Source organism: Asterias rubens, chromosome 13 (assembly GCF_902459465.1).
Source record: "Asterias rubens chromosome 13, eAstRub1.3, whole genome shotgun sequence".
In the NCBI taxonomy this organism is placed as follows: Eukaryota; Metazoa; Echinodermata; class Asteroidea; order Forcipulatida; family Asteriidae; genus Asterias; species Asterias rubens.
Window position 1 is genome coordinate 11,446,359 of NC_047074.1, and position 144,179 is coordinate 11,590,537.

The 144,179-nt window shown below is 39.5% G+C and overlaps 6 protein-coding genes and 1 non-coding gene across 8 annotated transcripts; 4 read left to right on the forward strand and 3 right to left on the reverse strand.

Moving 5' to 3' along the window:
- The first annotated feature begins 10,326 nt into the window (after positions 1-10,326).
- LOC117298722 (gastrin/cholecystokinin type B receptor-like) lies at positions 10,327-11,565 on the forward strand. Its single transcript, XM_033782038.1, has one exon. The coding sequence runs from the start codon at positions 10,327-10,329 to the stop codon at positions 11,563-11,565; it is 1,239 nt and encodes a 412-aa protein (XP_033637929.1).
- A 4,060-nt stretch (positions 11,566-15,625) lies between these two features.
- LOC117298723 (tyramine receptor Ser-2-like) lies at positions 15,626-16,879 on the forward strand. Its single transcript, XM_033782039.1, has one exon. The coding sequence runs from the start codon at positions 15,626-15,628 to the stop codon at positions 16,877-16,879; it is 1,254 nt and encodes a 417-aa protein (XP_033637930.1).
- Positions 16,880-36,444: 19,565 nt separating this feature from the next.
- On the reverse strand, positions 36,445-36,517 carry Trnac-aca. Its single transcript has one exon. It is a non-coding gene; the product is annotated as a tRNA-Cys (tRNA).
- Positions 36,518-36,699: 182 nt separating this feature from the next.
- On the forward strand, positions 36,700-64,254 carry LOC117298375 (peroxisome biogenesis factor 1-like). Of its 2 annotated transcripts, none has more exons than XM_033781604.1 (21): positions 36,700-36,814; positions 40,021-40,174; positions 41,151-41,309; positions 42,461-42,544; positions 43,515-43,629; positions 44,348-45,630; positions 46,383-46,515; positions 47,656-47,911; positions 48,752-48,987; positions 49,800-49,970; positions 51,223-51,377; positions 52,830-53,049; positions 53,866-54,053; positions 55,087-55,221; positions 56,348-56,472; positions 57,452-57,534; positions 57,975-58,078; positions 58,449-59,124; positions 61,649-61,860; positions 62,523-62,656; positions 62,953-64,254. In XM_033781604.1, exons 2-21 carry the CDS (start codon positions 40,079-40,081, stop codon positions 63,038-63,040), a joined length of 4,653 nt encoding a protein of 1,550 aa, XP_033637495.1. In that variant the 5' UTR covers positions 36,700-36,814; positions 40,021-40,078; the 3' UTR covers positions 63,041-64,254. The 2 variants fall into 2 exon arrangements, with proteins under 2 accessions (XP_033637495.1, XP_033637496.1); XM_033781605.1 differs by having other exon boundaries at positions 58,449-58,815.
- A 690-nt stretch (positions 64,255-64,944) lies between these two features.
- Positions 64,945-69,107, reverse strand: LOC117298377 (ribonuclease P protein subunit p38-like). The gene is made up of 5 exons (XM_033781606.1): positions 68,994-69,107; positions 67,737-67,787; positions 67,215-67,322; positions 66,604-66,823; positions 64,945-66,179 (listed from the first exon to the last, which is right to left on the reverse strand). The coding sequence occupies exons 1-5, from the start codon at positions 69,101-69,103 to the stop codon at positions 65,487-65,489; spliced, it is 1,182 nt and encodes a 393-aa protein (XP_033637497.1). The 5' UTR covers positions 69,104-69,107; the 3' UTR covers positions 64,945-65,486.
- Positions 69,108-69,343: 236 nt separating this feature from the next.
- LOC117298786 (ribonuclease H2 subunit B-like) lies at positions 69,344-78,777 on the forward strand. Its single transcript, XM_033782118.1, has 10 exons — positions 69,344-69,535; positions 71,031-71,099; positions 71,962-72,069; positions 72,984-73,057; positions 73,379-73,493; positions 74,313-74,483; positions 75,486-75,567; positions 76,532-76,595; positions 77,022-77,105; positions 78,516-78,777. The coding sequence occupies exons 1-10, from the start codon at positions 69,427-69,429 to the stop codon at positions 78,636-78,638; spliced, it is 999 nt and encodes a 332-aa protein (XP_033638009.1). The 5' UTR covers positions 69,344-69,426; the 3' UTR covers positions 78,639-78,777.
- Positions 78,778-84,127: 5,350 nt separating this feature from the next.
- Positions 84,128-86,821, reverse strand: LOC117298726 (WW domain-binding protein 11-like). The gene is made up of 2 exons (XM_033782043.1): positions 86,044-86,821; positions 84,128-85,971 (listed from the first exon to the last, which is right to left on the reverse strand). Exons 1-2 carry the CDS (start codon positions 86,819-86,821, stop codon positions 85,322-85,324), a joined length of 1,428 nt encoding a protein of 475 aa, XP_033637934.1. The 3' UTR covers positions 84,128-85,321.
- Positions 86,822-144,179: the final 57,358 nt, after the last annotated feature.

Consider the following 144,179-nt stretch of genomic DNA (forward strand, 5'->3'; position numbering starts at 1 on the left):
GGGAGTTTATGTATTTTGTTCGTCCATCATTATTTGGTTCGGTCAAGTTTGGTTCGAACAACAAACACATATTGCTGTAAAGAAGGCATCTGCAATGTGTTTACAGCACAGTTGGCAGAAATATACCATTACTTTGACAAGGTTTCATAATTCTTAACTGCGACCTGTTTGTCTTAAATATTTGCTGCACTGCTTATTTATAGACTTTTTGTTGAGCCATTATGATTTGCATTAAGATAATCCAATACATATTTGTGTTGAACCTTGATGGCCGGCCGAGCAAGATTCTGAAACCCACCTTACCCCCCCCCCCCATACATCCCCTTCCTCACCCCCTCTCGTAAAAAAGGGTCCTAATTCTTGGACTTGAAGACCTGTCATGGGTGACATCTTTACCGGCCAGATTTGTCTCGGGGATCGGTCGGGATTGAATCTTGGTTCAGAGCGGGTTTATGTTCGGATCGTACCAACAGTCAGTGTGTCCGAATAAATAGCGGCTACAGCTTTGGCTACAGATTTCCGCATCATCGTGTGTTGAAGAATTGTTTGTCCTTAGCAACACACTTAGCAACAGTCGTAGTCGTAAGCCGTAACCACCAGTCGGATACGGTCTGGGTCAAACTGTGTCTGTATATATTGGTTGTTTTTTTTTGTAAAAAGAATTTGCACCACAGTACTGCTGTTCATGCACAGTGTCTACAATCGCTTGGTTTTCTTCATAATATTGTTTTGCATTTTGTTTCTTTTTTCTTTTAACTGAGTTTAGTAGGGCATTGGTTTTGTAATAATAAAGGAGAAAGAGTTTTCAAATTTACTTTGACCTGTTTGTTTGATATGTGCACAACATTGGTTAGATTGAACAAATGCCAACAAAATGTTCAAAGATTTGCACACGACTTATGTTTTCAGAAAACTATGTTTATGTATTTAATAATTCTTAGCATTTTCTTTGAACTTTCTGTACAGCCATAATATTTTAATTGATGAAATTACATTGTGATTTTTATTTTTTATTTTTAATAAGTTAATTATTATTCCCCATATTTTCCTGATCGAAACTATTGTGAGGAGATTATTTCAATGAAAAATGAATTAAATCAGGTGAAGACAATTTGATAAATTTAATCTTGTTGGACTGTATTTTGCTATTTATTATTATTATTAATTTTCATTTGTTTATGCTACTTGGATATTACTTTGCTTGCTATAACAAGACTTATTTGCCGCAAAAAGTTGCCTTTTATACCAAGCAAAATTAGGTTAATTGATAAAATCAATGGAGGAGAAAACCGCGTCTATAGTTCGACCATTGCGGTAACTCCGTTAATTCCTTCTCGTTTCAAAGGCAGTGGACACTATTGGTAATTACTCGCACTAATTATTAGCATAAAACCCTACTTGGTAACGAGTAATGGGGGAGGTTGATGGTATAAAACATTGTGAGAATTGGCTCCCTCTGAAGTGACATAGTTTTCGAGAAAGAAGTAATTTTCCACGAATTTGATTTCGAGACCTCAGATTTAGAACTTGTGGTCTCGAAATCAAGCATCTGAAAGCACACAACTTCGTGTGACAAGGGAGTTTTTTCTTTCATTATTATCTTGCAACTTCGATGACCGATTAAGCTCAAATTTTCACGGGTTTGTTATTTTGTGCATTATGTTGAGATACACCAAGTCAACTCAGAATACTGGTGTGGTGATTTTACATGTTATTGTAATAGCGCCCTCTCTTGGCAGACTTTAGGCAGTTAAAACACAGCTACCTAGTTACAGACATGTAGCAGTTCATGAATAAATTATCAAAGAATAATCCTTGCCATCCGTGTAATCTCAAATCAAAACAACTGGTTTTTGACAGTTACCAATAGTGTCCAGTTTCTCTAAGTACATTGCCACTCCGTCTACAGTTGCAGAGAACGGTCGACCGAAAAGTTTTAGCAGGCTCAAACTCATGGGGCACCATTCCGATCAAACCCGTCCCATGAAGTTCGTACAGTCCGTAACAAGTTTCTACTACGTCCATTCCGCTTAAACACAGTTTATGCCCGTTCGTCTACATTTTTAAGAACGATAGTGAGAATGATTTCGGTCTGATTTATAGGGTAAGAGGAAGTTTTTAAAAGACACCATACGTACGTACAGACAAACAAACAAACAAACACACAAACAAACAAACAAACAACCAGACAGACACGCAAACAAAAGGACAGACGAATATTATTTATAATAAGCATAATAGCGCACGTATCTACCAAACAAGGTACTCAAGGCGCTGAGTATATACAAACTTTCAGAAAGATATAATGTTGCAGTGATGAGTTTTGAGAACCAATTAGTTAGCACCTTATAAGGGTTTACAAGGTGCTACGGCGCATACAGCAGCCACAGCCACGAACACCGGGGCGAACCCCCTTCTCTTTTCGATAAGTGCACTGCATGGGTTGGGTTCTTTTACATGCGTTACACAACATGTGGGACCAACAGCTTAACGACCCATCCTGCGAAGGACGAAGCAGTGGTTAAGTGTCTTGCTTAAGGACACAAGTGTTACGGCTGGGGATTCGAACCCACACCCTGCTGATCAGAAACACCAGAGTTTTGAATTCGGTCATTTTAGACATGACAGCTACACATGACACGATATACATAATTTGATCAGTGATAACAACACGAATTCAAAAGTACAAAATACCAGAACAAATCAATCAGAAGCGATACAACAAATATGTCAGAGGGATTAGTGAAGTGGGAGTGATCGATGGGAGGGAAGCTAAGATGACAGTTGTCAGGTAAGATCACGTTTGAAAGAAGACTTCAAACCAGGCCCAACGGACCGCTGAGATCTTATGCGTTCATCCATGGCATTCCACACTCGTACAGGACCGAAGAAGCAGTCCATGTTCATAGAAGAAATCGTGCGAGTGAATGGAACATACAAATTAGAGCAACAGTGGAGTGGCTTTCTGAGTCTCTTGAACAAGACGTGAAGAAGAAAGAAACTACTTTGGGATCGAAGACACGAGCTCTCACCGCGGAGCCATCACCGCTGATACTAAAGGAAAGATCTTTTAAACAAAAAAGACAGCGAAGTGTTAAATACTCAAAAAGATAAAACATAAAACAAGGATCGTACATTTGGAAACAAGACACCTGACGTCTCACATGCAAATGTTGGGATACAGACCAAACGTGTCAAATTTAATGATGTGTGGACTAATAGTATCGGCCATGTTAATACAGCGTTCTAAAGTCAAATAATTATTTTCTATGGCCCTGCGTATAGGGGGACTTCTCTTGGTCAATATCTAAACAAAACTGCGCCTTTGTCAACCCGTACACTACTCTTCCACACGACGGCATTTAAGTGTTTTCGTGGTTTCTTTGCTTACACAATCTATTCTTTTATAAAGGATATAATATGGACTAATATAAGTAATTAGACATGCACCATTGTCTTAGTAAATTGTGTAACACAATAGACTCACAATGGACACTTTTTGTTTTTGTTTTTATATTTCACGACAGAATACGGTCCGCTGTAGTAGGAACTAAACATCGTGTAGTAATGTATAGAAGTGTAAAAGTATTGTGTATTCAGCATAATTATTGATTCATTTTTATGTTGGTGTCAGGAGTGGGATACACATAAGTGGTATATGCAACGCATCAATGCATGTCTTTCTTGATATAAAGCTGGCTTTCTATAGTCTACTCTGCCTCGGCTCGCAACATGCAATCCAACTTTCTACTGTTGAGTGTACAAATAAAGTGATAGTTCAACTTGAAATATGACTGGCTTTCCAAAAAAAAACACGATGTGAATCACTAAGCTGAAAACATGTTATATTATTTCAATTTCCAAAAACATGATCCTGTTAATTTTTCTTTAAAACTCACTGATAAAAACAATATTTTAAACAAAACATTGTATTCGTTAAGGTTACAAGCACTAATAATATGCTTCTCTACATTTTTGCAAAATAGTTATGAATGCGACCACACGTCGTTTGACAAAGTACAAAGACTGGGGAACATTGCTTACGTCAGATAATATACTCTAATGAGTAGATTCGTGATTACAATGTACTCACCTTCGGCTCGTACATTCTATTCACGAATCTACACTTTCTCGTCCATTTCTCCTTAACATAATCGCCAGGTCAGTTCTTTACACTGTTCTTAGTACATGTTTAAAAACTCAGAAGCTGCTTATTTGTAATCAGCATATGTACTCTATCTTTCACTCATTGTATATATTAATAGTATTTGCATTGTTCTCTTTATGCGTTTACAAGCTTTTGCAATAGGCGCTTTATTACAAAAAGTATTTTATATAAGTAATATTATTATTACTCAAATTTGTTTGATGGCGTCATCATATAATAATCTTACTTAAGAGTTCAGCTTGGGGTCTATGTCCATGCGTGTTATACAGTGATGTGCGGCGAATTGTAGGCAATGTTACGGCTAAGACGTGCAGACATTTTTAACAATTAATATACCATTCAATTTGCTCAAAAAAAAAGGCGAGCGTAGCAGGATACCCGCGTGTGAAATTGTTAATGTACTACTGGTTTTTATGCATGTTTGGGTACCTCGGACCACGCCAGGCTTATACTTCTTGCGAATCAAGCGTGCTGTTTTCTTATCCAATAATTCATCAGGATGTCAAATTCATCAATCGTGAAACAGTTACAGGGTGCGTTCGTTTAGCTTCCCTGGGTCGACCCCGGTGTGTGGCGTTTTTTTTACTTTCTAGGACGAACGTGGGTAAAAACGCCACACGTCGGGGTTGACCCGGGGAAGCTTAACGAACGTACCCCATGTTAACTACTTGGGACTTACGTCAGAAAGTGGTCTCAAGCCTATAGGTCAATACCTGTCCGTAATCATCTACCATTCATTTGCAGACGATCGCAAGTGCAGCTGCCACACGTCATCTCGGACCAAACAAAACACATTATACTGTATAGACAGCTTACGTCACTGCACGTTTATCCAATGAAATCATTTTATCCGATGAAATCAAGGGTTCTGATTCTGAAAAGCAAGTATGGCGTCTTCAACCTTCCCCAAGTGGATAAAGAGAGCGCGCCAGTTTTGCCCTGCATGCCTGGCGCGATCTTTCATTCTGAATACAAATGTTAACGTTATACTACTCCAAAAACTTACTTTTGAATGCTTCATTTTTATTACAGATTAATTTTAGTCATTCAAAAGAATTTGCTCTCCTACCAACTCATAGCTTCGTCTAATCTTTCCATTTTCAAGTGATTTTTTTAAATCTACTGTAACGTTAACTAATAATTGATTTTTTAGGAAGTCTATTAGTCTACCGAGAGAGATTGTTTTATGTTTCTTATAACGATACAGTAAAAACAACGTGGGCGGCATAAAGCACTCTAATACTGACAGATAATCGATTTTGGTACAAGGGATACACTTTAATTTGGCTTGTAAATAAGTAAAAAAAGAATTGTTATTCTTTTTTACTGAATACAGTGAAGAGAGTGTGATTCAAACGCTTGCGAGATGAAAGAAAGAACAATTCCAATTCCGTTTCTTGCGATGTTATAAAACACTGCAAGCTACTAATACTATACAATGCAAATGAAACGAAAGATGCTTAGCATGAAAAAAATTATTGATGAAAACAGATATGCCAATCAAATTTCCGGGTGATTTTCATTATAAGCTAACAACAGCTGAATGCCAGTAACAAGCAATATGCAACAAATGGGAATTTGGTTGGTATTCCTGTTTTTTATCAAGGAAGAAATTTCATGCTAAGCAAATTTTGTGTGCTTAACAGCTCTATGAAGTTGGTCTCAGGGCCCATTTTCATTGCTCTGCTTACCGTAAGCATAATATAATCGGCGCTTACGGAAGCAGGGAACTCTCTGTTCCTACGGCAAGCGAATTTCACGGGCTAGCGGCGAATTTAGTATAACAAATGGTGAACATTTGGGCTCAATTTGTCATCGAATTTGCAAGTGAACAATGAACGAAACAAATCATTGTTGCATTACTTTGTGCGCTTTCAGATGCATAACAAAATGCTTCAGCTAAAGTATTTTATTATTTTAGTGAGAAATTACCTTTTTCTCAAAAACTTGGTTACTTCGGAGGGAGCCTTTTCTCACAATGTTTTATACTATAACTAGCTCTCCATTGCTCATTACCGAGTAAGTTTTTATATGTTAACAACTATTTTGATTAATAACCAAAAGTGTCCAGTGCCTTTAAGTCTTTTTTATGACTTATTTAGTAATTCACCGGGGTGGATTATTAATCCGCCCAGACTAATCCAACCAGACGGATTACTAGGGACGGGTTTCTAATCCACACATGCGAATTAGTAATCTGCCAGAGGAAATTAATTATTGATAATAAGCGAATGCATGTTAATGTTCAGGCAATGTGAAATCGCTCAATTTAGAGAAGATTCCCCAAACGGGCGAACATCTTCATTGATGAAGCGATAGTTGTATGTAGCCTTTTCTCAATGCCTTCTTCGTTCGTGGCTTGGACAGCTTCGTAGAACCGCTATCCCAAGCGACTGGAACGGGAGACCACACACCGAATAGTGAAGCCACGAGGGCGCTTTTAACTTTAAGTTTTCTTATATTGTCCTTTATAAATCTCTACTTTTGCTACTATAATGTGGCTTGCAAGACTATACTTTGACTTTACCAATCCAAAGTTAAGTTACTTTATACAACCTATATACAACCTAATAATGTCGTGGACATTCAACTTTAGAATGGTCAAAGTGTATTTTTGAATGGCAAATAAAATGCAAGTAATTCCAGTTGATGAAATGGAATACCTGCTACAGGGTTTTACGAAATTGATTGAGCCTTTATGTAGTGCAATGAAATGTATTTATCTTATTTGACCAGTGAGTGCTAAACTGGTGAAACTTTGATTGTGTTGGCTTGTCAATGATGATCATTATTCAAACAAAACTGACAGAGCCGGGATTTAAAATGATCGGATTGTTTTCCTTTGTTGTGTTTACATGGTTCCTAATGTGTTCTTGATGTATTCAAAACCAACGGTAATTAAACTTACGGTTTGGATTTTTGTGTGAAATTGGCCGGGAAAAGCGCGGCCGGGAAAAGCTCACCAAACAAAAACATAACTAAAAAAACAATGACAGAAGCTAACCCTTTAAAAAGCAACCCGTTAGAAAAAGTCTACATCCGCATGCACTGTTTCAGCCCCCATGAGTAGGTGGCAACAGCTTGAAGTGGCATTCAGATAGGCTTTGAGTGTCTGGCGACGCATTAAAAAAAAATCCCATTAAAACCACAAATTGCTTGAGGATTTTAAAAGCTATCAGTAAACCTCTTTACCAAAAAACAAGTTTTTTATCTGAAACTGTTTGAAACTCAACCTGTACTATTATATAAAAAATGTAAAATTTAAGACTTTAAAACCCTTTTATAAAATCAGCTTAACGACGTTTTTAGTCCCGCTGAAAGTGAAAAAGGAGGGGGCAGCTACCTAACCGATTTCTAAACTTATTTTTTTTAATTTTTTTTTTCACATGTCTTGTGATTCTTGTGAAGTGTCCAATGGCTTTGAGAGCGTCGAATCTGTTGGTCAAGTCATTGGAGTGTCGTTTCGGCTCCCGGTCGTGACACTTGTGTCCTTTAGCAAAATGCTTTACTGTAATTTGAGTCTTTGTGACGCTAGGTGGCAGCAGACATACCAGGAAATTTACATTTCTTCATAGTTTTGAGCATGCGCACTCTACGGAGGACAATGGATTTTACCTTGTAATGTCTGCTGTCACACAGCGTCCCAAAAGTCCCCCATTGCTTCTCTTCACCCAGGTGTATCTGGATCTGTATTATTATTCATTTTATTTAGTACAAGGGGAATAAAATAATGAGGCTGACAGCTCCACTCCACAGAAGAAATGCGTTGACGAAAACCCCAAGTGAGTTAAACATTCGTAAAAAATAAAAATAAAAAAATAAAAATTAATGGCAGTGTAAGTAACACTGAATCTGCTTTTTTTGGGGAGTATATAGGGGAATAAAATAATGATGCCGTTTAATAATACTTCACATTCTCAGTAAACAAAATACTCTGACGAAAACCCCAAAGTGGGTTTAACTTTCGTAAAAGAGTAAAAGAATACAATTAATAGTTGTCTTCTTTGAAATTCACTGGCTATTTTTTTGTATGCAAGTCGCCAGACCCATAAGCTAGGCCTGAAGGCCACTTCAAGGTGCGGGCTTAAAAAAAAAGCTAGCCGGTAAAGCAGAAAGCATTCTTATCGCTATGTTAAGCAACGTGAGTGAAACACTGAATATGTTGTTGTTGTTTGAGTACAAGCAGGGGAAATAAAATAACGAGGCTGTATTTAATAGCTCCACATTCACATAAGAAATGCGTAGACGAATACCCCCAAGTGAGTTTAACTTTCGTAACCAGAGTAAATTGATAAATGGCCTTCTTTAGACTCCATTGACATATTATGTTCTGAGTCCGGTTATTGGCAATTTGAGTATAACATGGTAAGCAAAGCAAACACACACTATTTATAACATAACTATATTGTGACTAAGGACAGCGACGTACTTACGGACTTCGAGTGGTGACTACGACTTGAATGTAGGCCCCTATAATGATGGCAAATCAGTTATGTCGTGTTGAGGTTTTGAAGGTGACAGGCACAGTGGCGGTAATGAGAGGACATAGAAGGACAGAAGACTGTTTCCAAGACAACCATTTATTGACGTATGAAGAAAAATACGCCGTCCTGCCATGGCTTTCTGGAATTTGAGTCAGCCCGGGGCATAGGAGAGGAGATATAGAAACATATAGGAGATGTAGATGAAGCTTGAGTTGGCGTAATCCAACGCAGATAAGCACAATTAAGTCCTTTCACACTTCTCTTTCCCCGGGTTTGCCCCCGGGGAACAACGGCCGGTCTTTCCTCACTATTCTAACATCTTTTAAAAAGACTTGTTACTTCAGATTGACCACTTCTTTATACAAAACAAAAAATCAAGTTAAGATTCGATACCCTTTGGGCTATCTAGATACAGAATGGATTTTTTTTTTACATGTCTGGCTTTACAAAAGACGTCCAGTATACAGGGAACATTGACCGGGAAATTACCAATAGTGTCCACTGCCTTTAAGACAAAGTTAAAAACACTTTTTTTTTTCTTTTTTTTGCAGTTGATCCCTTGCAATATGAGCAGCGTACCCACATTTGCCTATCCTGGGTGTCATTTTTGGTGTCAAAATCGTATGCAAACATAAACAAAAGAGAGTTGACACCCAAATAGGGGAGGCGAGTTCTGTATTGTGTAATATTGCAAAACGGTCGTCTGCGAAGAAAGGTCGCGCCGTGACATGGAACGCTATTCGTACTGTACATGAATGCATCATATAGTACAGCTGCTATTTCCATGACTCCGTTTTTTTTACCAATCAGATTAGAGGATTATATTATGAGGAATATAAACAAGAATAATTCATTATTACTATTATTAATATTTTTTAAATATTTCCACAATGACTGGTGTGTGTATAGGTGACACTTTCTCCAGACACTTTAAAGGAACGGGAGAGAGAACATTAGTGAAGTCGCGTCTGATTGGTGCGACATCTACGCTTAATTGATGTTAAAGGCGATTGGGTGACGCGCTTCTAGTGAGCACACACACTGACCGTTAGGGCAATAAATGCATTACCACTTGTGCATCTCAGTCGAGGACGACACTAGCTGCGTTCGCATGACTGAAAGATTCCGTTGCGTGCTTCACATATACGGCAGAAAACATTCACGGCAGTATTTTTGTTCATGGATGGACGAGCTTTTTTTATCATTATTATCGAAGCGGACACCCTGCCAGCGTTGTTAACTCAATAAATAGCAGTTAATAGTAATCTCTGCCGTCACTACAGAGAACGGAGTTTCAAAACGCGTTTGTGCTGACTCCTCTAAAGGAATGCAAGCTGATATTTCAAGTCTGGCACATTGTCTTAGGTTTTCCCCGCTTTTTACAAACGTGTGTAAACCCCCGTTGTACTGAAACGTTCTACATGAAATCGCAAAACAACTCGATGACATTTTAACCGTTTCGCCAAAGCAATTTACTGATATGCTTGAAGATGTCTACGTGATGATGACAAGTCACGCTTACACTGAGAATAAATAACAGAGGCTCTCCAGTTCTAGAATTCAGCCCAGTCCAGACTAGTGTTGACTGTGACAAAATAAACTCACAGCAGTACTGATTTTCAATCGGCAAATAATAAAAACCATTATTTTCATAATAAAATCATCATCATAAAAATGAATAACACATCTGTAGATACCTCTCCCGCGGACTGGATACCAGATGAACCACCACAGGGACTCACTGTCGGGTTGACCCTCAATGCTGTAGCGAAGATTGTCTACTACGTTGTAGTGATGCTTATCGGGCTGTTTGGAAACGTTCTCATTCTACGCGTGTTTTGGCCCAAACATAATAAGACAAGCACCCAAGTCCTGATCATGGGGCTGGCCGGGATGGACCTCACCGTCTGCCTAATGAGAGTCTGGAACATTTCCGTCTTTTCACTTTATCTAGCAAACAAGAAAGCAACACCGGCGCTTGACTACTTCGGAGCCATAGCCTTGGTGAATGTGTTTGCCTCTTCTGTGTTGACCGGCTTGATTGCATTGGACCGGTACGACTGCGTATGTCGGCCGAACAACCGTTTGCTAAATCGCTTCAGAGCCAAGATGATGATTCTCAGTGCGTACGCTGGGGCGATGCTCTTTGCTAGTCCGCGTATACTGGAGGTTATCTGGCTCCCAGCCACAAAAGTGCTACAGGCAACTTTTTTGACTTTCCAGTTTGTAATGTATACCTTGGTGCTGGGCGTCATTTGCGTTTGCTACTGGCGGGTCTACGCGACCATACGAAAGCATCTGAAAATAAATGTTTTAAGTCAGCGTCATACCAATACACAACATGAGTTGTCGGCCACTACAAGGGTGTCTTCCTCTCAACACGATGATACGATACAGGAACCTATACCAGCCATCGCAGGAAAGGTACCACTCTCAGTGCCCTTCAGCAGTGATGGTGGTCAACCGTCCACACCTAGACGACCAGAGAACACCGAAACGAACGGCAAACCAGCAGGCGTAGCCAACGAGTCCCTCCACCGAAACGACCAGGCTGCTACTACTCAAGGTAACGTTAATTCAGCCAAAACTAACCGCCCACCTGGGAACGTGAAACCAAACAAACCAAAGAAGGGCAAAAATGAAAGTGTTTCACTTCAACGTAAGACCACTAGAATGATGTTCGGGACCAGTGTTGTACTCCTAGTGACTTGGTTCCCGTACTGGGTGTATGTAGGAGTACTTTTATCCAAACTCAACGGCAACCCAATTTCTTCTCTCGTCTTGAACGTGTTTCGCTACTCAAGTTTCTTGCCATACATAAATAACATTTTAAATCCGTTAATCTATGGTGTTGCAAACAGACGATTTCGGAAGGATTGTCTGCTCGAATTGAAGAAGATGAGAACGTGCTAAGACATGCAGCGGATAACCGCGTTTTCATTTCGAAGAAGAAATATCATAGTATGAGTAAAGGACCATGTTTAAAATCTCCTTTGTAGTTTAGTCGAGATTTAAACGAGAGACCAGTATTCTCACAATGTATCCCAACATATACATACAATAACAAATCTGAAAAGTTGTTGACTCAATAGGAGACTTTCCAACGCTAGGCGACAGCAGACATACCGGGTAAATTTCCATTGTTTACGTAGTTCTGAACATGCGCATAATTCTGAGAACAATTGATTTACCCAGTAAGTCTGCTGCCCTCTATCGTCCCAGAAAGTCTCCCATTGGTCATCGAGATTGTAAAATAGCAAAGATGTTGTTATTATTGTCGTTGCCTTGGACATGTCGAGTTGGTCTTTGAAAGCGTTTGTAACCGTTTGTTATAAAATACATATGGTTGGAAAGATGTCTTAACAATAGAATACAATGAACCACACAAACAGTCCTCGAAATTGCACGGTTTTCCTTATACCTCGTCGACTAACACGGTCGGCCATTGGTGCGAGTCCCATAAATGGCCGACCGTGTTAGGTCGCAAAGCAACAGGAAAACCACGCAATTTCGAGGCAAATCTGTGTGGATCATTGTATTCTACTTTTAAAACATCTTTCCAACGATACACATTTTATAACAAACGGTTTCAAACGCTTTTTATAGACCAACTCGTCCGATCCGAGGCAAAGTGTACCCTTAAATTGAATGATTATTTTGTTAAATTGAATGACGCAACATTACGTTTGACTAATCATAAACGAAAACCAATGACCCTTTTCAGTAGCATCGTTTTCGCGCGAAATAGAATAGCTTGGTGGTTAAATTGGCTGCTCATTTGCCGAAATTGACCGAGAAAACCTAAATTAAGTGAGAGGTTATCTCTTTTCTAAAAACTTTACGTTTTCATGTTTTTTCACAATGGTATCTGACTACCAACAGCTCTCCATTGTTCGTTACCAAGTAGGTTTTTATGCTCTGGTACAATTATTTTGAGTAGTTACCAATAGTGTCCAGTGCCTTTAAGGGTTAAAACAACGGCTCATATAAAGATGGCGTCATCTTTAAGTATCAAAAGAATTATTCTTTGCAACGTTATAATAATTATGTTAATTTATGTATTGTTGCTGTACACACACCCTCCTAATCAAGCTCATGTCATCCTAGTCGTAGTTATAGTATGCTCTCCTGCCAGTTTCATACAGTGGATGATGTCCATGCCTATTATTATACATACATAAATACATACATCGCACATTTTGTTTCATTGTTGTCCTTATACATTTCAGATTTCAAAGCAAAGTTTGGCAACTTGGCTAAAAAAAATAAGTATTAAACAGTAACTTCAAGTATATTTCAATCAATCAATCAATCAATCTTGCACCGTATCCTGCAGGACGTTTGCTCCACGAACTTTCTTTCTCCACTCTTGCCTATCTTGCGCTCTTCGATGTTTCAGGTAGAAGGTGCTGTTCATTATGAAGTCATTTTTCCACCTCTTCCGAGGCCTATCCCGTTTATTTTATCCAGGTATTGTTTCAAGTAGGATTACTTTCAAGTAAATTTACAGATGATTTTTTTTTAATAATCCACAATGATTAATGTTGATCAGTAATACATGATAGTCTTTTAGGAGCCAGCACTCCCACACAAGAGATTTAATACATTGTTGACCCGCAAGTTTACTATATTTATTTATAGTTCATGCTTATTATTCACACCATGCGTCGGCTTCAAACATCACTCTTAAGATGAGATTTTCTTTCATCTCAAGCCCAACAGCCACTTCAAGTTGAGGTCTACGTTCTTAAACGATTTGGACTCTCGACCAAAAATAACTGCCACAAGGGGCACATTGTCGCCTATAGACCAGTCACGGTGCACCCATCTTGAATTGCTTCCATTGTATCAATGTAACCAAAACCGAGGCTGTAAGAACGCAAAAGTCTGGTTCCTAATTGCAAAATAATTATTAGCATCCATTATTGTTATTCGATGCGAGGAACATGACCAAGATGGAGGCAGCGTGATGAAGGGCCTACAATCCTGCAGCTGAAACGGGCCAATCCACCTCCATAGTCCATGTATGAATGGAAATAATGTCATAAGGTCAATCAAACCTAAGCCTGTGAACACAAGGAGTGCATTAACCAATCGGATTATTAAACACCAATTTATAATATAGAATATTTCTTGCATGCTCGATATCCCATTGCGCCCTTTGTAGCCTTGTAGTTTGACCTAGACGAAATGGCAGCAGAAATGATTTTTTTTTTCAACAGTTTTTTTAAACCATCCAGAACGACATGTCAAAAAAAGTAGAAAAAGCAAGTAGGGGAATAAATGCATAATTTGCATAATATAAACCAAAAAAATCCGTTTTCGCCTTTTTATGATTAGTCATAATATAAAATAATTTCCGTTTTCACCTCTAAAACACTTATGTATTGTATGCATACACCCTGATAATAGTAAAGTTTTTACCTAAACTTTTGATGCAAAATTCTCTTGAAACCCTCCACATAAACTAAAATTGATTGACACCTTTGATACTTTGAACATTGTTCAGTTATTGATACTTTATTTGGGAGGGTTTACTTGTTTCAAGAGACATATTTGCTCGAAAATTCGAGATGACAATGATTAATTCTACATCATATCAGGTGCACACATACAATAGTGGACATAAAGGCAAACACGGCAATTTTTAATTTGTGCAAATTATGCATATTTTCTGTAATTCCTTTTTTTCTACTTTTTTCTACTTTGTTTTGGAGGGTTTCAAAAGATATTTGCATGCATATCAGGGTGTATGTATACATACATTAGTGTAAACAGAGGCGAAAACGGCAATGTTCAATATGTGCAAATTGTGCATTTCCCCTGCTGACTTTTTCTACTATTTTGATATGGTGTTCTGGATGGTTTAAAGACACCGTTGCAAAAAATATAATATCAGTGGCAATTTTGTCAAGGTCAAGCCTTTTTTGTTGCTTGGATTGACTATAGACTTATGATCCTGTCACGTGATGCAACGAGTGATTTTTGTTTGTTGGTGACACTTTCTCCAGAGACACATAGAGAGTTAGGGGTGATGAGTGAGAGTAGCTCTGTATGCTCAATGAGTACAGACGCGTCTGATTGGTGCGATCTATGAGCCTAAAGGCCGAGTTATAGTCGGTCGCGCGATGGTCGGGCGTCGGAAATCTTGACGCGCGATCATAAAAAGACACGGTTTTTAGGCCACAGTCTTAAGATTGCGCGCAAGATTTCCGTCGCGCGACCATCGCGCGACCGACTATAAACCGGCCTTAATGCAGAAGGCGATAATGTTGTTATTGCGCACACCCCGCCCGTCTGGTTTAAAAAAAGGAAAGGAGCGCACGTGCGACTTCACTTGTGTTACTCCGTTTACGACGACAACATGAGCTTCGTTCGCCTTTGCCGAAAGAGGCCTGGAAGGAACTTCTATGTTGCTTGCTTCACTGACGATAGAACACATTAACGGTGGTTATTGTTTTCGTGGTTGGACGGGCTTGTTATTATCGAAGCGGACAGACTGTCGGCGTGGTTGACTCAATAAATAGCAGTTAATAATAATCTCTCGTCACTACACGAAAAAGGAGTGTCAAAAATGCTGTGTACTGACTCCTTTGAACGGGATGAAAGCTGAATGTTCAAGTCTTGCGTATTAATATTGTCTTGGCCTTATGTTAAATGACTCGTGTTAAGGTATCTTTTCAGCTCCGGTTCCCTTCTTTACAAAAACGTGTGTAAACTCCAGGTAATGAAACGTTACCGTTTCTCCATCTAAAGCAATGTGCTTATGCCTGAAGACGTCTACGTGATGATGACAAATCACCCATGAAGTCAGAATAAATAGCAGAAGCTCTCCAGGTCTATTATTCAATCAAGTCTAACAGGTTAGTGTTGACTGTGATAAACCATTAACTCAAATCAGATAGTGGTTTTCAATTTGCAAATAATAATAATAATAACCAATATTATCATCATAATAATCATCATCATCAAAATGGATAACGCATCTGTAGAGACCTCGTATACCGCGGACTGGAGTCCAAATGAACAACCACAGGTACTCGATGTCGGGTTGACCCTCAATGCTATACTAAAGATCATCTTCTACATTGTCGTGATGATTGTCGGGATTTTGGGGAACAGTCTCATTCTACGCGTGTTTTGGCCCAAAAATAATAAGACAAGCACCCAAGTCCTAATCACGGGACTGGCCGGGATGGACCTCACCGTCTGCCTAATGAGAGTCTACAACCTTACTGTCTATATATTTGTTCTAAAAAACAAGAAGACACCTCCGGCGCTAGGCTACCTAGGAGCCATAGCCTTGGTGAATGTGTTTGCCTCTTCTGTGTTGACCGGCTTGATTGCAGTGGACCGGTATGACTGCGTATGTCGGCCGAACAACCGTTTGCTAAATAGCTTCAGAGCCAAGATGATGATTCTCAGTGCGTACGCTGGGGCGATGCTCTTTGCTAGTCCGCGTATACTAGAGGTTATCTGGCTCCCAGCCACAAGAGCGCTACAAAAAACTTTTCTTACGTTTCAGTTTGTATTGTATGTCTTGGTGCTGGGTGTCATTTGCGTTTGCTACGGGCGGGTCTACATGGCCATACGAAAGCATGTGAAAGTAAATGCTCTAAGTAAGCATCGTACTAATACAAAACATGAGTTGTCGGCCACTTCAAGAGTGTCTTCCTCTCAATACGATGATACCATACAGGAACCTATACCAGCCATCGCAGGCAAGGTACCACTCTCAGTGCCCTTCCGCAGTGATGGTGATCAACCGTCCACACCTAGACGACCAGAGAACACCGAAACGAGCGGCAAACCAGCAGGCGTCGCCAACGAGTCCCTCCACCGAAACGACCAGGCTGCTACTACTCAAGGTAACGTTAATTCAGCCAAAACTAACCGCCCACCTGGGAACGTAAAACCAAACAAACCAAAGAAGGGCAAAAATGAAAGTGTTTCACTTCAACGTAAGACCACTAGAATGATGTTCGGGACCAGTGTTGTACTCCTGGTGACATGGTTCCCGTACTGGCTGTATGTAGCCTTACTTTTATCCAAAATTAATGGCAGTCCAATACCTTACCATGTCTTGGATGTTGTGCGATACACCACTATCTCTGTGTACGTCAATAACATTTTGAATCCGTTAATCTATGGTGTTGCGAACAGACGATTTCGCAAGGACTGCCCTTCAAGCATTGAAGACGATGAGAACATGTTAATGGCGGTGTAGATACATGCAGCGAATAAACACCATTGCATTCCGAAATGGAAAGATCATGACTGAAAGACCATGTTTAGAATCTCCTTTTCATTTCGGTAGAGATGTAAACGGAGGGCTTTTGAAGGTACTGGACAATGGGAGTAATGGGAGACTTTCTGGGACGATAGAGGGCAGCAGACTTACCGGGTAAATCCATTGTTCTCAGAATGGGAGACTTTCTGGGACGATAGAGGGCAGCAGACTTACCGGGTAAATCCATTGTTCTCAGAATTATGCGCATGTTCAGAACTACGTAAACAATGGAAATTTACCCGGTATGTCTGCTGCCGCCTAGCGTTGGAAAGTCTCCTATTATACGTATGTTCAGAACTACGTAAACAATGGAAATTTACCCGGTATGTCTGCTGCCACCTAGCGTTGGAAAGTCTCCTATTGTCAAAGACAGTATCCTGACTTGGTGCTGTATCCAAACATAGTATGCACAAAAAAAAACAAATTTGCAAAATGAACCAATTTGTCATCGTAGTTAATACAAGAAAACAAAGACAGTATCCTGACTTGGTGCTGTATCCAAACATAGTATGCACAAAAAAAAACAAATTTGCAAAATGAACCAATTTGTCATCGTAGTTAATACAAGAAAACAAAGACAGTATCCTGACTTGGTGCTGTATCCAAACATAGTATGCACCAAAAAAACAAATTTGCAAAATGAACCAATTTGTCATCGTAGTTAATACAAGAAAACAAAGACAGTATCCTGACTTGGTGCTGTATCCAAACATAGTATGCACACAAAAAAACAAATTTGCAAAAATGAACCAATTTATCATCGTAGTTAATACAAGAAAACAAAGACAGTATCCTGACTTGGTGCTGTATCCAAACATAGTATGCACCAAAAAAACAAATTTGCAAAATGAACCAATTTGTCATCGTAGTTAATACAAGAAAACAAAGACAGTATCCTGACTTGGTGCTGTATCCGAACATAGTATGCACAAAAAAAACAAATTTGCAAAAATGAACCAATTTGTCATCGTAGTTAATACAAGAAAACAAAGACAGTATCCTGACTTGGTGCTGTATCCAAACATAGTATGCACCAAAAAAACAAATTTGCAAAAATGAACCAATTTGTCATCGTAGTTAATACAAGAAAACAAAGACAGTATCCTGACTTGGTGCTGTATCCAAACATAGTATGCACCAAAAAAACAAATTTGCAAAATGAACCAATTTGTCATCGTAGTTAATACAAGAAAACAAAGACAGTATCCTGACTTGGTGCTGTATCCAAACATAGTATGCACCAAAAAAACAAATTTGCAAAATGAACCAATTTGTCATCGTAGTTAATACAAGAAAACAAAGACAGTATCCTGACTTGGTGCTGTATCCAAACATAGTATGCACAAAAAAAACAAATTTGCAAAATGAACCAATTTGTCATCGTAGTTAATACAAGAAAATAATGAAAAAGAACACAATTTTGTGTTCAGATGCCTCAAAAAAAGGCTTCCGTTTTTAGATTCAAATGTTTGTGTGAGAAATTACCTCTTTTCTCAAAAAATAAAGATTGTTTCAGAGGGAGCCGTTTCTCACAATGTTTTCTACTTTCAACAGCTCTCCTATATATTTGTAATTACAAATAGTGTCCAGTGTCTTTGAGGTTAAAAAACGGCATATAAAGATGGCATCATCTATAAGTATATCAAAGCATATTCATTGCAACGTTATAATTGTCTGGTAATTAACGTTATTGTCATTTTACGCATGCCCGTATAATCAACCTCACATCAGCCTAGTTGTAATTCTAGTATACTACACCAGCCAGTCTCCTGGGCCCAATTTCATAGAGCTGCTTAAGCACAACATTTTGCTTAAGCAAAACAAATCATGCTTAGTAAAATCAGATTACCGGCCTAGACTCCACTCAATTGTTACGCTAAGTAAACAACAGCTAAATATCAGTCATAAGCAATGTAAGCAATGGCATGAAATTTTGGCCGGTAGCATGTGTAAATTAAGCAAGCTATTTTTGTGCTTAAGCAATTTTTTTTCTAAAGCAGCTTAATTGGCCCCTGGTGGATGATATATCCAGGCCTACATAGTACATGTACATCCATAAGAACTAGTAAGAGTGAAGAGGCTGACCCTGTTATAGCTGCAGGAGTATAGGCGGCAACGTCCCGCTTGTGGCGGTTATTTGGGGTTGATAGCCTAAATCGGTTAAGCATGTAGTCCTCAACTTGAAGAGGCCGTCGGGCTTGAGATGAAAGAAGATCTCAAGAGTGATGTTTAAAGCTTTACATGGTGTGAATAAACTTAACGGGTACAACCACTTACTAAATTTGTGAGAGTAATGGCTCTGAAGAGAGAAAAATATGCCGATTTTTTTTTTCATCAATATCTATCTCACAACTATCTATAATTATATCTATCTATATATCTATCTATCTATATCTATCTATCTATTCATCTATCTATGAATGAATTGTACGACCACACCCCCCCCTCCCCCTCCCCCTTCACACACATGTTTGGCAACCAGGGATGCGATTATTTTCCCCAAACGACATTGCAATGATTTGGTGAAAGAGCAGGCCAATTTCATGATGACTTAATCTGACGGAAAGAGCCAATCACAGCGGCAGGAAAAAACAATATTGCAATGTCGTTTGGGGGAAAAACACGCACCGGGATACCTGTTTCTGCGTTTTCAGTCGTCAATGAGCATAATGGGCACTGTGGATGTATAGATGTCGGTAAACTTCCAATTTTGCACAAAAAGTGAATAAAGGGGAAAAGATGTGTATAGGACATAGCTCCGTATATATGAATAGTGTGGTTTTAAAGGCAATGGATAGACACGTCTGGTAATTATTCAAAATATTTTAGTACAAACTATTTAACCGAGGTACACCTAGTTTAAATCTGAAAATAAGTTGAGCCGAAAGTATTCGTACCATGTGGCAGTTTACATGTATAAGTGATTTACAACACAAACTATTTAACCGAGGTAAACACAGTTAAAGTCTGTATACTAAGAAGTTAAACTAATTGTAATTATCACAGGAGAAACTAAGGATTTAAGTCTGTATACTAAGATGTTAAAAGGCAGTGGACACTATTGGTAATTACTCAAAATAATGATTAGCATAAAACCTTTCTTGGTGGCGAGTAATGGGGAGAGGTTGATAGTATAAAACATTGTGAGAAACGGCTCCCTCTGAAGTGCCATACTTTTCGAGAAAGAAGTAATTTTCCACGAATTTGATTTCGAGACCTCAGATTTAGAACTTGAGGTCTCAAAATCAACCATCTAAACGCACACATCTTCGTTTGACAAGTGTAATTTTTCTTTCATTATTATCTCGCAACTTCGATGACCGATTGAGCTCAAATTTTCACAGGTTTGTTATTTTATGCATATGTTGAGATACACTAACAGTGAAGGCTAGTCTTTGACAATTACCAATGTGTCCATTGCCTTTACTGATTGTAATGATCTCAGGAGAAACTAATGATTTACAACACAAACTATTTAACCGAGGTAAGCGCAGTTTAAGTCTGTATACGAAGATGTTTAACTGATTGTAATGATCTCAGGATAAACTAATGATTTACAGCACAAACTATTTAACCGAGGTAAGCGCAGTTTAAGTCTGTATACTAAGATGTTTACCTGATTGTAAATATCACACGAGAAACTAATGATTTATAACACAAACTATTTAATCGAGGTAAGCGCAGTTTAAGTCTGTATACTAAGATGTTTACCTGATTGTAATTATCACACGAGAAACTAATGATTTACAGCACAAACTGTTTAACCGAGGTAAGCGCAGTTTAAGTCTGTATACTAAGATGTTTAACTGATGTAATGATCACAGGATAAACTAATGATTCACAGCACAAACTATTTAACCGAGGTAAGCGCAGTGTAAGGCTGTATACTAAGATGTTTAACTGATTGTAATGATCTCATGATAACTAATGATTTACAGCACAAACTATTTAACCGAGGTAAGCGCAGTTTAAGTCTGTATACTAAGATGTTTAACTGATTGTAATTATCTCAGGAGAAACTAATGATTTACAACACAAACTATTTAACCGACGTAAGCGCAGTTTAAGTCTGTATACTAAGATGTTTAACTGATTGTAATTATCTCAGGAGAAACTAATGATTTACAACACAAACTATTTAACCGAGGTAAGCGCAGTTTAAGTCTGTATACTAAGATGTTTAACTGATTGTAATGATCACAGGATAAACTAATGATTTACAGCACAAACTATTTAACCGAGGTAAGCGCAGTTTAAGTCTGTATACTAAGATGTTTAACTGATTGTAATTATTTCAGGAGAAACTAATGATTTACAACACAAACTATTTAACCGACGTAAGCGCAGTTTAAGTCTGTATACTAAGATGTTTAACTGATTGTAATTATCTCAGGAGAAACTAATGATTTACAACACAAACTATTTAACCGAGGTAAGCGCAGTTTAAGTCTGTATACTAAGATGTTTAACTGATTGTAATGATCACAGGATAAACTAATGATTTACAGCACAAACTATTTAACCGAGGTAAGCGCAGTTTCAGTCTGTATACTAAGATGTTTACCTGATTGTAATTATCACACGAGAAACTAATGATTTATAACACAAACTATTTAATCGAGGTAAGCGCAGTTTAAGTCTGTATACTAAGATGTTTACCTGATTGTAATTATCACACGAGAAACTAATAATTTACAGCACAAACTATTTAACCGAGGTAAGCGCAGTTTAAGTCTGTATACTAAAGATGTTTAACTGATTGTAATTATCACACAAGAAACTAACGATGTTTACAGCAACAAATAATCCGAGGTAAACGCAGTATAAGACAGTACATGTATAAGTGGCTCACAGCACAAATTAAACTGAAACGCATTAATTTAAAGTTTATATAAGACGTGTTAAAGGCATTGCCAAAAACCAGTGTTCTCACCATGGTGTATCCCATCCAAAGCATAAAACAACAAGCCTGTGAAAATTTGGGCTCATTTGGTCATCAAAGTTGCTAGAAAATTATGAAAGAAAAAACACTCTTGTTGCACGAATTTGTGTGCTTTCAGATAGAAATAAAAGACTTCTAGCTAGAAGTCTCTTAATATTTTAGTGAGAAATTCTATGTTAAAAAAAAACTACGTTACTTGAGAAGTAGTCGTTTCCAAAATGTTTTATACTATATCAACAGCTCTCCAATGCTCGTTACCAAGTCAGTTTTTAAGTTAATATTTCGTTTTGAGTCATTACCAAACGTGTACCTTACCTTTAAGTTACCATGACAGGACAGTTTATGTGTTAATGTTAAAAGCACAAATTAAACTTGCGTAATGAAGTTCAAGTCTGTGTCAGAACTGTAGTAAGTAACCATTGCCTGAATTGTTACATGTTAACGGTTTACAGAACAAAATTAAACTGGTGTAAGCGCAGTTAAAGTCTGTATTAACAGGCGTTAAAGGCAGTGGACACTATTGGTAATTACTCAAAATAATTACTAGCATAAAATCTTTCTTGGTGACCAGTAATGGGGAGAGGTTGATGGGATAAAACATTGTGAGAAACGGCTCCCTCTGAACTGCCATACTTTTTGAGAAAGAAGTAATTTTCCACGAATTTGATTTCGAGACCTCAGATTTAGAACTTGAGGTCTCGAAATGAACCATCTAAACGCATACACCTTCATGTGACAATGGTGTTTTTTCTTTCATTATTATATCGCAAGTTCGATGACAGATTGAGCTCAAATTTTCACATGTTTGTTATTGTATGCATATGTTAAGACACCAACTGTGAAGGATAGTCTTTGACAAATACCAATAGTGTCCACTGCCTTTAAGTTACCACGGACATGACAGCTTACAGTGGTTTTACAGCAAAAAGTAAACTGGCGTAAACGCAGTTTAAGTCTGGTTACCATGACAGGACAGTTTATAGTGGTTTATTTACAGCACAAATTAAACTGGTGTAAGGCAGTTAAAGTCTGTATTAACAGGCGTTACCATGACAGGACAGTTTATAGTGGTTTATTTACAGCACAAATTAAACTGGTGTAAGCGCAGTTAAAGTCTGCATTAACAGGCGTTAAGTTACCACGGACATGACAGCTTTTATAGTGGTTTTACAGCAACAAGTAAACTGACGTACACGCAGGTTGTATCATAAGAATTGTTAAGTCATGACATGACCGGACGGTGTGTAAATGCACGAAAGCACGAATTTAGCCGAGTGTGACACAGCAACTAGACACCCAAGTCTTTACCAAACCCACTGAGTGAAACCTTAGAGCTCTATGGTGAAACCTATACCATTCCCTTCATAAATCCCCATCCCACCTCCACAATTGTGTTCAACACATTCGTTAGTCTTGGTGCAAGACGTTTCTCGTCACAGTGCGGCCGACTCACTCATTCATCAACACAGGTTCGTGGCGAGTGAATGAGAAACGTCTTGCACCAAGACTACGCATTCATCTATACGGAGACCCCCCCCCCCCTCCCCACACCCCGTTTTGCAAGAAACGCCAGACAACAGAGAGGATTTCAACGAGAAAGTAGATATGTTCAAAAAAAAAAACTCACGGCAAGAAGTAACACCAATGGAGCGGGGGATGGAGGGGGGGGGGGGGATGAACATCCCCGATATACTTACGGCATGAAATGACAAACCTGTAAATAAAAAACAAGAATTGCTACAAATAAACTTTAAAAACCACGACTCGCCTAAATACTTCCCCTCAAAAGACTCGACAATTATACTTTAAAAGACAAGAATTGCTATACTTGACAAAAAACAAGACTCGGCTTATATTACTTCCCCCCAAAACGAATAGTCCTTGCTAAATATTTTACACTTACAAACAAAAGACTGGATTTAATATTAAAATAGGCAACTTCCAAAAACAAGAATCGCAAAAGAAAAAAAGGCTAATGCACTTGCAAAAAAATAATTACATGGTTTGCCAAAGCACAATGTGTGCATCTACTTGCCAGAGGTAGACGTTCGTTTGAGAACAATTTTGCTTGCTTTTATATTCTATCGCGGAAAAATTTTTCGGAATTTGGGAGACTTCTCAGTTATGAAAATGTTTTTCTCCTTTTTAACTACTACCTGAGCGGAAGGTAGATAATCGGCAGGGGCTCTGGATCGATCGAGGGATTCGTTATAAACTTCACTAACGCGGAGTGAGTTCTTAAAGGAACACGTTGCCTTGGATCGAGTTGGTCTTTGAAAAGCGTTTGAAATCGTTTGTTATGAAATGCATATGGTTAGAAAGATGTTTTAACAATAGAATATAATGATCCACACAAGTATCACTCAAAGTTGCACGGTTTTCTTTTTACGTCGCGAACTATCACGGTCGGCCATTAATTTTATGGGAGTCAAAATTTTGACTCCCATAAATGGCCGACCGTGTTATTGGACGAGGTAACAAGAAAACCACGCAATTTCGAGGCATATTTGTGTAGATCATTGTATTCTACTTTTACATCTTTCTACTTTTACATCATCTTTCTAACCATATGCATTTTATAACAAACGGTCACAAAACGCTTTCCAAAGACCAACTCGACCGATCCAAGGCAACGTGTTCCTTTAATTGGTCCCAACGTTTCGACTAGCTTGCTCTAGTCATCGTCAGAAGACTGAAGCGGGGAGAGATGTGCGCCTATTGATATAGTTTAGAGGTCTCGGTGGTTAATGATGTGTTCCCAATAGAGGTTTCTGAATCAAGGTTCATAAGAAAAGAAAGAGAAAAAAAACCATCATAACACCAATTAAAGAGATTGGGTATAGTTTTTCAAAAAGGCCACAGATTTGTATTAAAGGCAGTGGACACTATTGGTAATTACTCAAAATAATTATCAGCATAAAACCTCATTATTTGGTAACAAGTAATGTGGAGAGGTTGATAGTATAAAACATTATGAGAAACGGCTCCCTCTGAAGTGACGTAGTTTTCGAGAAAGAAGTAATTTTCCAGGAATTTGATTCAAGTTTAGAATTTGAGGTCTCGAAATCAAGCATCTGAAAGCACACAACTTCGTGCGACATGGGTGTTTTTTTCTTTCATAGTTATCTCGCAACTCCGACGACCAATCGAGCTCTAATTTTCACAGGTTTGTTATTTTATGCATATGTTGAGATACACGTAGTGAGAAGACTGGTCTCTGACAATTGCCAATAGTGTCCGCTGCCTTTAAACCTACACAGGGTTTGAAGATGATGACAGTGGAAATATTCCCTTCAAATATTACTTTCTGAGTTTTTGTAGTTTTTGAGAAATGAGTTAAACAAGTGACAGAATAATTTTTGTCTCATATGAGACGGACAATATTTTAGCATGTCAAATCCCACTAACCAGTTTTAATTGGTTATAACTGGTTAGTTCATTGTGTTTGTTGGTCATGCGTGGGGCAGCATGCTTCCGAGCAACAGTAATTTGGTTTACTTTTGTTACCCCTGACCCGCATGATTTGTCCTTGTTTTTTATCCCTTCTGGTTGTCGTTCCCATTTGGTTCTGTTTTCCTCCTGCATGCTCCGCCCTCAGCCGCCCTTTTATTGTGTTTATTTTTTGCTTTTGTTTTCTTTTTCAAATAATTTATTTAAGTTAATTTAATATAACCTTATTTATTCTTTTATTTTATTTAATTAGGTATTTATTTTCCTTATTTCTTGCTTTTTCATAATTGTTTTTTTTTTCCCGTTAATGTTCTGTCTTGTGCTATTGTAACTTGTTTGTTGTACCTTGTATTGGTCGAATAAATAATAATAATAATAATAATAATAATAATAATAAAGTTTTAACATGCTAAAACTAAGACGATTTTATTTTTAATTATTTCTCAAAAAACTGTAGCACCAGTAATTAAATATTTCACGGGAAGCTTTAATCTATCATAATCTTCAAACGGTGTAAGTTTAGTGTTAATCTGTTGGCATTGTGTTTTTTGTTTGGAAAAGGTAGATAGACCCTTTAAGTACTGACATTATTTAAACCTGCTGTCACTTTGTTATTTTTAGCATGATAGTTCCTGTTAATTTATCAAATCATAATTACCGGGCCTGATACGCCTCCATGCCCCCTGGTCATTACCTTGGTGCCCTTGGTGCCCAGCAGAAATTAACAATTCACTTATAGTCATAAAAAAATTGTGCCCTTTACCAGAGAGAAAATGCCTCGGTGCCCTTTCCGTTTCAAAACGAAGCATTCGGGCCTGATATATACTTTTTCCCTATTATTAAAAAAGAAAAGAAAAACAAGATGTAGAATGTAGTATGTTTCATAAATATTTCTTGTTTGTTGTGTTTGAACCATTGGCTCGCACACTTAACGGCTATGCGAGAAATATAATTATGTCTTTCCATTATGATCATTTCCTTTCAATGTAGCCCTAAGCTTTCAGGATAATGTTGTTGTATGGTAGTGTATAGGATGTGCTCGCGGCAATTATGTTACTCGACTCGACACACAACTGAAAAAAAAATACCAATCACCAAGATTTGTTTACTGACCAGTCATTATTATTGTTTAAAGGCATTGGACACTATCGGTAATTACTCAAAATAATTGTAGCATAAAAACGAGAAATGAAAGGCTATTGATAATATAAAACATTGCGAGAAACGGCTCCCTCTGAAGTAACGTGGTTTTTGAGAAAGAAGTAATTTCTCACTCAAATAATATTTGAATTGAATTCGAGACCTCACTGCCTATAGGTCTCGAATTTAAGGCACTGCACACAACTTGTTCGACGACCAATGGGAGACTTTCTGGGACGATAGAGGGCAGCAGACTTACCGGGTAAATCCATTGTTCTCAGAATTATGCGCATGTTCAGAACTACGTAAACAATGGGAATTTACCCGGTATGTCTGCTGCCGCCTAGCGTTGGAAAGTCTCCTATTAAATTTTCACAGGCTTGTTGTTTTATGCATACGTTTGGATACACCAAGTGATAATACTGGTCTTTGACAATATTATTGACAAAGATGGCATGTGTCTTTAAGGCCTTATTACTTCAAATGTGGCCTATGCGTGTGTGTTTTTTTTGTGTACTGCACTTACGTCCGAGGACATTTTTAACAAAAGGGACAATAGGTCCTCACTAGTCGGTTCTTTGTTTTCAGGTGTCCTCACTAGCCATTTGTGTACAAAACCAATGGGGATTGTTCCAATACAGGAACAACAGAAAGTACAATAGGTGTCCTCTAACGTTGTGTGTGCGTGTGTTTCGTCCGAGGACATTTTACAATAGGGACACTAGGTCCTCACTAGTCGGTTCTTTGTTTTCAGGTGTCCTCACTAGTCATTTGTGTACAAAACCAATTAATGGGGATTGTTCCAATACAGGATTACAGAACGTACATGTATGTGCGTGCGTAAGCAAGCGTGCATGCACTGAACCTACGTATATGCAGCATGAATATTCACGTATTTTATGATTGCAGTGAATATACAGAACGGCCGAACATTTCCCATGTCATTCATGACATGCTGTTAGCTTGTTAAACAAATGGCGAACGTGGTCTGTCGACCAAGGGCGTTTTTTTTTTAGTGCAAGACAGATGCAGCAGCGTCCAGGCGGACACGATTGCATATGCAAAACCGTCCGGTGGACATTATTACATGGAACCTTTTGAGCATCAAGTTCAGGTGCAAATCTGTCAAAGACTGAGCACGCGAGTGTGAAGCCTTTACGGCATTCTAGATGCTCTGTGGTGCAATCTTAGGCCATTTAGAGACCCAATGCCAAACGAAACAGAACAATAAGCCTTCAAAATTTAAGCAGTAGAATTTAGGCCCAGTTTTGAATTTTAGAAATACTTGAACTTTCATTATTAACAAAATAAGATGGGTATAAAAATGTGTAGTGGATTGTTTGCAACGTTTGTACGCAAGGTTTCCTGGAAAAGAAAACAATGAACTCAGAAACGTCTCAATTGAATGTGGTGTCAAATGGAACAGACTTGCGTGCGGAGTTCCCTGGGTAAAACTATATCACTCGAACTAGCCACAGGCAGAGCCCGCATAACGGCAATGACAGACAGAGACCATAGCGTGTCACCGTAGAGTAAACATCCAGTAACTACAAGAAAACTAAAAAGTATGGAGATGACACGAACTTACGTGCTCTTTTACGACACACGAGTTAACAAAACTGGGGAACATTGTGGTCCCCCCCCCCCCAGGATTGATGGCAATTTGACGGGACACAGCGTTTTGGGCACAGGGTTTGGCCTTTTTACATATAGTGCAAAACCTGACTTTCATTATAAAGGGGGGGTCAAAAGACAGGGGGAACCCTTCGAAAATGGGGTGGGGGGGGGGTTCACGTCCCTTCCACTCTTTCAAGGGGGAGGAGCAAATCTGTCAACGATGGGGTATGCGTGTGAGAAGCATTTACGGCGCTGGGTGCAGGCCAGATTAAGGGCCCAGGAAATTTTGCATTTTAGCTGCTCTGTGATGCTATCTAGGGCCAGTTTTGAGGGGGGACATTTAATATAGTGTCCCCCACCCTTTAACAAGTTGTGTCATCCTTTGTCCCCAGGATTAATGCACATGGGATGGCCACACCAGGTTTGGTCTTACATTAGTAAAAGCTTGGGGTTCATGATAAAGGTGGTCAAAAAGATGGGGGGTCGGGACATTTGATATTGTGTCCCTCACCCTCCAAAAGATGACGGGGACAATGCCCCCTGTGCCCCCCCCCTTCTGATTGACGCCAATGGAAAGAGCCATGATCATGGCAGAAGAGTGTAAGGAGCAAGCCTTCGCTGCATGGTAATGACCGGTGTTATGGTAGATGTCGTTGTTCTCAAAGTTCCGGATGGTAAGTCAGCGGGCATTTCGACACTCTGTATTCACGGTCTCAGATGTCCGGCGAGCAAAGTTTTCCGGATGACTTAGCCGGGCATTCCAGCATGCTGTCATTGCGGGCTTCACATACTGCCGCTGCGAATAATATCCGAAAACCTTTTTTTTTTTTTTTTTTTTTTTCGTATGAGTGCTTTTTCACCTGGAAACCCACAACCCTCTTTTGGCTTTCTTCTTTGTAATTCATGCTTGATACTCAATTACGTTGTTGCATGCTTTTGAACAATACTGTTGTAGATGCCCTACTCGTTCATCACACGATTTACTTGTTGACACCGCCATGACAGCTAAGAGCTCGAGGATTCCGGGTCACTTGAAATGACCCGGATTCCGGGTCAATTCAAATGACCCAGATTCCGGGTCACTGGAAATGACCCGGATTCCGGGTCAATTCAAATGACCCGGATTCCGGGTCACTTGAAATGACCCGGATTCTGGATTCCAGATTTCGGATTCGGATTCCGGGTCATTGGCGGTGTCAACAAGTAAATCGTGTGATGAACAAGTAGAGCGTCTACAACAGTATTGTTCAAAAGCAAAAATCAGAATCCTAACACACCTCCAATCAAATAGTCATTTGAAGTGACCCGGATTCCGGGTCATTTCAAATGACCCGGATTCCGGGTCACTTGAAATGACCCGGATTCCGGGTCACTTGAAATGACCCGGATTCCGGGTGGGTACATGGCGGGTCCTTTTGAATGTTCAAATGTTTCAGAATGCTAACACACCTCTAATCAAATAGTCATTTGAAATGACCCGGATTCTGGGTCATTTCAAATGACCCGGATTCCGGGTCACTTGAACATTCAAAAGGACTCAGCTTGTACCCACCTGGATTCCGGGTCAACGAAATGTCATGACCAGGACTTGTACCCACATCTTGCTAACCAGAAACACCGGAGCTTGAGTCCGGTGTACATGACCACTCGGCCACGATCGCCTCAAAAGTGACACATGCGTCCGTTAGTTGTCTTAATAATTGTGTAAGTTATTACTTGATTTTTCTCTTTTATTTTCCTACAAAAATCAGAATGCTAACACACCTCCAATCAAATAGTCATTTGAAGTGACCCGGATTCCGGGTCAATTCAAATGACCCGGGTTCCGGGTCACTTAAAATGACCCGGATTCCGGGTCACTTGAAATGACCCGGATTCCGGGTCACTTCAAATGACTCGGATTCCGGGTCACTTCAAATGACCCGGATTCCAGGTCACTTGAAATGACCCGGATTCCGGGTCATTTGAAATGACCCGGATTTCGGGTCACTTGAAATGACCCGGATGCCGGGTCACTTGAAATGACCCGGATTCCGGGTCACGTGAAATGACCCGGTATTCCGGATCACTTTAAATGACCCGGATTCCGGGTGAATTCAAATGACCCGGATTCCCGGATTCCGGGTCACTTGAACATTCAAAAGGACTCAGCTTGTACCCACCTGGATTCCGGGTCAACGAAATGTCATGACCAGGACTTGTACCCACATCTTGCTAACCAGAAACACCGGAGCTTGAGTCCGGTGTACATGACTACTCGGCCACGATCGCCTCAAAAGTGACACATGCGTCCGTTAGTTGTCTTAATAATTGTGTAAGTTATTACTTGATTTTTCTCTTTTATTTTCCTACAAAAATCAGAATGCTAACACGACTCCAATCAAATAGTCATTTGAAGTGACCCGGATTCCGGGTCAATTCAAATGACCCGGATTCCCGGATTCCGGGTCACTTGAACATTCAAAAGGACTCAGCTTGTACCCACCTGGATTCCGGGTCAACGAAATGTCATGACCAGGACTTGTACCCACATCTTGCTAACCAGAAACACCGGAGCTTGAGTCCGGTGTACATGACTACTCGGCCACGATCGCCTCAAAAGTGACACATGCGTCCGTTAGTTGTCTTAATAATTGTGTAAGTTATTACTTGATTTTTCTCTTTTATTTTCCTACAAAAATCAGAATGCTAACACGACTCCAATCAAATAGTCATTTGAAGTGACCCGGATTCCGGGTCAATTCAAATGACCCGGATTCCCGGATTCCGGGTCACTTGAACATTCAAATGGACTCAGCTTGTACCCACCTGGATTCCGGGTCAACGAAATGTCATGACCAGGACTTGTACCCACATCTTGCTAACCAGAAACACCGGAGCTTGAATCCGGTGTACATGACTACTCGGCCACGATCGCCTCAAAAGTGACACATGCGTCCGTTAGTTGTCTTAATAATTGTGTAAGTTATTACTTGATTTTTCTCTTTTATTTTCCTACAAAAATCAGAATGCTAACACACCTCCAATCAAATAGTCATTTGAAGTGACCCGGATTCCGGGTCAATTCAAATGACCCGGGTTCCGGGTCACTTGACCCGGATTCACGGGTCACTTGAAATGACCCGGATTCCGGGTCACTTGAAATGACCCGGATTCCGGGTCACTTGAAATGACCCGGATTCCGGGTCACTTGAAATGACCCGGATTCCGGGTCACTTGAAATGACCCGGATTCCGGGTCACTTGAAATGACCCGGATTCCGGGTCACTTGAAATGACCCAGATTCCGGGTCACGTGAAATGACCCGGATTCTGGGTCACTTGAAATGACCCGGATTCCGGGTCACTTGAAATGACCCGGATTCCGGGTAACTTGAAATGACCCGGATTCCGGGTCACTTGAAATGACCCGGATTCCGGGTCACGTGAAATGACCCGGATTCCGGGTCACTTGAAATGACCCGGATTCCGGGTCACGTGAAATGACCCGGATTCCGGGTCACTTGAAATGACCCGGATTCTGGGTCACTTGAAATGACCCGGATTCCGGGTCACTTGAAATGACCCGGATTGTCATGACCAGGACTTGTACCCACATCTTGCTAACCAGATACACCGAAGCTTGAGACCGGTGTACATGACCACTCGGCCACGATCGCCTCAAAAGTGACACATGCGTCCATTAGTTGTCTGAATAATTGTGTTAGTTATTACTTGATTTTTCTCTTTTATTTTCCTACAAAAATCAGAACGCTAACACACCTCCAATCAAATAGTCATTTGAAGTGACGTGAAGTGACGTGAAATGACCCGGATTCCGGGTCACTTGAAATGACCCGGATTCCGGGTCACTTGAAATGACCCGGATTGTCATGACCAGGACTTGTACCCACAGTTTGCTAACCAGATACACCGGAGCTTGAGACCGGTGTACATGACCACTCGGCCACGATCGCTTCAAAAGTGACACATGCGTCCATTAGTTGTCTGAATAATTGTGTAAGTTATTACTTGATTTTTATCTTTTATTTTCCTACAAAAATCAGAATGCTAACACACCTCCAATCAAATAGTCATTTGAAGTGACCCGGATTCCCGGTCACTTGAAATGACCCAGATTCCGGGTCACTTGAAATGACCCGGATTCCGGGTCACTTGAAATGACCCGGATTCCGGGTCACTTGAAATGACCCGGATTCCGGGTCACTTGAAATTACCCGGATTCCGGGTCACTTGAAATGACCCGGATTCCGGGTCACTTGAAATGACCCGGATTCCGGGTCACTTGAAATGACCCGGATTCCGGGTCACTTGAAATGACCCGGATTCCGGGTCACTTGAAATGACCCGGATTCCGGGTCACGTGAAATGACCCGGATTCCGGGTCACGTGAAATGACCCGGATTCCGGGTCACGTGAAATGACCCGGATTCCGGGTCACGTGAAATGACCCGGATTCCGGGTCACTTGAAATGACCCGGATTCCGGGTCACTTGAAATGACCCGGATTCCGGGTCACTTGAAATGACCCGGATTCCGGGTCACTTGAAATGACCCGGATTCCGGGTCACTTGAAATGACCCGGATTCCGGGTCACTTGAAATGACCCGGATTCCGGGTCACTTGAAATGACCCGGATTCCGGGTCACTTGAAATAACCCGGATTCCGGGTCACTTGAAATGACCCGGATTCCGGGTCACTTGAAATGACCCGGATTCCGGGTCACTTGAAATGACCCGGATTCCGGGTCACTTGAAATGACCCGGATTCCGGGTCACTTGAAATGACCCGGATTCCGGGTCACTTGAAATGACCCGGATTCCGGGTCACTTGAAATGACCCGGATTCCGGGTCACTTGAAATGACCCGGATTCCGGGTCACTTGAAATGACCCGGATTCCGGGTCACTTGAAATGACCCGGATTCCGGGTCACTTGAAATGACCCGGATTGTCATGACCAGGACTTGTACCCACATCTTGCTAACCAGATACACCGGAGCTTGAGACCGGTGTACATGACCACTCGGCCACGATCGCCTCAAAAGTGACACATGCGTCCATTAGTTGTCTGAATAATTGTGTAAGTTATTACTTGATTTTTCTCTTTTATTTTCCTACAAAAATCAGAATGCTAACACACCTCCAATCAAATAGTCATTTGAAGTGACGTGAAGTGACGTGAAATGACCCGGATTCCGGGTCACTTGAAATGACCCGGATTCCGGGTCACTTGAAATGACCCGGATTCCGGGTCACTTGAAATGACCCGGATTGTCATGACCAGGACTTGTACCCACATCTTGCTAACCAGATACACCGGAGCTTGAGACCGGTGTACATGACCACTCGGCCACGATCGCTTCAAAAGTGACACATGCGTCCATTAGTTGTCTGAATAATTGTGTAAGTTATTACTTGATTTTTCTCTTTTATTTTCCTACAAAAATCAGAATGCTAACACACCTCCAATCAAATAGTCATTTGAAGTGACCCGGATTCCCGGTCACTTGAAATGACCCGGATTCCGGGTCACTTGAAATGACCCGGATTCCGGGTCACTTGAAATGACCTGGATTCCAGGTCACTTGAAATGACCCGGATTCCGGGTCACTTGAAATGACCCGGATTCCGGTTCACTTGAAATAACCCGGATTCCGGGTCACGTGAAATGACCCGGATTCCGGGTCAATTCAAATGACCCGGATTCCTGGATTCCGGGTCACTTGAAATGACCCGGATTCCGGGTCACTTGAAATGACCCGGATTCCGGTTCACTTGAAATAACCCGGATTCCGGGTCACGTGAAATGACCCGGATTCCGGGTCACTTGAAATGACCCGGATTCCGGGTCACTTGAAATGACCCGGATTCCGGGTCACTTGAAATGACCCGGATTCCGGGTCACTTGAAATGACCCGGATTCCGGGTCACTTGAAATGACCCGGATTCCGGGTCACTTGAAATGACCCGGATTCCGGGTCACTTGAAATGACCCGGATTCCGGGTCACTTGAAATGACCCGGATTCCGGGTCACTTGAAATGACCCGGATTCCGGGTCACTTGAAATGACCCGGATTGTCATGACCAGGACTTGTACCCACATCTTGCTAACCAGATACACCGGAGCTTGAGACCGGTGTACATGACCACTCGGCCACGATCGCCTCAAAAGTGACACATGCGTCCATTAGTTGTCTGAATAATTGTGTAAGTTATTACTTGATTTTTCTCTTTTATTTTCCTACAAAAATCAGAATGCTAACACACCTCCAATCAAATAGTCATTTGAAGTGACGTGAAGTGACGTGAAATGACCCGGATTCCGGGTCACTTGAAATGACCCGGATTCCGGGTCACTTGAAATGACCCGGATTCCGGGTCACTTGAAATGACCCGGATTGTCATGACCAGGACTTGTACCCACATCTTGCTAACCAGATACACCGGAGCTTGAGACCGGTGTACATGACCACTCGGCCACGATCGCTTCAAAAGTGACACATGCGTCCATTAGTTGTCTGAATAATTGTGTAAGTTATTACTTGATTTTTCTCTTTTATTTTCCTACAAAAATCAGAATGCTAACACACCTCCAATCAAATAGTCATTTGAAGTGACCCGGATTCCCGGTCACTTGAAATGACCCGGATTCCGGGTCACTTGAAATGACCCGGATTCCGGGTCACTTGAAATGACCTGGATTCCAGGTCACTTGAAATGACCCGGATTCCGGGTCACTTGAAATGACCCGGATTCCGGTTCACTTGAAATAACCCGGATTCCGGGTCACGTGAAATGACCCGGATTCCGGGTCAATTCAAATGACCCGGATTCCTGGATTCCGGGTCACTTGAAATGACCCGGATTCCGGGTCACTTGAAATGACCCGGATTCCGGTTCACTTGAAATAACCCGGATTCCGGGTCACGTGAAATGACCCGGATTCCGGGTCAATTCAAATGACCCGGATTCCCGGATTCCGGGTCACTTGAACATTCAAAAGGACTCAGCTTGTACCCACCTGGATTCTGGGTCAACGAAATGTCATGACCAGGACTTGTACCCACATCTTGCTAACCAGAAACACCGGAGCTTGCGTCCGGTGTACATGACTACTCGGCCACGATCGCCTCAAAAGTGACACATGCGTCCGTTGATTCCGGGTCACTTGAAATGACCCGGATTCCGGGTCACTTGAAATGACCCGGATTCCGGGTCACTTGAAATGACCCGGATTCCGGGTCACTTGAAATGACCCGGATTCCGGGTCACTTGAAATGACCCGGATTCCGGGTCACTTGAAATGACCCGGATTCCGGGTCAATTCAAATGACCCGGATTCCCGGATTCCGGGTCACTTGAAATGACCCGGATTCCGGGTCACTTGAAATGACCCGGATTCCGGGTCACTTGAATTGACCCGGATTCCGGGTCACTTGAAATGACCCGGATTCCGGGTCACTTGAAATGACCCGGATTCCGGGTCACTTGAAATGACCCGGATTCCGGGTCACTTGAAATGACCCGGATTCCGGGTCACTTGAAATGACCCGGATTCCGGGTCACTTGAAATGACCCGGATTCCGGGTCACTTGAAATGACCCGGATTCCGGGTCAATTCAAATGACCCGGATTCCCGGATTCCGGGTCACTTGAACATTCAAAAGGACTCAGCTTGTACCCACCTGGATTCTGGGTCAACGAAATGTCATGACCAGTACTTGTACCCACATCTTGCTAACCAGAAACACCGGAGCTTGAGTCCGGTGTACATGACTACTCGGCCACGATCGCCTCAAAAGTGACACATGCGTCCGTTAGTTGTCTTAATAATTGTGTAAGTTATTACTTGATTTTTCTCTTTTATTTTCCTACAAAAATCAGAATGCTAACACACCTCCAATCAAATAGTCATTTGAAGTGACCCGGATTTAGTGTCATAGCATAGTATATATAAGAACATTCCAATAATATAAAAAAAAAATCAGGTAACACCAACGCCCTTTATCGAGCAATGCTTGTTTTAAATAATAGGGCGTTTTTGGGGTTTTTTTTTTTTTACTTTAAGGGTGCGTTCGTTTAGCTTCCTTGGGTCATCCCCGGTGTGTGGCGTTTTTTTTTCCAGGACGAACGTGGGTAATTATCTGCACACGTTCGTCCTGAAAAAAAAACAATGTCACAAACCGGGGTCGACCCAGGGAAGCTAAACGAACGCACCCAGTGTATAATAGATGTTAAATTTGCATCGGGGATAAAGAATATTAATTTTGGTTTTTACCCAAACACCGATGTGTGTTAGCACTGTATACTCAGTACTTTCCCGAGTCCTGTAAACAAATATCACAGGCATGTTACTCGGGTGGGATTCGAACCCACGACCCTTGCAATTGTAGAGCACTGTCTTACCAACTAGACTACCGAGGTTGCCCGGCAGCTAGAGGCAGTTCGAATCCTATGTTTTGGCAGCGGGTACCGCAACGATATAATAGATGTTAAGTTTGCATCGGGGATAGCACCCAGTGTAGGAAGTTTGACCGACCGGTCGTTACCCCCTCTTTTGACTGACCGAACGAGCAGCTTTTATCGGATACGTTTTCTTGCGGACAACTGAGAGACCGATCCGAAAAGATTATTGTGATTAAAATCACGGATCGGGGAGCAAAAACTGTCCGATAAAATGTTTTTCACTTAATGGGCGATTCCTCTGGACCTGGGAAATGAGTAAGTTATGTTATGGATCATATTTTATCAATTCAAAGGACCACAGACATTATGAAATCAATATTATGACACTCAATTTATATATGAGCCCAGTTTCCGGACAGTATCGTTAAAAAAAAACTAGCATTGTCGGCCCGCCCGGATGACCTAAAATCTGGCAAATACAGGCCAGGAGTTTTAATACACGCAGGACACATTGCCTCCATTGCCTGGTCTGGGCCTTGGTGCCCCTTCAAAACTTTTTCATTGACTAAAAGATTTTCCAATTCAATTAAATAATTGAAGTGCCATTTCCATTTGCAAAATGAAAAATAAATGGCCCTTTCATTTCCAAATTAAAGTACAATAATTAAGCTAAAGGAAACAAGATGAAATTTCAAGCCTGCCTGCACGTTCGTCTACATTTGTTATGAGTAAATTATCCATTGCTTAGGTTAGGGTTAGGTATTGTCCCATTGTCACATTGTGCCATACAACTAGCTCCCCCCCCCCCCCCCCCTCCCCCTGAATATCTGTGCCAACAATCCAGGGCCCAGTCCATTTTGTATCCATTCTATAATCTATATATGTGACCATCCATCACAAATGGGCTGTAAAGTCGCACTTGCACATTGCAGAGCCTATTAAATTGTTTGGGTTTTCAAGAAAACTTTGAGAAATCTGAATAAAAAAATATGTGGCTTTGAGAAATCATAACTTTGTCAAGAAATATCTGATTTAAATGTGGATGGTATCATTTTGAAGCTGATTACACACTCTCTCAAAAAATGCATTAATCCCATAACGGTGAAAGTGTCAACTTTACAGCCCATTGGTGGTGGATGATCACATATCCCCAAGTTTAAAATTAAAAAGTTCAACAATTAATAAAATACACCCAAATAAAGAGTGACCCAGGTGACGCCCTTGCGTGGTTGGTTGGGTATGCCTTGGTCTGTTGGTGGCCTAGGATTCATCAGTCCATATCGATCATCATGCCAGTCATCAACAAGTTGGTGTGGGCTACAACACTCTGGACTACTGTAACTAACTCCACCAGTATTGTTGCACTCGGTGATGGGGTCCATAGCATTTTGTACATGTACACTCGAGGGGCAAAATGGCACCCGGGGCGAAGCCGAGGGTGCCATTTCCCCTTGAGGGTGTACAAAACCCATGGACCCCAGTCACAGAGTGCAGCAATTGTTTTGTTATACCTTTGTATAATTGTTATTCCTCTTCTCGAAGTTCTGTTGTCATCTTCAAACATTACGACTATTCTAATGTGGACACTATCCATTGTTTAATAAGCAGACGAACAAGAAACAATTCCCTCAAACCCGCGGATGTTTCGTACACAGCGCTGGAAATCGAACAATGCCGGGAACAATCAAGGTGATGTACGGTGTACACCGGTGTACATCACTTTTCATGTTACCCGGCCCGTCGAGCGATGTATCATGCGTTTTGTTGCGCGTCACATGATTGGTTCTCAACCAATCAAACTTCACAGTTTGTTACCGAGGTATAACAATAAAAATTGACCTAAATAAATTTAACCTTTATATTATTTAATAGGCCACCATACATGTCATATGTTTTGAAAAAGACGACAACATCATGGAAAACACCTGTAGGCCTAAAGGACAATAATCTCTTACGCAAAAAGATTAACGCAAATAAAACATGTCCCAGACAGACAGAAGTTCTTTTGGACAGTTTTATCAATCGATTTTACAAAAAAACATGTATTTTACTACGAGCCATTGGAAGAACTATTGTTAAAAAATCTGTGTAATTTGTAAAAAGACAGAGCTTTAGGCTAGATAATCCCTTGACAAAAGACGAGGCAGCTCCGTGGAACTATTTTGCGTAAAGGGATTTGCCTTTTGTGGGCAGAGTCTGAGAGTTAATATCAGCTCCCTGTAGCCATGTTGGAGTTTGTTAATGACTTGGGCATTGGGCTCTGAATGAACATCGGCACATGATATCCAATATTAATAAAGATGGCCATGTTCATTGTTCCGGACCAAAGTTTGGAAGCCCAGGGATACCTACATAGCCTTTTGTCACTGGAGGCCTTCTTCGCTTTAAAGGCAGTGGACACTATTGGTAATTACTCAAAATAATTATCATCATAAAACCTTTCTTGATTACAAGTACTGGGGAGAGGTTGTTGGTATAAAACATTGTGAGAAACAGTTCCCTCTGAAGTGGCGTAGATTTCGAGAAAGAAGTAATTTTCCACGAATTTGATTTTGAGACCTCAAGTTTAGAATTTGACGTCTCGAAATCAAGCATCAGAAAGCACACAACTTCGTGTGACAAGGGTGTTTTTCCTTTCACTATTATCTCGCAAATTTGACGACCGATTGAGCTAAAATTTTCACAGGTTTGTCATTTTATGCATATGTTGAGATACACCAACTGTGAAGACTAGTCTTTGACAATTACCAATAGTGTCTACTGTCTTTAAGGACAGCTTTTTAGTCACAGAGCCATGATCCCAAGGGGAGGACACTCACGCGAGTTGAGTGGCTTGAAGCCAAAAGGCCCTTTTAAACCTGTTTGCTTTTTTTGTTTAAATGAATTTTTCATAAAGCATGGACAGGCATTACTCCTAACTTGTTCAAATTGTGGACTTTCCCAAAACGTTTTATAAACGAATCCAAGGTGGATGATTGTTGTTTTCCCAGGCAGTGTGCATTTTTGACCCGCTGACTCCAGTCGCCGTCGCTTCTGTTTGGTTTGGACTTTTGCTACCACTTTGTTAGCATTTAAGTCGAGATTTATAACAAAAAACATGAAACGACCATCAAATTGTAAAAGGCCCTCATGCTGTGCACTGGTGCGTGGTCTCCCCTTCCAGTTGCTTGTGATATAGCCGCTCTATGATATGAAGCTGTCCAAGCCATAACATGCATGAAGGCCTTGGCAAAAGACTAGGGGATAAATAACAGAAACCTTCAACTTTACTTCAATTATCCTGAAGTTGGGGTATGATGTGTCTCCTAATTTTTAGGCTTGGTGTTGCTACTGTACTAAGCCCTGTATGTTTTGTTTTTGAAAATGGCAAGTGCACCGTGGCATTTTCTCCTTGGTATAAGGCGCTCTTTGTCAAAATGGAATGTTTTTCTCGGAGCGTCACTAGGGCGCTTAAGGCATTGACCAGGGGGCATGAAGGCAATTGCCTTATACTTATTTCTTCATGTTTATTCTCTATACAGCAATCCATTGATGTACATGTACATGTATCTGAGGGAATCATAGAGAGCCATCAGCATCATGGCCAGCCGCATCGCCCTCGTTGAGTTTACTCCAATCAAGAGCTGTTTCATCAGTCTACCTGTGCCTTGGGGCCAGGAGTTCCAACGGAAACAGGTGATTTACAACTGTTTCTTTGAGAGGGCAAGGCCATTTTTAGTATAATGCAAAGGGCATTTCCATTCGGAAAATCTCAAAGTCTAGGGCCTACGGGAAACTTTTGATGAGGCAGTCAGAAGCTACAGTATGGCATTTGTAGCCTTCGTGTAATTCCTGGCCTGGGATGCATAAAGAATGTTATTTTGTTTGACCCAGCGATGTGTGTAAGCACTCTAAATAATCAGTACTTTCCCAAGTTTTGTGGACAAAAATCACCAGGCTTTTCACTCGGGTGGGATTAGAACCCACCTGTATCTACATTCTTGTCAGTTTTCGGACTGCATACATTTTCCAATCAAATTGAACTCCGCTCATCACTCAGGTATTGACCCAATTCACCTGGCGTCATCATCAGCAGAATAATCTTCAATGCGCTTTTGGTGGCCAATATCACTAGGTGCGTTATTCATTGAGTGCGCGTTTTGGGCAATTTGATTTCGAGACCTCAAATTTAAACTTGAGGTCTCGAAATCAAATTCGTGGAAAATTATACTCGAAAACTACTCCACTTCAGAGGGAGCCGTTTCTCACAATGTTTTATACTATCAACCTCTCCCCATTACTCGTTACCAAGTGAGGTTTTATGCTGAGTAATTACCAATAGTGTCCACTGCCTTTAATAATACCAAAACTTATAACTGTAAAATAACTTCTGGTCCAGTTAACATTTTAACCTGCAAGCCCTGTGGGGACTCTTCTCACTAATTTGAGCCATTGCCAAGTTCCCTTCCACCAATTCATCATTGTTGATAATGATCTGGGCCCAGAAGAAAATACTGCTGAGCAAACAAAGCAAAAAATGGATGGGGCACCAGTCATAACAATATTAACTTTATGGATTTTTGGCTGGCAATCAGTTTCTGCTAAGCAGTATTTTGTTTACAGGCTTTATGAAATTTTTCTCAGTAATATATTTAAATTTTTTGTGTTTCAGAATTCTATATTTGAGCTTCAATGGGGAGACAGGGGCAGGGCGTACGTCTCCTGGGCTGGGGACATGGTGATCGCTGCGATGAATAATGGAGGTACCACACCGACCCTACAGATCAATGGTCTGTACGCTAACAAGCTCGGACTGTGTCATGGCGAAGAGGTGGGTATAATATGATTGAAATCCTAAGGTTTTCCTAAGCAAGGGGCCAATATGTGGGAGTCGTGTACTGATAATAGGTGCATTCAATTAGCTTCCCTGGGTCTACCCGCGGTGCTCACTCGGGTGAGCCCCTGATGACAAGAGCTAAACGAATGACCACTCACCGCTCTCGTAGTGACGTCGTTTACCCGGGGCCAGCCCCCAAGTGACCCACTCCACAAGCAGGGCACTGGGGGCTGACCTGGGTGAGCCCCTGGAATGACGTCAAAAGCTATTCGAACGCACCGGGCAGACCGGGTTGACCCAGGGAAGCTAAATGAACGCACCCATTATGTGTAAATTACATTAGGCCAATCCAGGCTCCAACTTTCCCCCAAAAAAATATTTAAATGTTTTATTTAATTCATATGTTTAATTTATTTGTTATAATTATTTTTGGTATTATTTGTTTTTGCTTTATTTAGAGCCAATTTAAAGTATTGATATCTGCATAGAGTTCATCCTCAATTAATACGCATCTATTGCATAGTCTTTAGTTGCACATAACGAATCAATTATAGTTTTACTATACCAGATATTTTCCTCATCACACAAATGTACCAGACATTGGACCGTAAGAATGATGACATGAAACCATCACAATCCAGTAATTGATTAGCTTATCAATCATTATTTTTTTCTATTACTATTGATTCTAACAATTTTGTGTTGCTGGGTGGGGAGGGGGGAGGGCAGCAGGTCTGAAAAAACGATAACACCTGTTTTCTCAGAAACCATCCTTCCAACATTTGTAAGCATTATCAACAATGTCTCATAACAGGAAATTCTCCCTGCTTTATTATTGATGGTCTACTTGATCATGTTTGCCATTTGTATGCAGTTGTACAATGTGGACACATTCTGTAGATAACGGTAACCTTGTAAAATGATGCCAGCTGTCTCCGGTTCTTAGTTACTGAACAATAGTTTGACAAACACAAACAGCAAATAACAGAAGCAGATGTTATTCCATCAATCAATAATCCTGCATCACATGACCTTGATAATGATTATTTTCATAAATTCAATCATTTGCATTCGTTGATCATACAGAAAGGAAGCACAGTACATATATTTTCCTTTTTAAAATTTTAATTTTGTTGTTATTGTAGGTATTACTGCGACCGGTGTCGGCAGTCCATCACTGTAGCAGAATAAGTGTGGAGCCAGCAACCTCCGACGACTGGGAAATACTGGTAAGCTGCACACTAACTTGCGCATGGAGGCTCATACATTATGCGCCATACAAATGTATTGTATTATTACTAACTAACTCTGTTATCCCTTAATGATTAACAAGGTGCTTTGGTGCCGTCAGCAGCCAACAATCTAACCATACCCAAACAAAATATGGGCGAACCCCCTTCTCTAAGCTGTCAAGTAGAAAATATTGCCTTAAAAGTTTCTGTTCAGCACTGTGTGGTGCCGGTATAAACACAGTTGCCAGGCTACATGTAGTTCTTTACAATGTTTTAAGTTTCTGTTAAAAACTCATTTTGTTTGATGCTGCTTATTTGTAATCTGCTTACTTGTATTGTATCTTTCACTCATTGTCTATTATAGTGTACTCTAATCTTTATGCGCTTAAATACATGTAGACTTGGAGGCTTTTTACATTAGGCACTTTTCAAACCGTCTTAATTATTATCAGTATTATGCAGACAGAATTACCTCAACCTTAAGCCGGGTTAATACTTCCTGCAAATTTGACGTCACAATTGTGTTTTTTTTTCGTTGCAAATTATTCGTTGCAAACTTGTTGAGGCTAACGTTCTCTTCGCATTCGCAGGAAGGGATGAACCAGGCTTTACTGTGTTATGGCGTGTATGGTATTGTGTCCACCCATAAAAAAGAACCCTGAGAACGCTATCGATAAGGCGCAATACGCGTTTATGGCAAAATGATCCATCGCGCGTGACACACGTGTATTATGGCAAAATGTCAAGAATGTCAAGATAGACCGTTCTACGTGTTGTCATTGGTCAATGTGACGTGCACCATACACGTGTAAAAAACGATGACACATCCATTAAAAATGGTCTCACAACGAAACAACGTGCACAATGGCACACTCGGCGTTCTCCGGGTTCTATTTCTATGTGTCCACCGTTTATTATCTCAAAATGGCTCATTGAATACTCTCCACAAAATCTATTTGAATTATAGGAGCTGAATACAGGGTACGTTGAATCCAATCTATTAAACCAAGTGAGGATCGTGTGGACAGGACAGATTCTACCAGTTTGGATCGAGAAAAAAATCTGCATTTTCATCAAGATTGGTAAAAAAAAATCATTCTATAATATTTACTTTGCTCTCTGGAACATTACAGAATTGGTTTTGCTAGCTAGCAATAAAAGTTGTTGGCAGTGTAAGCACTTTATGTAATCCACCATATACATAAACTGACAAACCTGTAGAAGTACGTGATCGATCAGCCATCTGGGTCACGAGAATAGTGAAAAAAACTATTACAAATTTTGCATTGCGTCGATGCCCAAACAAAAATGAATAAAACGCTCACTGAGCGATAAACTCCAAACTTGAAATTAGATTATTTATTTCTCATCAAATATTCAAATCAGAAATATTTCAAAGGATGTTTTCTACTATCATCATCATCAGACCGTGTAAGTTTTATGTAAATCTGTGATCTTCACAATTTTTTTTTTTTTACCATCTCTGTAACGTACGTTCCTTTAATTGTTTAAACGTATTTAGCATGTCAAGCACCAGTACTGTCTCTAGCAAATAAATCTTGTAATAACCGTCAAATAAGCCAAGGCGATTATCACAAGTTCAATTTAGACCCCTCCTTTAATGATTTCCACAAATTATTGCCAAGATTATTACTCCTGGTTTCGTAACTACTCTATCGGGACCCAATTTCATTGCTCTGCAAGAAATCGTCGCTTAGCTAAACATTAAGCGTATTTCAAGGGTGAGGTTTTTTTTCAAATGGGTTTTTGAATTCGTTAAATTTTTTATACCACTTTCAGGTACAACAGAACCCAATGCATCCTGTGTGCAGTTACAACAAAACACCGAACTAGTCGTGGCCCCAAAGTCACGCCGCAATCACACATCCTCAAGGCCCCCAGCTCCAAACCTAAACCCACTTCCAAGCCGCTCGACAGTTAACCCGGACAGACAGGGTGGGATTAGCCCTCAGAGAGACTCGGATAAAACCCCAAGCAGTATGGGGTCCATCGTTGGGGGCGGGACTCCGTCCAACTACACGAGCGACTACGACTCTGCGACAAGCCCTAGTGATAGCACCTTCTCCACGGCTCATTTGACTGACGGTAGCTCTGGTGGGAACACCCCGACCCAACCCTGGAGTGTTCCACCTGAATCTCTTGATAACTCCATACCCTGGTCTTATAGAGTGTGGTGTCGAATCAAATCCATATTTTTTAGCGATGAGGGCGACAATCAGACTGCAGTCGGGGTTAGCGATATGGAAGAGGCTCGTCGCAAGATGGCCGCTGAGTTCTGGAAAGATGTGAGGATTGTTGCACGTGTCCAGCCCATGTTTGAGCGTAGTGAGAGTACGGTTTTAAGAGACTCATCCTCCTCTGGTTTGCTGGCGTCTGGAGTCGATAAGAAGCCTCAAGGACCCGACAGGAAGCATATAGCGCCGAGTAATTCAACAGCTCAAAAGAGGCCCAGCGATGCACCTAGTCCTCAACTTCCAATGACTGACCCAAGTCCCCTTCCCAACATGAACTCCTACACCCACCTCATGCAGCCGACGACGGTGTACCTCAGCTCAGACTGCGAGACCGAGTTCGTCCGACATCATAACTCGAACACGGACGAGCACCAATGCCCCGTCAACGCGTTCGTCACGTTCCTGGCGTACCTCTCCAAGATTCCGTCGCCGAGGGAAAAAAAAGAGGAAGTGAACAGGAAGTTTCAACAAACCCAGAAAAAGTACCACGAAGAGAGGAAGACCAGCGGTTCTTCGTTGTCAGAGCAGCAACCGCATCTCTCTGATCCCGCAACCAAAGACGCCACAAAAACAGACGACATCAACCCTTCCTGCGTTGTCCGAGTCATCATCCACAGTAATGAACTCAAGAGGCATCAGAATGGGCAAAGCAAGAACGTCTACTCCTCGAACACTTTCCAGAAACGAAACATCTCTTGGTTTATTCAGATTCCTGACTTGCTGAGGCGACAGCTCGGCCTGGAGGCATCGGCGAAGGTGGAGCTTCGACCTGTCTTGATACCACCTCATCCCATTCACAGCATTGTTCTCTTTCCCCTGTTTGATAAGGTGCAGTATGTGGAGCAAGTTTTGTTGCTTTTCTTTTTACAAATTTTGTTCATGTGAAAGACACAGCCCAATGGGAGACTTTCTGGGACGATAGAGGGCAGCAGACTAAACCGGGTAAATCCATTGTTCTCAGAATTATGCGCATGTTCAGAACTACGTAAACAATGGAAATTTACCCGGTATGTCTGCTGCCACCTAGCGTTGGAAAGTCTCCTATTGCATTAAACCTGCTTGAGCACATAAAGAACTAAGTAGCTGAGGGTCCATTAAGAATAGTTGATGTTAAAATAAAAATAAAATAAAAAAGATTTTGGTTTTTCCAACCCACCCAACAAAAATTTAGATTTTTAAATAGCTTCATAATATATTCATTCACTGAAGAACGAAAGAAAGAACACCCTTGTTGCACAAATTTGTGTGCTTTCAGATCATTAAGTAAAGGTTTGAGTTAGAAATTAGCTCTTTCTCAAAAACCATGACACCTCGGAGGGAGCCGTTTCTCACAATATTTTATACTATCAACAGCTCTCCATTGCTCGCTACCTTATTAGTTTGTATGCTAACAATTAATTTGAGTAACTACCATCAGTGTCCAGTGCCTTTAAACTCGTTTACACATTAATTTTAAAACCCGGATACCCGACACAGATGTGACCAAATAGATACCTTGTTTATGCCCACTATCTCACGAGCTACCACCGCTTTCTTGTAGTCTCTGTATGCTTCAATAAGTTTCCTTGCTTCGTTTACAGCCAGCGACTTTGACGACGGAAGACTTGGTGTTTGCCTTTGAGTATTGGGTGTCGTGCGTGAGTTGCATGATTTCCCCAATCCCAATCAAGCAACATGGAACACTACTCCAGTTTCCCATCTCAAGAACAGGAGGTAAGAAAAATGTACATGTATGTGTGTACAAATATCTGGTTTGCGGTAACACCATGTTTGTATCTACTTGCTTGGTAGCTGACAACGTAGTCTTGCATTATATTCTTTTACTGCGACTGTTGATTGCTACCTTGTAGTCGAGTTGCGACTGCAGTTTTTCACTCGGCTTATCGTGCCGCCACGACTACTACAAAAGTAGTTACTACAACAACAATATTCGCAACTACTTGTTTGGTAAACAAAATGTAAGCACAATTTACTTACGAAACACAATCATACATGTACATCAGTGACACAATCCTTCAATTCATTGTGAATTTTACTATTGCGCCTGCGGCAAAGTGCGTCTAGGTAGTAGACAATAAGTTGTGAATAGAGTAGTAAGTTTCACTAGTCGCAATTGAAAGCTGCAATAGGCTTCTAACCAATAGTTTTCATTCCCATTAATTTCAATAGTAATTGCCTTCCCTTCAAACCTGGGGCGGATTGCACCAAGCGGTCTTAAACCAGTCCATGCGCTATAGCCGGCTAACTTGAGACGCGCTTAGACAGTCTTTAATTAAAGACCGATTGCAATAGCGCGGTCTAAAATTATAGCCAGTCTTAAATCTTAAGCCTGCTCTGATCTGGCTATAATCGGTCTTTGTTTTGGTTTTTAAAGATGGCGCTGCATTTGTTAGTTGTAGATGATTTGATACAAAGAGCTCTAGGATGAGATGTATTTTAGAAATAGATTACACCCATGGGAGGCATTATGATGATGATCAAGGTGACTGTATCGTATTAATGTAATGTATGTTCCCAAAAGTAAAAATGATACAACTCACAGATTTGATATCCGATGATTTAAATGTATGTTCCCAAAAGTAAAAATGATACAACTCACAGATTTGATATCCGATGATTTAAACCAAAGCAATAAGAACAATGCCGTACCGCCAGTGCCTGCAGAGTGCTAAGTATTATGGGACATTTGTTCGTATTTCATTATTTTTCACCGACTTATCTAAGACCGGCTTATTGCAACAGGCCTAATGACTGACTGAGCTAAGACCGTCTAAGGCAGATAGCCTGCTATAACTGACTGGTCTTAGACTGCTGACTAAGACCTGAAGACCGTTTTATTGCAATCCGCCCCAGATATCCAAGGTGAATTCCTGATTTCCATCAACTACCAAGACAACGCCAACAAGACGGACAGCTCATCGTCACCCACTCCGATCGACGCGTCTCAGACCTACTTTCTTCTCCATCCCCTCAGCGCCAAGAAGAGCAAGGCCAGGATCCTAGACAGAATGACGACCTCCAATAAGCCGGCCTTTATTCCTCGGATGCCGTCTTCGGGTGTTTCGGAGTTGGACAACGTGGTTTGTGGATATCGATTACGGGATTTAGGGTAAGTCGTCAGGAGGGACAGATATTCTCATGTTTATTTATTCAAATCTGATTTCGGCTGATGTTTTTTTGCACTCAGAAAAGCAGCGAAACTGTTAGTATATTTGTTTGTTTGTATGCATTGTCATTTTTACTCAGGCCTAATACTTCATGGAGGCAACGAAAAAAGGCGGTTGCCTCCATGCTCCTGGCCATTGCCTTGGTGCCCTTAAAATGCTAAAGTAGAAATTTACAATTTCCTCATAGGGTGCCCTTCACCACGGAGAAAATGCCTAGAGGTACCCTTGAAGCATCCAGGACTGGTTACCACTTCTTGCATTTTTAAATTAATTTGTTGGGGGTTGAAATTTTGTTTTTACAAGACATGCTAGAGCTTTATGTTAAAGGCAGTGGACACTATTGGTAATTGTCAAAGACTAGCCTTCACAGTTGGTGTCAACATATGCATAAAATAATAAACCTGTGAAAATTTGAGCTCAGTAGGTCATCGAACTTGCAAGATAATAGTGAAAGAAAAAACACCCTTGTCAAACGAAGTTGTGTGTGTTTAGATGGTTGATTTCGAGACCTCAAGTTCTAAAATCAAATTGGTGGAAAATTACTTCTTTCTCGAAAAACTGGCACTTCAGAGGGAGCTGTTTCTCACAATGTTTTTTACATCAACCTCTCCCCATTACTCGTCACCAAGAAAGGTTTTATGCTAATAATTATTTTGAGTAATTACCAATAGTGTCCACTGCCTTTAACCAAGACCTCCGTACTGATGTGCCCACGCTCAAATCATTTTAATTTGCCCATTTTTCTTCATAAAATAACTTATTTCTGGCTCTTTACTCTCCAGAGGAGTCACAGTAGATCTTGGCAAGGAGGCAGTCAGCTACCTAAGCACCGCTCTAATGACCAGACCCCTGAGCCGCTCCCTCGGTGAATCCCTCCCTGGGATCCTACAGGGTGGGCTGCTGATCTGTGGGCCCAGGGGGAGCGGGAAGAGCACCCTGGGACGATCGGTGTGTAGGGAGATGATGGCTTGGCCGAACCTCGCTCATGTCAGCTTAGTGGAATGTAAACAACTCAAAGGTATAGTATTTGGGGGTTTTGTGTTTAATTTTTTGATCCAGGGTCAAAATTTCTTTTGTGATTGATCCAATGCATTAAGTCCTTTTGATAATGGAAACAAAATTACAAGTCTCTAATTTAAAAGTAGTGGACACTATTGGTAATTACTAAAATAATCTTACTTGTAATGGGGAGAGGTTGATAGTATAAAACATTGTGAGAAACGGCTCCCCCCTGAAGTAATGTAGTTTTTGAGAAAGAAGTAATTTTCCATGAATTTGATTTAGAGACCTCAGAATTAGAATTAGAGGTCTTGAAATCAAGCGTCTGAAAGCACACAACTTCGTGTGACAAGGGTATTTTTGCTTTCATTATTATCTCGCAACTTCGACGACCAATTGAGCTCAAATTTTCACAGGTTTGTTATTTTATGCATATGTTGAGATACACCAAGTGAGAAGACTGGTCTTTGACAATTACCAATAGTGTCCATGCCTTTAACGTTAACATGGTGTAAATTACCACCCTGTCTGATACCCTTCAAGTGCAATTTTTCAAGCAGCAAACGATCCTTGATGTCAAAAGTGTAAAGGCCACAATGTTATACGCTTTTCTACCTTTTTTTGTTATCCTTGACAATTCCTCAGGTTCCTATGTCTTTGATGATCATTGAACTTGATTTTCTGTTATTGTCCATTGTTGTATTTTAAAGACTCCTTTAAAGAACTCTGTGGAGATTGTCTGTAAGAAGAAAAATTTCTCAAGTAATTTCCACTAAAAAGATGCTCTCTGAACAGTGACTTGATTTCAATGGGATTTTATCTTATTTCAAGGGAAACGGATCGAGACCATCCGTAAGATCTGGGAGGAGGCCATGAATGAGGCAGCGTGGAGACAGCCATCTATCATCCTATTGGATGACTTGGATCATGTGACTGCCTCACCACTGGGTCCCGAGCAGGAGATTAGCCCTGAGGCAGTGTACCACACGCGAGTAGCTGAGAGTAAGTGGGAATCGAAAAGTAACTTAGTTGTATTTAACTTTCAGTTGATTTTGACTAATCTAATTTTCACCGGTTCATTATTTTATCCACTGTGTTTTTTTTTTTATAATTGAACATGTTGAATCATAGAAAAACTATACTAGCCTACAATATGCTGCCATTTATTTAGTCAATGCATATTTACACAGTACACAGTCACCCTTTCTACTGTTGGACCATTTATTATCACCCACTGTGGTTTTTAATGTAAACAATGTCAGCCTGTTATTTGACATCACATTTGTGTGAATGCATCTTCACAGTACGTAGTCAACCCTCCTACTGTCTGACCATTTAATATTCACTGTGGTTTTGGATGGTAGAAACCATGAAAGCCTACAATAAAGATATCATTTTGTGATATCACCTGCACAATAGTTCAGTGCACAGTGACAGTCATTAGGCCTGGGCGAATTATTCAAATATCCGGTTAATGGCGAATAGGTTTTCCTATCCGTAACCGCGAATGCCTTTTTTTTCTTAACCGGATATCCGCATACATGGCATAGGGCGCGAATAGCTGTTTATAAACCGGATAGTTCTGTAATCGGATAACCGAGTAACCGGATATTCTTTTACTTCTATTAAGACAGCATAAAACAACATAAATAAAGGATTTAACTATGCTCACCTCCGTGAAGAGTTAAAACAATGACATATCTGACGTAATTTGTTCAAAGATTGCAAAAGTTTTCCTTAACGTAGAGTCAATCACGATCAAAAGAAAAAGCAAATCGCCATCTTTAAATTAGATCCGGTCATTTTTATGAATGAACCGAGTGACACTGTCTTAAACTAATATCAATCCGCCCATAGACCTTTTCGCAAATACTGGGGCGCGCGCGTAAAGCTTGTAATTAGGTGCATTGTGGTCTAGCTGGTACCCAAATTTGATCCATATCTATCCCACAATGCACCTCATTCAACAGTCTGCGCTTGCGCAATGGTATTTGCGAAAAGGTCTATAAGATCTCATTCACAAACGAACAGCGCCCTCTAGCGACATTTTATTTTAAATTTTATTTTTTATTTTTTTTATTTTTTATAATAGCGCCCTCTAGCGATGAAAAAAACCTATTCGAATATCCGGTTAATTTCGGATAGTTGGCCAGCGGTATCCGAATAACAAAATTTCACTATTCGCCCAGCACTAACAGTCATAGACTTTTTTTTCAATCATTTTAAAATGTTAAGTTTCATTTTCTCATTCCAGTTTTAAAAGACATCATGATGGCAGAGGTCAAAGAAGGGTCACAAGTCTGCATATTGGCAACTACAAGGTCAAAGGGCACTCTCCACCAATCACTAACAAGCTCAAGGGGCTGCCATCTTTTCCAGTCATGCCTGGAGATTCCGTCACTGAACAAAGTACTTCAAAAGTTATTGTGTAAAATGGGTTAAACCAAAATTAGTATTATTTATCCCCGACGGAAAATTTCCATCTAATAATGCGTTGTGGTACCCACTGCTAAAATATAGGATTGAAACTGCCTCCAGCTACCGGGCAATCTCGATGGTCTAGTTGGGGAAGTCACTGCTCTAGAATTGCAAGGGTCGTGGGTTCGAATCCCACCCAAGTACTATGCCAGTGGGTTTTTTTCCCCACTGCTAAAATATAGGATTGAAACTGCCTCTAGCTGCCGGGCAATCTCGATGGTCTAGTTGGGGAAGTCACTGCTCTAGAATTGCAAGGGTCGTGGGTTCGAATCCCACCCAAGTACTATGCCAGTGGGTTTTTTCCCCACTGCTAAAATATAGGATTGAAACTGCCTCTAGCTACCGGGCAATCTCGATGGTCTAGTTGGGAAGTCACTGCTCTAGAATTGCAAGGGTCGTGGGTTCGAATCCCACCCAAGTACTATGCCAGTGGTTTTTTTTTTCCCCACTGCTAAAATATAGGATTGAAACTGCCTCTAGCTACCGGGCAATCTTGATGGTCTAGTTGGGAAGTCACTGCTCTAGAATTGCACGGGTCGTGGGTTCGAATCCCACCCAAGTACTATGCCAGTGGGTTTTTTTCCCCACTGCTAAAATATAGGATTGAAACTGCCTCTAGCTACCGGGCAATCTCGATGGTCTAGTTGGGAAGTCACTGCTCTAGAATTGCAAGGGTCGTGGGTTCGAATCCCACCCAAGTACTATGCCAGTGGGTTTTTTTCCCCACTGCTAAAATATAGGATTGAAACTGCCTCTAGCTACCGGGCAATCTCGATGGTCTAGTTGGGAAGTCACTGCTCTAGAATTGCAAGGGTCGTGGGTTCGAATCCCACCCAAGTACTATGCCAGTGGGTTTTTTTCCCCACTGCTAAAATATAGGATTGAAACTGCCTCTAGCTACCGGGCAATCTCGATGGTCTAGTTGGGAAGTCACTGCTCTAGAATTGCAAGTGTCGTGGGTTCGAATCCCACCCAAGTACTATGCCAGTGGGTTTTTTTCCCCACTAAACTTACTGAAAGTACTGAGTATACAGTGCTAACACACATCGGTGTAAGGGTTAAACCAACTTTCAAGGCTCTGCTTACCATAAGCAAAGAAGCGGTGCTTACAGAAGCAGGGAATTGCATGCCTTGTCAAGGGTATTTCATGAGTAAGTAGGGAATTTTTGCCTGCGCGCATGCGTACTTAACAGTACTAGGCATTCTTCCCTTACACAGTTAGCTAACGCAGACAAAGCGGAGACTTTTTATCGTAAGCACATAACGTTGGTAAGCAGAGCCATGAAATCGTGCCCTGTATTCCCCATTTGCTACAAAAACAATAAGTTCACCAAAGTTGTGCTAAAACTGTTAGAAATTCTCATTTCATCAACTTCTTTTCAGGAGCAGCGAGTAGAAGTGTTCAACTCGGCCGTCCGTTCCAAGGTCGAGGTTGACCTGCGGACTTTCGACCATGTCGATGCAGTTGCCCTGATGTCACAGATGGAAGGGTACGTTGCCCGTGATGTAGTGACTGTCGTAGAGAGGGCCATCCATGCCGGCTGCAGCAGGGAGATGGTGGAGGGAAGACCGAGGCTTGATCCTACGCCACATGAGAGACCGGGTAACGATTTAATTTTGTGTTGTTATCATCACCAAGGGATGTGATTTCTCCGTTGTAAGCCAAAAATCTTTTTTTTTTTACACCGATTCCTCCCCCCCCCCCCCTTCAATTTTTATTTTATTTTAACAGTTTGTTAATTATATCTCACAACTTAGATCCAATTCAAAAATTTTAAAGTGAAAGTAAAACCATATAGAATGCCCAGTATTGCAGGGTAGGGTTTTCAAAACCACAGATAAATGTACGTTAGCAGGCTTTGATCCCACAAGCTTTCGCACACGCAAGCTTTCACGCTTTGCGCCTGAAGTTTTTGCGCTTACTCATGTTATACATGTAGTTTTAGGCTTTTTTTTCAACACCCTATAGCTATGACACCCATGATCATCTTACTTGGAAATAACCGTCAAAGAAATAAATCTTGTTCATCCTTTATTTGAAATGTCGATAAGACCACAGATGGGCCTGCATGGTGCTGATTTTCTCTAACTAGGTATTTGAAGTCGTCGTTTTATATCATGTAAGGTTTTGCCCTTTGCTGTGCGTCACTTTTCTACCAGTAGTGCCCGGGCAAACCCCTTCACTTAAAAATCATTTTACCTTCTGCCCCTACCTTTCGCCTCCTTCATGATAACTTTTTTTTTCTTTTTTTTTCGTGTTTTTTTTTCTGACTGTATTCTGCTCCTTTCTTTTCTTTTCACTCTAACAAGTTCCTTCCCACTACTTCTGTTACACTTGGAAATATGTGCTTAATGGATTGTCGTTTGGCCATTTAAAAAAACTAAAATAATTGTTTTTGATGTTTTCCTAAATTTTTAGCCAAGGACCCCAACGTGGAAGAAATTCTCCTGATCCAGGAGGACTTTGAGGTCGCGTTACTGGACTACACTCCGGCCACCCTCAGGGACGTTCCATTACACAGCGCAGGGGAGTTAGGATGGGATGACGTAGGGGGGCTGAGGGACGTAAAGGAGTCGTTACTGGAAACTTTGCAACTACCTGCAAAGGTGAGTTTGCATTTAATTCCTGGCACTCCTGTGTTATAAAAACTGTTTGAGTGAATGGTCTCTTTGTGCTCTAAGTTAACTTTTTTGTGACGTTGTTTTTCTAGTACCCCGGGCTGTTTGCCAACTGCTTCCTTTGTGTGAGGTCCGGGCCAAATTTTATATAGCTGCTATGCACAAAGATTTGCTCTAACATGAAACGTCTTCCTTGATAAAAACAAGAGTAGCATCAAAATGTCCACGTGTTTTTCAGCTGGATACGAGAAACAAGCAATATGGAACAAACAGAAATTTGGTTGGCAATCCTGTTTTTTATCAAGGAAGAAATGTTGTGCTAAGGAAATGTTTGTGCTTAGCAGCTCTATGATCTTAGGCCTTGGTATATTCTGGTACGTTCAGTTCAGGCTTTTTTTGAAAGTTATTCAACCTGTTTTGGATGATCGTGCTTTTTGTACTCTAAGTTGACTTCTTTTGTGACGTTGTTTTTCTAGATCCCTGGTCAATTTGCAAACTGCCCCCTGAGACTGCGAATCTGGTCTATTCTTGTACGTTCCGCCAGGCAATCCCACACATAGTTATTCAACCATTGTTGTGGGAGATCATTCTGTTTCTGCTCTAACTTGACTTTTTTGTGATGTTGTTTTTCTAGTGCCCTGGATTGTTTGCCAACTGCCCCTTTAGACTGTAGTTCTTTCTTGTACGGTCCCCCAGGCACTCTCACATAATTCAACCATTGTTTTCGGTGATCGTCTTGTTTCTACTCTTACTTTTCTTCTTTTGTGACGTTGTTTTTCTTGTACCCTTGGCTGTTTCCTGCCCCTTGAGACCGTGATCTGGTCTTTTCTTGTACAGTCCCCCAGGCAATCCAAAAGAGCTTCTCTTTACTCTAACTTGACTTCTTTGTGGTGTTGTTTTTCTAATATACCCTGCATGCCATTGGATGTTTTCCAACTGCCCATAGAGTTTTTTTCAACATGTCTGGATGAATGTACTCTTCGATCTCTTACTTGACTTCTTCATGACGTTGTTTTTCTAGTACCCTGTGCTGTTTGCCAACTGTCCCCTGAGATTGCGATCCGGTCTACTCCTGTACGGTCCGCCGGGGACAGGCAAGACGCTGCTCGGTGGTGTGGTTGCCAGGGAATGTGGACTTAACTTCATCAGTATTAAGGTAAATCTTGTTATTTTTACACGGGGGTATACCATAGATAAAGAGAGTTGTTGGGGAGGCTAGTAAACATAACTTTGTAGTCATCTCAACCCCCCCACACCAAAAAATAAAATAAAAATAAAAAATCTTATATATTTGTTTTCCATATTCCACTTGCACTTTAAAATTTGAACACCAAAATAGAAACAGAACCTGAACACTAACAGAAGGTTCGTTCAAACGTGATTCCGAATGATAAAATGAGGCAGCTATCAGAAAGAGTAGAATGGGATTAAATGTGAATTTGGTCTGTTTCTGGTGTGCACTGAGAACATTCAATGATGTGGGGTTTTAAAGGCAGTGGACACTATTGGTAATTACTCAAAATAATTATTAGCAGAAAACCTTACTTGGTAACGAGTAATGGGGAGAGGTTGATGGTATAAAACATTGTCAGCAACGGCTCCCTCTGAAGTGACGTAGTTTTCGAGAATGAAGTAATTTTCCACAAATTTGATTTCGAGATCTCAAGTTTAGAATTTGAGGTCTCAAAATCAAGCATCTGAAAGCACACAACTTTGTGTGACAAGGGTATTTTTTCTTTCATTATTATCTCGCAACTTTGACGACCAACTGAGCTCAAATTTTCACACGGTTGTTATTTAATGCATGTTGAGATACACCAAGTGAGAAGACTGGTCTTTGACATTTACCAATAGTGTCCTGTGTCTTTAAACAGTTTGTATGTTGAGAAAAACTTAATAATGGGTCACAGGGAACGATTTCCCTCGTATAGCAGAGCAAAATGCTACCCAAATTGTTGATGCTCAATATTAGTAATGAGTGTGCTCAAAACATGTCCAGTCAAAATATGTTGCTGTGCAATAGTGCTGGACGAAATTGTTTTCTGGGTCACTATTAGGTGTTGTTTTAAAGCTCTTATTTTCTTCCTCTTTGTTGAGTAAATGCTAAGTGTTTTAAGTTTCAGTAGGAAGTGCCACATATTCTCTAACTGAATATTTTGGTGCTAGAATGCTTTGTTTGACAAAAGCAGCTCAGGCTTAACCCAAGAGAAAATCTGTCAGTTTATTTTGCCCAACCCGATCAAGGATAGTAGTATAAGTGTTTTCCATGAATCTTTTTACAGGGACCAGAACTCCTGAGCAAGTACATCGGTGCTAGCGAGCAGGCAGTGAGGGACCTCTTCAACAGAGCTCAGAGTGCTAAACCTTGCATCCTCTTCTTTGACGAGTTTGACTCACTGGCTCCAAGGTAGGACTAGGACCTTTGAAGAAGGAGAGGTACGGTGGGTGGGGAAGATTTAGGGTTCTAAGTATGTACGTAGGTGCTAGCGAGCAGGCAGTTAGGGACCTCTTCAACAGAGCTCAGAGTGCTAAACCGTGTATCATCTTCTTTGACGAGTTTGACTCACTGGCTCCAAGGTAGGACTAGGACCTAAGAAGAAGGAGAGGTACGGTGGGTGGGGAAGATTTAGGGTTCTAAGTATGTACGTAGGTGCTAGCGAGCAGGCAGTTAGGGACCTCTTCAACAGAGCTCAGAGTGCTAAACCGTGTATCCTCTTCTTTGACGAGTTTGACTCACTGGCTCCAAGGTAGTACTAGGACCTAAGAAGAAGGAGAGGTACGGTGGGTGGGGAAGATTTAGGGTTCTAAGTATGTACGTAGGTGCTAGCGAGCAAGCTGTGAGAGACCTCTTCAACAGAGCTCAGAGTGCTAAACCGTGTATCCTCTTCTTTGACGAGTTTGACTCGCTGGCTCCAAGGTAGGACTAGGACCTAAGAAGAAGGTGGGGTACGGTGGGTGGGGAAGATTTAGGGTTCTATGTATGTACATGTACGTAGGTGCTAGCGAGTAGACAGTGAGAGACCTCTTCATTAGAGCTCATCAGGGGTAGGACTTGATTGCAAGATGTTGGCGTAGGTTTACAAAATTTTAAACTGTAACTTTCAAGATCCCAATCCGTCAGGAAACTAATAAATTGATTTTTTTGATGATAATAATTATGATATGAATATTTTAATCCGCTGGTATCCATCACCGGCACAGCAGCTGTGGCAGTCTGCAACAAATCGTTTGGTTTGGGCGGCTCTATGTCCCTCTTGATGGACCACAGAGAATGATGAAAATGATGTATCCATCACAAAAGATACTATTAAATGCTCAGTTACCGTAAGAATCAAATGAAAGAAATGTTAAAGTATCTTTCACATATTTGTGTGTCTTTTTTGTAGGCGTGGCCACGACAGCACTGGGGTGACCGACAGGGTTGTCAATCAACTCCTTACGCAGCTTGATGGAGTAGAAGGGCTTCAAGGTAAACAGTTTCAGATACCTCTGTTGGCCAAAGTAGTCCAGATTAACCTGGATTCGAAGTAACAGCGTGTAAAATTCACTTAACTTGTGTTTTGTGTCTTTAGGCTGGACCAAAATAATACAGTTAGCACGCGTAAGTACGTGTAAGGAATCTTCCATAAACCTACATAAAGGATACCTTTTTGGAACTGTTTTAATGCTATGTACACACATGTACACAATGAAACTAACCGGTGAAAATCTAATTCTCAAATTGAACCTTTTTTTTTGTAAACCTTTTCTTTAAAACCGCATTCCTTAGAAGAAGTGAATCTTTTCTCAAAGTGTTATATTTTATCAACAGCTGCAATGTTTCTTTACCAAGTAACATTTGTTGTTTATTAACTTTTGGAGTGTTTACCAAAGGTATACGTGTACATGTACCCTTCTTTTATTTTGTAGGTGTTTACGTGATAGGAGCCACCAGTCGACCTGACCTCATCGACCCAGCTTTACTCAGACCTGGTAGATTAGACAAATGCCTCTTCTGTCCCATTCCAGGCACGGTAAGTTCAAACTCTCCTTTCCGTCTATTATATATTTTTGCTCTTGGTTCCACATGGGCCCAATTTCATTAAGCTGTGAAGCAGAAAATACTGCTGGACAAATTGCATTGCTAAGCAAAAACTTAGTGGGGCACCAGCCACTTGAATGCAAACTTAAAGTAATTTTGGCTGGGTTCTGCTAAGCAATACTATTCTGTGCTAAGCAAATTTTCATGCTTATCGTCTGCACGAAATTCGACCCAATTGAGATCGGACCCAATTTTATGGCTCTGCTTGTAAATGAATTTTGCACCATGCTTCGCTTGCTGTGCAAGCACCAAATACCTAAGCCGTAGAATTTTTTTTTACACTTTTTATTTAAACTTTACAGGATGAGAGATTGGAGATTCTTCAGGCCCTGACGCGTAAAATCCCCCTGACCAATGACGTCAATCTGCGCACCGTTGCCGCTCAGTGCGAACACTTCACTGGTGCAGACTTCAAGGCTCTCCTGTACAACGCTCAGCTCGATGCCATCCACGCTACCCTCTCCAACCCAGACCTGGATGGTGACTACGACCCTCCGATGACCCTCAGCAAGAAGCAGTGCAGCATGGGAGCGGACGAGTGGAAGCTCACCTTCATGGAGAGCTTCTCCGCCGACGGAGATTACATGGGGAACAACGCCGACGACAACAACGCCCGGGAAGTTGACGTGACGTCCCGCTCGCCGAGTAGGCGGCTCCGGCGGGAAAATGGTAATTCAGTTCATTTCGGTTCCCCCCGTAGGTCAGCAACGGGATCCGAGTCGAGTAACAACTCCATGGATTTTGTCCAAGTTAATGTACAGGATTTGAAAAGTGATGGAGTCTCCTCTCTTGCTGAGGGGCGTGTTGTAGCTGAGGATGACCCAGGCAGTGATGTGAGGTCAGATGTTAAAGGTCACTGCAGTGATGGGAGATCAGATGTTAAAGGTCACGGTCCGTCGCTGAGGAAGCTGGCTGCTGTCAAGCGAGGGAGCACTACGATGACGACGACGAAGCCACGAATGAGTGATATTATCGGTGGTGGGTTTGTCGTTTTCTTATTTTCACGTACAGGCTCTTCATCTGTCAAGGTCATCATTGTGGACTAACCAGCTGTCTGTCTCATCATAAATATTTTTGCGTTGGTAAAAGAAAATAATGTTGAATCTCGATTTTCAATAACCTTGTGTCTGATATTGGGTACGGTCCATGTAAAGAATGGTATCCCAGCTACATGTGGTTAGCGTTTAGATCTTTGACAGCAGCCGATTTCACGAAACGCTAGGATTAATCCCATCTCAAGTTACTCGTCCTATCCTACATAAGTTAGGATGGGTTCAATGCCTTCTAACATGTACACCGGTATGGGAACTTAAATCGTCCTAAGTTAGGAAGAGTTTGTTGAAAATCATCGGCAGGGGATTGGAATGATGTTTAGTTTTTAAAACATGCATGGTAAGATTAACATGCTAGTTTGTTGAGATTCAATATAATTGTTTTACTGACGTGAAACACTAGTGGTGATCATAACACACCTCTTGCTTGTTCTACAAAACTTCCTTTCTTTTCCATATTTCTGTTCTTATTTCACATTTAAGGCCGAGCTGTGTTATAAAACACATATTGGCATAATTCGGTAACAGTGTACGTCTATTCCCCCTCGGGCCTGTGAGTGACCAGAAGAGGGACCTACAACTCAGTAGCCTACTTCCCTTGGCCTTCGGACTCGGGAAATAGGTCCCTCTTCTGGTCACTCAAAGTCCCTCGGGGGGGGGGGGGGGGGCATTTTTTGGCTATTATTAATTATATCATCATGCTGCACACGTTAATGTCATCACCAGCCTGATGCTTCGTTCTTGAAAAGGCAATTTCACCTACTGTATATGAGAGAAATGATTCTTTCTTTTGGACTGTTTCAAGGGGCACCGAGGCATTGACTGGTTCCAATTTCTTAAAATCACAAACGAATATTGTTCAACAGTAACTGGTTACCAGCTAAAATCCTGGAAGGTTGACATTATTGCAACCGGTGCCCATTCATATTTTGGCTCAGCAAAGGACTGAGCAGTATTTTCTGCTGAACAGCTTTTTATGAAATTGGCCAAGGGCATCGAGACTTTTGCCTTGGAGGCCTCCATGAAGCATCGGGCCTGTATTCTGTCTATTTTATGTAACAACAATCACACAATTTACTTTTATTGTACTGACCCAATAACTTGCTCGTCATTTTGGGAGACAAATTGCTTATAAATATTATGGTAAGCGTGTAATGCTTTATCACCAAACATGCCAAATATCTGCACTAAAAAATAATTAATTAATTAATTACTTCGTCTACCTCTCTCCATGATCTTTTGTGTTTCCACACTCTTGTTGATAACCCAGCCCCTTTTCTCTAACCCATTTATCTCCTTCTTAATGGGCCATGCTTTTTACTGTTTAATAATAATAGTATTATATTACATTACATATATTATACCACATTAGTAAGATTTAGAATGTAAATGTTCACAGATTGTTCATTCCACGTTTATCTTGGAAACATAATGTTCAGAGACTCTGCTTTGACAATTACTAATGTTGTCCGCATGCTTTATGTCTAAAAGGCAGTGGACACTTTTGGTAATTACTCAAAATAAATATAAGCATAAAACCTTACGTGGTGAAGAGTAAAGGGGACAGGTTTATAGTATACAACTTTGTGAGAAACGGCTCCCTCTGAAGTGGTGTACATGTAGTTTTTGAGAAAGAAGTAATTTTCCATGAATTTTATTTTGAGACCGCAGATTTAGAATTTGAGGCCTCCAAATCAAGCATCTGAACGCAAACAACTTTGTGTGACAAGGGTGTTTTTTCTTTCATCTAAGTTAATATCTCACAAGTTTGTTATTTTATGCATATGTTGAGATACATCAAGTGGGAAGACTGGTCTTTGACAATTACCAACAGTGTCCAGTGTCTTTGAATGCCATAGGTCACGGGTTCAAGTCTGCTCTAGTCAACTTCTTTCTTGTTCAATAAGGGAATAAAAGGTGGCGACGAGTTCTTCAACGTACGTTTAAAGCCGGCAGGTTATCGGACGGCAACGACCCTGCAAGGTTTTAAACGGACTTCGAAGAACGAGTCACTACTTTTTTATTCCCATTCATAAATGCCCTTTTGTTAAAAAACGTAAACCAATACAGTTATAGACACTTTAACAATTGAAATTCAAGTTTGGAAATATTTTTTTCAAAAACTTTGTGAAGAATCTGTTTGAGGTGCGTGGGTTTTGTGTAAGCGCGCGCTTAGATTATGCGCTGATAGCTATGATTTGCGTGTTCTGCATGATAATCTTGCGCACCCGACATGCGGAAGCCAGCTCAGTGTGCATAAACGGAGCTCCAGTGTGCATTAACAAAAGGTTTATGTACACCCACTTGACGCGCTCTACACCAATTGGAGTAGAGAAACTGTCTGGGGTATTTATGAATGCAAAATAAAACGTACCAAGTCAGTTTCACTAGTGGTTCATTACTTGACATTTTCAATTCTATTTACCAAACAATTTTCTTTTATTTGGCAGATTCCATTGACAATGAAGAGGTACCAGGACCCATGGAGGGACTGGACGACCCATTCTATACCAGCACGAGGCAGTGGGGTGAACAGCAAGTTATCTACATGCCCACCCTACGAGATGGAGTGGTAGATCCCAGCAAAGATACTCAGGAAAAAATCAACTCACAGATTGCTGTCATTAAAGAGAATTACCGGCAAAGAACAAACAGACTCCAGGTGAGCGTTTGGTGACTTTGCAGCTACTTTATAAAACTTTGACAATTAAAGGAACATCACAGAACTGGGTTTTGCTAACAAAACAGTTGCTGGCGGTGTAACATGTGTAAGCACTTTATGTATCCACCATATACATGTACTGTAGGACAGCCCTTGTACTTGATATGATGTTCCTTTTTTTTTAAAGGCAAAATATCGTGCCTGGAAAGCTTAGAATGTTAATATGGTTCACCCCAACTCTAAACCTCAGCCCAACCCAGAGACTAACCCTCAACCTGAGCCAAGCCCTTTGCCTATCCCTAACCCTGATGTTTTCACAGTTAAAGTTTTGCCAGCATTCAGATTATTGTCATTTTGATTGCTGCAATCATAACAATCGCATTGTCTTCAGTCATGTCAGTATTCTGTTTCCTCTACTTTGACGAAATTCAGGAAGGAAACTTTTCTTTAGAGTGTTGATGTACTGGTACATGTATGAACTTTTAGTAATCAGCGAGGCCTCATATTGAAAATAATCAGTTTTACTATAAATTCTGAAACTTTGCATTAAGATTGGTTCTTTTGTAAATAGTCCGTGTTTGGTTTAAATATTTTTATCAGCGCAATATACGTGTTGGTGCCAACAATAATAAAAGTCATTCTTTGTTTCGTGACTTGTTCAGGGTTACCAGAATGAGAGGGCCAAGTCTGTTGATGGTTCAGCCGTTATTCACATCAGTCAAGCTCACTTATTAAGAGCCGCTGCAGACATGAAACCATCGGTGACATTCTCAGAGCGAGCTAGATACCAAAGCATGTGAGTACATAAACCAGTTATGTATAGGATTATGCCCGAGGTGCGAGTCATTCCTTGGTCGGAATGGCCGAAGGGAAAGCACCTTGGCCTTTTGTATCCCACGAATGGGGCTTACACCGGGGGCAATATGCGACTTAATAACCTCCACCTGTGACGACATACTTATATTGTTCATGCATTGCATTAGTTTGCTGTCCTACCAAAAAGAGAAATCCCAAAAGAAATCATTCAATCAATAAATTAGTAATAGAAACCTTACCCAAAATGAATAAATTCTATAATATTTGTGTAAATAGATATGAACGTTTTGTGCAGTCGAGAGGAGGTAACTTCAATCCAACCCCACAGCAACAGGCTGGTCAGAAGAGAGCAACGTTGGCTTAGTTGAACTCAGGAGTACCAAGTGTCGGCAACTGGGTTGGCTGATGATGGGAAAGTGTCTGTCTGTACACAGCTAAGGAACCCTTGCAATTGAAGATTTTATAGACCTTTCCATCACAATAAGTCTTTTGCATAGTTGCTCCACCTTACACAACCCAAGCTGTTGAATGTTTTTTGGGGTTGATCAACTCACTGGTAATTGTATAAAAAAAAATTCCAAGTTTAAAATTTTGTTTTGTTGAAGTTTTTTCTTTCTTTTCAGGGAAATTTACATGCAAAGTAATCAAGAGGTAATCTTGAAATTTAGAAAAATGGTTTAATGAATAGGAGTGTGCAATTTATTTTGTTTATAGGGCATTAACGATTAAAATACCGTAACAACTTCACTGGATTAGTCTTCGCTCTGAGGATCAAAGAGTTTGTTCTCAACTACAAAATGTGAACAAATGTATTTAGAACAATTCGATTAGTTTTTAAGTTGATGTACTTGATCAAGCTGAAATGTACTAGATTTGATTTGTAACTTGTAATAATGTTTGCGAATAGAGGTTAAAGATTTTGACTGACACAGTACTTAATTTTAATAATGGGAAATAGTTTTTATTTGAATATAATTATAAATAGTGTGAATTTATCTGGTGTACTTCAAATCATTTTTATCGATTTGATGTAAATGATATATATTTAGTATAAGTGGATTGTGGTGGTGTTGAAATGGTCCCCAACCCTCCTACTGTTAGACTGTTCGATATCATCAACTGGGGTTTTGAGTGGTAAACTTTGCCAGCCTGCAACGGGGTATCATGTAATGAGGTCATCTACACAGTACAGCTCTCAACAGTTTTGCAATCAAGGCAAAATTAAGACACAATTGTAACTTTATGAACAAATGATCACGTGTCAAAGCTTAAAGCAATAATCTTTTTTAAATTGTTGTGCCATATTTTCTGGTTTTACTTTTTTACTTTCCTTTATGTATCTTTATATACTTGGCCTTTTCTCAACCCCACCGTTGGTGTACAGTTTTTCTTAAAACAAAGTAAAAAATAATTGTTTCGAATCCTATTTATTTTCTTTTGAATGCAAAGTGGCAATGATAGAATGCGTTACGATTATTTTCCATTGTAAACCATAAGGAGCTTCCGATTTTTGTTAAAATTAATATGTGAAACATTTTTGTGTTATGATGAATAACAATGCTTTTATTAACAGTGACATTGATTGTAGTCTTTGTTTTCACGATAGTGTTATTTATTTAACCCCAATCCCAATTTCATCAGCTTTTTAATGGCAACTCGACTGCAGAGAAACAAATGGTGAGACAAATAAAGGGTTTGTTTAAACATGTTAAAGGCAGTGGACACTATTGGTAGTTACTCAAAATAATTATTAGCATAAAACCTTACTTGATTACGAGTAATGAGGAGAGGTTGATGGTATAAAACATTGTGAGAAACGGCTCCCTCTGAATTGCCATAGTTTTTGAGAAAGAAGTAATTGTCCATGAATTTGATTTCAAGACCTCCGATTTAGAACTTGAGGTCTCAAAATCAACCATCTAAATGCACACAACTTCGTGTAACAAGGGTGTTTTTTCTTTCTTTATTATCTCGCAACTGCGACGACCGATTGAGCTCAAATTTTAACACGTGTGTTATTTCATGCATATGTTGAGATACAGCAAGTGAGAAGACTGGTCTTTGACGTTTACCAATAGTGTCCACTGTCTTTAAGACTGTTGAGAAGACTGGTCTTTGACGTTTACCAATAGTGTCCACTGTCTTGAATACAGATTTGGCCTGGGCCCAATTTCATAGAGCTTTTTCAGCACAGAAACATGCTAAGCACAACAAAATTATGCTTACCAAAACAAGGTTACCAGCTTCACTACCATGTCACATGTACCCTGCTCTGCTCAGCAAAGCATCGTTTAGCTATATTTTCTGCTTTAAAGGCAACTCTTCAAAATTGGGCCTTGCTGATAAGCCATCTGAAATGACTCATTAACATGTATTTATTGCCCCCCCCCCTGAATTTGTTTAGGCATCTCAAAACACTCATTTACATGTATTTATTGGCCCCCCCCCCTGAAATTTGTTTTACCAAATATGGAGTTGTACAATGTACATCTGGATCTCCGTTTCGGATTCTTTTGTCATCACTGACTCTCCTCCCTGCTGAGTGTCCTTTTGTTTAATTTTCAATTCTTACAAAACCCATGCACATCAGTAGTCATTTGAGAAATAAACAATGCGTTTATGAAGACAATCAGAAATGCATCTCATGAGGTGTACATCCTTTGCCGCTACGATCATTATTACTACCAAGTTTGATGTTCATGTACATTGTATAGTTTAACTTTTTGCTCTGCACCGGAGCGCACACTGTATATACATTTGGACATTGCGACTGTTGTGACTGGACAAAATAATTTAACTTTGATTGTTTTTCACTTTCTTCCTGCGGCTTTTTTGTTTTTCTTCTTGTTCTTCTTTCTCTGTTTCTTCAGTTGTTTCTTGCCAGGTTTCATGTCTTTTGGGATGATCTTGACTGGGATAACACCGACTGGCTTGTAGTTGGGTTTCAAGACGGTTTTGGCTTTCGTGTTTGACGGCCTTTCCGGAGATGTTGACGATTTTCTTTTTAGTGAATTACTTGAAGCGTCATCGGCGCTTTGAACTAAAAATTTGGTTACTGTTGCAGTCGACAATTCAGATGGTTGAAGCTGTACACTGCTTTGATTGTGTGTTGATACTTTGTGATGTCCATGTTCCGGGGGACTTACTTGCACAGTTGCTTCTGGTATAGCAATAGCACTGGCCCCTGAATGTGCTTTTGTGTTTTCTGTGTCAGCAGTGCCATCTCTTGAAGTTCCAACTTGTGCATGGTCAGGGGCCATTGCATGGCTTGGGACAATGGCACCAGTCGTCTTCATCTGTTTGTTCTTGCCCTTCTTGCCTTTCTGTTTTGGCTCAGTCCTGTGTTCCACCTTTGTGCTGAAGATGATGTTGGTGACGACTTTCTTGAGTTCTTGAGTGCTGAGTTCTTTATATCGTAGCCATGGAATGTCCACCGGTGGTGTGATTTCAATGATCGAATTAACCAGAGCACCAAACGTATTTGGGTCCCCATCATTTAGTTTCTGAAAATAAAAAAGAAGAAAAAAATAAAAAGGTGCAAAGCCCTAGATGATGTCATAAAAGCAAGTCTTGTGCATGTTCAACTGTCTGCCCTGTTTTTGCGTATTTGTTTTCCGTTCACATGCAAGTGTTGTGTGGTAGGACTTCAGGTTCTAGATATATTTTTGAACCCATAAAATTATTTTTTACATTTCATATTTTTGAGTCTCATTTAACCAATCTTTAAAATAAAGGGGTGATCTCTTGTAGCAGGGTGGGCGCCAGCCTTTGATAGAGAAAACAATTTTAACCTTTGAGATTTAGCCTTCGAGAAAGACTCTCCTATAGGGTCAAAACGTCAAGCCATTAACTATTTTTTGCACAATTTTAACATTACAATTTTACTGAAAGCTTGGAAACAATCCCATACAATTATGTAGGACCTACCTTAAACCCAATAGCCATGATGACTTTCAGCTGCAGTATGGGTGCCAGGCTATCGCTGAGATGATATACACAAGCCACGGGTATGTTCCTCGTTGCGCTGAGTGCCATGAGGTGGTTGGTCATGAGGGCGGGCTGGGCGGAGCGACAGACGAGGGCTAGACGAAGCTCGCCTCGTTCCAATGAGCGAGTGACCTCATTGAGTCCCAAAGCTAACTGAGATCTGATGCGTTAAGAACAATATTGGTCATAATTTTTATTATGTGACACCCGAGTTTAAAGACACTGGACACCAAGCCTTTGGTAGTTGTATCTCAACATATGCACAAAATAACAAACCTGTGAGAATTTGAACACAATTGGTCGTCGAAAATGCAAGATAATGACGGGAGAAAAAACACCCTTGTCACAAGTTGTGTGCCTTCGAGACCTCGCCCATGAGGTCTCAAAATCAGTCCAAATATTTTACTGTGAAATTACATTCTTCAAAGTTTCTGCTGGTTTTCTGGTTGTAATCTGTCACTTCTTTCAATATAAATCTGTAAAGCCAGACAGTGGCTTTGAATCCAAACGTACCATTTCCACTTTGCAAACTTGTTCGTTCCTTAACTCACCTGAGCGCTGCTCTTTTCTGTTTTGCCTCTAGATCTACAGAATCAGGTGATTTCCTTTTACCTTTGGACGGTAGCTTGCCGAAGATTGCTCCATAAGGCACAAGATTACTGTGGACAAATTTAATAAGATTGGTTTTCATTTTGAAAATCTACTTAAGTTTTTTATCCCACACAAACATTAATATAATGCATAATCAACAATAACCCCAAATATTTAACAAAATTGATATCATAATTATTATTATTATTTTTTCTTTTCGTTTTAATGGATTATAAAAATGAAGAGTTGCTGAAGGAGGTTTTTGCACAGTGGATGATGAAAAGATAATCTAAACAAGCAAACAAACAAAAAACAACAACTATTATTTGACCATGATTAAACCCTTAATTTAAAATTGAATAAAAAAATATTCAATCAATGATTGACTTACTGATTACTCTTAGAACATGAGGTTCGTTCCCCTATCGTGGATAATTAGCCTATATTGAGTAATAATCGAGTTAAAAGATTTATATACCAACCTCTGAGTTTCTTGGAGGATAAACTTTTCATCTTGAGTTTGTAATTGTGGCCTGCAAGAATTAAAAAGTATAACAAAGTTAATGATACAAAGTTAATGATACTATATACATGTAATATAGCTCACTGACTGAGCTGAGTGCTGCAGAGCATATAACTTGTGGACAAGTCTGAAGTCATTAAATGTCTGTCGCAGTGTCGCGTTGAAAGTGTTCCGACTCTCCCTGCGATTCCCGCGGTAATCTTGCGAGACTGCTTGCCCGTGAGGCTAACGCTCTCCTGACTACGGTCAGTCGGGCAACCAGCAGTTCGCACGAGAGCACCGCCACAACTCGATTATCACCACGCGGGACCATTAACGACTTGTCCACTAGTGCATGTTTCTAGTTCTACATGCATCATGATCCTGTCCATGATGCGATGCATGAAATGCCAGTCATCTCGCCCCCTAGTTGCGATAAGGTCGCAACTACTCATCAGAGAGTCCCCCCCCCCCCCAGCCCACCTTAACAACATTGTTGAGCTGTAGACTGTAGTGTAGTGTAGTGTAGTGGGTCTGTGTGGTGTAGTGTAGTGTAGTGTAACTAAATGGCCCCTTTTTAACAATAACATCAGTCTCATCAATAGTTGCGATAATGTAACTCTCCGGATAACTTTCCGTATGGCGCCACCACTTTTTCACTCATTTTTACAAAAAGGGATAAATCAATCTGGTAAATTAGATACTATACTAATTCATATCGGATGAAAAAGTGGTGGCGCCATACGGAAACTTTTCCAACTCTCCTCCCGCCGTCGGGAGGAGGGTTACGTAATCGCAGCTATCTCATCACACTCACAGTCGCCATTGCAACTGTGATGAGACTGATGTGCCATTTAAACAACAGCTCAACTCAACAAAGTTGGTAGTTGTGATTACGTAACCCTCCTCCCGACGGCCACAATATGCCGGAGAGAGGAGGGTTACGTCATCGCAACTACAATTATTAACAAAGGTGGGCGAAACTACAACCCCCCCCCCTGCAAAGCCGCCCCCAGCAAGCTCGCCCTCTCCATGTACAAACTCGCCCCCTAACAATACCTTTTTCCAGGGGCGACTTTATGGGGGCGACTTTGAGGGGGCGAGATGACCAGTGGTTACCGGTCCGGTGTAATGGGAAAATTAAACCCAACGAAACTGATTTAAAAACTATCATTATACTTCTTAGGTACACGTTTATCTATCTTAAAATACGACTTAAATGAGCATAGATACTTACCACTCAGTTAGAAATGGTGACGTTATTGTATTTTTGACTGGAAACTGCTTTTTATGCCCCTTTTTGGCGCGTATCGTACCAGCAAGTGATGTGACCATGGGCGCCGCCATGTTGTCTAAGTTTATCCTCTTTCAAAAAATTAAAAATAGTTATTTTAAAAAGAAAGCTCAAATCATAATTTAAGTTCATTAATAAATAAAAAAAAATGTGTATGTTTTATAATAATAATATATACAGATTTTAAGGCACTATTTGTATATTTTTGACAAAGCCTTACTTCCCTAAAATCGTAACATGTTAAGAATTTGGAAAATTTCCCGCGCTTCGTGTCAAAGGTCATAACAACAAGTTAAACACATGGTACACAAAATGAGAATGTCATTTCTGTTCTCAGAGTTAAAGTTGCACTGTATTGATTTGTCTATAACTTGGCATGAAATTGAGAGATAGAAGTGCAATCATGTCTAGAAAAGAAGAGAGCAGTCAGAAGTCAATGAAGACGACAAAACCGGATCAAAACCAGTGGGTGATTATTGCACCAGGTCAGTTTGTTTTTATTTATGGATGCGCTTGAGAGTACATAGTGTATTCTATTTCTTCGTCCATGATCAGATACATGTAATAAATTGACCGGGAACAAGTGTAGTTTTGAAAATGAAAGTGGTGACTGCTCTATATTCCGACATCCCTATGTTCCGACACCCCTATGTTCCGACACCCCTATGTTCCGACACCCCTATGTTCCGACAACTCGACCTATAATCCGACACCCCTACTATGTTCCGACACCCCTATATTCCGACACCCCTATGTTCCGACACCCATTTATTCCGACAACCAAAACACCCCTATGTTCCGACACCCCTATGTTCCGACAACCTGCACCAACATTTTGTGTTAGCAATTTTTCAAGAAAAACGGTGCGAGTATAATTTATATGAAACAAAAGCACCAAATTCATTTGTGATTCAATTATCTTTATTTGATTCAATCACTTTAAAAAAAATTCAACTTATGAATGTTCAAACTTATTACCGGCCGAAATACGCCGGGAAACATGTAATACAACTGGTGTTTTTGTTATTGGTCAACAGAGTAATAATGTGCGAATATAACTTGTCGGAACATAAGGGTGTCGGAACATAGGGGTGTCAGAATATAGTGGTGTCGGAACATAGGGGTGTCGGAATATAGGTTCAGTTGTCGGAACATAGGGGTGTCGGAATATAGGGGTGTCGGAATATAGGGGTGTCGGAATATAGGGATGTCGGAATATAGGCTGAGTTGTCGGAACATACATGTAGGGGTGTCGGAACATAGGGGTGTCGGAATATAGGTGTGTAACCATGAAAGTGACACGGTAATAAAAAAGAATGAAAAACCATGGGGTGTTGTTGGGTGGGGGCAGGACTGACTGTCGGTGTCAGTCATCATGGTCATTGTCAATATTCTGTGCATTGTTTACTTTACTTAAGTCTTTTATTTAATTAATTAGGACATGAGTGATATATACTTTTGCTGGATTGGATTTTATTTTGGAGAATTAAAAAGTGTGTAAAATTTGTTTTTATTTGGTTGGGAAAAGTTTCCCTATCCTGCCACCCCTTATTCTTTAAGTTTTAGTTGCGTTAACGTAACCCTCCTCGCGACGACCGGCCGTCGGGAGGAGGTTTGCGGCCGTCGGGAGGAGGGTTACGTTATCGCAACTATCATTCTTTATGAAACTTAATTATATCTATTCCTTTCTGTGAAAATAAAAAAGAAAAAGTGGTGGCAGCTAGAATACGGAAAGTTGTTTCCAAAAATTTGTATTTTTATAATTAAAACAATCATAAAAAGGGGGAAAATAAGTTGATAACGGGTCTACTGTACTATATTTTGGCTATAACTCTTATTTTGGAATCCACCAGCAAGCCTACGACTACCTCATCTAATTTGTGTCATGTTTGTACAGATTCAAGTTTACAATTGCTGCGATGTACATGTACTCCATTGATGTGGTTATTGACAAACGCCACTTGTTTTGTTTTTCTGCAGACGGTGTGGTCAAAAGGAGTAATGATGAACAAGACATAGCATTTGTAAAGTTGAAACATCCTAAAACAGGTACATGTAATATCTGTCGTATGTTCTGTTTTTTTACTGAACGACAAAAGTGCATATTTTGTTGTCATTGGTTGGTGCCAACAAATCCTCTAACTGCTCTTTTGTTTGTTCAAGAGTTTTATTAAGTTTCAAAATCTCAAGCTAATGACTTTAAATATAAAGTGTTTTATATTTATAAACCAATTTGCTTGAGATTTTTTAGTTTGTCGACTTTGAGTCTGCTTTATCTTTTATTTATTTGAAATGAAAAAGTCTCATCCCCCTTTAAGGTGATCCCTTGACCTGCCACTTCCTAGTTTTTTTGTAAACTAGGCGGCTATTACAGCTTGTACAATTTTTGACTGGCACCGAGCAAAGATACTTTTGACAAAATAGAGATACCGCCAACATATGGCTAGATAGGTCAGTTGTTAAAGCCCCTGCAATTTAGTGCTGGATTGTCAAAGACCAGTCTTCTCACTTGGTGTATCTCAACATATAAAATAACAAACCTGTTAAAATTTGAGCCCAATTGGTTGTCAAAGTTGCTAGATAATAAAGAAAGATAAAACACCCTGGAAAATTAAATTCTCTCTCGCAAACTACGTTACTTCAGAGGTAGCCGTTACAATGTGTTTTACTTCCAACAGCTCTCCGTAATGCATTACCAAGTAAGATTTTATGCTAATAATTTTTTTGAGTAGTTGCCAGCTTTTTTTTCAAGTCAAACCATTATAAATCGAAGGTCATTGGTTCTAGTTCCGCTCTAGTAAATTTGTTATTTTTCTTTCTCAAATCTTTGATTTAACTTAACTCGATCAGCTCCCCTCATGTTTTGTTTATAACTTTGTATATATATGAATGTTTTCTTTTCTTGCTCAAGAAAAAGCAGCCATGTTTATGTTCAGCAGCGATGGTGCCACAGTTCACGAGCTCACATCATTCAAAGAAAAGTATAGATCTTGGATTATCAACGAAACCGTCCAAGAAGGTAACTAGAAGATACAAGTTTTTGTTGTTCTACAAGTTTCCTTTTACTGTATTATGGTGTATTTTCTTTACCTTAAATTGTACCACAAGATCCAGAACTATTTGAAAACTGTTCAAGAGCTACTGTTTGAAATGTAAACATATTGTAAGTACATTGGGAAATTCAGTTTTCTCAGTGTTTTACTCCTGCCTTTTGTAATCCTGGCTCTTTTCCTTGATGTGTCTTGCATTGATTTGGTTCTTATTTCCTACCAGGGCCCAATTTCATAGAGCTGCTAAGCACAACAATTTGCTTAGCATAAAATTGTTTGCCTTGATAAAAACAGGACTACCAACCAAATTTCCATGTGATTTTCAGGATAAGCAAACAACAGCTAAATACCTGTAGCAACCAATATGCAACAAATGGAAATTTGGTTGGTAATCCTGTTTTTATCGAGGAAGAAATTTCATGCTAAGCAATTTGTTGTGCTAAGCAGCTAGATGAAATTGGGCCCTGATTGTTTTGACTTTTCCTTTATGGGATTTTCCTCCCACATCTATAGCACATAATTTCTTCATCATCTTTTCTACACAGGTATCGCCAGGTAGGGTCACAGTTCGAGTGCATGCCTGTATGCTTAATTTTTGAAAGGGCAAGGGTAAGGGCAAGGGCACCAATGCATTGTCTGCTTTTGTAATGGGCACCCTATGAGGAAATTGTATCAGGCCTGCGAGTGACTCATTGACTTACTTCATCTTAACAATATTTCTGTCAAAAACCAGTTAACATCTTGCTTGATTATTTGCTTGATTGAATAGTTGCTTGATTGATTGATTGGTTGATTGATGGATTGATTGATTGAATGATTTATTCATACATACATACATTCATTCTTTTATTGATCAATTCATTGATTGGTTGATTGTTTTCAGATGGGGCAATGATAATGGCTACAGCCATAGATCCACTCGTCCTTATTTTACCGTACCTCATCAAAGCAGAGAGTGTGAGTATAAAGACAATTTGAACACACCGAAAGTAATTCCTTTTCCCAGTAAGAGCATTTATATGTGTAGCTTGAAAACTCTCTGGGGTGTCGTGGCTGAGTGCTGGAAACACTGGACTCAAGCGCTGGTGTGTCTAATCAGCAGGTTGTGGGTTCTAGTCCCAGTCGTAACACAGTATGTTTTTGAGCAAGATACTTTATCATAACTACTTTGTTCTTTGGATGTGACATTCAAAAGCTGTTTTCACGTATTGGTAGTGCAAGTAAAAAGTTTTGCTTTCAAAGGAGAACTCATTACTTCATATGATTTGTTTACGACAGAGCGGCATGTTCATCACTCTCGACCAGATCCTGGACGATGTAGATTACCCACAATGCCACAGGTTACACAAATGCTCGGGAGTGTCTCAGATGCATTATATAGCAAATGTCAAAGGTTAGTTTTCTTTTTGTGTTTTTTATTTCTTTTTGTCAAGTCATCTTTAGACATTGACAGCTTGAAACTAGCACCTGGCGAGAACAAAAAAAAACGGTTGAGTCTCATATATCCATCAAATTAGCAGTTCTCCAATGTTTCTTGAGGCAGTGCAGGTTGGGACGGTAGTGCATTCTGCTCTACCAGCCAAACTCATACTGTATGATAGCCTTGCCTCCATCCTTATGGACTGTGAAGAGGTAATGCTATTTCGGCCCCAGGAGTAGGTGGCAATGTGCCCTGGTGACTGTTGATTTGGGTCGGCGGCCCTAGTCAGTTAAGTGTAGCCCTCAACTTAAAGTGGCCGTTCGGTCGTGTGATGTTAGGCGATCTCAAATTTTGTTTTTAAAGTGTTATAATGTTCTATCCCTAAATTACTTCAGCCCCGTTCATATAGTACTCAAAGCAAAACTTCTGTGAATTTGACGTTTTTGATGCAAGAGAGTTCAGCATACATGTAAGTCAACTGATGCGAAATATTTGTTGCGAAATTGTGACGTCAACATTCGCTTCGTATTCGCATCGGAAGTATGAACTGGGCTTGAACTTGAAGCATGTATTGAAGTACGTTTCTAACATTTATTGTCAAACTTCATTGCTCTAATCTGGAACTAACTCACTGACTCACAACTGAACACTTGTGTCAAGTTACAACAACTGAACAGTGTGTGCGCAAGTCTTAAAGTGGCAGACGCAACTTAAAGTGATTACACTACATGAAGGTACAGCAAGCAATCTGTGTCTGAATCTATTTTCATTTTTCTGTTTTTAAACACACAGGTTCTTCTGATTTACAGGCGTACAAGTACAATCAAGAGATGACGTTAGACTGGCTTAGAACCAAAGTGGAAAGATTAGTAGGAAAACTGGAAGAGAAAGACATCCATGTGACGACGGGTTCACACTCTGCAACGTACGTCAGGAGTAGCAAGGGAAATAATGCCACAAAAGGTTCGGTCTTTTCTTATCTTCAACCTATTTGGATCTCAGGCTTTGTAAAATGACATCTGAACAAGTTTCGAAATGTGCCTGTTTTCTTGTATCACAGGTTGATAAACGTTGTAAGCTGCATGAAATGACATGATTTACATACAAAATATTATGTACTATGCTATTTCCCTTATTAGGTGATTGGGCACAGCCCCTTGACACCTCTTGCTCTTGTATTATTTTCTCTGGTCTTATTCAGCAGTTTCATGATTCTTGAATATTTGTTGTACTTTCTCCCCCACCTCCATCCCCAACACTCCCACCCCAATATACTCATTGCTTGTTGATATTTACATGTGTACGTATAATGCTGATTGCCCATGTGTATTTTTTTTTCTTGTAATTACTCATTTTATTTCTTGATAGTCCTTTTGTTACCAGTTAGCAAAAGTGTTTTTAATTTTTTCGGAACTGCATTCATCTGAAACTTTTACTTTTGTATAATGCCAACATCTTTATTTGATGTTTATTTATGTACAGTATTACAATTGTGTTTATCTATTCAATTGATCATAGTGTTAATTCATTTCTTCCTGCCTCTGTCCACCAAATTTGATCGGCATCTTGTGAGTAAATTTGTATAATTCAACATGTCTATTAAAAACTCTTTCTCTCCCCCCCTTTTGTTTTATCAATTGCTCAATGTGTTGCATTTTATTTCTTCCAGGCTAATTGAGGACAGGAAAATTTGCCTTGTTTATTGATTGTAAAAATCTCTTAAATACTGTGTTTCTTTTTTTAGATTTGTTGTTGTTATTTATGAATCATATTGTTGTCTTAATGTTTTCATCACTTTTTAAGGACAACAAAATGTAGCATTTTATATTGAATTTATCTCTAGTTGTTAATCAGGTTTTGAATATCTTTTAAGAATAGTTTGACATTTTGCAATTAATGTTTTCTTTACTTTTCCATGTCAAGAAGATCAGACTTTTCACAATGGTTTTATTGATTTCCAAACAGAGGAATATTTGAGATACGCCACAGGAATGATTTCCGATTATCTGTCAGCCGACTTGAGCAAGAGGCTTTTCAGTCATTTAGGGTAAGTCGTGAAAAGTCAAATATTTGTTGTAGTCAGGTATGACAAGTTTAAACTTGATACCCTTGATGAATGAAACTGCCTGGATAGATTTTAAACATTTTGGGTTTGAACAAAGACTAAATTGACTGGAGTGGGACTTGAACCAACCACCTCCGGATGAACGTACCAGCACTCAACCAACTGAGCTATCCAGCCCCTTGTTAGTTGGCGGTCTCTCTATTAGTAAAGGCCGAGTCACACTGCAGCGATAACGAAAACGATAACGATCACGACGCAAAGAGAACGCATTCTATTGGTTGAATTGCTCCACGCAGAACACGCACACGCTCATTCAACCAATAGAATGCGTTCTCTTGGCGTCGTTATCGTTATCGTTCTCGTTATCGCTGCAGTGGGACCGGACCTTAAAGCCTGGATTGATTTTAAACATTTTGGGTTTGAAAAAAGAAACTTGAACAAAGAAACTTGACTTCTGCAGGACTTGAACCAACGACCTCCAGATTAACATACGGGCACTCAAGCAACAGAGCTATCCAACCCCCTCATTGGCGGTCTCTTTATTCTGGGGTGCCTTTTTATCCTTGTTACCACTTTTTGTATTTCTGCTCCAAGTGAACAATAGCTCCTATTTTTTTCAGATATAAACAATTAAAAAATACGTTCTTTTTATCTCTCTATAGACCGATCCATTAAGCTCCACCCCATTGCGTATTGACCAATGACAACACAAATAAGGTCCGACATGCGTAAGCGTATGCTTGGCGCACGCGGCAGAGTTGTGCAGAAAGGCATGGGAGAGGCTCACATGTTCTTGCTCACACATGCGTCATGGGCGGAGCCTAATGGATCGGTCTATTGCTGCGATACTGTTTCCAAAAGCTCTTTGAAATCTATAACTCCTGAGGTTATTGGTTCCATAACATTTCACACCATTGAAATCATTTTTTATTTCTTGTTAATACAGAATAAAAGAAGTTGCTGATAAGAAAGTTGTGGAATTAGCTGAGCCATCAGAACCTCCTTCCAAGGTAGATATCTTTTAAACTTCCAATAAAGTTCGAACTGTTACAGGCAAACTTTAGAGAACTGCACCTGCTGTTGCCGAATGTGATTGTCTTTTTAGCCTGAACGAATGCGTTCTTTTTTACCCCGCTCTGAAGGTCGGGGTATTTGTTGACAATTTTTGTGGAAGGCTGGCCTTGTAGAGGTGTTGGTCACCTGTTCCTCCTTGCCACTGTTTTGTATTTATTTTTATTTTCTCAGTTTTAGTTCTATTTTTAGGATTGTATCTTTGAATTCCTGTAACAAGGTTTTGCCAGTGTGAAGTGTAATTAAATAAATAACTGAACAAAGATACCCACATACAAACTTCACAACAATCGAATATTAAGGTTGTCTTGATAATGATTTAAGCAGAAAGTGACAGGGGCAATAAATTATTTCATCAATTTCAGAAAGCAAAGTTGGCAACCAGTCGTGAGCCTGAGGAAGACTATAGCAAGTCTTTTAACGGTAACTCAACTGTAGAGAAACAAAAGGTGAGTAATATAAGGAGATTGTTGAAGACAGAAAAATAGCCTTTTCAGACCCGGGGCCGATTTCACAAAGCAATAAAATTCATCGCAAGACAAATTTTTTCAGTTTCACCATAGTGATTTGTATTGTGACATCACGCTTTACGAAGCAACTACGATTGATTTGCAGTTACAACCAATCTTATATCTTTGTGAAATCGGCCCCTGGGCCAAAATTTCATAGAGCTGCTTAAGGACAAAAAGTAGCTAAGCATAACAAAATTATGCTTACCAGAATAAGGTTTTCAGCCAAAATACTATGTCACATGTACAACTTGTGACTGGTATTCTGCTCATTTTTGCTAAGCATGCAATTTTTAAGCAATATTTTCCAATGCCCCTTCAAAAGTTTCCCATAGACTTTAAGATTTGCCAATGGAAGTAGTGCCCTTTGCAAAATGAAAATGGCCTTGCCCTTTGAAAGATGAAATTCCAGGCCTGCTTTTTAAAATCGTGGCTTGGGGTTCCAGCCCCCTGTATGCTTCGTGTTTTGAAAGGGGCACCAAGGCATTTTCTCATTGGTAAAGGGCACTCTATGTTGAAATTGTAAATGTGTACTGAAGAGCATTTCAAGGGCACCAAGGCAATGACCAGGGGGCATGGAGGCAATCCCCTTTCGTTACAGTATTAAAGTATAAGGGCTGGGCTCCGGCGTGGGCTCTGTCATCAGTTTTTGAGCAGTGTGCACTTTGCAAGTTATTCTTGGATCCAAGACCTGCTTTCATTGTTTAAGTCGATATAGATCAATGCTGACTACAAAGGGTGATATCTACTTCGGTTCGATTTTTAATTATGATAGCAGGTTGTGAGTAAAAGCGATTTGACTCCCTCTATTGGCAAGGTCAAGGGTACTTCCGGAGAGTATTTAAGGCTGGAATTAAGCATTTACTACGCGCATGGAAGTGTGCTGCCAGGTGTATTGGCAATTGGCATGTGTATGCATGTGATGGCTGGATTGTTGAATCATGAAACAATGCTTATTCTAGTCATTGTGAAATCAGTGGTTGCCTTGGGGGATTCGAACCCACAAGGTTGTAATTGCAAGTCCTGCAGTCTAACCACTGAACCACGGTAAACCAAGACTACTTGCAGTGTTTTAAATTGTGTACCAAACCCAGAGTTGGAGTCAACTATTTATCTTGAAGCAGAATTTATATATATTTATTTTACTAAGCTTTCAATATGTATCTTCATGTTTATATAATTTATTTGATTTATCTTTCAACATTTATCTGCTATTCACAACAACAAAACACTTTTGGGTTATAGTTTCACAAACTCTAAATTCCAAGTGTTTTTCTCAATTTTTTTATCCTGTTATTGTTTTCTATATATTTATTATTTTGTTGTCCCATTTTCTTTTATTTTGTTCAGCCCACCAAGATGACAGCAGCTCAGAAAGCCCTTAGTAAAGTAGACAAGACTGGAATGAAAAGCTTAGCGAGCTTCTTCAGTAAACCAAAGAAATCAATTTTGAAAAAGGAGCAGAACAAGTGAAAAAAAAAACATAACCAGGGTATTTCAAAGATGAAGATCCAAGTCTACCATTACACGAAGTGTAGGTTAGTAGGATTTGAAACTTTGCAAATATGATAAAGTAAGGTTTGCGGTAACACCATTTAAAGCCATTGGACACTTTTGGTAAACAGTATTGTCCAAGGCCCACACTTCGTGTATCACAACTTCTATATAAAACAACAAACCTGTGAAAATTTAGGCTCAATCGGTCATTGGAGTCGGGAGAAAAATAACGGGAAAACCCACCCTTGTTTCATCACGTTTCATCAAGATAATCTCTATAAATTGAGTTGGGGTGGTTCTGAAAATAACCGTATGTTTCAACTTGAGTCCATTTTTCTCCAGAAGGCGATCAGAGCATACTGATCGAAACAGCGAGTTGTAACCTACATGTATAGTTCTTTTCTGAACCACCTCAACTCAATAACAGATTATCATAATACATGGAATTACCGCCAACCTTACTTTAAAGTGTTGGTGGATTCCCATGTGTCCAAATTTGGATTCCATAAATAGGGATAAGACTGTTATTTGACTTTTTAAAATATGCTTATAGAAAGGAAAGTTTTGTATTTTTCTCCAAATAAAATAATTCACAAAAAATGGATCTACTTCTCTAGCACTGAGGATACTGTTCTCAACAATGGCTCTATGGAATTCATAATTCCAGGGTTTATGAAAAGGTGGATTTGGGTTTTCAGTCCCTTAATCCAAATTCATAAAGCTCTTTAAGCAAAAAATACTGCTTAACACATTTATTTGCTAAGCAAAAACTTACTGGGACACCAGTCACAACAATGGTAAGCTTAATGTAATTTTGCCTGGTAATCTGTTTCTGTTAAGCAATACTTTTTGTGCTTAACAAGTTTTTATGCTGACAGGCTGTATGGAATTGGGCCCAAGTTGTGCGTTTTAACCCCATTTGGGGTTTTCTTCCCAAATCTGAAACTGAACATTTTCTATGACCGTATTCATGGCATATTCTTTCTCTTATCGGAGCTTACTCTGATGTATACATTTTGTAAATAACTTTGTTTTAAACATGATAATATTAATGTTACAGAATCAAAAGTGCCTTAAATATAAAGCTGCCATGGACATGACTTTGGCCATCTTTGGTCTGGTTCCCTATGCCCATACATTGGAAATGCTGGAGGGATATGCAAGGGATATCTAACTGCATATTATTTTTGCTGCTGGAGATGAGTTATCAATATCACCATAGTGATTTGTATTGTGACATTATCACACTTTACTTAGCAGTAAAGATGATATCACAAATCAATCTTTGTGAAATTGAACCCTGGTTTGGTTGAATGAATTCTGACAAGAGCAAATGGTTGCCATGACTACACAAAAAATTCCTAAGGTGACAAATTCCAGGTCATATGTCATACATGTGTGTGTGTGTAAACCTCTTTTTAAAGGCAGTGGACACTGTTGGTAATTACTCACTATAATTATTAGCATAAACCTTACTTTGCAACGAGTAATGGGGAGCTGTTGATAGTATAAAACATTGTGAGAAACGGTTCCCTTTGAATTAACATATTTTTTTAGAAAGATGTAATTTACCACAACTTTAATTTTGAGACCTCAGAATTAGATTTTGAAGACTCAAAATCAAGCATCTGAAAGCACACATTTTCATGTGACAAGGGTGTTTTTTTCTTTCATTATTTTCTCGCAACTTTGACGACCAAGTGAGCTCAAATTTTCACAGGTTTGTTATTTTATGCATTTGTTGAGAGACACCAAGTGAGAAGACTGGTCTTTTGTAATTACCAACAGTGTCCAGTGTCATTAAACGCTCTGACTATAATATGCAACAAATTGAAATTCTTGAGTGTGTTATAATTTTTTTTATATTTTTTTACATAAAGAATGAAATGTTCTTATGGAAGAAACCATATTAAAAGTGAAAATATGCTTCTGATAATAATAATGTGAATGTGCTAAATGCTTTTCCAGACGGCGTACGTAGGTGTTCCAAGCGCCTTGCATTATTTGACACACTGTGCCCAATTCTATAAAGCTGTTAGCAGAAAATACTGCTTGACAACTTGTTTTGCTAAGCAAAATTTGAGTGTGGCACCAGCCAAAGCAATGCAAACTCAATGTAGTTGAGGCCGGCAACCAGATTCTGCTAAGAAATATGTTTAGTGAGTTTTTGTGCTTACAGTTCTTTGGAATATTGGGCTCATCATGCACAAAAAGTAATTAAGAACCACAATATTTTGCCGCAGAAAAATGTTACCAACCAAACTACCATGTCACATGCGCAATTTGTGACTGGTATCCTGCCTATTTCTACTTAGAAGAGCATTGTTAAGCAGCTCATTGAAATTGGGCCCTGTTCACCAGACCCTAAGTATTCTTGAAAACATCTCAACTAAAGCAGCATGGGCAGCCAAATGGAGGCAAGAGTTGCTCGTAGTTCACATCAACAACCTCCAGCCTAGTCTTGGTTCCAAGACCATTGGTGTTGCGAGGTCACACACAACCAACGTTCCGATTATGCACGGCAAAAAATGTACATCTTGTAATGAACGAACGCTAGCGGGTGCTCTGTTTCAACGTTGGTTGTGTGTGACCACGCAACACCAATGGTCTTGGAACCAAGACTACCTCCAGCCTCACAGGGACCCATTTAATCTCAGCTGGTGAGAAACAATTCAGGCCCGATACTTGCCTCCATGCCCCTGGGTCATCGCTTGGTGCCCTTCACACATGCCCGGTAGATATTTACAATTTCCCCATAGGGTGCCCTTTACTACCAAGGAGAAAATGCCTTGGTGCCCTTGCCCTTTCAGAAGCGAAGCATACAGGTCTGGCAAGTGTTAGTTAAAATGTCTTGCTCAAGGACACTCGGGGTATCATGAGGGGGATTCGAACCCACACCCTGAAATCTCAGCCAGTTGCCTGGAATGCTCTGCTGCGACGCACCGCATTAATCACAGATGCGTAGCTTTGTGGAGGCGTACGGAGGAGCAAGGCTCGTGGGGGCGGGAGCTCTGCCAGCCCCCACCAACTGGCCGCGCAGTTAGCACTTCGTTGTGTTATGAGCAAACTATTCAATGAAGTTCAAAGGCTACAGCATTGATTGTCACACTGTGGTACATTTGTAATAAGATGTCAGTTCACATTACTGTTGACTATCGACTCGAGAATAAAAATCAATGGCCCTTTATAAGATAAAATTCATTCAATCTTACACCCCCATTTGTCTATTTTAGGATGCTAGGTCAAATCTTTGACCGATATCACCCGAAAAAATAGATACGAGACAACTATAAGCTTTCATTTGAGGATCCAGAGGTTCTTTTGTTACAAAAATCCGCGGACTCCCGCAGAATGCACGCGGAATGGAACGGCCTGGAGGTTTTGACAAGGCGCCTATAGGTAGTTAATTAAAAATGAAGAGTTGTTGGGATCTCGACATTATCGCATATTCATCAGCTATGTTCAAAAAATTTCGCATACTACATTTCGCTAACTGCATTGTCCATGACATGCTGAAAGTTACGTGTGTTTTTTAGTTTGAGAGGAAGATTTTTTTGTTTTAAATTGTTCGACGAAATTATTGAATTGTTTGAGTGCCTACAACAGATACTTGAAACTTTGTAGGGATCGGTGATGGTTTGGAGATGGTAGTAGTGCTGTTTGAGACAAAACATTTGTTTCCCCCCATTAAGTTGTTTTCCCTTAACGTGAAGACTGAACTGTGATGACATTTTTTTTTCCACAAATAATATTATTGAAAATAAGAGGATTTATTTTAGTTAAACATTCAAAATCCTTTTACAAAATGTCCTTTACATTTTTAATACCGAGATTATTGGCTAGGGCTCTGTCAACATTTTTTTGTCCTGTTCAGCTCCAAGGTGTGTTTTATGATCCATAAACAAAATCACGACACTCGCTTTATTTGACTAAACAAAATAATCGTTCACTTAACCAAACGATGCATTGTTCCACATAATTAAATCAGAAATCTTGCCTAGCCAGCGTGTTTGGTTTCCCTGGCAACGGCCTTAAGGCTCTGCAAGCGATCGTCCACGATGCTAAAGGAACATTTCTGCTCACAAAATAGCTGTTGGCAGTCTAAGCAATTTATGTAATCCACCATATACATAAACTGACAAACCTGTAGAAGTTTGAGATCGATCGGCCATCTGGGTCACGAGAACTTAGTGAAAACCCGATTACGCATTTTTGTTTTGCATGATTAATAAAAAAATGAATAAAACGCTCACTGAGCGATGCATTCCAAACGCGAAATTAGTTTTATTTTATTTCTCATCAAATGTTAATTTCATAAAGACATATTTCGAGGGATGTTTTCTACTATAGGCCGTGTAAGTTTTATGTAAATCTGTGATCTTAGACGATTTTTTTCCTTACCAATTATCATGTAATAAATGTTTCTTTAAACGGAGTAATTTCCTGCGCAAGCGTTTTTAACCAAACATCAGTTGTTGGTTCTTGAGACAACAGGGGAAAGAGAAAAGAAAACGACTCTGTGTGTTGTATCGACCGCAATTATCTTTTCGGGTAAGGGTTTTTGTTTCTTAATTTCCCTACGACTTGGAGTATGGACGCTGTTGCCAAGGCAACCACGAGTTGGTTGATTACATCATTGCCGAGAACAGTTGTTACGGCGTAATTGCCCTTTTGCTTTCAGAGTTATATACGGATGTCAATAAAATGCGGATGCAAAACCGGCGTTGCTTTGACTTGATCGATCGTGTAGACCCTTTTTTGTTGTTTGTTTATTTGTTTTAAACAAGAAGAGAACTACTTATTGATATACAAATTACCTGTCTGTCGACAGAGCTCGATGTAGTGTCAATATTGTTGTAAATGTACCTTGAATTAAGAGGAAAAACATCATAAAATGAGGTGAACGTCTCACTACAAAATAAATTTAACAAATCAGCTTTGACAAATTCTCTTAGCAGGCCCGTAAGCAGAGGGAGGGAGGTGGACGACCCCCCCCCCCACGAAAAAAAGTAAAAAGTCTACCCAAAAGGTTGAAACAAATGTTGCGCAAAAGGTTATGCGCAAAGATGGATCGATATAGCTTGATTTTGGCCTTCTTAGTGTTTCAAGTCCCGTCATAGTGCGGACTTCTTTTGTTCTTAAGTCAACAACTTGTACATAGTTAAGGATCCGATTTATGAGGCTACTAGTGCTAGTTTTGTTTTGGTTGTTATTTTACTGAAGAGTGCTATGTGAGTGGGGTAGATCGACTCGCTACCCCGTAAGTTGGCGTCTGTGCGACACATTGAAAGGTTTGGCATCATTATCAAAGACCAGTATTCTCACTTGGTGTATCCCAACCATTGTTGCACAAATTTGTATTCAGATGCCTAAAGAGAGCTTTGTCTTTAATGTTTGTTGAATGCAGAAACTATTCCATCAGACGTATTGTCCCTTTAATTAGGTAGAGAAGGCGGACATGCATTTCGCCTCCAGACTTAATTGCCTCCTCTTCGTTTCTTAACAGAGTCAGCAACATTTATTGTTATGCACCAACCATTAATAACTGCCTAGCCACCATAAAAAGATAAAGGATGCAGTAACTGGGAATCGTTAAATCTCGAAATTACTAGTTGGCGTTAACCATAGTGTTTGACTGTTACAGCCCTGGAATTTCATCTCGAAAAGGGCAAGGCCATTTTGATTTTGCAATGGGCACCTGTATTGGGAAAATCATAATCATTTTCTCATGGGAAACTTTTGAAAGGGCACATAAGGCCAAGACCAGGGGCAACGAAGGCCATTGCCTCACATGGTCGTGTGTAACCCCAGGCATGTGTTCATGCAATTCCGATGGCATACGCATACACGCACAAGTCAACACTTGTTTGAGATTTACCGTAAAATAGCCTGCTTGTAGTGACGTCAAAACTGACGATTCGGTCACTTGAAGAAAGCCTACCGATACAAAATTATTTTGATTTTAGTAAACTTACAGCTTTTTATGCATGGAGTAAGCGTTTATTCGGCTAAATTTAGTTAACAAATTCGGCTTTTACTTTAACTTTTTGCAATAAACTGTCTGCATGAATATACGCTATAACAATATTTACAATGTTTACTTTGTTTTTTATTCATTTGATTTTTGAATTTTTATTCTCTGGTGCTTTCCGTTATCAAAATTGGACTGAAATCTATAACTCCAGTTTACAAAACGTTTGAAATTATCATCATTTCAATTGCTCCTTTTAAAATCTGGAACTTGGTTTCTGCCTTTTTCGTCATCCATGACTCGCTTTTGATAGTTTATAAACTTCCTTGGCCAATTCACATTTAAAACACTGGTCCCCGTTTATGGTTCCCAATTTCATAGAGCCTGTAATCATAACAAGTTGCTAAGCACCAGAGAGCCGAATTCCATAAAGCTTACTTTGTTGCAACCAGTGTTTTATCAAACAAAATATTGATTAGTATATATATAAACTAAAAACAAAGTCTATCCAACTGAACTCGCTTTTAGTTTCATCAAGAGTCAAATAAGCCGTTTTAAAATAATTTGGTGTACACAATACTTTAACACTTATTATCAGGTTTAGGTAAACTATTTTGACTGTATAACAATCAAACCAAACAGTGCACGTTCATAGTGTCCACCATTATCTCAAAAGGGCCAGTCCAATCTAAGTAGTTGAAATGGTCTTGCGTTTTCGAACCGCGGCTTCGGTGATCGCCGGCAGGGAGGGGCCTTTGCTACCTCTACCCTTAGGTTCAACCCCACCATCCCGTATCGCGTTGATCTGGTCATAGTTCTTATCATGGGGTGCGTTGGGGAATATAGTCCGGCCAGATTTGGTCTTGTACTTCTGGAGGTCTCCCCTGTTCCTCTTGGACTGGTTGCGGCGGGCTGGGGGTGGGGTCTGAAGCTGAGCTAGCCCGGTCCGGGGGATCACCGCCCAGTTGGAATTCTTAGGGGGAAGTTTGGCTTCTAGGTCTTGATCGGCCTGGTCTGATCGATTGGTCTTTGAGGGTGGCGGCGTTTGAGGTTTTGGCGGGCTTTCTGGCTTGGGAGTTGGCGGTTTGGGTGTTTCCGGTTTTGGGGTGGGCGGTTTTGGCGTTGGAGGTTTAGGGGTTGGGGGTTTAGGGGTTGCAGGTTTGGGTGTCTGTGGTTTCGGTGTTGGTGGCTTGGGAGTCGGGGGTTTTGGCGATTTTGGTTTCACTGCGGGCTCAATAGGTTGTCCAGACTTTACGGTTTTGGCTTTTTGTGCTGCACGTAGCAGTGCGGCTCTCTTTAACGCTTCCTCGAAAGCGTTGACAGCGACGACGGTATTCCCTGCCGTCTTCCATCGTTGTTTTGACCGAAGAGAGTCTGCTACATGATCTTTGGTATCATTGTGTGGTTCACTGGAGATTTTCAGCGATTTGGTTTCTTCGTTTTCGGGTTCATGTTTCTCCTGTTGAGTATTTGGTTCTGATCTGTCTTGGCCATAAGGAGAAGTAGGTATGCCTTGCGCGTTTTGTCGATACTCCTCAAACCGGTCATGTTTTTCTTTCGTGGTCGGCATCTCGCGGCATTCACGGGGGAGGTACTTTCTTAAAAACAACGGAATATTAGTGTGATCCGCGTGGCCTTTCTTCACAAGCAGTTCACAAATCTCGGCGTTCTGTTGTTTGGCGGCGAGGAGTAGCGGGTTATCGTTGTCGACGTTTCTCTTGGCGACGTCGATCCGCACGTTGTCGTTGAACTTCCACGTGAGGAGCGTCCCCACGGCGTCGGCGTTGTCGCCCTGCACGGCGTGCATCAGCGCCGTGTCGCCGCTGTCGTCCTTGACGTTCGGGTCGACGTCGCGGGAGTCCAAGATCATCTTCATGACCGGTATAGTCAACGGGCCTTCCTTGCATAAGATCATCAACGCCGTCCGGCCGCGGTTGTCCGTCAGGTTGACGTCGGCACCTCTCCTGAGGAGTATCTTAACCAACGCCGTTCGCTCGTCGTAACCACCGACGATGCAGGCACGCATGAGCGGCGTCCGTTTGAACACGTCCTGGACGTTGACGTCGACTCCCTCGCCGTCCACGAGCTGCTTAGCGCCCTGAATGTCCTCGCTGTTGATTGCATTGAAGAGGCTTCGTTCCTTGGAGGATAGGATGCGGATGACGTGATTCGCCTTGCCACCCGCCATTTTGGGTTTTGTTTGGTGCCGGTAATCAATCAAACAAGCACAACACGTTCAAACCTAAAACCAATCAAAGTTTTTAAAAGTAGATGTACAACAAACATGTTGGAAAATATAGACATAAAGAAAACTTAATTTTGGGAAACGTTTTATCAATGGGCTACATTTAAATTATAGACCATTCCATGTCAATTGTAAGCCATACATGCAAAGTAAAGACAAATATTTTATTTGTGCGCATCATACAAAAATACAGAAATATGCCTTCCATTGGTATCAAATTACATACATTAAAAACTACTTAGGCTCGTTTGAATACATACAAAACTATTCTCTTTTATAGCTATCGGTCGGTAAAGCGCCGGCTCGTTAAATACACAGGACACTCTTGGTAATAATCAAAATAATTGTTAGCATAGAAACTTACTTGGTAACGAGCAATGGAGAGCTGTTGATAGTATAAAACATTGTGGGAAACGGCTCCCTGTGAAGTAACGCAGTTTTTGAGAAAGAGGGGGTAATGTCTCATTAAAATATTTGACTTGAATTCGAGACCTCAGCTGAGGTCTCGAATTCAATTTCAATTCAATTCAATTTATTTTTTATAAAGCACAAAATAAGCTACTGGAAATACACAACTGAAAATACACAATTGAAATACACAACTGATGAAATCACACAACTTGTGCGACAGGGGTGTTGAAACTTGAGTTCAATTGGTCGTCGAAGTTGCGAGAGAACAATCAAAGATGAGACCTCGAAAAAAAAAAAACAACAACATCTTAATAATCTTTAGTGAGAAATTAATTGTTTCGCTAACACCTTGTAACTTCAGATTATGCCGTTTCTCACACTGTTTCATTATAATAATCAATAGTTCTCAATTGCTCATCATCAAGTAAGTTTTTATGCTAAGTATTAAGTTAGTAATTACCCAATAGTGGCCAGTACCTTTAATGACAATTATTTCTACCATGCACATGAACAGACAGACTTCAAACTACTGGCTGCCTCTTCTGATAGATAAAGAACGACCATGGACCCCACCACTCGGTCACAATGTAGTTGTAATTAACGGTAGGTGAGTTCTAATGATTTTCTTTTGCAATAAATATCGCAGGCGACTCCTGTGGTTATCAATGGCGACTGTTCGATCGAAGTTTTTTTTTTCCTTCTCTATTTAGTTCATTAGGTTTCAATACGTACACTTCGTGCTACGGTAACATTATGCTCGAGGTCAGACAAATTAATTGTGGTAAAATAACGAGCACTGTAGATTTTGCTATTATGCAGGAGTTCCAATGGAGGTGATTTTTTTTATATTTTACTATATATTTTATAGTACTATCGGGGGAAATAATAAAAATTCCCACAAGACTTTCTCCAAACAAAAAGTAAATTACTAAAGAAATGATGTGAAGAAAATGAACAGTAGAAGAGAATGATAAAATGGTAAAACCAGCGTTTGACAAAAAATAATAATAATAATAACAATAAATAATAAAAAAATTATACAGCTTGTGTGGATGGTTTGTCGTTAGTGGAATAATACCAAAGGTTTTGACTTTCTTTTCACAAAAAGGATGTGTTTTGTTTCTTTTTTCATTGTTCTGCCTTCGCACGCTTGGTATTATGGAAGTGACCTGCGCCATTGTGTTTCAAAGGGAAGGAAGTTCGTAATTCACTTTTTAAATTAATGAAAACTTCATTTCAATAAAAGCTGTGTCGATGATATTAACGCATTTTTGTTTTAACACGATGTTCGTCAATTTAAAATTAATGTTCCACTTTAAAATTTTACCATTTCTCCTCCAAACCGTGAAAAACATGTTGTATGTTAAAATCAATCTACTTTTTTACTGCTAACATTTTAAAAATTGATAAATTCCACTTGTTTGTTCCATTATGTCGCTAATTTTGTCGTGTTTGATTGTCAAGTGATAACACAATCTATCTCTTCCTCCCTTTCGGTTGGTTTTCAGCAGCAAATTATCAATAAATCTATCCCTCCTCTATTTGGCTAAGTTTGTGCACCTAACACTTTGTTCTCCCCCAAAATATTTTTTTTTTGGGGGGAGAGCAAACAGCATAATTTTAACATTTTGAAAGCATCTTCAAGAAAACTTGCGATATTACCGACAAAAGGTGAACAATTTAAAACTGTAGTTATTTGTGAACCTGGGCCCAATTTCATAAAGCCTGTAACCACAAAAATTTGCTTAGCATGAAATATATTCCTTACAGGATTTCCAAACAAACTTCCACGTGATTTTCAGGATAAGCAAACAACAACTGAATGCCAGTAACAAGCAATATGCAACACACTAAAACTTGGTCGGTATACTTGTTTTTATCAAGGAAGACATTTCATGCTTAGCAAACTCTTGTGCTTACAGGCTTTGTGAAATTGGGCCCTGTTCGTTTCACTTTGAAGAAGGTGTTGGAAAAAGATATCATTTGTTTGTAACCCAAAATATTATGAATTCGAGGAACGTTGCTGTCGGATACGTTTCTCAGATTGTGTATTAACTGCCATCCATGCAAAGTATTTCCTGCACTAAACGAAACCGCTCCAGATTTTTCGCAACATTTAAAAAAATACTTTCTTATGAAATGAATATTTCTTAGGTTATGATATACTACATAAATAGGAGCCGGGCGTGTTTACATTCATATAGGATTAAACAACAATCGAACGATTCCGAATACTACATAAAATAATGTTCTGCCTTTAATCTAATCAACCAGAAAATGTGGTTTTCATTCGTAGCTCATTTTAGTTATTTTTCTGATCAAACTTATTTTGGTCGAAATTATAAAAATAATTACAAATTTTTCTCAAGAAAAAAAAAATAATAGTCCCTGTGCCATTAATTGTGTGGTTGTCATTTGCTGTACATTTTCGCTTAGCTGGTTATATTTTGTTCGCATTATTTTCTACTCAAGTAGCTTTATGAAATTGGGCCATGGTTGCATGTCATAGTCACTTACCTTCATAACACCACATGTTGTCTACGTGTTGACATACATATCACCCAGTTTCCATCAGTAAATTGCAATCACCTTGTTCCGCAACTGCCATCAAGTTAAGAGTGCTTTCGATAATTAAAGCATAATCATGATTTGAAACCAACGGTTCTTTTCAGAACCACCCGAACTCATTGAGAGATTATTTTACTTGGTGTCACCGCAAACGTTACTATAATGTGCGAGTTAAGATTGTCAGTTACTTATTCGTTTACAGATGAGTCTTGTAAACTGTAAGCTGACAGGGATGTGACTCTGATCAAAATAGGTATCACAGTTTTAAAAAACCGTCTGAGGCGTACACACTTATTACATTGACATCGGTGGAACTGTTTCCTAAATTGTGCCGTAACGTGGTGTCACGGACAATTACATCACTAGACGGGCACCGTGCCTCACATTGGTCATGAAACTCTTATCATAATCACGACAACCGCTGGCACCGGAGGTGGGGTACCAGGTATGTGACAGCTTGTGGTAGCGAAATGATGCACTGCTTGAAACAAATTAAAACTGGTCAGCAGTTGTAGTCACTGTGATGTTAAATTTGTGCGGTTAATTTTAACGACAGTCTCCTTAATCAAAAATGAATGGGAATGATCAAGGCCTTTGCAAACTCTCTCAAAAAGAGCGAAATTACTTCTTGATTTAAAATCATATACAGTTAAGCATCTATGTATATTATGCATTTTACATTTTATGCATTATGTTTTGTAATGTTATGGGCTTGTGACAAGTCATGACGTGCTTGTGATAAAAGAACTGAAAAGGGTCGTTTTTGTTACCCTAGCTCCTAAATAAAAAGAAATTAACATTTTTACAAATCTGCATTAGGGGAGCTTATAATTATACAACAAATTTACAAACACGCTTTTCACACATTAGGGAGGTGTAGCTGCATATTACGCGAGCAAACACGTGAACGTGAACATACAAAAGTTGTATTGTTTGGCATGGCGTCACCACTTGGGGCTTATTTCATGCTCACGTATCACGTCTGCGCGCATCGTCCCTAACGTAACAAATTGTAACTTCACATTTTCTTACGTTCATGTTCACGTATTCGCCCGTGTATAACGTGCTGCTAAACCTACCTATAAACACAATACAAAAATGTAATGTACCAGTCTAATCAATGCCTTTTTAGAGTATCGTCCTTCACCCTTTTCAAAGTCTTGGTTGCTATGCTATAAATAATCTCTATCGAAACTAATTATAGCAAAAAAAAACTCTTGATGTGATCTCATTCCTGACTTGTGATAAATAACAGCCGGTTATTAATAGGATGTGTAATTAAAACTGAAAGTGCGCAGGAAACTTAGTGGCGAAAAAGCACACCGTCATTTTATTGCCTTTAGAGACTGGTTGATTTCAATTGATTTTTTCCGCACCGCGTTGTTCCGTTAGATTTGATATCCGTAGTGGCTGTGTGTCATACGATATCATTCATTTACATTGTTGGTAATTAAATGCACTGTACGCTATTGGTAATTACTAAAAATAATTTTTAGCATAAAAACTTACTTGGTAACAAGCAATGGAGAGCTGTTGATAAGATAACAATTTTTGCACGAAACGGCTCACTCTGAATAACATCGTTTTTGAGAAAAGGGTAATTTCTCACACAACAATAATAAAAGAAGCCTTTTGCAAATTCGATAACCAATTGAGCTCAAATTTTCACAGTTTTTTTTAATTTTATGCAAGTTGGGATACACAACAAGAGAATACTCTTGTCTTTTACCAAACGTGTCCAGCGCGTAGGTGTAAAATGATGTCATTCATTTGCATGGTTATTAAAACGTGGCTTTTGATTGCCCACTAAAACTAGTAATCACCCAAGGCCCTAGACGCGGGAAATGTGACAAACGACGGGGGACGCACTGGCCAACGACCCGTAGCCTATATCAACGCCAAATGTCATGACTCAAGGCTTGATACTTCGCGGAAGCAACGGAGGAGGCGATTGCCTCCATGCCCCCTCGGTGCCCTTGAAATGCTTGCAGTAGAAATTTACAATTTCCTTACAGGGTGCCGTTATACAAAACAAACAAAATGTATTGGTGTCCTTGCCCTTTCAAAAACGAAGCGCACACACATGCCTGTTACTCTGCACTGTGGCATTCTGCACTCTCTTTTCTTACAAGGGTGTAATTCCGAATGCGGGGGGAGCAGGGTGGCTCGGTGATTTCTTTCCCTTCCTTTCAATTATGTGGACACCGGTTCGAATCCCTCCTCCTCCCACAGCTAAAACTTATCATTTCTTCCCTTTTCCTATCCATCCTGTTGAACACTGGTGCTAGTTGTGTTAAATTAGGTGAAAGGGGTGTAAAAATAGGTAAATGTCGAAATGAAGTATATTTATGTTAAAACTTGTAGCAACACTCTTTGCTCACTTCAAAACATTTTAGACTAAGCGTGAGTCGTGCTTCCGTAAAGTCTTTGTTTTGTTTTCTTCTCTTTTTAAGAAGTGCCGCATAATTACGCCATGTATTTACAAAAGTCTCACAATATCAGGGGTAAACGAGAAATCAGGTGTTGGAGCCAAACAAAATATATCAATTTTTTTTTATTAAATGCACATTATTTTTACATGTCGTCCTTTTAAAAATATATGTGTTTGGTAAAAGTTTGAAAAAAGGAGGTAACGCGAAACCCTGTGCGCAAATTATGTTTGAGCAATAATGGCAGTAGACTTGCCCTGAAAACTCACATTTTGAAGTGTATGCATGCACAAACCTACGGAAGCAGCGGAAAGTTACCAGTATTATCTGCTTCAACCCAGTGTACATAACTTAACATTTTCATCATAGAGCTGTGGTGGTTTTGTGTTATAGTTGATTACACTATTGCATAAAAATAATTGTATTTTGGTGATTCAATGGTTCATAGGTAACTGTTCAGCATAATACATTCTTATCAGTTACAGGTAAAAAGGGAAAAAAAAAACCAAAAAACAATGGAGCTTTGAGAGCAACAAACGACCAAGATGAACAAAAAAGTAGTGGATTAACTGTTTTTTGGTTACGATCAAGTGTTTACGATACAACAATTATGTACTTTTGTAATTCCCTCGATCATAGTCATATTGCAGTTTCACGCAACCCTCTCACGTCCAGATTCCACGTCAGAACATTCCGCGATCGCGGACGATCGTCATCATCAACCTGAGGCTCCGGCTCAGCAGCAGGCTGAATCTCATTGGTTGATATTGTGACCACATTGAAGGCGCTCATTGGCTGTGGGGTATTTACCGGTTGCTGATTGGGCGGCTGCGGCGGTGGGTCAATCGGCCGATGACTCTCCGGAGAGACTCTCGGCCGCAGTCTCTTAACGGCAATTTTTGGCGGGTGGGCCCTCCTCCTTGCGACAGGGGTTTTCCCGTCAGTTATTCCACTCTCGTCGTTGATGTCGCTACAGTACTGTCCCGTGGCAATCATGGTCTCCGATTTTAAGAGCAGCTGAAACAGAACTTCTTGTTTCTTCTTGAGATCGGCCTGGAGGGTGCGCACTTCGTCCTCGGTCTTGCACCCGCGCAGTCGTTTGAGTAGGCGTGGCTCTTCCTCGTTGATGAGGGTGTTTGAAGCCGACTTGCAGAGTGCCTTCGAGACCGCCTCGCTCAAGTTATGAACCTTTTTACCGCTGAATTTATTCTTGTCTCCTACACATGGAGAAAAGAATATGCAAATGAGTGGTATTGTTATTTATTTACCTATCATTATTTTATGAACACTTGATGGTCAATTATATGGTGAAAGACATTTTGTATCCGAATGGAATAAGTCCGGAGTCTTTCAGATGTTCGTGTTGTACCTTGTGAAGTATCTTGAAGATACGGTGTCTTGCATCCGTATAACGAGCGTGATAGACACAGTTTCTTTTTGCTCTCTTATTTTTTATTGAGAAAGTTACGTTAAAACGAACTCTCTGATGTGGGCTACAGAGGGCAGTATTTATTTCAAATGGTCCCGCACCATATTCCGCAGAGGGCGACATAAACAAAATGGCGTTTACTCTCGGCCGTTTTAGAGTTTATATCAGCAGAAGTCTAGAGAAGTGTATGGAAAGCGGAATCGGTTGGGTCAGAGTCGCTTAGGAAAAATAATATTATGAGCTGGAGAGAGGGTGAATCAAACTCAGTAATGAACCAATTATGCACATGGCCGATTGCAAACCATCTTCTTGTCCATGGCCTCGTTCTGGGTTAGCATTGTGACGTACCTCATTCATAAAATTATATGAGAGGCGTAGTGTAATGGGACTCGGTTAAAATGCTCACCTGAGAGCGTCTTCCAGACTTCAACCGCATCAGCAATCATCTCTTTTCTCTCTTTGTCTAGTTCCCGCCTCTCGTTAAGTACGGCCATAAACTGTCTGTTCATCAATTGATTCTCCCGCGCAATCTGCAGTTTCTCGATCTCGAGGTGAATCAACTCCCGGTGCATCCTGGGCACCAAATAAGTTTGACCATGTGAGAAGGGGGCGTGGCATAATGGGTTCGTTTGAATTTATTTTTTTATTTTTTTAAATAGAGCAAGTGTGAACAATCTCCAACAGACTTAACGACGTCAATGAACAGAATGATACTTATAAAAAGATTTAAGTCTCTTAAAAAGAACTCAGATACTGTTGGCACTGCAATTCAGAGTTGCCTGACAAACAGAACACCAAGATGTGGTATCAAGGAGATACTGATTTATGAAAGAAAAGGGTATTCATGCACACGGCATAAACAACTGAATCCCTTCCTAGTGTTGCGGACAACAGCAGAGACGGACTGGAAGACTGTTCAGAAGGGTGCCGACGGCAGTGTCTATAACAACTATGCAAACTGTCAAATAAACTGTACAAACTGTCAAATATAAAACTGTAAAAAACTGAGTGTGTGCGTTCTTAATCTTACTCTTATATCTCACCGCTCACTTTATATACAAATCATTTTAGGGGAGTACCTACACATGCCTGTACTTTGGGGTTAAACTAAATGAATTTTTGTTTCTGTGAACTCATCTTCTACTTGAAACCCAGTGGTCAAAAAAGGGGTACCTTTGCAAGTCAAACTCCCGCTGAAGTAACTGCCGTTGCTTCTCGATCTCTTCCGACAGTTGATTAAAAGCAGAGGGCGCTAAACCAGTACTGTTCATTCCCTCAGTTCGACCGTTTTGTGTACTAGCTGCACCCTTCAACTCATCATTATCAACCCGTACCACTTCTCCCCGCGACTGGGCACCGATAGACGGTGCGTTTTCCTCCCATGTGCTGGTCAATTTGTGCCGCCGACGAAGGAAGAACTGTATCAATGCATTTGACATAGTAGGGTCGTCAACGTTAGTTCTGGAGGGATCTGCTTCTGGGGTTGAGCAAGCTAGTTCTCGGACAACTTTATAAGTCCAAAGGCAAGCGAAAGATGATAAGATCATGAGTGAACTTTACGGGAAGTGTAATGGTATACCATTCATGTTTGATCGAATGATAAAACACATTATTTTTTGTTTTCGTTTGGTTGGAACAAACGTGAAGAACGCAATTCGCGTCGAAAATTGGAGATCGGCCGCGCGTACATACGCGCCACAAGCATAGAATATACCATAGAGATATTATAGATATAGACTAGAATAACTAGATCGGCCGCGCATACATACGCGGGTTCTGGCATGGGGGCCGCCATTGCCTATCTCCCGTGTACATTTTCTGTGCGTTGCCGTCAGCACGTGACTTTTTGCCGTCAGCACGTGACATTTAGCGCGTCAAATGCCTATCTCCCGTGTTAATTTTCGCGCGTCGCCTTTCGAACGTGACATTTCAACCGCGTCCATGGCGAACAAAAACTGTTTCTACACAGGCAATGGCGCGTATGTACGCGCGGCCGATCTAGTTATTTTAATTCTATATCTATGAGAGATATACACCAATTCAGGCGCGCACCGGGCGCGCAAGTGTTGAGCACCGCGGCCATTGCTGAGGTAACATGTGCCTAGTTTTGTGCACAGAAACATGAGGAAATCTTGTTTCTTTTCACCCTTAATGGAAAATAAATGTTTTCCTCAACGACTATCACATTTTCCTTAACAGGACATCATGATATACTAATGTAGAGCACTGACTACAAAATTTGCAATTAAATAAAAACCGAATCACGTTGAAAACGGTGCTTGTCTTAGGTGAATTAGGGGGAAAAAAATGAGATTTTGTCAGAATTTCAGTATTTTCCTCTGTGCTTAATTAAAAAAAAAATACAGAATGTAGTAAATCGTCATATCATGCAGCCATGTCAGAAAAATGGCATAGATTGTCGAGGAAGACATTAAATTTCCATAAAAAGTGAAAAGGAAAACGATTTTCTCGTGTCTTTGTGCACAAAAATTAGGCACAAGTTTACCGCGAGTCGCGCGCTACAATTTCCGTTGTTTTGGTTTTTAAAGAACCCTTTAAATAATTCTTTTCCACTTTATATAACAATTTATACATTTATTATTATGCGCAAGTTTCGTAAAAAAAAATGTGTAATATTGGATGCTCTTCTTGGAGATTGCCTGGAACTTGGTGGCCCTTTTATACTACGTCTTTTTTTAATGGATGACTTATTCAGTAGATGAATCAACCCCCTAAACGACAACATGTACTTTCCCTGTGACGCAACGAACTGTGACTAGTCCCCTCCCATCGGAAATGTAATTTGTTAATTACTTCTTGGAAAGGGGGATATCAGGTTGCTATTGTTGGAGATCCCAAGTGTAGTGTCTTTAATGGTAATAGTTTATGTCACTACACTGTTGTTTTTGCTTCACTCGGTTCAAGTGACATGGGTTGGCCGGGTCCTTTTACAGTTACCAAGAAAGCGTGGGTTGGGTCGATAGTGTAGACCTACATATCCGGCATGCCATTGTCGAGTTGTTACATTAATGCTGTTGACGGCCATCGCCTCCCGAAATTTAGATATAAGAATATATTTATTAGGTTGTGCATTCATTTGTAATGTTATTTCACACCATGGGAAGCCAGTGTTTAATTGGAATTGTGAATGAAAGTTAGCTAGTCAGTTAAATTATTGTTTGTACTTAGATATGAATAAGAAATTAGCTGCCAGTTCAAGATTATGATTTTCCAATTTACACACGGTATTTGAACGCATCAATCCTGACAGTTTGTCCTTGTGGGAAATTTATTGTTCTTTCCTTTGTCCATGCACTTCACTGTTTCCAATAGCTTTTAAACACGAATTTCCTTGTGGAGCACCTAAATAAGCCATTAAAGGCAGTGGACACTATTGGTTATTACTCAAAATAATTATTGGCATAAAACCTTTCTTGGCGACGAGTAATGGGGAGAGGTTGATGATATAAAACATTTTGAGAAACGGCTCCCTCTGAAGTGCCATAGACTTCGAGAAAGAAGTAATTTTCCACGAATTTGATTTCGAGACCTCAGATTTAGAACTTGAGGTCTCGAAATCAACCATCTAAACGCACACAACTTCGTGTGACAAGGGTTATTTTTCTTGCATTATTATCTCACAACTTCGACGACCGATTGAGGTAAAATTTTCACAGGTTTGTTATTATATGCATATGTTGAGATACACCAACTGTGAAGACTAGTCTTCGACAATTACCAATAGTGTCCACTGCCTTTAAGAACTTCAATGTGGAGATATATATATATATTTTTTTTTTCCTTGGGTCTCCGTAGCAGAGTCTCTTATTGTACATTTCGTGTGACGGTCTCGGTTGTTTTTAATAGGAGACTTTCCAACGCTAGGCGGCAGCAGACATACCGGGTAAATTTCCATTGTTTACGTAGTTCTGAACATGCGCATAATTCTGAGAACAATGGATTTACCCGGTAAGTCTGCTGCCCTCTATCGTCCCAGAAAGTCTCCCATTGTTGCGCTTCGTTGTTACAGCGTAATTCGAGAAGTGAAAACATCTTGGAATGTGTGATTGCGAGTTGATATCCCCCCCCCCCCACACGTACGCCACGAAGTGTTGGGCTTAGATTGAGTACAGGGTGAGCATAGAAATTAAACTACACAGTGTTTTACACATTGGTATGGCAATGATGTCAAGCCGTTACGATTGCATTCCCGATATGGTGGAGAGTTTTTGTGTTACGGAGTTTGGGAAACTGGAGCGCGGAAATCAGAAAACATTTTTTTTTTTTTTTTTTTTTTTTTTTATTAACCAGTCGGTAACTAATCGTCTTCTCCGGAAATGTCACTGATGAGACCTTTTGTGAACGCTTGGTGGCAGCCTTTTCTTGTTTGTTGTTTTCATTTGAGTCTAAAAGTTTGGCCATGATTTGGCATTTTCTCGCAGATTGGATTTGTGATGCATTTTATAGGCCTACTGCAATTTACACTGCTTCTGAAACAATAATGCCATTCTCCATTTTTGTTTCAGCTTGTGCATGCTGTATTTTTTTTTTTTTCCTTCTGAATGTGTGCTTTCTAACACTGGGCACTAATCAAAACCTGATTATGTTTTCCGCTACGTGAATGGCCTCACAAGGTCACGCTTTGCAGATACACAAACTAGAAAATGGAGTGATCTGCTTGAGTGTGCTTGTGCCTTGATTTCATCACTTCCTTTGGTTTAAAGCCATTTTACACTTTCGGTACGGAAACAAAAAAACTCACAGATTTACAAATAATTTACAGGGTTTACAGTAGGTAATGGTGAAAGACTTCTCTTGAAGTATTGTTCCATGAAATGCTTTTCTTTTTGAGAAAACATTAAAACAATATCAATTCTCGATAGCGAGAATTACGGGTTTATTTCAAACACATGTCGTGACACGGCGAAACGCGCGGAAACAAGAGTGGGTTTTCCCGTTATTTTCTCCCTACTCCGATGACCGATTGAGCCTAAATTTACACAGGTTTGTTATTTTTTGTTATATAAGTTGTGATATACACGAAGTGTGGGACTTGGACAATACTGTTTACCGAAAGTGTATAAAGGCTTTAAAGACATGGACACTATTGGTAATTGTCAAAGACCAGTCTTCTCACTTGGTGGATCTCAACATATGCATAAAATAACAAACCTGTGAAAATTTGAGCTCAATCACTCTTCAAAGTTGCCAGATATAGTTATAAAAAAAAGACATCCTTGTTGCACAAGGTCGTGTGCTTTCAGATGCTTGATTTCGAGACCTCAAATTCTAAATGAGGTCTCGAAATCAAATTTGTGGAAAATTACTTCTTTCTCGAAAACTACGTCACTTCAGAGGTAGCCGTTTCTCACAATGTCTTTTTTTACTTTTAACAGCTCTCCATTACTCGTTACCAAGTAAGGTTTTATGCTAATAATTATTTTGAGTATTTTCCAATAGTGTCCACTGCCTTTAAAGCAACTTTTTGTAAAGGTCCTGGTGATGACGTTTCGATCTTATGAGAGTATTTCTCTTGTGCCTTTGAGAAAGACTCTGCCCGCATGGGTTGTAACATCAGGTGATTACCATGATAAGGGCAAAAAAAAAAAAATAACAGTCAAAATAAATAATAACATAAAAGAATATATATGTACACTCTAACGCAACTTCCCCTTGTACAGAAGCACCCCCCATAAAAAGAAAAAAACAAGTCAAATTTAACGAGCTCCAGAGGTTCGCAAAACACAACAAATACACAAGGGGTGGTGCCATTTTCACACAAAAGGTATTGCCATATTTCATTATATTCCATGCCGATTAAAGTGTGTCCTCCAAATGGTTTGCCTACTACTTTGACGCACTCTTTTCCTGTCGTACAAAATACCCCCTACAATCCTCCAAATATTTTCTAAGATTTCCAGAACACAATGAAGTCTCAGTAGGACTATAGGGAAGGAATACATGATTCCATAAATATCGAGCACCAAATGCAATATTAAAAGCTACTATTAGCCTCAATTTAAAGACGCTGGACACCTTTGGTAATTGTCAAAGACCAGTCTTCCCACTTGGTGTATCTCAACATATGCATAAAATAACAAACCTGTGAAAATTTGAGCTCGATTACTCGTCGGAGTTGCGAGGTATTAATGAAAGGAAAAAACACCCTTGTCACACGAAGTTGTGTGCTTTCAGATGCTTGATTTCGAGACCTCAATTTCTAAACTTGAGGTCTCGAAATCAAATTCGTGGAAAATTACTTCTTTCTCGAAAACTACATTACTTCAGAGGGAGCCGTTTCTCACACCGTTTTATACTATAAACCCCTCCCCATTACTCGTTACCAAGTGAGGTTTCATGCTGATAATTATTTTGAGTAATTACCAATAGTGTCCACTGCCTTTAAGAAAAATTAACATGAAATATCAAATGTGATGAGAAACTGACAGCCTTTGTGTGTAATATTAAAATGGAGTAAGCCAGCACTTCAATAATCGATGCGCATTATTGTGTACATTGAGTCAGCACCATGCCTCATATCTTCAATGCAAGCCAATGCACAAGCAAATCCCTAATTAGTATGCAAATTTATTCACAGCTTAAATTATGCAAGCCTTGCAGACGAATCGATACGACACACATTCACACCAGAGGGCACTACGTCATAAGTCATGGGATGACTATAATCTAACATGAATGCTGCTTGTTCACGATGAAAGCATTACACTAAAGCCGATGCGATGTTTGAAGACGTAATTTTAAAATCCCTCATTGGTACGCACAGCGTTAATTATGCAAGCCTTGCAGACAAATTGACACATTAAAACATCCACAGCAAAAGGCACTACGTCATAAGTTATGTGATGATTATGATAACCGTTCATGCTGCTTATTCACAATATAAACACAACATTAAAGCCGATGCTATTAATTGAAGAGGTCATTTTGATGACGTAATTTGTTACATCATTCTGTGAATAGAGGAGCTGTTATCAACAGGGTGGCACGAAATTTGTATAATTATTTGTGGTTTTCTAAAGGTATAGAATCATGATAGACATTACGTCTTTCATAAGTTTTTGGAGATGTTTTCTTGTTTGCGCTTCTATAATCTCACTTCATACTGCGATCTTTAACAAAAGAAAACACATTTTTGGATGGTAGTTTTTGAATTGTTGTAGTCGACTACTTTTGGTCAATTATGTTTTTTCCCCGAAGTTTTCACCCTTATATCGATGTATGTTAGCACTATCTATTCACTCTCAAAACTAAAGATTTGAATCCAACACTTGCATGAGTTCTGTGAATGAGTGACTACATTTTGATAGAATTGGATCCAACGTTGTGTTTGTTAAATCTAGCATTTTAAATTATTGATCCAACGCAAAAAGGGTTAATTCGATCAACACTTTAAGTGTTAATTCAACACTTTTCAAAAAAAATCTTTTGAATGGTTGGATCAGCTTTTTAGACGTTTACATGGCACTTAAACTGTTGACCGAATACTTTAAAATGCTGGATTTAACATTTAAATTGCTGGATTCAACATTTCCAAAGTGTAGTCACTCACCGAACTCATGCAGGTGTTGGATTCAACTCTTGGTTTAAGAGAGTGTACCCAGTACTTTCCCAAGGTCTGTGACTAACTCACATGCATAGTACTCGGGTGGGATTCAAACCAGCGACCTTATTCAATGACGCTGCTCTAGAATTACAAAAGTGGTGGGTTCCAATTCCACCCGAGTAATATGCCTTTGATTTTGCTTTCATGACTTGTGTAAGTACTTTGTATACAGTGTTAAACACACATCGGTTATTATGGGGGGGGGGGGGGGAATGCCCCATTTGCAATTTTTAGCATCTATTATAATATGTTTGTACTAAATCATGACAATTTACAGCAGGTTATGAAAATGTAGAACTAACTGTGTAAGATTAAAAATTTCAAGAATTTAAAGAACAATTAGGCTAGTCTTAAAACGTTCCTTTCTATTAAAAATATTTACGAGGCAATGCTGCTGTTTAATACGATACATTCGTCTCTTAGGAAATCACAATATTCAGACGCTAACTCCACTCCACTCCCCTCGCTTAAAACAAAATGTAAATTGAGCAATTATAACCCCAAACTGTACCACCCATTAGAAAGCGTTGTCATTAGTTTGTAGACCGGTGTCATAAACAATATCGTCATTGAAGTGCGGTCCCCATGGTGATACACCGCATTAATTGCGTTCTGATTAATGAAAAGTAACACATGAATTGATGTGTGCGTAAAGGAAATGGTAATTATACGTAATTATGATGAAGTCGGCACGGTGAATTTATTTATTTATTTATTTATTTATTTAGTTATTTAAAAATCCTTTTACAGCATACAAACAGCACAAGAGCTGTTAAACACTATGGTCCTTTGGTAAAAAAAAAAACACATTACTTTAAACAAAATACAAACAGTCTGAGTAAAAAGATTTTACATTTACAAAAACTAGACAAAATATATTTACAAATTTATTTGCTTATACATATTTTTTAATCTATCCAAATGGCCATAATAATTGGCAACTGAGATTTTGTTTAAGAATCAAGCGAATGTATTGTATTTTACATTGTCTTGAGCACTGGGGGACACCTCTTGGTAATTACTACTCAAAATAAATATTAGCATAGAAACTTTGTTTAGATTTTCCAAAAATAAAAGCACACAAATAATTTGTACACATAGTTTATTTATTTATTTATTTTTTCTCGCAACTTCATTAACCAATTTAACCCAAATGTTCACAAGTTTGTTATTATATGCAAAATGTTAAGATACACTATGTGAGAAGACTGCCAGTCTTTGACAAAGACCAGAGGTGTCGATGCCTTTACATGATGAGGTGTTCATGGTTTGATTGTCAGCATATTGCGCCACATCACCATGTACACAATAACATGGTGTCATGTTAAAGAAGTAATCCTCATAATTCAAACTTAGTCCCACATCCTTACAAGAAAATACTGATATTGACACATTTATCTTTGCAATAGCCTTCAGTACTTCTTTCTGTATCAACTTAATTTTCCTTTTGTATTTACTTCACATCTCTATTAACTTTTACTTCTCTTTTTTTTCATCTCAAAGCGCATAATAGAGACTTCTCTGTGATTGTGATAATAATGCGCTCTACAAAAATGGTTCATTATTATTATTGATAATGTGAAAACGCATTGAGCGTCACTGAATGGCGGGTACGCGCGCATAAGAATCCACTACAGTGGTCGTTCATGGCCACCGTATGATTGTATTCGTCTTATAATCGATGCACACGGCCCTGCCTCCATCCTACACTCCTCATCCCTAGTGATCGACAGAGGCCGGGCATATAAGGCTGGGAGGCAGCTAGGTACCAGTCTCTCATTCACTAAGTAGCTGGCTCCGCAGTGTTGTGTGTGGGTGAGTATACGGCTCGCACATTGCAGGCTGGCCCCCCGAAACCTTCTCCATCAACGCCACACACGATAAGACACAGTCAGTGTGTGTGCTTTGCTCTGCTTGGCCAACCACGGGAATGATATTGTTCTGGTCAGTGGACGGAAGAAGGGTGTACTTGCTGTAGTGATACATCGACGCTCGCCTTCATACTTTAGTGATCGCCACTCTATAACGTCGAGGGTAAGCTATGAGCTCCTTTTCAATAACCCCGCTGAATTCCTACCCGTTGTATATAACACTCTCTTATCTTTTGACAGCCATTTTTTCATTATACCCGGGTGCAAAAAGCTGCACCCCTATGCACAAGGCGACTGGCTATGTTTGATTGTGGATAAACTACAACCCTTGTTTAAATGCGAGACGTTTGAATGCATATTTAAGTAGTAACACCAAATGCATCATGTTTGATTTTGAATGCATTATGTTATATCATAAATCTTTGGTTCATCAATACACGCAAGCCTGTACATGGTTTACAATTCAGTGTGGAGCTGCAACATCTTTTTTAAATACAAACTACGTAAATTGGAATGAGTGTCAGTCATTTTGGATGTTTTACGATTCAAATGAATAAACCATACAATTAATAAATAAATAAATAAATAAATAAATAAATAAATAAATAAATAAATAAGGCAAGATCTTAAACTCTTTTTGCATAATCTGCTAAGAGCATCTTCAAACCTATATGGATATTAGTCTAAAACACATTGCATTTATAATGCATGGTAAAAAGTACACTTGCAATTGCATATTAAGTATAAATGCGCTTCAATCCAAAAAGCATGAGTTATCCGAATGCCCAGAGGAAATCAATTGTAGTAAGAAGATATGCAATATTTAAAGGTTCCTTGATGTTGTATTCGATTATTATGGAGTACTAATAGAAATAATACTGTGTTCAATAAAATTTGCCGAAATTAGTCAATAGCTAGACGTTTCGACCTTGCAGAGTACATAGCTCGAAGGCTAAACAAGAACAGTAGGAAAACATGAGCTAAATATTATGTTAACTAGTTATCAAGTCTTAATAGGAGTATATCAAATGACATAATTGTTTTTTTTAATAAGCTATAACAAGAATACAAATAATTATAGTACGAATATAATATACTAAAGGTTCCTATGAATAGTGATCTATACTTGTATTTTTCAGCCTAAAAGCTGATACAATAATATGTTCATCAACATTTTGAAAACATGAACTATTGTCAAAGCTATCAGTTATAATAGAATAGGTTCCTTGATATGTAATAGATGTTAATTTTGCATCGGGGATAAATAATATTTATCTTTAAGTACGCGCTAATCCTCCTATCAGATTCGCAGAATGGAGTGGTGATAAAAACCTATATTTTTTATTGCACGGCTAATATCACTACCATGCGTCTTGTGTGTCCTATGTCACGCGCCAAGTTTGCTTGAAGATAAATACGTTATCACACGCGCGCTCGTGGAAATACGGAAAATATAGCGCGTCTGCGTCCCATATCCAACTCGGCCTTCGGCCTCGTTGGATATGGGACGCAGAAGCGCTATATTTGTCCGTATTCCACTCGCGCTTGTGTGATAACTTATATAATTTTGGTTTTTACCCATACATCGAAGGGTATACAGTGGGTAAAAAAAGAATTAATACTCCTTGATATAGTTTTCGATCTAGGTACTATCAGGTCTTAATGCAAATAACATGTCAAATAATATATTAAAAACATGAGCTAGTAACAATGATATCAATTATTTCATGAATATATTTTATAAGTCCCTCGATATATAGTAAGTATTCTATGCTAGACCATCAAGTCGTATTATCAAGTCGTAAATATCAGATACATCACCACTGCATAATAGTTGTGGGCCTATAACAATTTCCAATCAGAACCCATTTAATTTCTTATGTTTTCCTCAAGCACCGTCAATTGTCATTAAGACAAGTCTTGATCGATACCTATCTTTAGAACAAATCTCACATCCCAAGGGGATGAACGCATAGATCTGTATCCAGCTCATAAGTTCCCGCTGGTTAGCGTTCTGTAACTAAGAATAATCATACCCTTTCATTAATGAATAATTGTTCTAATGCGCCCCGGGCACTGATGGCTCAGGTGGTTTTTGTCGTGATGCTTTACAGATGTGGTCGTACAAAAACCAACATTTTGACCTGTGACCCGATGCACTTGGGGCCAAACCCGGCTATGGTCTGCCTATGTCTGCCATTTTGGGAGGCAAAGAGTATAGCTCCTATTGTAATGGAGTTGTGCAAAGTGCTAAGCATAATAAGCAGGATATAAATTTATAAAGATACCAGCAAACGGTACAACACCACAGTAGTTTTGCTGGTGAGGTTTATAGGGGAGCAAATTTGTCTGCACTTAGCAAAATTGTTAATTGTGCTGGAAAATACACGTTGCTTTGGATGTGGGCGATTTGGACCTTAAAAGTATTTTTAAAAAAAATAGTTGAATACAATTATCCACACAAATCATGCATCGAATATTGTGTGGCTTTCATTTTATTTCATCTACATGGTCTGCAATTTGTGGTATGTGCGTCTTTACATTTTGCACACGCGTCGCCGTGGCCTGACACTGACCACCGTCGCAGGGAACTGACACTCCCAACATGACGCAAACGAGACGAACCGTGTCATGACGTCATGTAAGATGAGTCAATATAAGGCAAATACATGGCATCAGCATTGCCAGGTCAAGTCGCACTACGTGATGGCTGATTGTATAGAAGACTCGCTCATTTTAACCCTGCATGCAGCATTGTAGCTACTTCGAAGTGAAATGTAAAACAAGTAAACAAAAAAATGCTTTAATTTTCGAAAGCTGCTGTAGTTTTCTAACTTTTTTTTTTTTTTTTTTTCCATTCATTTTAAGAGTGATTACCAACCGTAGGACTACACCTTCATTTAATGACGTAGATGATTTGTAACATTAAGCGGACTTTGTCCTTCTCGTTAACACAACACCATCTTCTCAACGTTTTTTTTCTCGTTTTGATGCGGCGACAACAATCAGCGAATCCATTCTGACCTAGATTGGCGAGATTGGTGAAGAGTTTGCCCCAGGGCAGTCTTTCATCAGTATCGTGGCAGTATACTAACAAATCTTCATCCAGATACATGTCTATGGTTGCAAGAAGCAAAAGGAAACATGAGAAAATAAAAGAGAAGAAAAGAAGAGAGAAGACGAAACCTTAGACTGGGAAAAACACAGCGACGACTAAGCAAACGTTTTTGTTATTGTATTATAAGTTTGAAGATAAAGTGTATTTTGACAAGCTCATTGCTGTTTGTTTGGATACATGTGTCTAATTCTGCAACAAATTAATGAGAAAACTGGTGATTTTATCAGTCTCTCAAATAGTTGGTAGCAAAATACTGTCGTGTGGGGAGAGCAGAAAGTTGCTCCTACGTATAAAGTAAAAACAAAGTGCAAATAAATCATTTTTCCATTGGGAAAAAAACAACAACAGCAACTCATCAATTTTGGGGTTTAAAAGTCTTCCAATGTTATTGCCCTGACAGTACACAAATCGATTTTATACCTGTACTACCCACACAGTTACGTACTTCTCCTTAATATCTTACTTAAAGGCACCGGACACTATTTATTTATTTATTTTTTTAGCAGAACATGTGAGTTGGTAACGAGCAACGGAGAGCTGTTATAGTATTAATACGATTGTAATAACCGGCTCCCTCAATATGAAGTAACGTAGTTTTTGAGAAAGGGGCAATGTAGAACACTCAAATATTAAAATACTTCAGCTGAAGCCGTGTGCTAAGCATCTGAAAGCACATAAAGTAAACAAGGGTAGATTTCTTTATTCTCTTGAAAATTCGATGATCAATAAATTGAAATACAAATTTCACAGGTTTTGGTCTTTTATGCATATGTTGGGATACATCACGTGATAATACTGGTAATAATAATACTGCCTTTAATATGATCTCTACCCACACACTGACGTACTTCTCATTAGCGTCTAACTTAACAACAACAAGATAATGACGTCATTACATCAGATCATTATCTAAGAAAAGGTTTCTATCATGTAAGGGCCTTAGTTTATTGAGGTATATTTTATGCGGTAGTTCTTGTGTATATCGTTCGTGTAATTACAAGGTGTTACCGCAAACGTTTCAATATCGCATTTCCACCATGCAAACTTTCAAATCCTACTTGTCTGAACCATGGCTTGTCAAGAGATTTCTCTGAACACGTTAAGACAATAATGAGACAGTGTGCTTTACACATAAAAGTGTATATTTTCTCAGTCTTTGCATGGTCTTTGATAGTTATTTTTGTTTTGTCCTTACAAACCATTCTGAGGCACTGTACACGTTTAGTTATTGTCAAAGACCAGTGTTCTCACGAGGTGTGTCCCATCAAAGCATAAATCAACAAGCTTGTAAAATGTGTGGCTCAATTGGTCATCGAAGTTGCGAAAAAAGTGATAAAAGAAAAAACACCCTTGTTGGACGAATTTGTGTGCTTTCAGATAGGAGTAAAAGACTTCTAGCTAGAAGTTGTTTAATATTTTCGTGAGAAATTACCTCTCTCTTAAAAACTATCTACTTCAAAGGAAGTCGGTTCCCACAATGTTTTATACTATCAACAGCTCTCCAATGCTCGTTACCAAGTCAGTTTATAAGTTAATATTTGTTTTGAGTAATTACCAAACGTGTACTTTCCTTTTAACAAGGCTTGATGCAACTGGCAGGAACACCTTAATTCTATGCAGATTTTGTTAGCAGCAGTGCACAATTTGGTCAACATTGTCTGGACCACCCGGTCGTCATGGTAACCAAATCCCGCTGGTAATGAGGAGCGGCGTCGCATGAATTACATGGGATTATTCATGATTGGGTGGTACCCGCCGGTGGTTCAAAGCACTTCAAATGGGATCGGCGATACTCGTACACATTTTGCAGACTTCAATATTCCAAAATTACAAGTAACAATCATAGGCCCACAGTTGATATAAGCACCGTCCTAAAAGCAGTATCATTATACCATGCGTAATAAGTTCGCTGTGTTAAGAAAATAAATTATAATAAATATACATAAAAGGGTTGTTTTGGGGGAGCTTTATGTCTCTTTAGTTCAGATGGGGCATACATTATGCATAGTTTTACTTGAACGGTCGTCGTGTGGTCTGAAACAAAAAACCACTGTTTTATGAACTATTGTCTTCAATATGGCACAAAAGGTAATGCAACAAGGGTGTTTTTTTTTCTGGCATTACTCTCATGCAATTTCGAATTGAGCCAAAATTTTAACAGGTTTGTTATTGCATGCATTGGGATACATCAAGTGAGAAGACTGGTCTTTGATAATTACCAAATGTGTCCAGTGCCCTTACGCGTTTGTAGCAGGTGCCTCGTTACTTCTGAGTTGAGGTTGTCGATACCAAATGTCCACCCACGTATCGATGTGGAATCTCTAACTCTGTTACTATGATGAAAACTGATATAGTTTTCTTAATCTCTTTTGTGAGAAGTGGTGGCTCTGAGAAGAGCCGGTTTGTACTGCTCGACGTTGTGGTCAGTGTGCTGTGACCGTCTTCTAAGTAGGCCCTAATAGTTATAACTATGTATATCTAGTACTGTATATTGCTATTTTAACCGTGCACTTCGACTGTTTGGCTTTTGTAACACCTCGCTCAAGTTTGTTCAAATAAAAAAAACGACACTTTTTGTAGATATTAAAATAATATGGTTATGCTGAAACCAAAACTAACGCGTGTATGGCAGCTGGGTGCATCATTACTGCTGAGTCGAACTTGGCGATACCAAACTTCCACCCACGTGTCAAGATATGGTATCTCCAACATGGTATTTCTAACTATCTTATATGATGCAACCTGATAGTTTTCTCATATTAAAACCCCAATTAGCGTTTACTGTGAGGCATTCAGTTTAAGATTAGAAAATATAAAGTTTCTGTTAGGTGTGTGGGTGACTAACGTGACAGGGGAAATCAGAGACCAGCAACTGACGTAAAAGACACCAGTCCTTGACCTTCCTGATTGAGGCCGTGTCTGAATTAACGGCTACAGTTGCGGCTACGGCTAGGATCTCAACGTCATCATGAGGTGAAGTAAAGGACGTCCTTAGCAACAGACTTAGCAACAGCCGTAGCCGTAGCTGTAGACGCCATTTCGGATACGGCCTATAGGAATGATCTAAACCCGAGTCCAACGTCTCGTTTAGATCGATGAGAAGCTTCGGCTCCTGATTTGGCCCATGCTAGCTTGGAATTGGCCCCGTGGTTGTTTCGACAATATTGCGCGTGCCCAAGGCTCCAGCATACGAGAGAACGGAGCCTGAAGCCGAATCCGAAGCCGTGGTTTCGGAAAGAGTCTCTGATTCTTGGTCCCAAGTAGACTGGTCCCCTGACTTTATCCCCAAAGGATAAAGATAGGTACTGGTTTACGGAACCAGTCATTCCATTGGATACGATGATTACATTGGATAAACGTGCAGTGACGTAACCTTTGCTATAAATATCTGTATTTTGATTGGTCTGTGCTGAAGGAAGTTTGGCAGCTGCACTTAGTGTGCGTTCATGTACGTAGGATTTGACTGCGTATTTCTATTGTGAAATGGATGTATGTGAAAGGTTAATATGGACGGGGATTGACCTAGGCTCGAGGCGAATCTCTGGCGTAAAATCCACAAACCTCTAAAAAGTGTAACGTCAGGCCTACGTTATACATAAGATATAAAGTCACATTTTATGACACTCTCTCAGCGTCCCTTTAGCGCTCATGCAGGCCTAGAGGTCGCAGGGGGCTTCGCTCCTCTTCTGATGTCACTCGGTTGATTGTACCGCGCTCCAAAAGGAAGGCTAGGGACACATCCATGTCTTTGTTGTTGCAACTAAATTGTGGAACAAACTGCCGTGTGCCTGTAGGGACGTTTAAGCGCCAACTCAAAACTCATCTGTTTTCTTGCCTGTGATGTGTTTGTTCTGGATGTATTTTCTTCGTTTCATTTTGTTTGATTCTGTAGTTGATTGTGAGGCGAAGTGTTCTTTGTAGAGCGCCATGTAATAAATGTTACATTATTAATAGGTGCACAAAATAGTTAATGGCCTGACGTTTCGACCCTAGCAGAGTCTTTCTCGCAGGCTAAATGACAACACAACAAACATGAACAGGTAAATAATAGGTCTGCGACAAACAACCCAACTCTGTACATCTCTGGCTACAGATGCACAAGTTATACAGTTTTTAATGTAGAAGCTAGTTAAGGCTAGAGCTAAATTTAGGGGTCATCTAGACGTCTGTGCGCCGTTGAAAGACGGGCACAATTTCCAAGAACCACTTTGCCATCCCATTTATAACTCAAGATAATACAAGAGAGCGGTAGTAGATCGTAAGATAGTGGGCATTAACAAGATGTATCGATTTAGTCACATCTGTGCTGGGTATCCGAGATTGATATTAATGTGTATAAATGAGTTTCAAGGCACTGGAAACCAACGGTAATTGCTCAAAATAAAATGTTTGCATAACAACTTTCTTGGTAACAAGCAATGTAGAGCTGTTGATAGTACAAAACATTGTGAGGAACAGCTCCCTCTGAAGTTTTTTAGAATGAAGTAATTTCTCACATAATAAAATACTTCATTTTTAAGCACACAAATTTGTGGGGGAAAAGAGTGTTTTCCCTATTATTCCCTTGCAACTTCGGTGATCAATTCGGCCCAAATTTTCACTGATATTTGTCTCGTTTTTTTCCTGTATTTTTCTGCATATGTTGAGATACACCAAATGAGAACACCTGTCTTTGACAATTACCAAAAGGTGCCCAGTGCCTTTAATGTAGTCTGAAACAAAGAGATCAAAGTATCTCCTTCAAGACTGAAGAGCGGCTCGAGTAGACAGTGCTCCTGTGAACACAGATAAAAAGAATAGGAGCAGATGTGGAATCCAGGTTACTTACCGACGCTTACCATCCCTTTCAAATGGCATTTATCTGAGCGGAAAAATGGGTCAATTAACACGATTTCAAGCCAGCTGCGGTGGTAACTAGGCCTGTAAGCCACACAGCCATAAAAAGCAGCACTCAGGCCGTGTTTTGTATTATGTATAGAGCATGTGGTAATTTCTCTATAGTTATAGTATCCCTTTTAAGGCCGTATCCGAAATGGCGTCTACAGATACGGCTACGGCTGTTGCTAAGAGTGTTGCTAAGGACGCCCTATACTCCAACGCATGATGACATGGACATCTAGCCGTAGCCGCAGCTGTAGCCGCTAATTCGGACACTTCTTCACTTATTGGTAACTTCATTCTCATGATGTGTGTTTCGATACTGAGAAACCTACATCGATATCAATTAATATATGATCGGTCCTTTTTATACTTTCTCAGGTTGCACCGTTCTTGATATAGAAATCACACATAAAAGGAGTTCACACGAGTTTGAAACAGAATGTGTTGCGCGGTACAAAAAGGTTAAAATTCTGGGTCTTATTATTCGATGAAACGAATCAGGGGAAAGGACAATCAAATCATGAGCAAAAGTCAGAAGTGATTGAAGTTGAGTGTCTAAAATGGAACGTGGTCCACATTTGAAGAAGTCAATATTCTCCTACCCTTTAAAAGGAAGATACTAAATTAGAATTTAAATTAAAAGTCGATTTTAGTTTTCTCATACAGATTTATTAGAACTTGTATATTTTCATCCCACTCAGTTGTCTTGTGTGGGCGTCTCGCTATTTTCTCATGAATAAGTGTGGATTGTTTAATTAAGGCATCTGTGACATCAAGTTGGGCGGTTTTCTTTTAGCGTGATGTACGTGAAAGGATATGTTTTGTAAACATGTTGTATATTTTAACAGTCATTCTAGATGTATGAGCTTACGGGAGTGCCCTTGTGGGGTATTTTACACAATGGAAAGATGGACTAACTACAGGGGGGATTCTTTGTTTTTATTAACCATAGAACAAGGTTTACTTAAAGGCCCTGTTCACGTTTGGTAACTGTCAAAGACCAGTGTTCTCACTTAGTGTATCCCATCATATGCATAAGCATAAGCCTGTAAAAATTTGGGCTCAATCGGTCATCGAAACTGCGTGAAAATGATGAAAGAAAAAACACCCTTGTTGGACGACTTTGTGTGCTTTCAGATATGAATAAAAGACTTCTAGCTATAGAAGTCTTTTATTATTTTAGTGAAAAATTACCTATTTCTCAAAAACTATGTTACTTCAGAGGGAGTGGTTTCACACAGTGTTTTATACTATCAACAGCTCTACAATGCTCGTTACCAAGTCAGTTTTTAAGTTAATATTTGTTTTGAGTAATTACCACACGTGTACCTTACCTTTCACAAGGGAGTTCCTTGGAGAATGCAATAGTAAAACAACGAGAGCTTGACGCCACAAACCGGATCCGTTTAATGGTTGTGTTCGTGCAAACACAAACTCCATTTTACCCTATGATAAAATAGCAGGCTTCTAACATCATCAAATCACCTGGCCATAGGCTGAACATGTAATTATATGTAGGGGCCTATTATACGTGTTAATTAGCAATGTTTGTTTGTGAATACAAGGCTAACGTCTTAAAGCCATTGGACACTTTCGGTAAACAGTATTGTCCAAAGGCCCACACTTCGTGTATCACAACTTATCTAGATAAAATAACTAACCTGTGAAGATTTAGGCTTAATCGGTCATCGGAGTCGGGAGAAAATAACGGGAAAACCCACCCTTGTTTCCGCACGTTTCGCCGTGTCATGACATGTGTTTAAAATAAATCTGTAATTCTCGACAACGAGAATTTATAATTGTTTTAATGTTTTCTCGAAAAGTAAAGCATTTCATGGAATAATATTTCGAGAGAAGTCTTTCACCATTACCTTCTGTAAACCATGTAAGTTATTTGCTGTGCCGAAAGTGTATAATGGCTTTAAGCCTTAAAAACACTGGACACTATCGGTAATCACTCAAAATAATTGTAACAGTATTGTATTAGCATAAAAACGTTGATCAATGGAGAGCTTTTGATAGTATCTTTGACAATTACCAAAGGTGTCCAGTGTCTTTAAGCTATAAGACAACCACAATTTCCAATATGGCGTAGCTTTCATTCGCTGTGTATCTATACTGTCTGTAACAATGTATGGGGAAACACGGGATATCAATACCCAAACCCAGACATAATAGATACAGAATGGAGATTGATTCATACTAGAAGCAGCGACATTGTTAACTTTGTGTCATTTGGGAATATATCTCAGTGTTTGTAACTGGTTTGTAAAGCATCTTCGTTGGAGCAGTTTTACAAGAAGGTTGTTGTTTGGTGCGTAGTGGATTTGTTCGTCATGACGAATAGAGATGTGACCAAGCTCAGACAGCATTGTCTCCCTCGATGATAACATCTGACTCACCCTTCTTATGTTCCACGCTGCCCTGTATAGTCTGGGTTTGATTTGGATTGTTTATGGGCACTAGACACCTTTGGTAATAATTGTCAACGACCAGTATTCAAAGACTGTTTTTTACTTTTTGCTTTGTTAGTCTGCATGTACTGCATATGAAATATTGCACTTTAACTGTATTTTCTCTGAGCGCACAGGAGCATGTTTCACGGTTGGACGCTATATAAGTTTGTCATTGATAATTTATATTTATGGTCACTTGGTGTATCCCAAAATATGCATAAATAACAAATCTATGAGAATTTTGCCTAAATTGGTCATTGAAGCTGCAAGAGAATAATGGAAAACAAATACATTGTTGCACACATTTGTGTGCTTTCAGATGCATAATAAAAGGCATTAAGACTTTGAATAATTGAGTGAGAAATACCTCTTTCTCAAATACTACGTTTCTTCAGAGGGAGCCATCCCCAAGAATGTTTTATACTATCAACACCTCTCCATTGCTCGTTATATCAAGTCAGTTTAAATGCTAACATTTATTTTTTATTAATTACCAATAGTGTCCCATGCCTTTAAACATGCATCTGATGAAACGCCTTGTTATCATTTATTTATTCATTTTTTTGCTCTGGCGTTATATATCTCCAGCGTAGTGTATTTTGGTATGGCAGATGAAGGGTTGTTTCGTGGAGGAAACTGAGGGTTTTGTAAACGTCGCCTGTAGCCTCTTCTCAATTCATCTCAGGCGTCGTGAAGGAGCAAACAAGATGGTCCCTGGCTCTCATGACTTCAGAACTGAAAATACTGCAAGCATAATTTCTAGACTTTTCTTCTGTAGTTGGGGATTTTTCAATTGATTTCCCAGTGCGTCCTTGGGGGTTTATTAATGGTTCCACACGAAATTGGCCGAGAGTGTGGATAATAATTAGTCAAGTTTGTCATTGGATTGGATGGATTTGATGATGGCATAGTTTATGTGTCTCATTTTCTAGTTTTTGTTAAAGGCAGTGGACACTATTGGTAATTACTCAAAATAATTATTTGCATAAACCCTTTCTTGGTGACGAGTGATGGGGAGAGGTTGATGGTAGAAACCATTGTGAGAAACGGCACCCTCTGAAGTGCCATAGTTTTCAAGAAAGAAGTAATTTTCCACGAATTTGATTTCGAGACATCAGATTTAGAACTTTTGCTTTCGAAATCAACCATCTAAACGCATACAACTTCGTGTGGCAAGGGTTATTTTTCTTTTATTATTATCTTGCAACTTCGATGACCGATTGAGCTCAAATCTTCACAGGTTTGTTATTTTATGCATATGTTGAGATACACCAACTGTGAAAGCTAGTTTTTGACAATTACTAATTGTTTCCCTTGCCTTTAATGACTTTCTGTATTAGCTTGTGTGGAGTCTGGCTTAATAAACCATTTACATCAATCAGTATTCATTTTTATAAAATTGTGAGTGTGGAGTCTTGTCAGGCTATCAAACCATTGTTAGTCTTTAGGCGAGTTATAGGGCTGTCATTTTCAAAGGAGGAACAGTATGACGCATTCTATTCACAAGCAGCCATCTTGTTTCTCAGAGAATATTTTTGTGAACCAGGTATCAGTCGCCTGACGATCACAAAAGCAAGGGAGGCTAACAAATAATGTTCAAGCATATACATCTTGCAAAAAAAAAATGTATACATACATACAGTCCTAAATGTCTTCGTCTGATAACATGGATCTGTTTTATTCTTATTTTATTGTTTTTATTTTGTAGCAGGTTTCCAGATTTCATGCCGGTAAAACCTTTGCTAGGTTCTGATGTTTCCAAAACCACACAGCCAATCTTGTTGGCTAACTGGAGATCTTGTCAGTATTCAGTTGAAGCATATTTTGAGCCATCCAGTTATTGATAGAGTAGACGCAAGATGATAATCTTTCAAGGATACGCTGAAAGTCACCCGGCGTAGTAGGGTCAAATACTGCATAAAGCTGTATATCGTCAGCATAAGCATGGCAAGATATATCATAGTTACGGATAATAGTACCAATGGGGTTGGTGTACATTGAAACATTGTGGGCCCACAACCGAACCCTGAGGCAAAGAGTAAGTGAAAACATGTTCATTGGATTGAGTACCCTTAATAGAGACTCTGGTGGTGCGGCTCTTGAGATATGTGCTAAACCAGGATTTAACAGTACCACCTATATCAAAGTTAGTCTCCAGTCTATCCAAGAGAATGTCATGTTCGACTGTGTCGAAGGCAGCCGACATGTCAAGCAGGACCATGGCGACAGCTTTGTTATTATCTAGGGAACTGAGAATGTCACTTTTGACCTTCAGGACCTTCTTTTGACCTTAAACCGATATATTTACCTTCACTTTTTTTTTTGACCAACATGACCCCTCGCTCAGATTGGGAGCTTCAATATCTCAAACAATCATACTGCATAAAGGCACTGCGGGAGTCTACTGGCAATGAGATAATAAATTGGGCTATTAAGGCACTGACTACGTTTGCAATAATTGTATATTTTTTTCATTTACACACAACTCGGTTGAAGCATTGAGGTATAGAAAATGAAGGGTGGAGACATAATTTGCTGCACGGTGAATGTGTTTCAATCCCGGTGCGTTCATTGAAATCTTTTTTTTTTTTTTTTTTTCATTAGGTAGTATTTCATGGTTAAAGGCACTGGGCACTATATATTACTCGAAATAATTGTTAGCATAAAAAATTACTTTGTAACGAGCAATGGCGAGCTGTTTATAGTATAAAACATTATAAGAAACTGCTCCCTCTGAAGTAACATAGTTTTCAAGAAAGAGGTAATTTCTCGCTCAATTAGAAACAAAAGACTTCAGCTGAAGCATTTTTATGCATCTGCTGAAAGCGCACACATTAAATTGTGCAATAAGGGTGTTTTCTCGTCCATTGCTCTCTTACAACTTCGATGCCCAATTGAGTAAAAAATTTCACTGGTTTGTAACCTGCTGCATATATGTTGAGATACACCAAGTGAGATACTGGTCGTTGACAGTCACCAAACGTGTCCAGTGCCTTTCCCTCACACGCCACTTTGGGTCAAACATGGTGGGCGGTATCTTCTTTCACCATTGGCAGTGGTGTCTCCCTGCCATTACAGCAGGATGACAACTCAATTCAATTTGAATAAGGTCCTGGGAGTGTCTGCTAACATTTGCCTAACATCATTTGGCTCGGGCCGTATACGCGTTAGTGATAACACCATTAAATATTCTGCAAATACAATTTGAAGTTGGTTGCTCACACTGCACCACTTATAGCGACCTGAAAATGGTGTTCAGAACGTGCGTTGTGCTATAGTTGCCCATATTTGAGGAGAACTGGGTTTGGTACGCTTAAACAGGGCTCAATTTCATGGCTCAATTTCATAGCGCTGCTTAATGGTAAGAATTCGTATCAGCAATATTTTCCAAAACAAACATGACAACCTCTATCTGCTTATTTCATTTACTTGCCCGGCCCACCCTACAAGAACCAAGCAGCCTATACAGGTCAAAGGTCACCAATCGCAAGATGTCGGGCGTTACCTGTTGTTAAAACTCTCCCTGCTCAGTTTGATCTCATGGCCGCAAAATCTTCACAAAGCAAATACACAAAACAGTACCATGCGCTTATTTCATTGGCATGCCCTGCCAGCCCACCGTAAAACAACCTAGCAGCCTAAATACAGGTCAAAGGTCACCAAGATGGCGGACGTTACCTGTTTAACATTCTCCCTGCTCGGTTTGATCTCATGACCGCAATCTTTTCACAAAGCAAACACACACAAAACAGTACCATGCTTATTTTCATTTATATGCCCAGCCCACCGTGAAATACATTTTTAAATTACTTGTCAGTCATTACACAATGCATCCCGTAAACCCTCTTCAGCAGTGCGACTAATTACACGTCGAATGGATAGCCCATCTCCCGCCGTGATTAAGTGGCGCGCCCGTGGAGCCATGTTGCCGTGGTAACATCTTTTAGCTAAAGGAAAAACGCATGAAATTCAACACTCTTTTAGCCCCTGCGATGAGAAAATGAAAAATCGAACTGCCTCTGAGAGGCAGTTTATTGTGCGTGTGTGGCGTAGTATAAGGCAATCTGCAATAGCACAAGATATAATCTTTGATTGCCGATGTTTTTGTGTTCACTCTTCTGAGTGCGTTTAGCTTCCTGCAACATGATATTTGAACTTTTGATTTCATATCTTTGCTGTTTTCCTGTCTTCTGAAAACCTCACTTTGCAGACCTTTGTAAGTTTTCTTTTGGGCTTTGAAATTCAACTTGGACACTAACCTTGCCTCAGGGTTGGGATAATATTGCTGTTGCTGTTTAAAAAGATTATCAAAGGAATGGCTTGTATAAGCGTTTGTCTCTGAGATCTAGAAGCGGATCGTTAAGAAACTGACATGCCGTATTTTTGCACGTATCATCCGTAGATATTAAATTTACGTTCAAGGCAGCGGTGTATCCATGGGGGTCGGAAGGGGAGCTTTGGGCACGTACCCCACTGCAGTGCCCCTCTCAACTGCCCTCAAGAACAACAAATGCTAGATTTGAATTGAACGTGTGCCAATATGTTTATAGCATGTGCAGAGAGAACCTATTTGAGCAGAAGATTTTATCGGTAAATGGATTTATTGAAAGACATAAAGAAAAACAAAACAAGGTCCTCTCTCCATTCAAGAATTTGGTAAACGAGAAGAATAGCATGTCTTTAACCCTTGGTGTCTATGTCTAAATGCTTAATGATATGTCTGCGTGAGTACTTTCAGTCTGGTTAACACCGCGCCTACGCAGCCTTTACTGCAAGGCTGTTAACCGAAACCAGGCTGTAAAAAAATTGACATCTTATACATCTGCTGAAGGCAGTATGTATTAAACAGTGTTTACAAGTCAAGAGCACGAATTCATGAAGAGAGATGATAAAGGAGACTGAAGAATATGGCAAGGAGGCTTTTGTGGGTTTCGTGCAGAGAAGGTAATTGAAATTGTTGGCCCGTGCTTTGTATGCTACCTCTTAAAGACATTTAAATTGAGCTTTAAGAACCTTTTGAAACTGACGTGAACAATTGGACATGAGAAACAGTAACAAAACCTATAAGTATGCCCGGCAGAAACATATTGTTTTCATGCTACTTTGCGTCGCTCATGCACATGAAAAGCAATTTTAAAGGACCGCCTTAATATAATAAGGAAATGGAAGCAACTGATTTTGTTTCAAATTATCTATATGCAGCAATGGTGGGATTACAAAAAAAAATACTGAAATTGTTTCGTTCACAGGAGGTATTGCAATGGTTGGCATGTGCTTTGAATGTGTTTACATGATCCAAACTTCTGGCTTTGCTATCCCCTGGGATTTTTAAATTGAGCTTTATGATCTTTTAAAACGGTGAGCAAAAACATGGGAGACTTTGTGACGCTAGGTGACAGCAGAATTACCATGTAAATGTCCATTGTTTACGTAGTTCTGAGCGTGCGCACATGACCGAGAACAATAGATTTTACCTGGTAAGTCTGCTGCCACCAAGTGTCCCAAAAGTCTCCCATTGGACACGGCGAGGAAAACAAAACTTATAAGTATGCCGGTATGAAAATGTTTTTTAATATTTTATTTTATATTATCACCAAACGTGAAGAGAACAATGACACTGTTTTGGGAATTTATTGGTATAAGGGTTGATTTTAATCCGAAAGCTTATCGTAATAATAGTCAGTGTAAAAATAGCTTGTTTGTCTAACTGGAATACTAATCCCAATTTTGACTTCAATCGGACCGAATAACATGACGATAAAAACATAATTAAAAAAATGTGTCGTTGTAAACACTGTTTTCAACCTGGTCTCTGTACATATTTCAAAGACTAAATATGAAGACTTCTACTTTCTCAACTCTTTGCCAAGATTGTTTAACTAAGCTTACGTCTGCAACAGTCAGTGGTGTATGTTTACCATTTTATTATATGTGCGTTTATTGCCCATTGACGGCACCACGTTGATCTCAAACTATAAAATGACCACCTATACAATTCATCACAAAACATGTCTACAATTAACAGTCAATTTTGGACTTGGAGTAACGTAAACAGTCTGTAGTATATATGTATATATATTTTTTTTTTTAAGTTTATTAATTCGATGCATAATATACCTCTAAAGAACAAGTCCATCTTCACATTCTTAATAATAACATCTTATATTTAGGAAATTCTATATTTCAAGTTTTATCATTCGAACAATACACTACCTCTCCCCTAATTTGTATCTGACGTGTCATCGGGCCTCTGTCATAACACCGTGACAATTTTGTGTGACAATTACCCTTCGGTTTCGTAGATACCAAGATTTTAAGTAGACGAGGGGGAAAAAACACCTAAGCAATATAATAGCTACGATCGAAGTGCACTTCATCAGCAGCACATGGTCGAATACACCTTGAAATAATGAAACACATAGCTTGTGTTACATTTTCTATTGCTAGGCAACATTTAAGTACCTATAAAACGAAGAGGCTTCTTTGTTGCCTGTATTGAGATTTTGTTTAATTTTTTTTTTTTTTTTTTTTTTTTTTTGGGGGGGGGGGGTTGGCAGTGTAGCATTGATGTACAACAAAACTCCACTCAGTTCACGATCACCGGAGCAATTAAAATTCGAGTTTGCAATGTTAATGGCCGTACTGGCTTCGCAGCGAGGTCGAGGTAATTGCTGAGAGTAAATTATAAATTCACTCTGGGGCTATCTGTACATCACGCACTGGCTGTTTTAAGTTTTATGATTTTATTTTATTTATGATGATGTCGTTATACTAGAAGCGGAAGCCCTTGAGACAGTCAATAATTCCTTTGTACAGTGGCTTATAAATTGACTAGCCAAACAATTCTGCTAATATTTAATGTTGCTATTATTTAGTGTTGCGTTCTTGCTCGTTGGTTTTTATGCTTGTCAAACTAAGGCTCAGAGGCGAACAAAAGAAGTCGGGTCCCTGTACGTGAAAGTAGTGGTGAAACACCAGTGTGAGCTAGAACCCAGACCAATATGGACACACCCTGGGCTACAAGTGACGAAATGAATCAACAAATGTTTTGCATGCGAAGTATTTTCTCAAAGTATTTCCATGCCAAAAATGTTTTCTTACTATTCCAATTGCAAACTATCCTCCAACATTAAAGGAGTAGTTATTCAGTATTCAAAGGCTGATGTTCCGGAAAGAAGTAATTTTATTCATATCACATCACACCACCATCCCCGCTCTGCGTATAGAATTAAGACACACTCATATTACCACCGGGGACCCGTAAGTGCGTTTACAGCGTGCACCCTGCTATAAAACAGAAGAAAGCGGAGTGTGAGAACATTATAATTGTGTGTCTACCCTCAACTGTATGTATTTTGGATGACATTTGGGCATAAAGATAAAGAACCAATGAATAAGTGTCCCTTTTCTATAAAAAGCCGTGTAATTTTCGTGTAGTTTTTAAATACTTTGCATTTTGCACTGTATGCTGAGGAAGTTTATCTATAGTTTTGGAGGGTAGTTTTTGGCCTATCGTATAAGTTTGTGGCCTTGTTTCCGATAATGTCTCCTTCATCCTACGTCCATGTTACCGTACATTGGTTGTACTATACCAAATTTGTGTCTGTCCATAGGTTAGGGAACGAAAGCCTCTCGACCTTAAACCTTAATGTTGCTGCATATCGAACCTGCGTGAACGTTTAATATATCATATCCATAGAGCTATATATATTGACTAAAGCGCTAACTTGCTCTGCGTTTTGAAGCCACCCTGGGCGCAGACATGTTTGGTGTGTTGCGTGAATTCGGAATTTTAAGAGAACACACATTGCCGCGATTATTTTACATTCGGCGTGTGCGTATACGTACGCAGCTGTCCACTCACGTACGTCCGCGCTATGAAAACCGTAACTTCGACTTGATTGCCGTACTAAAAAAAGTAAACGCGCCTTTTAATCATGACGCACATGACGCTCGCAGTTTGTGCGCTGATCAGCAGATTGTGCGTTCACATTTACTGCATTTTTTGCTTCGATGGCACATAAAAAAGAACAGACGCACGATCATGCAAATAGCCGTACAATTGCCGTACACAATTTCAAGCTTTTGTATTGGTTTGTACATAAACATGGATGCGCCCACATGGCTTCAAAACTTTAGTGCGTGTATAACGGGGTGTTAGCGCTCTAGTCAATATATATAGCTCTATGATCATATCCTATATTGCTTTTGTAATTTTCGACATAAAATGTGCATTATTGTATTGTACGAAGCATTGAAATGAATGTTATTGTATGAATACTCCCTGACTCGCCTTCCCTGACAGATTTAAGCCCATGAATAATAACCAAGTTAAACACTCACAATAACTTTACCGTGATTTGTTATGCGCCAGATGTAAATGCAAATTGCAGAAACTATTTGCAGAGCAGTTTTATCTCACCGCCGTTGCTAATAGACCCAGCGAGCGGAGCGGCACGCCTGTAATTTGGGGATAAATATTTGATTTCCGTCTTGAAGTCGCGGCAGCCATCATGCCTTATGTTCAGGACAGATTCATCTGTGGGCTTAAAGGCACTGTACACTACTGACAACTATACTCAAAATTATTACTAGCAAAAGATAACTTGGTAACGAGCACTAATGGAGAGTTGTTTGTATTATTATAAAACATTTTAAGAAACAGCTCCCTCTGAAGTAACGTAGTTTTTAAGAGAGAGGTAATTTCTCACCGAAATAACAAAAGTAATTCTGCCGAAGCCTTTCATTATAATGCTTCTAATAGCACAGAACTTAAAGCAACAAGGGTTATTTTATTTCTTCATTATTCTCTTGCAGCTTCGACGACCAACTGAGTCCAAATGTTCACAGATTTCCTGTGTTATGCACATGTCGGGATGCACTAAGTGCCAATACTGGTCTTTGACAATTACCCAAGGTGTCCAGTGCCTTTATATGCGATGTGATTACGGGGACGAGAAGGAGGTTGAGAGAGATTCTGGCGTTGATGCCATTATAATGTAACCGGTGATGAGTGCTGTAGTCTTAAACATACAACGCATACAAATGAGATGATGCAGAGCTAACCATGGTGACCCATTTCGTTAGCCGCGCCATCCCACTCTTTAAATCTCCTTAAATGTCGATGACACGCAGCATCATTTATATAAAAAGAGTGGAAGTTAAACAAATGTAATTTAAGTAGTACTAGGTGATTGGTGAGCCTTCGGTGATGCAAGCGTTACATTTTGCGCACGGTCAGAATAAGTCACGAGGAAGATATACCAATATCATGCTGCCACCATCTTGGTCATGTACCTTGTTTCCAATAGCACTAATAGTACTCATTGTAAACAAAAAAAAAGGAACCAGACTTTTTCTTTAGTTTTATAACATTGATTTTAATGAGAGAAAAATCAAGATGGCTGCACCATGATACAGGTCTATAGGGCCATCATTCAACATTTACGTCAAATGACTCACTAAAAAAAAAGATTTTGCGTAGTACTCAGCGTGATTCAAAAGCAATTTTACACATAGGCTATAGTTTTATAACTCAACTGGCTTATGGGTACTTCGTATAGTATGCGTTAAAACTGCGTTACTTGTTCACATGTTTGTTATTTTATGCATGCTAGGTTCATGGAGGAAATGTGATACTGCAGGTTTATGAAAATATCACCAAAAGCGTCCAGTCATGCCTTTAATTGTATATCATGATTTTATAAAGGTTTACTATCTCGAATATGATGTACCATAGATTGGGTCAAACATATAGCAACATCGATAAATTAACTCTAGACCGAAATTAGAATAATCTCACTCGAGATTGTTCACAAGGACACCAATCATTTCTTAGTAAAATAGTTCAATAGAAAATATACAGCGTTGGGACGGAGACAAAAATGACAATGGTTAATTGGATGCTGTAGCATAAATCAACAGGCGGTCGAGCTGTGTAATGAAGAGACCGCAAGTGCAAATGGAAATCAAATTTTTGTACTCCAATCTTTTTTTTTTTTTTTTTTACATTTCTGTGAACTATGTCTTTCTTTTTTTGATTTTCTCTTCATGGCTTTCCATAGCTTTGCAAACTCTCGGTTGACAAAAACTCGGGCTGTGACGTTACAATACAAAAGTCTATACCCAGACTCAAAGTCCATTGTTCATCGTATCTTCCCGTACTTGTAGTTTGCCCATCCAGTGACAGTGCATCTATCTTGACAAACCCAGGGGAAATCGGGCAGCCATTTCCACCCCCACCCCCTTTTCTTTCTTTGTCGACGGTACTGCTGGCAGGGACATATGTATTGGATGGTTATTATAGACTGCGCTCGAGCCGCACATCAAAGGCAACTTTTAAGTTAAAATAATTGTCAACCCTGAAGTTAATTGCACTCTGCAATACAGACTTACATTCGTAACAGACCCCTGAAGGAAGACTACGTCTTGTCCAATCCAGCCAAGATTATTCATTGAATCAATCTATACTCCAATTTCATTGAGCTGCCTGAGCTCAACAAGTATCTATATAAGCACAACAAAACTGTGCTTACCATAATAGGGTTACCAACCGAACCGCTATGTCACATGTACAATTTGTAACTGGTATCCAGCTTATTTCCGCTAAGCAGAAAATTCATTCTGAATGTAAATTTTCTGAATAATATATTAATATGTTGAACAATTTCCTTAAAAGAAATAAAATAAGATTCTGTATCCCCGATGCAAATATCTAGCTATCAAATTCAATGTTGTTTTGCTTAAAGGCAGTGGACACTATTGGTAATTACTCAAAATAATCATTGGCATAAAACCTTACCTGGTAATGAGTAATGGGGAGAGGTTGACAGTACAAAACACTGTGAGAAACGGCTCCCTCTGAAGTGACATACATTTGGAGAAAGAAGTAGTTTTCCACGAATTTGATTTCGAGACCTCAAGTTTAGAACATGCATTTTACTCGGGTGGGATTCGAACCCACGACATTTGCAATTCTAGAGCGGTGACTTTGTTATATTAAAGCAAATCCAGACCACTGCAAACCCGTAGCCCTGAATATAACAACAGAGTGAATTCGATTAGAAATATTGTCTAGTATATCTATATAACCTAGTATATCAATATTACCAATTCAGTATGTCAATATTACCAATACAGCCATTCTTCCTGCCCGATCTTGTTTTAATATCGAAGAAAACTCATCCAGTAAAAGCGGTTTGCCCTGAAATTCACATTCTATAAAAACAAATATTTCACCATGCTCCCTATGGGTTTTTCCTCAACCGTAGTGATTGCATTTCTGATTTCCAAACCGGCATTTCAGAAATAATCAAGTCTTTTGGTGGAAAACCTCTTACAGTAATCCATAAATTTCAAAGGAATTTCTCTAGGGGAAGAACCAGTTAAGAGCTCGTCCTTCAAAATACAGCGTCAGTCGAAGATTTAAAGGCAATGTGTGGGCACGTTTGGTAATACTGAAAGACCAGTATTCTCACGTGGTATATCCAAATATGATCAATAAAATAGCAAACTTGTGAAAGTTTTGAACTAATAATAAAATGGTCATTGAAGTTGCACGAGAATGATGAAAGAAAACAAACCCTTTATTGCCCTTTTTGTGTGCCTTCGGATCCCTTTATAAAAAGGCTTTGGGCTTGAAGTCTTTTATTATTTTTGTGATAAGACCTCTTTCTAAAACAAATTATTACCTCACATGTTTCCTGTGCATAAGCCTAATGTGGAGATACACCAAGTGGGAAGACTGGTCTTTGACAATCCAATAGTGTCCAATGTCTTCAACTGAACTTTTGAATTCGAAATGAATTGTTTGTTACGACTGTTCAATTCCTTTAGGAGCTTTACGTTTAGTGCCGTGGATAATGCAAATTATGATTAACATGTTTAAAGGCAGTGGACACTATTGGTAATCACTCATTTAGCATAAAACCTTTCTTGGTGACCAGTAATGGGGAGAGGTTGATAGTATAAAACATCGTGAGAAATGGCTCCCTCTGAAGTGCCATAGTTTTCGAAAGAGAAGTAATTTTCCACGAATTTGATTTCGAGACCTCAAGTTTAGAACTAGTTTAGAACTTGAGGTCTCGAAATCAACTATCTAAACGCACACAACTTCGTGTGATAAGGTTTTTTTTCTTTCATTATTATCTCGAAAGTTCGATGACCGATTGAGCTGAGTGAGAAGACTGGTCTTTGACAATTACCAATAGTGTCCAGTGTCTTTAAACATGTCTTTATTTATTCTGAACAAGAGTCTAATTGCCTGGGAGGCCCCCCCCCCCTTTTTTTCTTCTTTTGTATTGTTCGAACAATAAACATCCCTACATCCGACCCGAGAAGAAAGTGAGGACACTGTAGAGTGTTCTGTTCGAGGAAATGTACTGTTAAAAAAAAAAAAAGTTCGGATAAGGGTAAGGTCGCAAAGCAAATACATGGGTGTACTTAGCGACTTCACTTGTAAGCCGTGGGGGAAATCTCCTGTGTGCAGAGATGGTCAGAAGAATATTTTGGATTGATGGGTTATGGGCATGACATGTATATTAATGCTTACTAATAGGAATATTATTTCGTACTTGCACCCTGGTACTTATGATGCAAACTCATTAGATTTGTTATTAGATTTATTTATTTGGGCTTTGGTTTAGTATGAAACCTATTGGGACCTGTACAAAGCACCGTCTATCTAGAACATCTGGACTTTGTTTACAATACTAATTTATATGGCCAGTGTAGCACCTTGTCATCCTGGAAATGACCTAGGTATGGGACTTACGGTAATCGTTGTAAAAAAAAAAAAAAAAAGCAGAATAGATTGTCCATGTCAATGTTTACCCTGACATTCTACCCCCCCCCCAAAAAAAAAAAAAAAAAAACGGTTTGGTTCTATTGCGTTTATCTACGTCGACACAATAATTTTGTTATTTTTTATTCAGGTTCATTTCATAGTCATTATATTATTTCATTTGCACTACACCATCAATAATTTGTTATGCTATACAAATGTACAACTGCTACTACTATTGAATTGTTGACCGACTTCTTGCGATTTGCTTTTATGAAACTGAATGATATTTGCGACCTAATGAAATAAAATTATCTTTGACAAGTGAAGGCTAAATTAGTTTTAGTGTTATAAGGCTTTACACTGGCATAAAAGTATGCAACTCGATTAATACATGTTCCTTCAATTGAATTGTTAAAATTGAATTTTTAGTAGGTCTACTGCTCTGACTGTTGATTGCTGATGCGAAGGATTACTCGTTTTGAAACGAAAAACTTGTTAAATTATTATTATTTTTGTTTTTGTTTTTAATTGGACTGGGAAACCTATACTTTTAAACCTTAAAAAACAAACATTTTTTGTCTATGTGGTTTGGGCATGACACTGATTTGTTTGCTTGTATTATGGATACTTTTATGTGTGCATGCTTCATTTGTTAAGTTATAATAATAATAATAATATTGAAGTCTTATACAGCGCACGTATCTACCAAACAAGGTACTCAAGGCGCTGAGTATATACAAACTTTCAGAAAGATAGGTTATTGCAGTGATGAATTCTGAGACCCAATTATTTAGCACCTTATAAGGGTTTACAAGGTGCTACGGCACATTAAGCAGCCACAACCAGGAACACCGGGGCGAACCCCTTCTCTTTTCGATAAGTGCACTGGGTTCTTTTACATGCGTTACACAACACATGGGACCAACGGCTTTACGTCCCATCCGAAGGACGAAGCAATGGTTAAGTGTCTTGCTCAAGGACACAGTGTCACGGCTGGGTATTCGAACCCACACTCTGCTGATCAGAAACACCAGAGTTAAGTTTTGAAATTGGTATTGCTTTTTTGGTATGCAATCTTCCAATCAAAGCTAATAATAAAGAGTTGGTTAAAAGCTTTCGATGAAATATAGCATTTTAAAAACATTTCACCTCGAAGTAATGTGGCAAAAAACAATCCCCCCAAAGTGTTGATCTGAGAAGCGTAACTCTCAGTCACGTTTTAGGCCAAATACTATAATATTGAGACTCGTCTTCCTGCGTTGAAAAAAAATCGCTCCTGGTTTTCGGCGAAATCTTAAAGGCAGTGGACACTATTGGTAATTACTGAAAATAATTATTATCACAAAACCTCACTTGGTAACCAGTAATGGGGAGAGGTTGATAGTACAAAACATTGTGAGAAACGGCTCCTTCTGAAGTGACGTAGTTTTCGAGAAAGAAGTAACTTTCCACGAATTTGATTTCGAGACCTCAGACTTAGAATTTGAGGTCTCGAATTCAAACGTCTAAAGGCACACAACTTCGTGTGACAAGGGTGTTTTTTTTTTCATTCGTATCTCGCAACTTCGACGACCAATTGAGCTCAAATTTTCATACGTTTGCTATTTGATGCACATGTTGAGATACACCAGGTGCGACAACTGGTCTTTGGCAATAACAAATAGTGTTCTCTTCCTTTAAAACCCCTTTGAAATGAAATTTTCACAGAATACTTTATTGTTTATACTTAAATAAGATTTTATCGGCCTTTAAGTATTCGTTTGGCGAAAGATAAGTCCGTTGTCAGCTCTCGGAGATGTCACACTCCGTCCGTCAAAAATATGACATGGGGGATGCGTTTATTTGACACATCTTAAGTGGCAAACGTTTCAATACGCAACTGACAAACGGTACAATGTTCTTAAAATAATAGAATGTCAAAGCAATTTATTTGCAACTTTTATATAAAAAGTGAGAAATTAGTAGAACAATTTCATGAAAATATTTTCCGTCTCAGTCAGTGATACGAAAATTGTTTCAGCATGTACATCAACGGATTTACGCCACTCTCCTGAAAACTCTCCTCGGTAATTTTCAATTTTGTCTCACTTTTACGAATAACATGCATCTTTATTTGAAGTGAGATTTATGGATTAATGTCATGGCCAAAAACTTGATCTAAAAATACTAACAAATTCTTCAAGGATGAGTAGTTTGAAAAAAGTTATCTGAGGATTAAGTTTTGCTTGAATAAGGGCGAATATTGAGTGCTCCACTTAGCATTATCATAACATGGATATAAAAGGGCACAAATAATGCTATTACGTTGCGTACAGTTTGTAGTGATAGACGCATACATGCAGCGATGGGAGTTCATGTAATACCTTCGATGAAGAAACTAGGGCACTCCTTTTGCAATATAACAACCTTGGCACAATTTCCATGGCTCTGCTTGTAACAGGCATTATTTTTGTCCTACTTTTATCTGCATTCTGTGTTTTTTTGTAATACCTTTAAAAAAATCAGGAAATTTGTGCTTACATAGCCTAAAAAGGTACATTAAGCCTACGCCGTAGTGTGCATGTAGGTCAGCGCTTATAGTCAATAAAATTGTCCTACTTTCTTGTTCAAGGACCAAATAACTGCAGATTTATGCATTCACGGTTTATGATCATACTCATCTTACAATGTATATGCGCCATGTTTCTGCATTGGCTTTGTATACGGGAAGATTCCCACACCCGGAGGACTTGTACAAGTCAAGGGTTCTTCTACAATCCATGGTAAGCATTGTAGACACATTGTTGCTTAACCGGAAAGTATTGCTTGGTCATTTTCTGCTGAAAAGAGCAGGATACCAGTCACAAGTTGTACGTGTGACATGGTAGTTTGGCTGGTAACCTTGTTGATGTCAGCATCATGTTGTGGTGCCCTGAGCTACTTGTTGGGCCGTACAAAGGGAAGCTAAGCACAACGAAATTGTGCTTGCTAAAAATAAGGTTAGTATAGCCAAACCTCCATGGCACAATTTGTGACTGAGCAGCTCGACGAAATTGCCCCAAGGTACATGGATAATGAACGTGGCCGTATGCTGCCCACGGTACGGCTCGGCTCCATCCATATCGCCTCAAGTGAAAATGAAAAACAAGAAGCAGGTCAGTGTCAAATCAACTTCGATCCATCACGACGCAGCCATTTAGCTGACCGATGAGGGTTCATCCATAGTATAATATACTATAGTTCATTATAGTATTGACTCAAAGACCGGACGGAACGACTGATTGGATGAGAGCGAGGTTGATAGTCGTTCCCGGGGGTTACATGTGACGTCACAGTTGGGATGATAATCGATGGGTGTGTTTTGTTTAGTTGGATAGCAAATTGCACAGGTCAGGGTAATAACAATTGCAACATTATCTAGTTCTAATGGTGCATTGTGACAGTAAGGTACCAATGCGCTATACATTATAGTACAAGTTCCCTGGTCGTTCGGCCAATAACATTTTGAAATATTGTTAAGCTCCCTGTGCAGAACACAGCCCTGAGCTGCCTTAGCTCCCGACGGCTTTTTCATTCACAACATGTTCAAACATCAAAATATGTTATTTATTTATCTCTCTCATGTCTATTGCTGACTTATTTGGATGGAGTGGCTACAGGACACAAACTCGTTCCACACAGAACGGAACAGTCATGCCAGCTCATCACCCCACCTCCCAAATCGCAAAACGTATTTCCATTCATACATTGCTGAGGAAGAATCTCGTCATCACATTGTACAAATACACTCGAATTTAAAGGAATACGTTGCCTAGAATCGGACGAGTTGGTCTATAAAAAAGGCGTTTATAACCGTTTGTTATAAAATGCATATGGTTAGAAAGATGTTTTAAAATTAGAATACAATGATCCACACAAGTTGGCCTCAACACTGCGTGGTTTCCCCTTTACTTTGCGAACTAACACGGTCGGCCATTATTGGGAGTCCAAAATTTGACTCCTATAAAATTTAATGGCCGACCGTGTTAGTCGATGAGATAAAAGGAAACCGTGCAATTTTGAGGCGTGTTTGTATGGATCATTGTTTTTACAACATCTTTCTAGCCATATGCATATTAAAAACGGTAACAAACGCAAAGACCAACTCGACCGATCCAAGGCATCGTGTTCCTTTAAAATGCACCTTTTACGATGTAATATCAGGGCCACCATACTAGAACTGGAATAACAAGATTATAACTCGTTCTCTCTGACGTATGCAAAGCTTCATTCCAGTTCAATTTAAATGTAAAAGGTTGGTTGGTTTTGCATCTTCCACTGAATCAAGGTCTTAAGGATGAGTTTAATAATACAAGCAGCTTGTGCTGTCTGCTTGTTCGGCCATTGTTGTATTAGATAAAAGCAAAACACAACCATTACAAAAGCCTTTATACAGAGACAGTCGGTTCTATTATGAAGTGCTGTTTAAAGGCACTGGACACTATTGGAAATTACTCAAAATAATTGGAAGCATAACGCATTACTTGGTAACGAGCAATGGATAACCGTTGGTGGTATAAATCATTGTGGTCAACGGCTCCCTCTGTGAAGTAACGACGGTATTGTTTTCTTTTTCCTAAATAAATCTGGCAGGCCTTTTTTATGTTTCTGAAAGCGAACAAAATTGTGCAACAAGGGTGTTTTTTCCTTTCATTATTCTCTTGCAACTTGGATGACCAAGAATCAACATTTATACGGATTTGTTATTATGCATGTGTTGGGATACACCAAGTGGGACTACCGGTCTTTGACAATGCTATTAACCATGGTTTACAGTACCTTTAAACTTTCATTATCCACCATATAATGGAACTCACATCCTCCGATCATTATACCTTCAAATAATTGACTTATGTTTGTGGTTGTTGTCGAGCAATTACAAATCATTTTGGCATTGTGGCTGGAATCAAACATAATGTGATCGCTAATGCGTCTCGTCAACTGACGGTTAGGGATTTCTTTTGTTACCAACGGGGAGATACCGTGGCTAGCTTCAAGGACAGTGCCGTCAGTTACCGTCAAGTACCGACACTCTGTATGCTTTTTTTTTTTACTTTTTTTTTATCACCGATGATGCATTAAACAACCTTGTTTGTTGTTTTTCTCGAAGACTTTAGTCTTTGAACATAGAGTGTGACACACCCTATATAAGTTATAGAGTTGGTTATAGTTTATTGGAATGGCAGGACACGAGTTACCAAGGATGGCTAGCTTTAAGGACACTGCCGTCAGTAACCGTCAAGTACTGACACTCTTTGTACCACAAAAAAATTAATACCGATGATTTGTAAATTAAACATTTTAGTGGTTATTTCTCGATGTATTTAGGCTTAAGTCCGTTGTGCTTCCAAATCTGTCTGGTGTTGTTAAAAAACATTTTACATATTACTTAAATATCGCCCGTGCCCCTTTTAAAATTAAAAACGTTGAAGGTTTTCGTACCACATTTCCCTCTTTATATTTTGTGGATGAAGTAAATACTTTCATGTGCATATTATATATATAAAAAAAAAAACATTAAAAAAAACATAGATGCTTGTCAGCAAAGACTTGCCCCACAGCACCGCAAAAATGTCATATTCTTTACGGGGACCATCTTGTAGTATACTGCGGCGTTAAGGGAACACGTTGCCTTGGATCGGTCGAGTTGGTCTTTTAAAAGCGTTTGAAACCGTTTGTTATGAAATGTATATGGTTAGAAAGACGTTTTAAAAGTAGAATACAATGATCCACACAAGTATCACTCAAAATTGCACGGTTTTCCTTTTACCTCGTCGACTAACACGCTCGGCCATTTATGGGAGTCAATGGCCGACCGTTTTAGTTCGTGAAGTAAAAGGAAAAAGTGTGCAATTTATAGTGATACTTGTGTGGATCATTATATTCTACTCTTAAAACATCTTTCTAACCATATGCATTTCATAACAAACGGTTTCAAACACTTTTTATTGACCAACTCGTCCGATCCAAGGCAACGTGTTCCTTTAACGGTGAATATCATCCAGTTTGGATAGACATTAAACATGTTGTTCAGCACACTGTGATTTGGCCGTAAGGCGAAAGGGAATGATGTTCCCACAATTTGATCGTAACAAAAATGTCACGATTTCCCCAGTCCAGTCGAGTCAGTAGAACGGAAATAAACACTATTGGGGAAAGTGTTTCCCTAATGCTACACGCCACTGGCATTTCTGTCTTCCCGGTCTTTGAATCTCTTTTCTTTATCGTTAATAAGTACAACAAAATGTTTTCTTCGGTAAAATGGGAAGGACCTAGTACGTCCAGCGGACAAAATGCTGATAATATAACAAAATCGTGCACTTTGTGGTAAAAGCATGAAACTTGACACGCATGTACTTTATACGCAATTATGAAATTTTAGATATACATGTACATGTATAGTGCCATCTTGAATTAATAGTCTTTGGTGGCCATGGCGGCCGTTTAAAAAAACGAACGACTATAGTTATTTAGTTAAGGCCCAAATGTACGTTGGTAGAAGGAACAAGTTGCCTTAAAGGCAGTGGACACTAATGGTAATTGTCAAAGACTAGCCTTCGCAGTTGGTGTATCTCAACATATGCATAAAATAACAAACCTGTGAAAATTTGAGCTTATAATCGGTCGTCGAAGTTGCGAGATAATAATGAAAGAAAAAACACCCTCCGTCACACGAATTTGTGTGCTTTCAGATGCTTGATTTCGAGACCTCAAGTTCTAACCTTGAGGTCTCGAAATCAAATTCGTGGAAAATTACTGATTTATCGAAAACTACGTCACTTCAGAGAGAGCTGTTTTTCACAATGTTTTATACTATCAACCTCTCCCCATTACTTGTAATCAAGAAAGGTTTTATGATGATAATTGTTTTGAGTAATTACCAATAGTGTCCACTGCCTTTAAAAGCAGTATAACACTGACCACTCCACAGGAATATCTCTCGAAGTTTTCTTTTTACTTCGTGACCTAACACGGTCCACCATTTTGTGGGTGGGGTCAATACTCCCGGTATTTTGTGTACAACTTTGGTAGAAGCTCATAATCGAGAACTTTTATTTGCAGCATTAACTTTCCAAGCCCCTTCAACTAAACAAAAGGCGCGGCAAAAGCAATCTTCTACATATCTTTTTTCCGCACTTTCACTCTGCGTATTTTATTGGCCAAAGCTATTTTGTCGGTGCCGTTTCGAGCCATGCTCAATAACTCAGCAGTCAGAACAGCTGGCCCCATTGTCATTTGAAATTTAAAGACTAGGGTTTTTTAATTTGTCGTACCCGATGGCAAACTTGAAGCTGTCCAACGTCTGTCTTGGGGGGGGGGGATACTACACCGAGTGTAATTTGTAATGAATGAAATTCTAATAAATCTTTATTCTCGGACGCCATAGCGAGATCTAGGACGGAGATTGTGTTTAAAGGAAGTTATCATTTTGAATGACGTAAATAGGTCTACATTCATCCTCTAATTGATTATTAAGTAGGCATTGTTGGTAATAATATACTGTTGGTAATATAAAACATTAAGAGAAACGGCTGCCTTTGTTGGAACATAGTTTTTCTCTATAATGCTCAAAAGTCTGCCATAGAAATCATCAGCTTTTACCTGTCCTCATTATCATATTCGAGGAGTATGTCTAATGTCATTGTGCTATATAAGTCGTGTATGAACGTTGACTCTTCTGACATTGATAAACTTGACTTTATTATTATATTATATCATGCATTCATAAATACCTCAGACAGTTTCGCTATTCCTATTGGTGGAGAGCGCGTCACGTGGGTGTGTATAAACCTTGGTTTATGACCAGTCAAAAGTAATGAAACATGGGCGTGACACGCGAGCTTGCACCTGTGCTTATAATTCAATTCAATTCAACTCAATTCAATTCAATTCAATTCAATTCAATTCAATTGGTCTTCGTCTCGGTAAAATTATCAAGAACCAGGCCTCGTTGGGTCTAAACCATTAGTTGAAAACCTCTTCACCACACATTGATACCCTTATTCAACCTGTATGGGAAAGTTTACCACGGCAACGCTGCTAGCTTATACAAGTGAGCGTTACTTTAAACTAGCCTGGCATTACATCATTGCAACCCACCTGTTGTCCTAAGGGTAGGAAGAGTAAAGGTACCTGGCATCAGGCCCTCTGGAGATGGACACGAAATCTCCCCTTCCAAAGTCAATTACCTTTATATTCAGGATGACATTGCAATTTAGACAGCTTATAGATACAGTCTAAAGGTTGGTAGACTCTAAAGGGTAACCGGTAGAGGCATTTTCAGCACATGACCTCCATCAATATTGATCGCATAGATCGAGTTCGGGTCTACTACTAGTCACCGTTTCAGAGGTTTTTTTCTGAGTTGGGCGTAGATGTGATGGGAAGTTGTTATAACTCGTTTGTGGTAACTGTTCACCATAGCATTGCTTGCATGGAATCTGGAAACAAAACCTAAGGTTTGATTGCCGATGTAGGGATTGCTGCCCAAGTCGGGACGTCATCGACATAATATTTAAGTTCACTTGCAATTGCGTTTAATTACATATCAATTGCAAAACTATCTGAAACTTCCTAACTGTACATGCATTATGGAGTGCCACAAATACAAAACACGAAACACAATACTGGTAATTGTCAAAGACCGGTATTCTCATAACACTTGGTGTATGCCAACATATGCGTAAAATAACAAACCAGTGAAAATTTTAGCTCAATTGGTCGTCGAAGATGCGAGATAATAATGAAAGAAAAAACACCCTTGTCACACAGAGGTGCTTTCAGATGCTTGATTTCGAGATAATTATGGGGTCTCGAAATCAAACTAATGGAAAAATATATCGTTCTCGAAAACTCACTTCAGAAGGAGCTCACACCGTTTTATACTATCAACCTCTCACCATTACCAAGTAAGGTTTTATGCCAATAATTATTATGTCACGCCTCACCATTATTCTAAAACTATAGAGAGATTAATATAGATGTCTCTTTTACGCTCCTCCGCAGCTTGCCAGAGCAAAACTCAAGCACAAACAACAGGTGCAAGCCTAACCAACCCCCATCATCGCTCCGGCTACATATTCTCGGAACCCCTAGAGCGTTGAGGGGGTCCAGAAAACACCTGCAGGCCCCTATTGGCTTTAGCTCTTTTTGGAGTATAGAGTAGACTTGATTCAAGTCCCGTTCTCGTTGTCAAAACGTAGCAATTGTAGTCCCAAGAGTGGTGCGGCACAGGTTGGTGCAGTTTTCTGACGTTATAGGCAAAATGGACTGAAGGACCTTTACGGAATTTGGACTTGAGTCAAGTCTACGAGAGATACCGGGGACCGATCGGTTTGCTTGATGTAGCACATTGGTATTGATCATGGTGATTCGATTTTGCTGCTCGGGTGTACCTATAGTAGTATACCGACCGTGGGGATTGGGGGTGGGGGGGGGGGGTTGGCAAGGTAGCTCTATCTCAGGCTCGTCTTCAGATGTATTTGGTTTGGATGTTGCACACGGACACTAGACAGTGAAATGTTTTGTTAGGGTTGGAGGCCGGTTTGGGGAGATGCTGCAGCGCATACAGTCACTCACCACTCTGGGCTCAATTGCATAAAGCAGCTTATTAAGCAGAACATATCTGCTAAGCACAACTAAGTAGGATACCAGTAACATTTTGTACATGGGTAGAATGGTGTTTTAGCTGGTAAGCTTATTCTGGTAAAGCAAACATCTTATTCAGATTTATTTGGTTTGCCTTTTGGAGGTTCCAATGTTAAAGTTATCATCAAAATGGATCAAGAATATAGTCAATATTTTGTCCTAGCACCACTCGACTTTACTGGCGATACCTGAAAATGTGGCTGGGATATAGCCTATCGGTCAAAACCAAAGGACTTAAGCTCTGGTGTTTTCGATCAGCAGAGTGTGGGTTCGAATCCCAGTCGTGGCACTTGTGTCCTTAAGCAAAACGCTTAACCATGAATGCTGCGTCCTTCGGATATGACGTAAGGCCGTTGGTCCCGTGTGTTGTGCAGTAACGCACGTACAGGAACCCAGTGCACTTTAATATCGAAACGAGAATGGTTTCGAACCGGTGTTCCTGGTTTGAGTGGCTGCATGTTGCGCCACATTGTAAACCATTACATATCATGAGTACTATAGTATGAGTAGGTCTCAAACTTAAACGTAGTGAGTCCCACCTTGCATAAAAATACTGTATGTTGTAGAGCCTGGAGCGTCAATGAGTGACAGATCAACGTGTTAAAGACAGTGGACACTATTGGTAATTGTCAAAGACTGGCCTTCACAGTTGTTGTATCTCAACATATGCATAAAATAACAAACCTGTACAAATTTGAGCTCAATCGGTCATCGAACTTGCGAGATAATAATGAAAGAAAAAACACCCTTGAAGTTGTGTGCGTTTAGATGGTTGATTTCGAGACCTCAAGTTCTAAATCTGAGGTCTCGAAATCAAGATCGTGGAAAATTACTTCTTTCCCACCAACCTCTCCCCATTACTCGTCACCAAGAAAGGTTTTATGCTAATAATTATTTTGAGTAAATACCAATAGTGTCCACTGCCTTTAAATGAGAAGGGTCACTATTATTAATTAATAGGAAATATATGTGCGGTTTAATATAAAGACACATTACGTTACTTATGCCGTTATCTGACAACCACCTGTACGGTCGTCTTATAACCACTTAACTAAACGGTAAAACCCTGAGGCGCATTGCTTCCTTTCGAAAACATCAGTTAATTTCTTTTATTTAATCCGTGGTTTATACTCTTTGATCAGCACATTGTGACAAGCCAAACGACTGCTTCATCATCAGTGGGCATTATAGACTGTTGCAGCTCGATAGTCCATTCGGAGGCTGAATGGCAGTAGGAAATGAGCGTCTCTCTACGGCCATTTCATTTGGGGTATACCGGTGCAGGTGCGACGACCCTGCCGCGATATACGCTAATGATGTAGTTTCATTTTAATAATGTGTTGAAACAGTCGTTGGCATGATAATGTTTTACCGTTACTAATCACGAGCTGCATTTGTACAGGTGTTGGCCGATGCTTTCTTTCCCCAAGGTACATTTTAGAGAGTGGTTAAACATTGTGGATGGGGAGAGATGTTGATTTCATGATCATTTGCCTCGTAACAACAACAAATTTCTCTCGTCAAAAAGGTCTCATTCCCCCTTCATCGGGTGCAAAAACTTCCTGTGACATTATGTAGCTAACTTTGCCCATCAGCAGAGCAACCTGTAACGATACTCATTTCAATGAGTGCTTCAACGTCCGCAATTTCACACGTTTAGTTCTTGGTAAAGACTCCAAATTTAATTAGAGAACAAAACTGTACAGTCCTATTTAGGAAAAGCCCTAACATTAATGTGAGTGTTACTCTCGCGTCCGCAAAGAACTATAATGCCTAGTGCTGTCAACATTATAGCAACCAGGTTAATGTGCACATCCCAATTGTACATTAATTCAGACAGATTTTTCCACCGTTCATGTTATGCCCACGCAACTCTTTTTTTTCATTCTTATATTTCAAGTTTTGCTTGTGATTTATGTTGTAGTTTTTGATAAGCGATTCAAGTCGCGTGCTGCATCTCGAATCTTGCCATCTACGCTTGTTTAAGCACGTCGAGTCAAAAAGAGCACTAAATTATTTCTGATGTTGACAAGTTGAACATGGGCCTAATGTTAGGATAAATAATGTATTGACTTTGCAACTACATGAAGAAGCAAAAATGCAATCAACTGTGGCGCATGAAAACAGTGAAACCAACGGTGCTGAAACACAGATTCATGCAGCAGTGACAAATTGCACGAACAGTAAGCAGACGATCATGCTGCGGTGTGTTTGGGCGGGAAACGCTAAAAGTGGTTGGTTATGGCGGGAACGTTTCTTAAGTTTAAGTGTATTTTACATCCACTTGTTTGCCCATGAGTCATTCTTACGCAAACCGTATGTATACACACAGTCTACTGTAACTTGTGATTCGCGAATGGTATTTTACTTCGTACGCCAGACGAAACAAAACATTAGGCTGTTTGAATCAACATCTATGATCTGCTTTAAGTTTGTTAAACTTTAATAGTAAACACATGAAGAGTTTCATAAATGTGGGCTAAACATTATTAGAAACGTAGCCTATGTTACAAGGAGAAGAAGAAGAAGAGTACTATTTAAAAATATAATCTTTGGAACAAAATTGTTCACCTTTATTGTCCTTCCAAGAAATGCAGAAACAGCGAAAACTGCAGTTTAAGGTCACTTTCATCGAATAAAATGATTCACATTTTCCGCAGACTAAATTCTCCGAAGTTTAGCAGTGATCACTTTATTTATACATAATAATATTGACAGTCTACCTTTAACATTCATGTCCCGAGGCTGCGCGCGCAACGCCCCATGGTAACAAGCGATCTCATACAACGCCATGGCAATCACTTTAAACACAGAAAGGAAAGAGGGTCGGACTTTGTGTGATCGTGGTATTAAGGACACGAGGGCGAGCATAATCAAACACACAGGGCTTAGTCCTGCCCTGTGCGATGTGATGAATAAGTTAAGAGGTATCAATGGCTGGAACGATTCGAGAGGAAATTAAAACCAATTAATCATGAACTGTTTAGACCGTTCAGATGCACAAGTATGGAACATAATGCCAAGTAATAGGAGACTTTCCAACGCTAGGCGGCAGCAGACATACCGGGTAAATTTCCATTGTTTACGTAGTTCTGAACATGCGCATAATTCTGAGAACAATGGATTTACCCGGTAAGTCTGCTGCCCTCTATCGTCCCAGAAAGTCTCCCATTGGCTTCACTGAAATGAATATCACATGGAAAACAATTATCACTGCGAGGATATGTTCCATACTGCAATTAGTATATAATTTAATAATGGATAAGATAAGGTATTATGGGGACAAACAAGAACATGAACAACCAAGAAAAAACAACAACTGCAAACAAAAAACGCCACCACCAATAACAACAACATAAACAACAACAGAAACAAAAACAACACCAACAACAACAACAACAACGACAAGGAAAACGACAACTCATGCAACAACATAAACACCAGCAGCAGCAACAACAACCTAATCATTATGTTATGAGGACAGGAACAACCAAAGAAAACATCAAAAGCAACAGCAGCAGCAACACCAACAGCCACAGCAACAACATCAACATCAACAACGACAACATCACAGCAACAACAACAACAACAACAACAACAACAACAACAACAACAACAACAACAACAACAACAACAACAACAACAACAACAACATCACCAACAACATCAACAACGACAACAACACAATAACAGCAAAACAACAACACTACAACAGCAATACCAATCATTGGAATTTGTTTCTTCAAGTTAACCACCTAATCATTACAGTTATTTAAATTACCGTATTAACATGTATAACTGTCGGAGCAATTGCAAACTGATTGAGTAAAAGTTAACTGAACTTAACTGAACTGAACTAAAACACCGACAAAAGTGTGCCACTTTCTCTTAGTTCGACTGACAGTCCTAGGTTGAATGAACTTGTACGGGACAATTTAAATGAAGAAAATCATGTCAGCGTCTAGTCAAATTGTTTGGCATTTAATTTGTTGATTCTTGCCCGCGGATTCTAATGGGCCGTCCTGTAAGTGTTTTCAACACAGCCCACAGTAGTGTAAGTGACGGAGTAATTTTTGTACGAAAATGGTGCGGCAGTGTTGTTTATGGTTTGAGATGGGTTGATGAAGGATGATTTGAGTGAGTTTTTAATCAGGATAATTCTTGCTTCATTTGTGCCGTGACAGACCTGTTATCCCCCTCCTGCCACAAGGCACTGGAAACATTTGGTAATTGACACAGACCAGTAGGCCTACTCTCACTTGATATCCCATTATTTATATAAAATAACAAATCTGTGAACATCTGGACTCAACTGGTGATCATCGAAAATGCAGGAAAATATTGGAAGAAAACACATCCTTGTTCAACATAATTTGGTTGCTTTCAGATGAATAATAAAAGGTTTCAGCTGAAGTGTTTTATTTTTGAGTGAGAAATTACCGCTATCTCACAAATTACGTTTTTAGAGGGGGCCGTTTTATAAAATAAAATAAAAAATAAAAAATAAAAAAGTTACCAATAGTCTCCATTGCTTTTAAGCCCCTCCCCCGTGACCGTTCCCGATCTCCTTTGATTAATGACCGAGAAACACTTGAGGGTTTCGCGGATTCCTTGTTGAGGCTATCGGTTTGGTTACGTGTTGCATCTTGACTGATATTAATATCTGTCATTTCAGATGAAAAAGTTATTATAATTTTAGTGTTATTTTGTATTTATTAAAAAGTAGGTAGTTTTTAGTTTCTTCTTACACTTCAAAAATAATGTTTAGAATTTCAACATTTTTCTCACATTGTAGGCCTACCCACATTTACCCTCTTTTACATGTTTATAACCTTAGTTTAGATTATAGTGTTTGTTTGAATGCTAAACGCCGAGTGAGCAGGTGTCAAAATGATTAAACATGTTTAAAAACAGGTACACTTGTGTTTAAACTCTAAACAGAGTTTTAACAGTTTTTATTTTTTTATTTTTTTTTTTTTATTTTGGCTTAAGATTAACATTGGTAGGCTTTGTATGCGTTACCACTGCTAAGAAGATGTAGCCTGTTATTGTTGTGTTGGTATCATCGAAAAACATTCATACTGTATCGTCCATGGATTCCATCAGTGCCTTCTGCCAGTGCTATCATACACTTGGAAGAAGATAGGGGCATATAAGTGGGGGCTTATTACGCTAGTTGAAGGTGTGTTTCCATATGTATAACTTTCCATACATGCATGCCTCGAAGGTGTTATTTGAAACTGTTTGTACCTTATAGGGTTAAATCAAAGCATCAACACATTGGTAAAATCATTCTGCAACCTAAACAAGACTGGATTACATCATGACATCTACGACAATACAACACAATTGCATTAAAACACAATTGCATTATTAATACTCGGTAAGTCTCACACAACAATAATATACAGTAATGCACACATAAAAAGACAAACAGTCTGTCAGAGTAGATGAGGGGAAGGTACACGGTTTGGTAACTCAAAACGATTATTAACTTAAATACTGACTTGATAACGAGCATCGGAGAGCTGTTGATAGTATAAAACATTTTGAGAAACGGCTCCCTCTGAAGTAGCACAGATTTTGAAAAAGATGAAATTTCTCACTAAAATAATAATACTTCTAGCCACAAGTCTTTTATTCCTAATGAAAGCACACAAAATCGCTACTCGAAAAGTAACACAACAAAATGTCGGCCACAGTCTACAGTTTGAAGTCGATGTACCTAAAGAAACTCCCAAAGATAGTTCTTGACTATGTTTCCTTGTTAACTTCCTTGATATATCGAATGTCTTGAGCAGAAACTCAGTCTGAAATAATGTATAATGCAAGGAATGTAGGTCCTGTGCACAAAAATACTGTTTTTTGTGCACGTGCTAATGAATGGCTGATTAAAACATCATGGGACTTCTCTCGCGTCCGCAACGAGACGCTGAGTGCGTTATCGGTTAACGGCAAACTGGCAGACGTGCACTGTTCCAGTTGTATAGGCAGTGGACACTTTTGGTAACTACTCAAAATATTTATTAGCACAAAACCTATCTTGGTATAAAACGAGTAGTGGGTAGAGGTTGAGAGTATAAAACATTGTGAAGTAAAGTAGTTTTCGAAAAAAAAAGGAATTTTCCACGAATTTGATTTCGAGACCTCAAGTTTAGAATTCGAGGTCTCGAAATCAAGCATTTGAAAGCACACAACTTCGTGTGACAAGAATGTTTTTTCTTTCATTATTATCTCGCAACTTCGACGCCCAATTGAGCTCAAATGTTAACATGTTTGTTGTAATGCATTCGTTGAGATACACCAAGTGAGAAGACTGACCTTTGACAAAATACCAATAGTGTCATGTGTAATTAATTCAAAAAGATTGTTAATCTCAAACAGTTATACAATTATTTCGCGACCTTGAGGACCCATATAGCTATTGTGTACAACTAGTTCGAAGTCAGCCTGTTGTATTGTTTAAAAAATGATTGATGATGACTTAACACATCATAAGTGACGTTTCCTCTTCTCACTACTTTACTGCAGTTTCTTAAGACATTTTACAAATACATATTTTTTTGTTAAACTATATGTTACATTATTCCTCCGCAGAAAAACTACCTTATACCTATGTACCCCTCTAGCTGAATGCTTATAGATAAACAACACCTCAGTGATATTCAAGAGCATATTATAATAAATGAAATAAAGATATAATATTGTTATTCTTCTTGCGGCTAAGACGTGATCTAATTGCATATTCTCCTTCGATAGCAGCTAATTGGATTGTCCAGAGGGGGATTTGGCCTAGGATTTACGCACAGTATGTAAATCATAGACTGGTTCTTTTAGATACGTTAGGATACTCCCCTATGCGGTCCACGGAACGCAAACTTTGTCTGCTGTGTAGAATTGCCGTGTCCAAACATTAATTTTCAAGACTTATTTAGTTCAAGGAGTCCCCCTTTTGGAATGAATTTAGAAATAAATAAAAAAATAAAAATAAAAAAAGCACTACGACAGTGGCATATTTGATGTACAAAAAAATTGTTTTGCCGTCCTCAAAAATTGTCTCTGTTTTGAGTCGGTTTACAAAAACAAATTTTCCCATTGAAAAACACTTCGACCGTGGCAACAATGGTGATGTACAGAAAAACAAAATTGCCCACGGGACGCATGCTAGCTATTGCTGTGCATGAGGATGTGTATCTTGATTATATCAATGTACGCTAGATATGCATTTTACTCCAAGACTTACCAACACGACGACATTTATACGCAGACATAAATCGAAGAACGGGTCCGGATTTCACGGATCCAATTTCGACTAATTGAATGTAAATGAGGCATGGAAATCCCCTCCCAAGTTTATTATGGGAAGGTATAAAGCCATGAACCGTGGAATAGAAGAAAAAACGTACGATGGGTGCATGACTAATTTGCTGATTCGTGGGGCGGTACTTGGCGTGGCGTTTTAGTGCAAGCAGACATGAAGTCCGTTAAAGACACTGGACACATTTGGTAATTGTCAAGGACCAGCATTCTCACTTGCTCAACATATGCATAAAATACCAGACCTGTGACAATTTTGACTCAACTTGTCGTCGAAGTTGGGAGAGAATAATGGAAGAAAAAAAACACCCTTATCACACAAGTTGTGTGCTTTCAGATGCCTTGAACTCGAGACCTCAGCTGATTTATCTAATTCAATTCAAATTTCTTATAGTGAGAAGTTAGGGAGGGAGTTGTTTCTCACAATGTGTTAAACTATCAACAGATCTTCGTTGCTCGTTAAGTATGTCTTATGCATCAAAAGAAATATGTTGAGTAATAAAAAATATACCAAAAGTGTCAATGCCTTTAAGAAGTATACTCCGGAGAATAAAATTATTCATGCACTTGTTTGTCGTCACACTGCAGGGCTGTTTTAGTATATGCTGCAAAATCAATAGCTTGTAATCAATATCATTAAAGAGAATCGTGCGCCAGGATAGGTTTTCGGAATGATTAGGGCCCGAGTTCGTGAGGTTTAGTTACCGTGTTCTGCAAAGGGTATGCCGTGCCCATGCTTCATTTCAC

What these genes read in the sequence shown, in the direction of transcription:
- LOC117298722 (XM_033782038.1), top strand. Translation starts at nt 10,327, where the DNA reads ATGAATAACACATCTGTAGATACCTCTCCCGCGGACTGGATACCAGAT.
- LOC117298723 (XM_033782039.1), top strand. Translation starts at nt 15,626, where the DNA reads ATGGATAACGCATCTGTAGAGACCTCGTATACCGCGGACTGGAGTCCA.
- LOC117298375 (XM_033781604.1), top strand. Translation starts at nt 40,079, where the DNA reads ATGGCCAGCCGCATCGCCCTCGTTGAGTTTACTCCAATCAAGAGCTGT. An exon ending in CCACACGCGAGTAGCTGAGA is followed by an intron (nt 49,971 to 51,222) that starts GTAAGTGGGAAT and finishes TTCTCATTCCAG; the next exon opens with TTTTAAAAGACATCATGATG. An exon ending in TCTGTCCCATTCCAGGCACG is followed by an intron (nt 58,079 to 58,448) that starts GTAAGTTCAAAC and finishes TAAACTTTACAG; the next exon opens with GATGAGAGATTGGAGATTCT.
- LOC117298377 (XM_033781606.1), bottom strand. Translation starts at nt 69,103, where the DNA reads ATGGCGGCGCCCATGGTCACATCACTTGCTGGTACGATACGCGCCAAA. An exon ending in TCACCATTTCTAACTGAGTG is followed by an intron (nt 67,788 to 68,993) that starts GTAAGTATCTAT and finishes TAATTCTTGCAG; the next exon opens with GCCACAATTACAAACTCAAG. An exon ending in TCATGGCTATTGGGTTTAAG is followed by an intron (nt 66,180 to 66,603) that starts GTAGGTCCTACA and finishes TTTTATTTTCAG; the next exon opens with AAACTAAATGATGGGGACCC.
- LOC117298786 (XM_033782118.1), top strand. Translation starts at nt 69,427, where the DNA reads ATGAAATTGAGAGATAGAAGTGCAATCATGTCTAGAAAAGAAGAGAGC. An exon ending in CAACGAAACCGTCCAAGAAG is followed by an intron (nt 72,070 to 72,983) that starts GTAACTAGAAGA and finishes GATTGTTTTCAG; the next exon opens with ATGGGGCAATGATAATGGCT. An exon ending in TTATATAGCAAATGTCAAAG is followed by an intron (nt 73,494 to 74,312) that starts GTTAGTTTTCTT and finishes TTAAACACACAG; the next exon opens with GTTCTTCTGATTTACAGGCG.
- LOC117298726 (XM_033782043.1), bottom strand. Translation starts at nt 86,821, where the DNA reads ATGGCGGGTGGCAAGGCGAATCACGTCATCCGCATCCTATCCTCCAAG. An exon ending in CAAATCGCTGAAAATCTCCA is followed by an intron (nt 85,972 to 86,043) that starts GTGAACCACACA and finishes GGAAGACGGCAG; the next exon opens with GGAATACCGTCGTCGCTGTC.